Below are 144179 nucleotides of genomic sequence, written 5' to 3' on the forward strand. Positions count from 1 at the left end.
CTATGATTAGTTATTTGGATCAGGAAAGTGTTGGAGAATTCAAGAAGAAAGTCAGAAACGTTCCGGTAAAAGAAAGAAGCAAGTTGTGACTTTATAATTCTTTAGCAGAACTTTGTAAAATTCAAGAAGGAGCTATATTTCTATACAATTTATTAACCAGTTCCTGTTTTCTTATTCTTTGTTTAAAGAGTAGTTAGTTTTGTTCTTTAAAGACATTATTTGTGGATTTCTTAAACAGTACTCTTATTTAATGAACTGCGCAACATATTTAGCGTGTGGCAAGTTGGTGTGTGGAAGCCTGTTCATTTTTTCAGCGTCGTGTGTTTTTTCGGCCGTATAAAAATTATTGAGCACTGTTCCTTCTTATGGTAACAGTGCTTTCTTTTAACGTCTGGTTAGCGCTAGAAATCTTACACTGTCTGCGCAAGTGACAGTGTTATAGATACGCGATCCTGAAACGTTATGTTTTATTTACTAACATTCTAACCTGGCGCGCGTACCTCATTAAGCTGCCTCTTCAAGGATCAGTGTCCGGAGCTCTGTAATTTCCTCTTTCCTACTTGAACAAATAAAATTAAGGAGGGAGAAATACTGATCTACTACGAATGCGCATATGCCATTTTTGAACTCTATTTTCTGTTCCCATGCGCACACCATTTTAGAAGGAAAAGGAATATCTTCACGCATGCGCATAACTCTAGTCAAGTGAACGCTTCCTTGAAGAGCGATATTTTTACACAAGCAAAAGATCCAATTAGTGAACACTCCTTTCTTTGCACATGCACAATCAATTCTAAAAGGAAGAAGCAAGAGTGACATAGTTGGAATTTGTGTTAAAGTTAGAGATTCACACAAAAGACGGACCTAGCATTTCCAGATGGGCATGTGTGTGTTTTGGAATTTGAACTGATAGAAGATTAATTCATGGAACTGAGAGAGTGAGCTAAAGATAGCAGTTTTCCAATTCTGAATTGAAGAAGTTAGGAATAGCATCAGAGACTCTATTTTTTCTTCAGTAAGAAAACAAACACTTCCTCTAATTTATCAATAGAGGATGTTCAGGTATGGTGGCGTGTTTATTTACTCAGAGTACCTAGCAGAACATTTGGCTAAGGGTTTTATTCGCCATTCTCAATCTCCAGCCGCATCTCCATTATTTTTTGTACCAAAGCCTGATGAGTCTCTTAGAACATGCATCGATTATTGAGCTGTGAATAGGATTACAATCAAAAACCGGTACCCTCTCCCTCTAATTTCGGAAATCTTGAATCAGGTCCAGGGAGCCACGATTTTTTCCAAACTTGATTTACGTGGTGCCTATCATATGGTGCGAGTCCAGGAAGGTGATGAGTGGAAAACGGCATTCAAAACCCGATTTGGTCTTTATGAGTACATGCTAATGCCTTTCGGTTTATGCAATGCGCCAGCTGCCTTCCAATTTTTTATGGATGAAGTTTTAAGAGATTTTTTAGATATATTTGTGGTAGTATATATCGATGATATTTTGATTTATTCTCAGGATTTAGAGTCTCAAAAAATTCATGTTAGTAAGGTTCTGCAAAGACTCAGAGAGAATCATTTGTTTGCTAAATTAGAGAAATCTCAGTTTCATATTAATTCTGTGGAATTTTTGGGATACATTGTTTCACCCAAGGGGTTGGAGATGAATCCGAACAAAGTTCAAGCCATCACGGATTGGCCAACACCAACGGAAGTAAAGGAAATTCAAAGCTTTTTAGGTTTTGCAAATTTCTACAGAAGATTTATTGAAGGATTTTCTCGGTCGGTTACTCCCATAACAAAACTTTTAAAGAAAGGTGCCAAATTTGTGTGGTCTACAGAGGCAGAGGAGGCATTTCAAGAATTAAAGAAAAGGTTCAGCTCGGCCCCTATTTTGGTTCATCCAGATCCATCTCAGCCTTTTTATGTAGAAGCTGATGCATCGAATCTTGCCATGGGCACTGTTCTCTCTCAGAGACATTGAGATACGGGACAACTTCATCCAGTTGCTTACTATTCTAAAAAAATTTCTATGGCAGAACACAATTATACAATTTCAGATCGTGAATTATTGGCAATTAAGTTTGCTTTTGAAGAGTGGAGGCATTTTTTAAAAGGAGCAAGATATACAGTGATTGTGTTAACAGACCATAGAAATTAGCTTTTTTTGAAACCAGCCAAGACTCTCACACCAAGGCAGTTAAGATGGTCATTCTTCTTTGCTGACGACGATTTTGTAGTGACATTTAAGCCAGGTAGGCTTAATGGAAAGGCTGACGCTTTATCACGTCAATTTCCTGGAAGTGAGATGGAATCAGAGAAGGAGATGATATCAATTATCGATCCATGTCGTTTTATTTCAGCTGGAATACAGAAAATTGAGGATGTTGAGGAAGAAGTTCGAAAGTCCATGTCAATAGCATAGATGGAGGAGTGGGTCAGAAAGGATCCGGTTCAAAAAAATTGAGAAAGGATTGCCGTATTTTGAAAATAAACTTTACTTACCTATTTTGGAGTTGAGAGAGAGAGTAATAAGAGACTGTCATGAATCTATGCTGTCCGGACATCCAGGTTTCAGAAAGACACTAGAGTTGGTTAGGAGGAGTTTCTGGTGGGAGAAGATGCATCAGGACATCTTAAATTTTGTAAAGACCTGTGCTGTTTGTGCTCAAATGAAGAATCAAACCGGAAAACCAGTTGGGTTGTTGGAGCCGTTGCCCTTTCCACCTCGTCCTTGGCATACAATTTCCCTGGACATCATTACAGATCTTCCTTGTGACAAGGGTTGTACGTCTATTTTAGTTGTTGTGGATCTCTTGTCAAAAGAGGCTCATTTTGTCCCAATGGAGGGAGAGGTTACTGCAGACAGTTTGGCCAAAGTCTTTTTGCGGGAAATAGTTAGACTGCATGGTCTTCCTAATCAAATTATCTCTGATCGAGGTCCTCAATTTATTTCAAGATTCTGGAGGGTTTTTTGTAAGAGGTTGGGAGTGGAAGTAAGTTTATCATCAGGTTATCATCCCGAGACCAATGGACAAGTAGAAAGGGTGAATCAAGAACTGGAGAAGTATTTGAGGTGCTATCTACAGGCAGGTGAAGAATGGGTGGATTTGATTTGGCTTGCCGAATTTGCTTATAATAATTGTGCTAAAGATTCAACTAACATGTCTCCGTTTTATCTTGGAAGAGGTTTTCACCCACGGTTTTTAAGTTTTGAAATTACTGAAGAGTCAGAGAATCCTGGAGTTGAGGTTCGATTACAAATTATGAGGAAGAATTTGGAAAGAGCTAAAAAGGTACTTTTTGATAGTAAGCAGAAGTACAAAAGGTTTGCAGATCAAAACAGGAGATTGTGTCCTGAATATAATGTTGGTAACCTGGTTTGGCTTTCGACTAGGCATTTGAGAATTAAGGGTAAAAACAAATTTAGTCCACGTTTTGTAGGCCCATTTGAAGTTGAAAAGGTGATTAATCCAGTGGCAGTACGGTTAAAACTACCCACTTCCTTGAAAATACATCCAACCTTCCACATTAGTCGATTAAAACCTGTGATTCATAGGACTAGAGTTGTACCACCACCTTCACCAGTTCTGTTAGAAAATTCACCTGAGGTGTTTGCGGTTAAGAGAATTGTAGATTCCAGCAGGTTAAGAGGGAAACTACAATATTTGATAGACTGGGAAGGGTTTGGACCTGAGGAACGTACATGGGAGGATGATTTGAATGTGCATGCACCACAATTAGTGGCAACATTTCATAGAAAGTATCCTTCTAAAGTTGGCCCTGGGACAGGGCGTTAAGGGGGGGTACTGTCAGGTTTCATGGGGTTTGGTTGAATGTGGTGGAATGAGTGTATGATTAACAAAAATTATGGTTTGGGCCTTAACTTTTAGTGCAGAGTGTGGAGAGCTTCCCAAGCCAAAATGGAGACTTCAAAAAGGATCAGTGATTGGTCAGAAGTAAATGAAAGGCATTGTTAGAACATTCTAAACTGCCTTTCATTGTCAGCAGCCCAGCAGGAAGGTCTTATGTTTGAAGCTCTGAAGATTTAGAAACTTTAGCTAGGCCCTTGTGCCTAGGATTTGTTATTTGGATCAGGAAAGTGTTGGAGAATTCAAGAAGAAAGTCAGAAACGTTCCGGTAAAAGAAAGAAGCAAGTTAAGTGACTTTATAATTTTTAACTGAACTTTGTAAAATTCAATAAGGAGCTATATTTCTATACAATTTATTAACCAGTTCCTGTTTTCTTATTCTTTGTTTAAAGAGTAGTTAGTTTTGTTCTTTAAAGACATTATTTTTGGATTTCTTGAACAGTACTCTTATTTAATGAACTGAGCAACATATTTAGTGTGTGGCAAGTTGGTGTGTGGAAGCCTGTTCATTTTTTCAGCGTTGTGTGTTTTTTCGGCTGTATAAAAATTATTGAGCACTGTTCCTTCTTACTGTAACAGTGCTTTCTTTTAACGTCTGGTTAGCGCTAGAAATCTTACACTGTCTGAACAAGTGACAGTGTTATAGATACGCGATCCTGAAACGTTTTGTTTTATTTACTAACATTCTAACCTGTCGCGCGTACCTCATTAAGCTGCCTCTTCAAGGATCAGTGTCCGGAGCTCAGTAATTTCCTCTTTCCTACTTGAACAAATAAAATTAAGGAGGGAGAAATACTGATCTACTACGAATGCGCATATGCCATTTTTGAACTCTATTTTCTGTTCCTATGCGCACACCATTTTAGAAGGAAAAGGAATATCTTCACGCATGCGCATAACTCTAGTCAAGTGAACGCTTCCTTGAAGAGCGATATTTTTACGCATGCAAAAGATCCAATTAGTGAACACTTCTTTCTTTCCACATGCACAAACAATTCTAAAAGGAAGAAGCAAGAGTGTCATATTTGGAATTTGTGTTAAAGCTACAGATTCACACAAAAGACGGACCTAGCATTTCCAGATGGGCGTGTGTGTGTTTTGGAATTTGAACTGATAGAAGATTAATTAATGGAACTGAGAGAGTGAGCTAAAGATAGCAGTTTTCCAATTCTGAATTGAAGAAGTTAGGAATAGCACCAGAGACTCTATTTTTTCTTCAGTAAGAAAACAAACACTTCCTCTAAGTTATCAATAGAGAATATTCAGGTATGGTCGCGTGTTTATTTACTTAATTCGATAAAGAGAAGTCAGAGCCTAGGAAAAGAAAGGTTAGTGACTAAAGTTTATTTGTTGTTATTTTATCTACAGGTTAAGAGATATAAAAAAGCTGAGCAAACCTGAAGTTTATTATTTTGTCCCAATTTCCCCCTTTCCCTTGGGGATGCTCTCAACTGAACTGTTTGTTACCAGTTAAGAGGTTAGCATCCAAAGGTGACTGCGGGGGTTCAGCAGCTTCCGCGGCAACATCCTAATTGAAGATAAAGCCTGACAAATATGAGCCGAAGTTTCCCATCTGTAGTTGAGCTTGTAGCTTGTTCTCTGATATTCAAAGGAGCGAAAGCACATCACTGTCTTCATCTGGAGCTTAATGAATAGCCCTTGTTTTCGAAGTCTGAGTCACAGTTGAAGAGACCACAAATTTCTCCATTTCAGCCTCTAATTTACTGCTATTTGATTTAATTATCTTGGGTGTCATTGCTCCTCTTGCCACTAGAGACGTGTTCACGCTACCTTGTATAACATTTTTACACTTTTAATTGTCCAATGCTTGGCTCTTGCAGATGTTTTTCTTCTTTAATCTAAGAGAAATATGTCCCATCCATGGCTTATCGTCTGCCTCCCTTCGTACTTTGCAGCTATTTCTTAAAAATAGCATCCTTGATCCCAAGCCAACACTGACTCCTCTTTGTTTTGCACACAAAGCTGTTCTTCCAATGTCTCCTGACTCTACAACCCTGATCGGCTTCTGAGGTAGTTGAATTGAATATTTATACAAGTCGACATCCATTTTCCAACTATGGCCGCCCTTGCCACATTATATATTCCTCAATAGCAAGCTTCTATGTAATGTTTGGCTCATAAGCCCCCAGAGAAGATGTCATTTGAGGGAATGCATTCACAGATGAAACTGAGAAAAGCTGCCCTTTTCTATTTGTGAACTTTGCAGACAAAGTTATGCCACATAGGCAAGCACAGTCTGAACAGTTACCAGAAATACAGGAGTATGCTTTCATAATAGAAAAGAATGTCTGTGTGGGGTGCATTTAAAGGCCCCAAACAGAAGTCCCTTTCACATGAATGGCAGGCATTTAAACACTGCAATAAAAATGGGCAGGCGTTTGCTTTTGTTTTTCAGGCAAAGTTAAAGAGCCATGTGGAAAGGGGCATACCTGTCATCATCAATGGACAAGCAGCAGTATAATTTACAAAGGAAGGAGGAATTAAAGATCCCTGTGACCTGGAAAACAGGATTTTTAAACATTGAAAGCAAAAATGGCCTGCACATGTGTGTGCAAATAAAAAAGGCTTTAAAAAGCCAAAATGGGAAAAAATATCACTGCTCACAGAAAAATGTCAGGAAAACAAAACATGATTTGTGCATTGACAAAATCAATGTATATTATGTTTCCCCCACAAAACTCCAGTGACATTTGAAGAGACACTTAGTCTTCAGGAAAAACCTGTTTCTGGCTGAGGGAAAAACTTCACAAAGGAAAACCCCACTTCCAGCCTGGACAGCACATCTCCCATCTAATGACCCCGCAGTAAAATTTGGTGCTGCTAAAGGCGTCAAAATTCAGTATTCTCCAGACCTGCTGGCTAGGAAAGCAGGGACTTCAAAGAATGCCATCTTTGGCTGTAGAATGACTAAAAGGTGTGAAGACTGGGGGCAGCAACTTCAAAGAGACTCATTAAAAAAAACTCTGGTCCCAGGCTGACCCAGGGAGACAGATGGCTGTGCTGGATGAGGTAGACCTCCCATTTGCTGAACAGGAACACTCCCAATTAATTTAAAAGACTATTATCATTTAGTCCATTTTTGCATAGCAACCATACTGTGGATTGATTTCATTTTGGCACAATGTTTAATGTAATTTCCAGGTGATTTTGAGGATATAAAATGCATATACTTGTGACTTTGGGAACTGAAATGGCCAGTTAAAGTAGGTTTCTGGCTGATCTGAACATGTTCCAAATGCGAGAGTTGGTGAAAAGATGGAAAATGAAATTAATTATATGTTTAATAATTTACATCTTCATAACTATGGTGCTTTTTATGGAAATGACAAAAATATGCCACATGGCCATTGAAAGTGAACCCCAATTTACAGAAGCACCCCTTAAATATTTTTAGGGTACTCTCTGATCAAGCTCAAACCAGAGTGAATGTACCCCTCTAGGGAATTAAGGCCACAAGTCTATCTTGCAAGAGATAACAAACGTTAATCTTTACAAAGATGAGGATTGGGGTGAATGGAAGAGGACTCTGCCATTCTGACCAGCATTCTGTCTACCTTGGCTGGCTCCCAGGTCCTGAAGACTGGTGCTGGGGCCTAAATACTCTTGACTTGGTTACTGGATACCAGCAGAGCTCATCCAAAATTGTCCTTGCCTTTCAAGGGATGCTGCAGTTCTTCCTTCTGGCATGGCTGTGTTCTGTTTGGGACAGACTACTTTAACATAATGCTGCCTCTGCAGGAATACATTGTTGTTCTTGTTTAGCATAATTTGCTATGTTATAAACCTTCATACATAAACACATCTTCCCGCCATTCTCTCAACTCTTCATTCAATTAAATTATATTTTATCTGGTCCAGTAAGTTTCTACAAAAAACCCTGTTTTCCCCATAGTATTGTGTCATGCATTGAATCTGTACACTCCTATTCTTAGTCTGCATGGGCTTTTGATGGACAGGAACAGCTGCTCAGCCACTGTTTGCTCTGCCAGAGCTAGTCTCAGTGTCATGCCTGCTGCAGCATCTCCCTCTGGTTCTGCTAGGATGATCATTCGGAAGGAGCTCCAATGCAGATGTTTTGCGCGAAGAACGGCAGCCAGGCCATTCTATTCGCGCTGGCGTTTGTATGGAAGGTTGCCTTGGAGACAGCGTTTGCATCAAGGACGCTGTGTCTGATTGTCACGTCATCCAGAGCAGTGATTGCGCTCTGAACGACGTTCCGGCTGTCACGTGACCCTAAGCGGCAAACGTATTTAAATCAACGCCTGGTGGCGTTCACTGCTTCTGATTGAATTCCACTCTGAAGTTTTCGGCTTGGATATTTCCCTGCTACATAGTATCCAGTTACTACTTCTGACTTGCTAGCTCTCCCGTGTCCATTCACCTTCCTGGGAGCTTGCCAGGACCCTCGTTTGAGCCCTCCCCTTGGCTTTTTGCTCACGGTTGCTGAGCATCCCTGGCGGGGGAAGTTCACTGCGCCGCTACTGTTCCTTCATCGCGTGCACCATTGAGAAATTTCCCCGCACGGATTTTTGTTTCCTGAATTACGAATCCTGTTCCTTCACTCGTTTTGGTTTGGGCTACAGAATGAATCACTTTTCTATTCAGTCCCTTCTTGCTCGTTCTCTTACAGGAAAATTGTCATCTCAGCAGTTCTTTTTTATCAAAACTTACCACAAGTACGGAGTGCAAATACTAATGAACAGAACCACTACTGACACGAAGGTTGTCTTCACCACATCTTGCTGTTTTCTCCTCTAATCTGTTCTTCCTTGATCCAAGACCCTCATATGTGCACTGAACTTTATGGAAGCTTTCCTAGTAGTGCACCATCCCGTTCCTAGTGCGTCCCTCGTTCCATTTGGGTACTAGTTGCGCTACTAACCCTCCTCCCTCCCTTGGTCGTTGGTTGCTTCTGGACTTCCTAGAACTATTACTCTACACTGGAATTGCTACTCCTCTTCTCTCTGCATCTGGAAGAATCAGCAGGTTAGTCTGGGTTAATTTGTTAGTTTACTGTTACCACTGGTTCGCTGAGGACAGATACTGAGTACTGTATTTTGTTTACACGGCCTGGTGATTGCCGGTTGTTGTGCTCCATGCCCTTTCCATTGATTTAACTCGCTAGTTGTGAATTCTTGTAGCTAGAGGGGTACATCAATTGGAAGGTCTGTAATTCAAGTTCAAGACTACTGAGACAGTTGGCCAAGAAATCAACCTGTATCCTTTTGTGATCCAGGTGAGTGTTACCAGAATTCCTTGTAATTTATCAGAAGTTTGACAGAATCAGAAGCCTAAAATATGGAGGGCACAGACCCTTTGGCACGGTTAACACAGCTGATTTCTGATTTAAGAAACAACATGATTACGGCACAGGATGCCTTACGTCATCGCATTGATGTACTACAGGATGCTGTGCGTATTCCCTCTCAGGGGGCAGGTCCTCCTGCAGACACGGCTTCCGGTTCAGATTTTCTGCTGCCCCACCAGGAGCCAGTACAGGTGTTAATGCCCACACAGTTCCCTCTGGCACCACCAGAGTGGTTCATAGGCGACCCCAAAGCTTATAGGACCTTTGTCAATCAGTGTCACCTCCATTACCTTTGCCGCCCAGTCTTGTTCCCTGATTTGAACAGAAAAGCAGCTTTTGTGCTTTCACATTTAGGGGCAACAGCTGCTGCCTGGGCTAACCCATTACTGGAGTCTAACACTCCTCTGCTTTATGACTGTGATGCTCTTCTGTCTTCCATGAGTAAGGTGTTTGACATGCGTTATGCAACACAAGCCACGGATCTAGAGTTACTGAATTTACAGCAAGGTAACCTGTCCTTGTTGGCTTACTTAGCCAAGTTGAATCAGCTAACTGCTGAAACCAGATGGCCTGAGGACAAGAAATCAGTGTTTTTCTATAGAGGGTTATCGGAAGAACTAAAAGATGCTCTGGCCACAGTTCTGGTAGTACCCTCAGAGTCCACTGCGTTATTGGATCTGGTTCTTCAGATAGACGCCTGTAGATCTGCCAGAAAAGGTGAGAGGAAAACCAACATGCAGCTTCTTATGTGTTCTGACGCCCCTGTGCCACTGTCAACTGAGCCTGAGTTGGGTGATCTGGGGTCGCTGTCTACAGCAGAAAGGGAAAACTGCCGGAAAAACAACCTATGCATGTACTGGGGTTCTGCTGACCACCTATTGGTATCCTGCCCTAAAAAATCAGCAAAGCATTCAGGAAATGCCAGAGCTCGGCAATAGCAGGAGTCCCTGTGCCAGGTATAAAGTCGGACTCCTGTTTCACCTCTTCACCTTTGCCAATTACTGTCTCAGTAGATCTGCACTTCGCCAAGGCCTGTGTTCATTCCGTGGCAATTGTTGACTCAGGGGCAACTAATAACTATATTGATGTCGGTTTTGCTAAAACCACCGCTATACCCATGGTTGCGAAGAAGGCTCCAGAATCCGTTAACACTGTCGATGGTTCAGCACTAATTTCTGGTATGATCAATGAGGAAATCATTCCCATACGGATGGTTATGTCGATGGACATACGGAAGAGGTGGTTTTTGATGTGATTGCTGCTCCTCAGTACAAATTGAATTGGGGTTAGCGTGGCTGACTTTACACAATCCTTCCATTGATTGGGTTACTCGACAACTGCAGTACCCTTCTGTATACTGCTATGATCATTGCTTCCAAAAACAAGTGGTGACTAGGTCATCTCCTTGTTTGGCTTTCATGGATTTAGCACCAATCATCAGTTCGATCCTGTCTAAGGGGATTCAGGTACCATGTGAATATGCCGGTTTTTCTGATGTATTTGACAAAGGCATGGCTGAACAATTACTGCCTCACACACCATATGACTGCCCTATTGAATTAATACCCGGTTACAAGATACCTATGGCATGGGTGTATTCGTTGACACGTCAGGAAGACTTAGTAATGAAAGACTATATCGACAAAGCATTGAAGATGGGGTTCATACGTCCCTCGCAATTGCCTACAGCTTCCCCGTTATTCTTCGTTCCAAAGAAGGAGGGGGACTTAAGACCCTGTATAGACTACAGGGTTCTTAACGCTATCACTGTCAAAAACCAGTACCCGTTACCCTTGATTTCAGTCCTTTTGGACCAGTTAGGGACCTCTGTTCTTTTCACCAAACTGGACCTCCGTGGGGCATACAACCTGGTGCGCATCCGTGATGGCGACGAGTGGAAAACCGCCTTCAAGACAAGATATGGGCTCTATGAATACCTTGTGATGCCTTTTGGCCTTTGTAATGCTCCTGCTACTTTTCAGTTTTTTATGAATGATATATTCTGTGACCTGCTGGACCAATTTGTGATCATCTATCTGGATGATATCCTGATATACTCGTCATCATATCAGGAACATGTGACTCATGTGTCAAGAGTGTTAGAGAGGTTACGAGAACACTGGTTGTTCGTGAAAGCTGAGAAGTGTATCTTTCATACGCAGGAGGTGGAATTCTTGGGATATGACATTACGAGTCATGGGGTGCGGATGAATTGATCCAAAATAAAGGCCATTCTGGACTGTCCGGTACCTGCCAACACCAAGGCTTTGCAGTCCTTTCTGGGTTTTGTGAGCTTTTACTGTCGATTCATTTGGTCTTTTTCTCTGACGGCAGCACCCCTTAGCGCCTTGACCAGTTCCAAGGTATTGTTTTGTTGGAATAGTGCCGCCAGGAGGCTTTCGACTCGCTGAAAAAGGCCTTCACTACTGCTCCCATTTTGCAGCACCCGGATCCGGAATGACCATTTATAGTGGAAGCCGACGCATCCAGTATCACGATCACAGCTATCCTCTCTCAGGAATGTCCAGAAACGAAAGAAGTGCATCCAGTAGATTACCTTTCCTGTAAGTTAACTCCATATGAACGGAATTATACTGTTACTGACACGGAACTCTTTGCGGTCAAGGATGCCTTAATGGAATGGCGCCATCATCTTCTGGGAGCCAAGTACCCAGTGTTGGTATACTCGGATCATCGTAATCTTCAGGCATTCAAGACTATGAAATTTCTTACAGCCCGACAGGCCCGTTGGCAGGCGTTTTTTACACAGTTTGATTTCCACATCACCTATTGTCCTTCACGATACATTGACAAGGCAGATGCCTTATCACGGTTGGATAGTGGTACATCCAACATCCGTCCAGAGCAGCTTTCTGTTCTGGCTGATCATGTGATCTGCAGTTGTTCGGCACAGCCATTGCTCAAGTAGGGATTGCTAGAATGGGTGTCTCGGAATGCACGTGAAATCCATGAGTACAATTTAGACATACACAACAGTTTGCCTTTCATTCGAGGAGTATTATTACTTCCTACTGAAGGACCCTTTGGCAAAGAAATGCAATTGGGACACAACTCTCTGATTTCGGCTCATCCGGGCCAGAAGAAAACCCTGGAACTACTCCGTAGATGGTGTTGGTGGCTCTCCATGTCACGCGATGTAACAGATTACGTCTCGTCATGTTCCGTTTGTGCTCAGTGTAAAACTAACTCTGGTAAACCAATGGGGCTTTTGCGGCCACTCCCAGTTCCACACAAACCGTGGCATATGGTTTTCATGGATTTGGTTGTTGAGCTTCCAGTTATTCAAGGTTTTGACACCATGTGGGTAGTGGTAGACTACTTCGCCAAACTTGCCCTCTTTATTCCCTGCACAGGGATACCCACAGCTCCTGTACTCGCAGAAATGTTCATTCAGCAAGTGTTTCCGTTTTTTTGGACTACCGTCCATAAGCATTACCGATAGGGGTTCATAGTTTACATCACGTTTCTGGAAGTCTTTGAGTGCCGCTTTTCTCATTGATGACAGGATGTCCAGTTCGTATCACCCCCAGACAGATGGGCAAACTGAAAGGACAAATGCTACCATGCAACAATATTTATGGTGCCTATGCTAACAGTTCCAGTGTACCTGGTTGCCTGTTTTACCATCGGCTGAGTTCGCTTATACTAATTCCTTACACTCTTCCATTGGTACATCCCAATTTTTATTAACTATACAGCCAGCATCCCAGGTCTATACTGCTGGACCCAATGCTGTCTCTTGATAATCCGGCTGCGGCTTCCACCCTTCGGGACCTCGCTGTATTACACGCAGGATCAAGAAGCACTTGGTGAGAGCCTGGGAACGTTCCAAAAGGTACGTGGATGCTCGTAGATCACAAGCTCCTACCTATCGGGTTGGTATGAAAGTTTGGCTATCCGCTGAAGATTCCCGGTAAGAGGAAACTGTTGCCAAGGTTTATTGGACCATACGTTATAACCAGCATGGTGAATGCGGCTGCCGTCCATTTTGATCTCCCAGTCCGTTGTCGGGGGCACGCGTGTTTCATGTCTCCCTCATTAAGCCATGCCTGCCTTCCACACGCTTACCTGTTCGTCCTCTGGCAGTTTCAGTCAGGGGCTCCGAGGAGTATGAGGTGAACGCTATTCTGGACATGCGGTTGCGCTCTGGTAAGCCCTATTACCTGGTGGATTGGAAAGGCTACGGCCCAGAAGGCAGATCTTGGGAGCCATTGTCTAATATTCATGCTCCAGTTTTGCTCTGCCGGTTTCATGCTAGGAGGGGTGTCACATCCTGGTTGAAATGGCGAGTCTGGAATCGCCGCGGTTCTCCATAGATTCCACCATCACGTTTTCTCCCGAACGTAACTTGCAGGTCTAGTTTTTTCTACTCGCATACGCGACCGGGAGCTTTTATTTCTCTACTTCCGGGTCGCGTATGCGTTGCAAAGTTCCCTAGGTTTTTCGCCGTGGTTGCCGCTCTGTGTTTTGCCTTCCGAGCGTTCTGCTCTTCTTGTTCTCCCCTTCCTGGCTTCCTCCCTTGTTTCCTTCCACTCATACTCTTCTCTGCTACCTTCTTCCCTTCTTTTCTCCTCTAGTAGCTCTTTTCTGTACTTTATCCTTCCTTTCCTTTGCTCTGTTCCTTTTTCCCCCCTCCTCTGTTCTTCTTCTATTCTTGTTCCTTTCCCTTTTTTGGTACCCTGTTTACTCCTCTCTCCTTACCTTTACCATTTGGATACCTGGTCTACCGACCTTGCCTACTCATTGGACCGCCTCTGCTTCCCGTTCCGTTACCTTCCCGAATATCTATGTACCGGACCTGGACTGTTTACTGGACTGCCTCTGCCACACAAACTGCTGCACTTCTGCTTACCATATCTTCGCTCACCTCTGGATCTTCATATTGAACACCTTATTTCGTCATGTGTTTCCAAGGATTCCGGACTGCCCAGCGTCAGGCTGAAGTCATCATATAGGGTTTTTTTGTGCCTTTGGCTTTTTCCCCTTATTTGATGGTCACGGGGGATCGTCCACCGCCTCACCTATACAGTGCCACGGTGGCGTCCTTTTGTGGCCGTCCCTACCTTCATAAAAAAAGGAGAGACCCAGAAACAAAGGAGAAAGGAAACCCAGGAGAAAAGACAAAGGTGAGGAGGAAGGGGAGGGTTTTGAGACAGAAACCTCATTTGAAGAAGAGGACATAGCCGACCCTTGTGGCTGGGCCTTTGGGGGATGGCACTGTCATGCCTTCTGCGGCATCTCCCTCTGGTTCTGCTAGGATGATCGCTCTGAAGGATCGCCAATGCAGGCGTTTCGCACGAAGATCGGCTCATGGTTGCTGAACGTTCCTGGCGGGGGAAGTTCACTGCACTGCTACTGTTCCTTCATCGCGGGTGCCATTGAGAAACTTCCCAGCGCAGATTTCTGTTTCCTGAATTACGAATCCTGTTCCTTCACTTGTTTTGGTTTTGGCTACAGACTGAATCGCTTTTCTATTCAGTCCCTTCTTGCTCGTTCCCTTACAGGAACATTGTCATCTCAGCAGTTCTTTTCATCAAAATGTACCACAAGTACGGAGTGCAAATACTAATGAACAGAACCACTACTGACACGAAGGTTGTCTTCACCACTTCTTACTGTTTTCTCCTCTGATCTGTTCTTACTTGTTTCCAAGAACCTCATATGTGCACTGAACTTTATGGACGCTTTCCAGTAGTGACCCATCCCGTTCCTAGTGAAAGCAAGCGCCCCCAAAAGGCATTACTCTCCCCGCAATGAGAGGCAATAATGGACACCCCCAGAGAGGGAATTAGGCCAAGACCAAGTGCGGGTAAATGTAAAACGTTCTTTATCTAATCCAATAGGGCATGCAAAGGACTCTGCAAGCTCCGAGAGTGCTCAGTCTGACAATAGCAAAGACAGTCTTATTTATTACAAAACTTCGTCATGAAACCTACACACTATAGGGGGCACATAGTCTTGGGGATTGGGTGGCGTCGACTAACTATAGGCTCAGCAGTGACGAGCAGCTCCACGATTGGTGGACATCATCATGGTGCCAATGTGGGATGGATGGATTAGCTGTGTTCATCGGGGTGGGGCTGCCAGGCCAGGCGCGGTCAGTGTCGTTGATGGATGATTGCCCTAGCATTCTGCCCTTGTAGCCACACACACAACATTCATCCGTTTAGACGATTCCAGTTGTCCTGTAAATCCTGCAATGTGTTATTCTAAGAGACAATAAGACACAGGAGAAATGCATATAATGTGAAGCTGCACCAATACATCAGGGCGCTGTTACTTCTGACCTGCTGACCGGGTGTCATAAACTTGGGTGTCTGGTCTGGGGGCACAAGGTGAGCTGCTCTGTCACTCGGGTTCTCGTTAGATATAATGAAGAATTACTTTATGATATGTTAGTACAGGGTTGAATATCTGCTCTCCAAGGCCCATTAACTTGGGGTGAACTGGAGTACCACTAGATCAGTGAGGGTGTACCTTTGGCCCCTTGAGGCGGTGGGGTTTAGGACCAAGTTGTAAATAATTCATTTGGCTGGCCATGGCAATGTCGGACATGGGGGAGGTGAAATACTTGAAGCGGGTCCAGCAGGATGAGGGGAGGTGAGGCTGTGCTGCTCGTGCACCAGCTAGTCCTGGCGGGCCTTGGCGGGAGGGGAGGGGAGATGGCCTTGGGTGTGTGTTTGTGTGAGCAATTCTCCATGCCTGGGCAGCACATTATGCAAAACAAGGAGATGATTAATAAAGTTAGTATTAGTATAGTGATCACACATTTCTAACGTCTATGCATTTGTGTACTATTTCATATAAGACTATGACAATTTGGCAGTGTTTCATACATCACTGAACATCAAAAGACTACATTTTAGTAATCTCACCGGTGGTAACTGGATAACACATGAAGTAGCATTAGGTTTGGTGGTGTACTCAGGAGCATAGAAACAATATATTCAGAGGCGATAATACATTTTCATTCTGGCTTGTATATTTAAACGTGCCCCCTTGTGCAACACACGCACACGCTCGCAGTAATGCTTTTTCAGCCCTCCTTTGTACTTAGCAGCATTCATTAGTTAGCACTAAGTGGTCTGTATCAATTTCTTTTCATTAAGTCTTCTAGGCACATGTTATCATGCATAAACTGAGGCCATGTTTACTTTACCAATACTTATGAACTTTTATCCCTTCCCAAAACACAGATGTTCATAATTACCAAAACAACTCTATAAATCGTCAAGTTTTGGTGTATGGTTGGACATCGACAGGGGTTCATACAAGGAGGGTTTTAACACCATATATTTTACATGTTAGTGGTTAGATGCAGGGTCGAGGCCTGTTCTATTAGGATGGTTTTCTGTTATTTTCCAGACTTGAACCGCAAGCCGTGACAGTTCGGGGACAGTGATGTACTGCGGAAGGTGAATTATACAGTGTTTGTTCTGATACTTGTTTGTGTCTGGTTCTCGTGAGAACGGGCCTTCAGCGGATCTGCCATGGGGCGGAGGCACCAGGGGAAGGGCATGGCTCTCTGTAAGTGGGGGCCAGGCTGCAGCATTCGCAGGCAGGCGGTCTCGTTGGGATTCAGGTTGTCAGTATCTAAAATGGAGTCTTGATGTTTTCCAAAATGGTGTCCATGGTCTGATACAGTACAACACGATCAGTCCTGTGTGTCGATCAGTAGTCACCCCGTCACCTGGGCCCTGGTGACAGGGGGGCCCCTGGCGAGCCACAAACCTCACGTAGGTGGGGCATGTCGGGGAGGGAGGTCTCCTGGACCTATCCTCCAATACATTTCCCCCCTTTCGTTACTTAAGTAACGAATACTGTAACTCACCCAACCTTTGGCGCTCTTTTTCATTTGCAACAGCCTCGTCCCATGCTGGTGTGCCTTTTATTGGCATCCAGGCTCTGCACACCCCTCTCAAGCTTTCCCCTCTTCTAGCATATTCATCTGGTGTGCAGGTCATGTATATACATCCCCCATCCCCGTCCAAGTCCACCCATACTTCTGCATACCATTCCCTTTCTCGGGGTTCCTTTATCGTGGTGTGGTACAACCTATCCACTATGTCCCCATCGTAAAGTAAAGGCAAAAATCTGTACTTTGGCCCCGGATCCTCACCTGTTTGTACTTGAGCCTCGTGCATGACGTGTGCCACTCCTCTAGTGTTGCCCATTGTCACCATCATCATTGCGCCATTAGGCACTGCATTTGCGCAACATCGAAGACCCAGTTGGCACACGCAAATAATACCACGATAGGCATCAGCATTTTGATCGTCAATCCAAGCTATGATGGTACCCAGGAGAAGAGGTTGTCGAACCAGGTGCTGACGTCTGCTCCACCTTCGTTTTTCATTCTTTCCCCCAGGTTGTGCACTGCAGCGATAACATGTGACAATGTACCATTATCTGCGTCTTCAGAAGGTACGAATGTGCACATGCTTTCCCGAGTTTTAGGCAAACACTGCCATCCATCGCCGTCAACAGGTCTAGGACATACCTGTTCTGCATCGTCATTAACCGCAGGGCTCTTAGCTCCACCTTGATCACGTTAAACCCTTCTTCAGTGTCGTTGGCTAGCTGGATCTGCTCCCAACGTGTGATCTGGAGCCATTTTCCATTTGCCCGTGCCTGGATGCTTGGAACGATTGAGGCAAAGAACGTTTCTGCAGAACTGAACAGTCAATACTTGTCTGGAATCTGTGCCAGTAATTCTGAGGAGGCTTTGGATATGTAGTTGGATGATCTTCGCCGCCTTGATAGCACCTCTTGCGCATTGCCGGGGACAGGACATACAGCAGTGGCTCTTCTGTTGGCGGTGTGTTTTGTTCATGGGGGGCATCTGGCACTCCTTTTCCCCCAGCAATATGACTCTCCGGAATCACCATCAGTGCTGAGTGTAGTGTTGCCAACGAACACGTGCCCCTCCAGGACTGTGGAAGGTGCAAGTACGCCTGTTTGCCGCAGACCCAGCAAGTGTCCATAAGTGCTGCTGTTCCTTTCTTCATGTCTGGGATAGTGAGTGTCCGATTACAGTTCTTGTTCACACCCATGGGGTTCTTCCCTTCCCCATGGAAGCACAGATCGTAGGATATTTCTTTTTGCAGTTTGAATGGCTTTTCTATGGCGGTCATCCAGGTTAGTTTCGTGATGTGCTCTTTCCAGACTGGAGTGCATGTTATTTCGATCCACTGTAATTTCTCTGCCGTCAGCCCTCGCAGTACCTCAGCTTTGCACGATATTTCTTCATCTTTCCACTTGTTGTCCAAAAACAATGTCCCTTTGATCACGAAAAAGGTTCTTTCAAGCATATCACTCCTTTCACTCTTGAGTAACAAGTTTTCTCATTTTGCAGCATTTCAAAAGATACTTCGTGTGCCTGAAAAGTGTTCTTAATTCTGCACAAGGTGAAATGAAGGAGACATTGGGCATCTGCAAGAGGCAATTCTTTTGGCAACAGAACTTTAGGTGTGCCCGAGGGAAAAGACATAACAACTCTCGTTGGTTGTCTGTTTTGCGGTAGAACTCATGTCTGCATACCATTTGTTTGACTGGTGTGGATGTCTGGGGTCTTCTATTGTGCCTAGACCCAGGCCAGAGTGTTCATCATATTTTCTCCTCCCCACCTCCCCCTTCCTCCTACTGCTTCTGAGGTGGCTCTTTGGTTCTCAGGCTAGGTGTGATATTGGCCCCCCTTTCCCCGCACCCCCCTTTTCCCATTTATCATATAGAGACAGAAACTTCTCTACCATTTCTTCATTCTCTTCCTTTCCTCCTATAGGTAGTCTAGTTTCTGCTGTGGAAGTAGCTTCTAGTGAGGGCAGTGTGGCAGTAGCATCGTATAGCCATGATATGACAGAAGGGTTGCGATCATTTAAACTGTACACATTATATTCTGAGACATTTGGGAGTGAGGTTGGATTTATACTCGGCCTGCTGTGGATATTTTATGAGGGCTGCACATTGGGCGGGATTGTACCATAGCCCCATACAAGCTGAAATCCATCCCATACTAAGCAATCACCCTCTTTAGCCACCTTGGTTGCATTTCTCGTGTTAGTTTCGTTCCCCCTCCCCCCTCATTCATCTCGATAGAGATGAATGAAATGAACCAGTAAGTAACGAGACCAAACATCATTGCAAAAAATAAAACCGGCCACATTCATACGAATATCTATGCAAATTAAATACAGTATTTACATTTCTAACTGACCTAATGCTAATTGTTGCGGGCTGCCCGTTCGTTGCCATGGTTATTCCTATATGTTAAAACATAAAAGTGCATTAAGCATACTTAAACAGTTGATATCTTCATTTCATTATATAGTAAGTGAGGGAGAGAAAGAGAGAGAGAGAGAGAGAGAGAGAGAGAGAGAGAGAGAACTTTATATTTACAATCCAACCTTATTTATGTTTTCATTGTTAGCTTTCATTTAACACAGAAACAATTTTTGTTAATGTACATTTTTTCTTGTTGTCAATCTTTTACTTTGTATCCATGTTTAATATTTATTGTTTTGCTTTCCTCTTTATTGTGGACTCTCTGCTGTTGTCTGTGCTTCCTCCTCTCGTTCCTCTTGGACACTGTCATATGCTTTATGTACGCCGGTTAAATGTATCCAATATCTCAAGCCCTTTACTTTCACCGCGGTCGGTGTGCAAAATATCACTTCATAAGGGCCATGAAATCTTGGGGCATTCCACCTTCGTACAAAACTCCGGACATAAATCATGTCCCCGGGCATTAACTGCCCTAATGGGCTTTGCTGAACAGATGTTGCTACCTCACTTCCTTCTTCTTGAGTAAATGGTGGTGCTAGCTGCCTTGATATCATGCAGGCTGCTCTTGTGTGTTTTGTCAGATAGTCAGTAAACTCTTCTCCTAGTATCGTGGCACTTTTGTGTGCATCTGAATGCCTGCGGAGTGGAGAGTGTGCTGTGTGCATGCGCCTTCCCGTCACGATCTCGTGCGGTGACAAATGGTGGTCCTTGCTTTGCTGATTTCTCAGCTCAAACAAGGCCAGAGGCAGGCAATGGACCCAGTTCTTTTTAAGGGAAAAACACAATTTTGACAGCCTACCTTTTAGAAGGCCGTTGATCTTCTCAACCACGCCATTGCTTTGGGGATGATATATCGAGCATAGCTTATGTTTTATTCCTAACAGGGCTGTTACTTCTTTAAACAGCTCGTTACCAAAATGAGTGCGATTGTCTGAGCGAATCACGTCGCATATTCCCCAGCGCGGGAATACTTCCCTCACTAAGAACTTTGCAGCGCATTTGGCATCAGGTCGTGCGCACGGCCCTGCTTCAACCCATCTGGAGAATGGACAGACAACCACTATCATATACCGTGCCCCATTACACCTTTCTCCCATATCTGCATAATCAATATGCAGCTCTCTGAAGGGCCCTACTGGTTTGGGTATTGTTCCTCTGAGTATCCTTAGTGTCATTCCTGAATTGTTTATTTGACATGTTGTGCATTCCATTGCTAGTTTTGATATATGTTCCTGGAGGCCTGGCACAAACCAGTCTTCTTGTATCTCTGCTGCTATATGTTGTTTAGCATTGTGGGCTGCGAAGTGTAGTTGCTGAAATGCTATTTCTAAGAGCTTGAGGGGCATTACCACCTACCCTGTATTATTCTGATGCCACAAAAGGTCTGTTGCTGATTGACTACAACCTCTCTTCTCCCACAGTCCTTTCTCCTCTTCACTTGCTTCTTCTTGTAATTCCAGTATTTTTGACACGGGCATGGTGTTGTATCCGTCTGGGAGATCTTCCACTACCTGTTGGTGCATTATGTACTCACCTGTTATTTCTTTCACTAAATAGGAAGCTTCCTTGGCTGCAGCGTCTGCTGCAGCGTTTCCCAAAGAGATAACATCCGTATTGGACGTATGGGCCTGGCACTTCACGATTGCTACCATAGTAGGTTCCTTCAATGCCTCAATAAGTTCTTTCAGGAGCTCTGCATGTTGTACTGGTGACCCATCTGCTCTGTGAAACCCTCTCCGTCCCCACCTTGCCAACCCACCGTGTACTGTAGTAGTCATGTACGCTGAATTTGTGTAAATAGTCACTGTGCACCCTTTTGCTGCACGTAATTCTTCAGTAAGGGCTCTAAGCTCTGCTGCTTGGGCTGAGTAATGGGATGGCAGGCAATGCTGTACTATGACTTCGTACTCACCTTCTTTCAATCTCACAACTGCCATTCCCACATGTTTTTCCCCTGTGTCAGTGTTTATGGACGCTGACCCATCTATGAAGTAAACTTCTCCTTCATTTAGGGCATTTTCACTTACCACCGGTCCTTCCCCTTCCTCTCCTTTGTTAGTGGCACAGTTGTGCTCTTGCATGTCTTCTAATGTGCATGGTTCTGTAATGAAGGTTTCTGGGTTTACTGTCTTGCATCGGACTATGTGTATGTTTGCACTGGACAATATTATTTCATAAGCAGTTGCTCTATGTGTTGTCAGTGTGCTTTTTGATCTTTCTAATATAGCAAATAGGGAGTGTTCCACAAATAATGTCACAGAGCATTCCATTAGTATTGTTGCTCTTTTTTCAATGGCGAACGCTGCGGCTGCGAGAGATTGCTCACAAGCGAAGTGTCCTTGCATCACTGCGTCTAATGTGCCACTGTAGTAAGCAAGTGGCTTGTGTCCCAGGGATGTTTTTTGTGTCAGCACTGCTATCATGAGGATCCCCTTGCAGTGTGAGAATAGATAAAACTTGCGTTCATAATCTGGGTTCGCGAGTACTGGTGCGCTTGAGATCAGTTCCTTGAGTGAGGTAAATGAGCCACTCATTTCTGCCGACCATTGAATTTCTTTGTTCTCTCGCTGAGCCTCTTTGAGTGCCTGCAATAGCGGCCTTGTGTATTCCGCGTAATCTAATATCCATGCTCGGCAGTAGTTACAGATGCCTAGAAATGTTTGCATGTCCTTCACTGTGCTTGGCTTCCTTACTGCTGTAATGGCAGCTACCCTGTCTGGTATTATCTTTTTGCCATCTTTTGATATTAGTTGTCCCAGGTACAACACTTCTGGTTGGCAGTACTGTAGTTTCCCACTGTCGACCTTGTAGCCTTTGTGGGCCAACAATGTCAAGAGAGTGACAGAATCCTTCCTGCATTCTACTTCATTCTGTGCTGTCATGTTTCCTAAGTCTTCATGGAGGATGCGGTTGAATATGCTGGGGCTCTCACAGTACCCCTGGGGTAACCTACAATGTTCGTACCTCTTCCCCCCCAGTGTAAAGGCTGTTAGATATCTGCACTCCTCTGCCAATGGGATGGAGAAGAAGGCATTTTTCAAGTCAACTACTGTGAAATGTGAGGCATTTTTGGGGATGCTGCACAATATCGATGCAGGATTCGGGACCAAAGGGAACTCTTTTTGAATGATGTCATTAAAAGGGTGTAGGTCTTGGATCATCCTCCATGCCCCACCTTTTGCTTTTTTAATTGGATAGATACAAGTGTTACATGGCGAATTTGAGGGCACTATTATTCCTTGGGCCAGTAATGCACTGATAGTTTCTTTTATCCCTTCTGCTTCTCGGGACAGGGGGTACTGTTTTACCCTGGGCAAAATGGCCCCAGGTTTAAGTTTTATTTTGACTGGGGTGACTCCATGCCATAATCCCATATCATGGGGGCCTGTTGTCCACAGATTACTGGGCACTAATTTCATGTCATCATCAAAGAAGGAAGGCGGTGCCCCCACCACTGCCATCAGCTGCACTGGCACCTGCCTCTCTTGTATCATGATGTCACATGGTATTGCTATTTCTATTATTATCTCACCGTCACGTTCAGAGTCTGAGAAAAGATCTTCATCTGACAGATCCCGCAGTGCAATGTCGGCATTGATGCACAATACTGTGCGCCACTCACAGCCATGTATATCCATTGCAATTACGGCAATTCTTTTGGCTGATATTTGAACTGCATGCAAATCTAGGGACATCACTGTTCCTGGCACAATCTCTGGGCCTGCTATGGGTCGGAAGATGAATTCTGCTAGTACTCGCCATTCTAGCTTTTCAACTCAGGTACTACTCGTGCCAATGTTTTCAGTCCTTGAATAAACATATCGGGATCCACCGGTATGCCACGCACTTCTGGTGCTGTTGCTCAAGCATGCACCACCAGCATTACGTGCAAGGGACAGATCCCTGGGGTAGAGCACACTATCCCTCTCTCCATGAAGGAAATAGTCATATTATGCTTGCTGAGAAGGTCCCTTCGGAGGAAGTTAATCGGGGACTGTTCGTAGTATAGTAGGGGTGCCCTCACTGTCTTACCCCCCACTGTGACGTCTAAATCTTCTGTATAAGGAACTCCGACAACAGCCCAGAGAACCCCTGCATCTCCAATTTACGATTAGATAACGGTAACCGTCCTTCACTTAAACATGATTTTTCAGCTCCTGAGTCCACCATAAATATGAACTGTTTATTCCCTATCTGCGCCCCTATCAATGGTTCCTCTGCTGCATTGTAGGTCGTAGATAGAAAAGGACACGCAAGCATTGCCTGTGGGCTGTCCTATGCTGGATGTCTCATGTTCCCCCCTTGACTGAAGACATTCCCTGATACTACCGCCACTCCGCCATATGGGGCCGATGCACCGTTAGCAGTTGTGGCGAAGGGGTTCCCTTGTGTGTACTGTATGTGGTCGCTGTTTTGTGAATATTGTTGTACATTGTGAGGATGATCCCTTCGCTGTTCCACATACCCCCGCTCTGGCGGCCCTTGTGCTCCTCCCATAGGTAATCCATAGGGGCTCCCCAGGTGAGGATGACCACATTGTTCGTTATTTTGATACACATTATTTGGTCTGCCTCTGCATTTTCGTGAGAAATGACCCCACCTCCCACAATTCCAACAGTTCCCTTGTCCCCCCCTTGGACCTTGTCCTCCATACCCTCCATTTCCCCGTATCCTTTACCGCCCCCTCTACGTCCCCTGTACCCACCTCGTCCTCCGCGGGGGGCCCACTCTTGCCACTGCGGACCTCAGTATTGCTCCTGTCCATTCCACTGTGGCTGCCCGTTGCCTGCCCAATTTGCTGCCATCCTCCCTTGTATCGCTACCAGCCCCTCCTTCTCTTCCCCCTCCCTGTTGACGGGGAGTGCCGCCACAGTTGCAGCGACCTTCACCAGCTTCGTTTGTACTAACTTGGCTTCATCTGCCAACCTTATTTGGGCAATCTCTTTCTCCCTTTCTTTTATTCTTTTGCAGTGGTGTACTATTATGCTTTGTATTTCCAGCCACCCTTTTGCTTCAATCCCTGCTATTTTGTCAAGTGCTTGTTGTACCTCTTTTGGGAGTCATCTCTTTATTATAAAGTAAAATAGGAATGTTGACTGATACCAGGGCGTTCCCGTTTCAGCTCTCCACATCTCCTGCACCCGAAAAATGTAATCCATAGCATCTTCCCCATCATTGATTGTGCACTGCATTACTGATTGTAAATTTGGTGTGTCTGGGAATGTTTCTCTTAATGCATCCCATAACCCTCGCGTGCACTGTGTTAAAAGATGCTCCATCATGGCGATCACAATCCAGTGTCACTCCCGGGAAGCCAGCCTTTGCTCACACTCTATCTGCTTGGCCACCCACTGCCGATACTAGCAGACTTTTGACATCTCCTACTGCTAATGGCACACCCGCAGTGTGCTTTTCAAATGCATATATCCACTTACTTGCCCGTCCTGATAGCGGGGCAATGATTTTAGCAAATTGGCTTTGTCCTTCTGGGCCCAGGGTATATAATTTGGTCTCCCACCTCCCCTATGTATTAATGGGAGTTGCAGTTTGCTTTTTGTCATTCTGCCAGTAGTCACCTTCAATCCTTTCCTTCCTAATGGTGCTATTCTTCCCATTCTATTCCTTAACCTTCCTGTCATTCCTCTTCCATTGTCCTTCCCAGAGATGTTCCCTCTCCTCTACCTGACCCTCCTCCAATTGCCACACTCAATCTCCCACTTTCCTGTTAATTGTCTTCAATATCGCACCACAATTCTTCCATGCCCCCGGTAGCCATTCCATCCTAACCTGGGTTTTCATCCATCTCCTGTGGCCCCAGTTCTATTATTCGAGTTGGCTCCTCCAGAATCCTGATCAGTATTTCACCTTTCTTCCACCCCTCTTCAGATGACTTGTGAAGTGCCTGTGCTCTAGGTGTTTGCTCATCTCTAACAACACTAGTTCCATTCTGTTCACATATATTTCTTATTCTAGATAACTCATCTCTTGCCATGGAGAGCCTGGCATCTAGGTCCGCTGTTAATTGTTCTATATTTACTGCTGGGGGGCTTACCTATCCGCGCTGTCTGGGGCACCCGTTTGGTGGTGGTGCTGTTGGTCATGGGGTGGCTGTGGGCGCTGCGGTGGGCACATATGTGGGATCACTATAACCTTCTGCTGGCACTGGTTTGTTCAAGAGGGGGTACAATCGTGTTACCTCAATTGATCTCCCTCTTTCTATGTCTTCCTTTCCAACTTCAGGTATGAGTAGGGGAGTATCAATGGTGGAGGGCAGGTTAGATACTGACTCCTTCCTTATGAGAGGTGGCACTTCTACAAATAGCCTCCATAAATCTAATATTTCTCTTCTATTATGAAACTGTTTTCCTTTATACTTCATGAATATACATGTGGCTACCATGTCTACGACACTCTTATCAAACGATCCCCCTTATGGCCATACTTGGGGTAGTCCTTCTCCCTTTAATTCTGTGACCGACTGATCGTGGTATTTTTTTATACGTTCAGCATAACCAGGTACATTTTTACAGATGTGGGCCAGGGATGTTTCCGCCCCCATATTGTATTTTTCAACCTTTTATCCTCTTGTACTAGTTTGTCTTACGCTGTGTATTATAAGTGTGTGTGTGTCCTTTACCTTAAACAATTCTTGGGCATACGCAAAAAACACTTGCTCACACTATTACCACCTTCAAGTCTTACCGGGTCACACTTACGATGACCATAGCATAGAGCTATACAATGTCATCAATTCAACATCATTTCTTTGCAACTCATTGAAAATTGTTAAGTTAACATATGTAACATAGGACAGACACTTAAACTTTTGACATACAACACATAACATTTACCCCTCTCCTTTTCCCTTGCCCTGTACTTCTCTCCCTGGTAAGGTCCCCTTTTCTTAGATCATCATTTGTCCCTAGACCCCCTCTCTTTTTTTTTAAAAACCTTTTATCTTTTGCTCGACACTGAGGTACCCCTACTATAGTAGAAAGAAAAAAGAAAGTAGCAGTTTCTAACATATACACTCCCTATTTTCAGACACCTTTGTTTTATTCTCCACTTTTTCACTTATCCACAGTACTAGTTGAGATAGCACTACGCGGCGCCGCCTTCTACCCCCTTGCAGAGCTAGGTTCCCGTCTTTTATCTTCTCTTATTTCACCTTTTTTTGTCCTGGCCATATGCAGAGAAAGTAGAGTAAATACAAATAGCATTAATAGTTGAAAGTACCCCTTTAAATGACCTTGTGTACTTTGACTCCCTTCCCCTTCAACCTTTACACTCACTCGCACTTAATACTCACGTGCCCGTCTTGAATCGAGATTCTCCAGTCTGGGTCCGTCCAGGCGGTGCTGCCACACACTCAATGGCCGCCCACCCGGCTCCGGCGAGCGGTACTAAGATGGGTTTTTTGGAGCGGGACCCCGTACCCTTTGTTTTATTCCATGCGCACGTCTAAGCGTACCAGTTGCCGTAGGCGGGCAGCTCCCCTGAGCGGGTGCACCATGCGTCTCCACTGCCTCCCGGAATTTCTCGTGCCAGAGGGGGCGATGAAAAAAAATTAAAAATGTAATCACGCTTTCGGGGTCACCACTGAAAGCAAGGGTCCCCAAAAGGCATTACCCTACCCGCAATGAGAGGCAATAATGGACACCCCCAGAGAGGGAATTAGGCCAAGACCAAGTGCGGGTAAATGTAAAAAGTTCTTTATCTAATCAAATAAGGCATTCAAAGGACTCTGCAAACTCCGAGAGCGCTCTGTCTGACAATAGCAAAGACAGTCTTATTTATTACAAAACTTCGTCATGAAACCTACACACTATGGGGGGCACATAGTCTTGGGGATTGGGTGGCGTTGTATAACTATAGGCGCAGCAGTGACGAGCAGCTCCACGATTGGTGGACATCAGCATGGTGCCAACGTGGGGCTGATGGGTCAGCTGGGCTCATCGGGGTGGCGCTGCCAGGCCAGGCACGGTCAGTGTCGTTGATGGATGATTGCCCTAGCATTCTGCCCTTGTGGCCACACACACAACATTCATCCGTTTAGACGATTCCAGTTGTCCTGTAAATCCTTCAATGTGTTATTCTAAGAGACAATAAGACACAGGAGAAATGCATATAATGTGAAGCTGCACCAATACATCAGGGCACTGTTACTTCTGACCTGCTGACCGGGTGTCATAAACTTGGGTGTTTGGTCTGGGGGCACAAGGTGAGCTGCCCTGTCACTCAGGTTCTCGTTAGATGTAATGAAGAATTACTTTATGATATGTTAGTACAGGGTTGAATATCTGCTCTCCAAGGCCCATTAGCTTGGGGTGAACTGGAGTACCACTAGATCAGCAAGGGTGTACATCTGGCCCCTTGAGGCGGTGGGGTTTAGGACCAAGTTGTAAATAATTCATCTGGCTGACCATGGCGGTCTCGGACATGGAGGAGGTGAATTACTTGAAGCAGGTCAAGCAGGATGAAGGGAGGTGAGGCTGTGCTGCTCGTGCACCAGCTAGTCCTGGCGGGCCTTGACAGGAGGGGAGGGGAGATGGCCTTGGGTGTGTGTGTGTGTGTGTGTGAGCAATTCTCTGTGCCTGGGAAGCACATTATGCGAAACAAGGAGATGATTAATAAAGTTAGTATTAGTATAGTGATCACACATTTCTAATGTCTATGCATTTTTTTACTATTTCATATAAGACTATGACAATTTGGCAGTGTTTCATACATCACTGAACATCAAAAGACTACATTTTAGTAATCTCACCGGTGGTAGCTGGATAACACATGAGGTAGCATTAGGTTTGGTGGTGTACTCAGGAGCATAGAAGCAATACATTCAGAGGCGATAATACATTTTCATTCTGGCTTGTATATTTAAACGTGCCCCCCTGTGCAACACACGCACACGCTCGCAGTAATGCTTTTTCAGACCTCCTTTGTACTTAGCAGCATTCATTGGTTAGCACTAAGTGGTCGGTATCAATTCCTTTTCATTAAGTCTTCTAGGCACATGTTATCATGCATAAACTGAGGCCATGCTTACTTTACCAATACTCATGAACTTTTATCCCTTCCCAAAACACAGATATTCATAATTACCAAAACAACTCTATAAATCGTCAAGTTTTGGAGTATGGTTGGACATCGACAGGGGTTCATACAAGGAGGGTGTTAACACCATATATTTTACATTTATTTATTTATTTTAATTTTTGTAACGCGCCAACATGCCCGTGGGCCTCAGGGCGCACAAAGAACAAGACAAAGACAAACAAGCATAAGAGGCAGATGGAGAAGCGAGTCAGGAGATTATTCCAGATTAAATAAGTGAGTCTTTACGGCCCGTTTGAACGCTGTATAGCTCTGGATCTTCTGTATTCCAGCTGGAAGTGTGTTCCATAAAAGGGGACCCTGAGCATCCAATGTAGTACCTCCAAATTTGGCTGTCCTAAATTTAGGATAATTGAGAGTGACCGCAGAAGAAGAGCGAAGGTTCCTTACGTTAGGTTTGATGCCTATACGGGATGACAGATAGGTTGGGCCGCCAAGACTGAGGCATTTATGGGTCGTAGTAAGCATCTTATGCGTTATGCTGTGTTTGACGGGTAGCCAGTGGAGTTTTCTCCTAAAAGTAGAGATCTGTGTTAGGGGTTAGATGCAGGATCGAGGCCTGTTCTATTAGGATTGTTTTCTGTTATTTTCCAGACTTGAACCGCAAGCCGGGTCAGTTCGGGGACAGTGATGTACTGCGGAAGGTGAATGATACAGTGTTTGTTCTGATACTTGTTCGTGTCTGGTTGCTCGTGAGAACGGGCCTTCAGCAGATCTGCCATGGGGCGGAGGCGCCAGGGGAAGGGCATGGCTCTCTGTAAGTGGGGGCCAGGCTGCAGCATTCGCAGGCAGGCTGTCTCATTGGGATTCAGGTCATCAGTATCTAAAATGGAGTCCTGATGTTTTCCAAAATGGTGTCCATGGTCTGTTACAGTACAACACGATCAGTCCTGTGTGTCGATTAGTAGTACTGTGTGGAAAACGTGGATGATCAAAAGACTTCAACTGGTGTTTTGAAAGCTGGAAGATTTGAATTGACATTGTGTTTTTTGGAAAGCTGGAAGAGTTGAATTTCTGGAGAAATTGTGTTGCACTCTTGGGGAAGGGATCCCAGAGGCCTTTGTGGATCTATTCTGAACTTGGGGAAGTAGACCTTGAGTATAAGCAGAGAACTGGAAGAAGCTCAGAACTTTATTTTTTAACACTATTCCTTTTGGTTACTGATATCCCCACACATTGTATACAAGTAGTTGTGAGGGAAAGCATAGGTTTTGGATGCAGACAGACATTTGATTTGAACTCACTGATGCAGACCATCCTTCTTTTTATTTAGGTAGGGAAATCCCATCTTAGAATAGGGAAAGTTAGGCCTTACCCCATCCTGACATTTTAAGAAAATTAATTTTCGATAAGCCCCCTCGCGTCGTACGCTCCTCAGTACGAGGATTGGACCACGTGCCTCCGGTAGTGGGATTGCCCCTTGCCCTTATGTGAAGTTAACCATGGTTGACTGCTACATAGATTGGACTACTGAGTAGGACACGGGGCATCCATCTTTTGTGCCCCCATTCGACTCCATCTTGGGTAAACAGGCCTCACTGCAATAGTACAGCAATGCTCAGCTCCCCTTCCACCGCAGCAGCCAAGGACAGACACACACACACAAGGCGCGCAGGCAGCTGGCTGGCCCCCACCCTTGCATTCCCCCCGCGAAGGAAAGTTCTGCACTTCCATTCTCACGCTGAAGCTGGATAAAGTTCCAACAATCAATATGCTACAGTTTTCTTCCTCTGAGATCACTGTTCATCTGAGAACCGGCATGTGAACCAGGATGAGCTAAGCACTTTCTGCTCGATTCGTCCTCATAAATGTGCAAGCCACCCACCCCCATTAGAACAATTTATTGCCATCCTGACCCTGCACCCCCTGCAAGGTATTTCTTTCAAGTGCCAGACCCTCGCATTTGCTGCGAAATCCACCCAATACACTCCTTACTAACCGTAAGCATTTTTACTACTATATATGTTTTTACTTGCACTAATGAGTTTGAAACCTAGGAAAAGATGCGAAACACAGCCTGATTCTTCTACATGCACAAGAAGGTCAAGGCCTTCAATTAAAGCCACGAATGACCCAATTGTACTGACAACAATCATTGTGTGTGACTTATGTATAAATGTGACAAGTAGCATAAAATGTTTTAAATAATTTGTTATTTAGTGTGTAACATATTAGCTTAGGTAGTGACCACAGTGACCGGACCCTGACCTGCGTGGAGCACAAGATGTTTGACGTCCGTCATCTCGTCAGCCACTCAGCCAACCAGAAGGAAGAGATGCCACCCACACCTACAGCACCACACCGTCTGGCCAATCGGGTCCATTTAGCATTTTTTGTTACAGTTACTTTAATTAATATATATACTAGCACTGATGTAAATGTGGAAGAGAGTTTTTGGGTTATTTCCTAGCTGGACAAATAAACCATCCTTTGAACTCTTGCAGCCGGGTCTCAGTGCCTCTTTCCCCGACAAGGGGTTGTGTCTACTATTTTATTTTTTCTCTCACACGTAGTAAGCCGGGGAAAGGCACCTACATATTTGGTGACCCCCGCGACGTGATTTAGAGAGGTGCCTTGAGGCCTGCGCCGCCTGGCAGCGAGATCCAGGGCGCCCCCCAGCAGAACCATCGCCTCCCCGGTTGACCAGACTGTGCACACCAAGAAGAAAGGGTCAAGGGTTCCCGGTTGACGAATACCCAATCAAAAAAAGCTGCTTGCCAAGGCAGGCCACGGCTTGGTTGGGGGACGGACCTGAGCGAGGTCCGGCCGTGAGCGGAGACCCTCGGAGTACCTGACTGAACACGTGGAGTCCCGGTTGCAAAGACCCCAAAGGAAGGTAAGGGGAGATACGGGAAGAAGGAAATTAGCAACAAAGAGAAGGTAGCCAAGAATAGGGTCTGCGTGAGTGACGGTGAGGCTTTTCTGATCTATCCTTTATATGGCCATTAGGTGTTGTAAGAAGTGAGAAGAAGAAGAGAAGTGGTATCCTAACCAGTAGGGGGAAGAAGGAGGTGCCGCGTAGCATTTGTCCCGACCAAGTGCAGAATAGAGAAAAATAGTAGGGGTCTTGTGTAGGCTCGGAGTAGTTTTTAGAATATTCTTTTTCCGTGGAAGTAAGAAATCTTGAGACATAATAAAGGTGAAAGAGGTGGGGAGTGAATGCGAAATAGTAGGTAGCATAGGGAAGAAGAAAAAACAGGGACAGTAACGGGAATAGGGAAAGAACAAATGCGCGCAGGCAGTGCATGTGTATGTTGCATAATTATATGTTTGTTGGTCTGCTTTTATGTATATGTCTTGTTGAACACGCTAAAGTATTTTAATACAAGTAATTTGTGATTGACATAAGGTAAAACAGAAGAAATAAACTGTGAGGGGTGATCAAGTAACATCTCTCAGAAAGCTAATGTGACATATGGTAATTGTGAGCATTGATAAAGAACGTATTATTTCCACATATTGTAACTGACATACCTAGTTAGAGGTGGGAAGAGATTCAAAGGTACTAGAATACACAAGAACGGAAAAGAAACATTGCCATGGGGGGAGTAACACCACTAGCACATATTTGTCAGCACCTTCCACTTTACAGCGACAGGATACAGAAGTATCACGATCAATGGATCACTGAGATAAAAGGAGACGGGGTCACACCAATTTGGCCAGAAGGAGGATCATTTGACAAAAGAGTGTTGGACCTAGTATCAACACATTTGTTATCACGATATAAAGGGAAACAGTTACAGAATCGGAGAGAAGTGTTAGATTTATGGCGAATGTTTGAGGAAGTTGCCCCCATGGCAGAGGTAGGTACCAGCCGAATGATAAAAAAGCAGAAAAACCCTGAAGAAGTAGGCGGGACACCAAAAGGGGAATGCTCAACCGAAAACCGAAAACGAAGTAACAAAAATCTATCCCTTAATGACTAGGCCAGCGGTAGGGTTTAGTGAACACCTGTATATACCACCCACCGCCACTGCCCAAGGTGGGGCAACAGCCCCCGAACCTCCACCATATGACAAAGGAGGCCTGTATGGCCCCACGAGCGCCTCCTGTGGATATAACACGTTTAACAGGTGATTTGAACCGTCAGCTAGCACACGCACAAATGGAAATAACACGGTTAGGAGCTTTATGTGACAAAGGGCAAATGCTGCCAGGGGGAGGGGAGGTACCCCCGCTGTCACTGGCAGATCACGGTGGGTAGAAGTGGGCCCCTGTCCCCATCTTGATGCAAAATGTGCTGCCAAGTTCCTTGTGCGAGAAGTATTCTCACTGTGACATGATCCGTTCAGACAACGGCACACATCTTGTAAATGACCTCTTCAAGGAAGTGACCTCCCTTCTGGGGGTGAAACACAAACTATGTTCGATTTATCATCCAATGGCCAATGGAGTTGTGGAGAGGATCAACGGGCTGCTCAAAAGCAATTTATCGAAATTATGCAGCACGTTGAAAAATAATTGGGTATATTGTCCGCCCCTAGCACTGTTCCAACTCAGAAACCAACCATGCAAGGATCATCATTTAAGCCCGCACAAAATCGTGACGGGAAGGAGAATGCACACACCGCTCTTCCCTGTTAGGGGGGCGTCTGATGCACACAGGGCTGCCACAGTGCTGGGAGAAGAGTTTAAGGAATACCTAACACAGCTAACGCGGGCAGTCCGCAGCATAGCAAAACAAATTGTTTCACCATTTACTGAAGATGTAGCAACAGACACCTCCATGCCGACAGCAGACAGCCCGGAGGGGCCTTTAATGCCAGTGGAGCAGATTCTTGTCAGAAATTTTGTAAGAAGGTGGAATTCACCAAGATTTCATGGTCCATACACAGGGGTGTACAGCACCCCAACTGCAGTTAAAGTTATGGGGTTAAAGTACTGGGTGCACCTCTCAGACGTGAGAAGGGCACACAGTGTTACACCTCTCCAAAATGAAACCGACTGTGTGGATGCCATCACTGGCACAGGTTGACATGATGAAAATTGCAACTTAGACAGGGAAAGTATAGGGGGAAAAGCAAAGGTTTTACATATTTTGTCTCTCTCTCTCTCTCTCTCTCTGTCTCTCTCTCTCTCTTTCTTTTCATATAAATCGTGTTGTTTTTTCTATTTTTTTTCCTCATTCTTTCCATGATGAAATGAAAAGGAATTGTTAAATGCCTGAGTAAAGAAATGAAAAAGAATGAACAATTGCAATTATGTTTCTTTTCATATGACTTAACAAATTTGTCTCGCCCACATAGGTTCAACATGAGCCAATGCGACGAAATGGCTGAGCAAGCTGAAATGTTAGATAGAAATAGGGATGCCACTAGGGCCAGTAGATTAAATAATTTGGAATGTGTTATAAAATATGCTGCCATACTATTTGCAATAATGATGTTTTATCTTATTTGGTATAATGTTGTTTTATATGTGGCAAATGAAATGAACAAAGGGGGGAGCAGAACTGATATGACAAAACCATGGTCTAAACTAATATGGACTGAAGCAACGGCTATCTTGAAGGACACTTATAACATTGAATTGAATAGTAAAAATATAACGTTGCCCCTTGAACAATTGCACGTAAACAAAACTGCTATTCCATTGTTGAATAATACTGGAGCCAAGGAAATAGAGCTTGGATGGAATATAAATGATGGTTACTATTGGTTAACTAATTCCAGAAATACAAGCATGCGTACACACACTGCACCAGAAACCACTACTGAATACACATGTCACCATGAACAACATAGATGAAGCATGGTCTAGAATATTCCCGCTGCAATATCCACGAGTTGGTACCCAATTAAAAAACAGAAGGAGGAGAAAAAGGGGTGTGGGAAAAAACAGATACGATATTTATCATAACCTGGGGTTAGATGAAATAGAGGACCCACGACACCCTGACCAATCAAACAAATGGTATTCAGACATGAGCGCCGCAGCAAATCAAGCAAGTAATGAAAGTTGTTATGTGTGCTCACTTATTCCTCACGCAACTGGAACCCCAAATATGTTAATCCCACAGGAAGTACCCTTGTCTGAGGCCCAATGTTTGATTCATCTGATGCTGTGTAGAATAAAAAAGGCATTTCAAGCACACACAGTCACTATGGAAAAATTAGAAAACAAACAAACTTGCACCAGCAGACGACAAGGAGTAATCTGCCTCCAGGAGCCATTTTTCGTTATAAAAGGGACAAGATATACAGATGACAAGTGGCATGATGAAACGATTGAATGCAAAGCTGAGGGGCTTCGAGGGTTGCCAGATGAAACATACGAATGGGCAAAAGAAACGTGCATCCCCATCTGGTCACAGCATATCACCAAGCTGACATGGGTCACACCCTTGGAGAGACCCATAAAGATTCAAAAGGAAATACCGCACAAACTTTGCTTCCATGGAGAAGGGAAGGTGAATATGCGAACCGTGCAGCAGTGCAATAAGACTTTAATAATGCCAGTTATGAAAAAAAGGCACTGCTGCATTAATGGACATATACTGGATCTGTGGCAAACAAGCTTACCTGCATCTCCCAGCATCCTGGAGGGGCACTTGTGCCCTAGCCACACTTCCCTCAGCACTAATGGTGATACCAGAGAGCCATGTCCAGTTTACAGCAAGGCCTTCGGCTGACACATCGACAGCAGGGCAATCGGCTGAACCATCCACAGCGCCCGATGAGACAATCCCAGAGCCCCCAGCATACGAACTATTGTCAGAAGAAACTTTGAAAACCAAGTTGTCACGCATCAAAAGATCCAATTATATTTCGTCCAAATCGTCAGAACTCCTTGCTGAAATCCCACAACAGTATAAGCTTTTCCCATCTGCAGAAACATTCTTGCATAATTTCTAGCACCAGGCGTTCAAGCGAGGGCAAACGCGAAATGGCTGCAGATAACACGCTGGGAGCTCATCCAGCTGGCCAACGACACTGAAGAAGGATTCAACATCATAAAAATAGAGCTCCGAGCATTGCGCCTGATGACGATGCAAAACAGATATGTCTTAGATCCTATCACGGCGATGGACGGTGGTGTTTGCAAAAGAATTGGGGGGGTGTGTTGCATGTTCGTACCAACTTCCGATGCTGATAACGGGACACTGTCACATGTGATAACAGCAGTGCATAATTTAGGAGAAAGAATGAGAGCAGAAGGTGGAGTAGACAACAACACGTGGTTCAATGATCTGTTCAGCTGGATACCATCATGGGTGAACATCGCAGCAAAGATACTCATTCCCATCATAGTCTTTCGTCTCCTAATATTCTGTGTGTGCCAACTGGGACTAAGATGCTGTGAAAATAATATGCCTAATTCAGCAATGATGATGGTAACAGTGGGCCGACAGACAACGGTGGCTACCATGATAGATGCCCAAGTACAAACCGGAGAATACACCGCACCACAGTATAGGATGACTGCCATCTATAGACAGTATGGGGACGTGGTCGATAATCTGCATTACACTACCATTAGAGAACCAAAAAACTTGCTGTGGTATAACGAGGTTTGGATAGATTTAGATGGGGATGGTGGGATATACTTAATGGTCACCCCAGAAGAATACGCAAGAAGAGTTAACAGCTTAAGAAGTGTGTGCAAAGCATGGATGGCAATAAAGGGTACACCTGCTTGGGATGAGGCTGTGGCTGAAGCTGAGCACTACCGAAGGGAGAACGGAAAGAACGAGATAAAGTAGTTAGTTACTTTAGATGTAACGAAAGGGGGGAATGTACGGGAGCGTGGGGTCCTCAGGCCCCCTCGCGTCATACGCTCCTCAGTACGAGGATTGGACCACGTGCCTCCGGTAGTGGGATTGCCCCTTGCCCTTATGTGAAGTTAACCACGGTTGACTGCTACATAGATGGGACTACTGAGCAGGACACGGGGCATCCATCTTTTGTGCCCCCTTTCGACTCCATCTTGTGTAAACAGGCCTCGCTGCGATAGTACAGCAATGCTCAGCTCCCCTTCCACCGCAGCAGCCAAGGACAGACACACACACACACAAGGCGCACAGGCAGCTGGCTGGCCCCCACCCTTGCACCCCCCCCCGCGAAAGAAAGTTCTGCACTTCCATTCTCACGCTGAAGCTGGAGAAAGTTGCAACAATCAATATGCTACAGTTTTCTTCCTCTGGGATCACTGTTCATCTGAGAACCGGCATGTGAACCAGGATGAGATAAGCACTTTCTGCTCGATTCGTCCTCATAAATGTGCAAGCCACCCACCCCCATTAGAACAATTTATTGCCATCCTGACCCTGCAACCCCTGCAAGGTATTTCTTTCAAGTGCCAGACCCTCACCTGTGCTGCGAAATCCACCCAATACACTCCTTACTAACCGTAAGCATTTTTACTACTATATATGTATTTACTTGCACTAATGAGTTTGAAACCTAGGAAAAGATGCGAAACACAGCCTGATTCTTCTACATGCACAAGAAGGTCAAGGCCTTCAATTAAAGCCACGAATGACCCAATTGTACTGACAACAATCATTGTGTGTGACTTATGTATAAATGTGACAAGTAGCATAAAATGTTTTAAATAATTTGTTATTTAGTGTGTAACATATTAGCTTAGGTAGTGACCACAGTGACCGGACCCTGACCTGCGTGGAGCACAAGATGTTTGACGTCCGTCATCTCGTCAGCCACTCAGCCAACCAGAAGGAAGAGATGCCACCCACACCTACAGCACCACACCGTCTGGCCAATCGGGTCCATTTAGCATTTTTTGTTAGAGTTACTTTAATTAATATATATACTAGCACTGATGTAAATGTGGAAGAGAGTTTTGGGTTATTTCCTAGCTGGAGAAATAAACCATCCTTTGAACTCTTGCAGCCGGGTCTCAGTGCCTCTTTCCCCGACAAGGGGTTGTGTCTACTATTTTATTTTTTCTCTCACACGTAGTAAGCCGGGGAAAGGCACCTACACCCCATCATGACATTTTAAGAAAATGAACTTTCGATTAGAAAGTTGAATCTATTATCTGTGGCTTACTTCATTATGCCTTCACAATCTTCCCTTCACATCAATACGCTTTGGTTGTCCTGTGAAGGACATTTAGTGCTTCCGGAGGCACTCCCACATTATTTTGCCAAAATGCCACGTGCTGAAAGGGGGAATGATATTACAGATAACAAATGAAAGGTGTATTACAGGTTCTTCACAGATAGCAGAACAATTAGTCTTCCACGGTTTGATATACCAGGAACAAAATGCAGGAAAATCAGCAAACATGGAGCGGGGTTGGGTTGGGGGCACACCTGGCTAAATTGGCATTCTTTACTCACACCCTGTGTGATATTGGTTTGCCAAAAGAGCCAGACCTAAAGTTCTTGCTAATAATTGTGGACATGGTCTCAAAATGATTTGAAGCATATCTGACCAGTAGACAAACACTCAAGGTATTCATATGTGATGTTATTCCTAGTTTCGAGGTGCCGGCGAGTATCAATGGCGATAAAGGTATGCACTTGATGGGGACATTAAAGCAGGGGCTTTGCAAAGCACTAAATAGACAAAAGAAGCTCCATTTCCTTTGTCATTCACAATCAGTGAGGTTGGGGCTAAGATGAAAATGCCATCCTTAAAAATACTGGTTTGAAGTGGCCAGATGCGCTGCCACTAGCTCTAGGCATGAATGCCATAGTTAATATGTTTGCTGATTTGATTGCACATGAGATACACATTGGCAGGCCGGTGCATCTGAAAGAGACTCCATCTGTGCCCCTCAGTGGTGCTATGTGCCGTTAATGAATGGCATGGGATACTCAGTTACTCTGAAAGTTTAGTAAAGGTTGTTAAATGTGTCTAGCAATGGGTGCAAGAAGTGCTCCCAAAAGGGCCAGAAGCACAGTGTCATTCATTTCAGCTAGGCCACTAGGTCTACATAAAAAGGCACAGAAAGAAGAGCTAAGCAGATGCGATGTGCCCTGGACTACAGTAGACCTTGCTGTCTAGTGATACTGTGACACGTGATAGGAATGTCCCCACTTGGACCCATGTTAGCCAGAATAAATGAGCAGTGGCAGCAAACCATGCGAAAACTGTCAATCCTGATGTTCTTGCTAGCTACTGGTTTACTTGGTTTTAGTTCCTTATTCAACTGCAGAACTCTGCAACCTGTGGCTCCCCATATGTTTTGGACTACAACTCCCACTATCCCACACCGGCTGGAATTTTTAATCCAAAACATCAGAAGAGTCAAAGGTTGTAGACCCCTTCTCTTGGGCGAATTTTTAATCCAAAACATCAGAAGAGTCAAAGGTTGTAGACCCCTTCTCTCGGGCGACTCAGGTGAGGGAATATTTATAGAGACTTTAATACCTGAGGAATTAGCAGTGCTGCATATGAGAAGAATTGTGCAAGAAATAACTACAGTGAAGATAAGTATGCGGCTGTGGTGGAAAAAAGATCAGTTGTGGTCTGCATGTGGGACAGCTTCTTGGAGTCTGGGATAATCTATTATTTAGGGTTTATTCCCGTTGCTAACGAGTTCATCTATTGATTGAGTGGGTTAAGAAGATAATTCTGAAAAATCTAATGAAACCCATTGAAGGGCCAAAGAAATCCAGGAAACAGGGGCACTTAGATCGACGCAGAAAAATAATCTACATAAGTATGTCTTTTCTGGACACAGGACATTTACACAGCAGAGCCATGTAGTGGACTATAGATCCCAAGATGATGATCAATAAGGATCCAGAGTGAGCAAGTGACTGTATTAGAGATATGCAGTATCTCGCATGTCTTCAGTAAAAGAAATGACATCAATGGTGGCACCAGGCATCAGGGTGCCTTTCAGTGAGGAAGAGGCGGCGGAATGACAATGTTATAACTATCTAATTGAAAACCACACTGAACTGACAATTAAACAATATTGTATAGGGGAAAATAAAGTCCACTGCCGGTATAGATTGCCGGTATAGATTGCCATTCAAAAGGACAAAGCTTTGCACTGCAACCAATCAAGTACTTTATCACATCACCAAGCCAAAGGTCCTACAGAAAGTTATAGTCATTCAGCCACAAACCCCATGGTATTAGAATGTGTACAATGGGCCTGATCCAGAGAAGTGCATGGATACTATTGAAATTTCAAGTAATGTCTCACTTGTTAAATTGTTCAAGAGGAGTGCAGGATCTGAAATGGGGTTCATTCAGGAGCCTCGGCCTGGAGCATCTACCCAAAAAGTGTGTATGAGGAGAATTTCATAGAGCTACAGAAAATATTAAGACTTTCGACTGGGTTGCAGTTAACCAATGTAGATGCAAGTTTAGGAGAACTGCATATTATAGAAGAAGTGCAAGGTTTAATGCAAAATGTGCTAATTAGTCTTACTTCAAACATCACAGGTGAAGGCCAGATGATTGAGTAGAACATCACCTGCAGAGATTTGCAAGATTACTTAAACAGCCAGTTGAGATTGAGCTGTAAAGATGCCAACCACCTAGAGAGGGTGCTGAGGGGAGTGTTATGAAAGGCTAACCGGAAGTCGCCCAGGGAACACAACTCAAAAGTACAGAGGGGTAGCCTACCTGCAAGGCAGGAACCGCTAACAGGAATCTCTTGGAGATGGGAATCATGTGGCTGTCAAAAGTCAGGATGCTTGGAAGGGAGGCAGGACCGTTAGTGATTAGTGGGACTGAGGCAAAACATTAAGAATGTGCTTGGGTTGTACACAATCCCCTACCCCTACCCACAAAACCTACCAAGTTGGGCGGATCTGCACAAAAGACGACTACTTAATGCAGGAGTGGATCAACAACTGACATAGTGTATGAATTAGAGCAGAGTGATCTGGGACAGTGGCAGATCTGTAGATACAGGGAGAGAGGAACACGCAAGGGACCCCAAAGATGCTGCCCTGCAGCGAGAGAGGAAGGAAGAGCCCAGTTCCTCTTCTGGGAATACCCCAGAAACCAAGAGAGGAGTAGGACTATATGTGAACTATTTAAGGACGACACTTGCATGTTCTCACACATGGCATACTCAGTAGGACAAGGACATATTTTCACAGGTCAAGTACCCATAATTTCTCCAAGGACTCATGCACATGGGCTTAATCTGTAGAGAAGACCTTGCCAGACATCAACAAATGTTCATAACTTCATTTATAATTAGTATTGCTTCTAGTGTAAATGACATAAGAAGAGAGGGTAGAGAGGCGGCTGTATATCTCAGAAGCAGCCGCCAGAGATATAAAGAATATGGCAAAACAGGATGCTTCCAAGAATGGTGGCTGTGTATGCCAGGAGCGGCCACCTATGAGGAGATGGGTGGAGTGTGAAAAGTAAGCAAGAGTAGAGCTGGAGACACCTGGTAAGTCGGAAAGAACAGGTCTGTGGTGCAGCAGAGTGCTGTTCAGGTAAGTGTGGAAAGCAGGTCTGTATCATGCAAGGCGTTGCGCTGACACTGAGTACCTGCTTTTCATTCAAGTTGCTACGAGGATGAGGCCAGGCTGCTGATGAAGTGTGCTGGTAAACCATGAATAGATGGAACGGGAAACTAGCCCGACACTTCCCTGATGATTCAGGGAAACCCTGAACCAACTCCCTGTGACACGGGATGGCTCTAACCTGATTTTCATGATGAAGGGACGGTGCAAGCAACACCATCAAGCAACCCACACGATCAGGAACTAACCGTGTTGAGACACTGTTAGCAGAGCTCTCACAGAGCTTAAATATGCCTAGAGGGTCTAGGCAAGGGTTGGAGTGCAAGCTGTCGTTGCTAGAGCATGGGATCATGATGCTGGGCATGGAAAATAGCACTATGACATCTCCCAGGAAGGCAAGGCACCCCGGGACTCCATGGATGATGGGCAAAGAATTCTCACACCAGGCGAGGGGCATGGGCATGAGACACTGGTTCCCATGTACGATCACAGGCCGGTCACCCATTCTAATCAACAAGAAATTGGAGCTGACCACGCCGTACACAGGAATCATAGATTTCCTGTACTTGAAACTCAGTAGAACCCTGCCCATCTGTGGGAGTAGGTCGGTGAAAGGCACAACCATATCTGTTAGGGATAAAGGGTTTCAGGAGAGAAACATGAAACACATGGTGAATGTAACAAAAATCTGGTAAGTCCAAATGAAAGACACCAGAGGAAAGCCGTTCGATAATCTTAAAGGGACCGAAAAATCGGTGGGCCAACTTGGGTATGTTAAAAAGAGGCAAGTGCTTAGAGGACAACCAAACCCTGTTACCCACTTGCAGAAAGAGTTCCTTAGTCTGTTGCTTGTCCGCCTGTGCTTTCTTGCAGCCCGAGTACTCTCCAGGATGTCAGAGGCCAAACAGCGTTGAGTTTGAATTGGTTTAATCAGAATATCAGCAGAAGGCACTGAACTTGGTGGTATGGCCAATTGGCAGAAACTTAGGATGTACTCCATAGGTACAGCAGAATGGGCTCAAACTAATAGAGGAATCCAAAGCATCGTTATATGCCACTTTGGCGACATCCAGCTGTTCATACCAATTATCTTGAGTTGTATTTGCATAACACTGTAAGTAGTGCTCCAAAGTCTGATTGGTCTGTTCGTCCAGACCATTGGTTTGTGGGTGGTATCCCAGGCTCAGGGTCCATAGTACACCAATGTGTTTGCATAATTATTTCCAAAACTGAGAAATTAACTGCGAACCACGGTCAGAGATAATTTTCAATAGGAGTTCATGAAGTCGATATACCTCATGCAGGAAGGATTGTGCCATTTGAGAAGCCAGAGGTATCCTGGGAAAGGGCACGAAATGTGCCATCTTTATGAAACAGTCATCCACCACCATAATACAAGTGTTGCTGCAAGATAGTGGTAGCTCTACAATAAAACCGGTGGAAATTGTATGCCTGGGGAATAGGGGTGGTTCTGACAGATGTAACAAAAACAACTGGCTTCTTGCAATTGATCTTCATCTGGGCACAGACCGGGCAGGACAAGACATCTTCACTTACTTGTTTCACCCACCCAGCCCAGCAAAACTGTTGTGCGATTAAATCCTGAGTTGCCTTCATTCCACGATGACCCCCAACATGTGAATCGTGGAACCCCATCAGAATCACTGACTGCATCTCTGAGGAAGGTATGTAAAGACGGGCAAAATAAAAGAAGAGTCCACCCTGTTCACAGATACCTGGAGTCAGTAGAGGTTCTGGTAGCATTGGATCATTCAAAGTGTCTCATTAATGGAGCTCAGATGTAGTTGAATAGCAGTTAGAAAGTGCTTTGGAGTAATGATAAACAAACCCTTAAGTTTTGCACTGGTAAGGGTACCCAGAGAACGAGATAACACACCCGCTCTTCTGTTTTGAGCTCCAGGGATATGAGTGATAACAAAGTCATAATGGAAAAGAAGATGGACCAGCAGGCTTGTCTTGCTTTTCTATATTGAAGGGAGCGAAGATATTGTAAGTTGCAATTGTCAGCACACACTTCTACCAGACTGGACCCTCCCAACAAATTATGTCTCCATTCCTCAAAAGTTGCTTTTATAGCCAACAGTTCCTTCTCTATCACCACATAATTCATCATACTAGAAGTCAACTTCCTTGAATAATAAGCTATTGGGTGCTCTACTTGAGATGCAGGTTCTTGTTGCAGAAGCGAGCTAAATGGCAGAATCATATGCATCAGTTTCGAAGATAAAAGGCAGCGTATCATCGGGATGACGAAGTCTAGGAGTGATGGTGATCGCCTCCTTGAGTTGTTCAAAAGCTGATTCAGCATGATCATCCCAAGCAAAAGGGTGCAAACGGTGTTTGGAGCTAAGAACTGTGGAAAAAAAGTGCAGATAAAAATTGGCAAAACCCAAAGAAAGTTGAAGGGATTTTAGGATGTATTGTCTCTTCCAGTGATTGATGGCACTCACTATACGAGGATCTAGCTGTATACTGCTTTACTAATCACATACCCCAAGAAATCAATCTTGTCTAGATGAAAGATGCAGTTTTCGGCCTCGGCATGCAAATTATGAGTAGCCAGATGATGTAACATGATGCACAAGGTCCTCCAAAGAAGAGGAAAAGATAATGATGTTGTCAAGGTATATTCCGGATGATAGTCCGGTCAAGTCAGAAAAGACATAATCCATGAACTACTGCAAGACGGCAGGGGCATTATAGAGGTGAAACGGCATCACACGAAACTCAAATTTCCCAAAAGGTGTCTTAAAAATAGTCTTCCATTCATCTCCAGCTTTAATCTGAACCAGGTGGTATGTACCTCTCAAGTCCAGCGTGGTGAATATCTTAGCTGTCCGTACGGGCATACGACTGCATAATATTCTGAATCAGGCGTAAGGGATACCGGTCCTTACATGTGATGTCATTTAATTGACGATAGTCAATGCAAGGATGACGTGTGCCTCCTTACTTTTGTAAGAGCACAACGTATTCCTTCTCTAGAGGCTCATCAATATTTTTATGGAGCACTTCCCTTTCCACGGGTGACAAAGAATAAATCTTCACTGGTGGTATCTTGGCATCCGGTAATAAGTACATTTTACAGTTATAAGGCGTATGAGGAGGCAAAGATGTAGCTTCTGGTTCTGCAAAGACATGATAGTATTCCCAGTATTCATTCGGGACTGCGATCACAGAACACAAACGAGGTATATGCCTTTCTTTACAAGAGGTTACAGTAGCAGGTGTGATCACGGGAAGAACAAGAGTATAACAGACCTAAGTACAACGTTTGTAGGCGAAGATCAACGTGCCTGTTTCTCAATTTACATGGGGATTATGAAACAGAAGCCATGGTAGCTACAAAACAATCAGGTATGCAGGGGACTTGATTGTAGCCGTGGAAATCTGTTCCTGATGTCCATTGATCGAGAGTAAGAGGGTTCCCGTGTGTTGCTGAATAGGACCAGAGGATAATGGTGTTTCGTCAATCACTTCCGCAAGGGTGGCAGTCTCTTTACTGAACAAAGTAATTAACAACTTGGAAAGGGGAACCGCATGCATAGTTAACTTGGACGTAGAGTCTTCAAAAAGGACTGGTACAGAAGACTAGCTTTCCATTGCCTTCTCCCTAAATGGAAAGCCTTTTAGCTTTCAAAGGCCTGGGTAGACGCAGAGGGATGTTTCCAAATAATGTCCGCCAGCACCACAGTATAGGGAAAGACGTAAAGAACGCCAATGCTTCTTTTCGTCTTCTGAAAGCGGGCCGCTGATGGCTTCTGATTGCATTAGTTATGGCCCAGGATCTGAGGTTTGGGTGGGTAAAGCTGGATCCAAAGGTGCTCTCTAATAACCTTGTTCTGTTCTTTTCCTTTCTCCTCTCCTTTCACTTAGACAGTGATCTATTTGGAGCACTTGCTCAATTAACAAATACAAGGAATCAGCTTCTGGTATGTGCACTGCTCATCTTTATACTCTTCACGCAGTCCACGATGGAATAGGGTTTTCTGAGTAATCTCTGGCCATTGGGAATCTGCGGCCTGTTGGCGAAACCAACTAATGTAAGTGATTATTTTTATTTATTTATTTTATTTGAAAATTGCTTTAGTTGAGATTTCAACTTTTCAACAGGTATTACAATACAGATATTGTGTCATAGTTATGCTTACAAGTTTTGTAGGAGTAAAGTATACATGATAACAATCAATGTAGCAGTTGTTATGACTGCATTTTTCTAAAGACATGGTTAAACATACTTTAAAAACCGATGAGTGTTTCTTAAGTGCTTGATAACGGTAGTAATTCTGAACAGCATGAACCAGTTGTATGAAACATGTTTAGGAGTTTTCTGAAAAATTGCTATGATCATGGGTCACTTGGATTTAGCGGCTTCATAACAATCGTATAGTGGGAGCACACATTCAATAAGATAAGATTTTTCAGGAGTTTCTGTAAATTTGGATCTATTCAACCACAAACATATGCTCTATAGAGTACTCGGTGCATATGATAGTTGGAATCTTATCTAGAAATCAGGTCTATAAAAACTGTTAAGAAATTTGTACTAGATACTAAAACTTTGTTTAAAACAAGTTCCATATCGTAACCAGTAATATCGGCATGCTCCAATAATGTCAAGCAGCGTTTTTGCCATGAATATAGGGGGCTAAATGTTGAGGCTGTCAATCGAGATTTCAAAACAGGAAGGAGATTGTGCGAGGAGTCTGATGAGAGTAGAGTAAGTGATTATGTCATTGGATCCTTGTTTTATTTTGATCAGCCGATACTGAGCCGCAGAGGCAAGATTAGGAGATTGAAAAACGTCCATGAATTTCTTTTCGAAGACTGTGAAATCCTCAAGGATTGGGCTATTAATAGAGACGTAGGGTGCTGGCCAAGAAAGTACACTTCCATTTAAATTGCTTGATATATGACCAATCTTTGCTTTATCATGTACAAGAAGTGAGGGCCAAAACAGGAAATGAGGCTTGCCATGGTTCAAAACTCAGCAAGTTTAGGGGAGTCAACATCAAATTTTAAACGGGTGTTATGTACGAGGGCACTTTCGACTTGCACTGCTGCCCTATGACCCTGTCTAATGGCCTGTCGTAAAGCGGCATTTCCTTGGTGAAGGGTGGTAACTTCCAAATCCAAGGCTTGCAGTTCATCTCTAAGTTATTGTACTGCATCCTTATCTAGACTGGATTCAAGGTGCCTCAATCTATCTTTTAAGGCATTGCGCTGGCGCTGAGTATCTGTTTTTCGTTGAAGTTTCTGTGAGGATAAGGCCAGGCTGCTGATGATGTATGTAGGTAAACAATGAATAGATGGAGCGTGAAACTAGCCCAACACTTCCGTGAACCAACTCCCCATGCCACGGAACGGTTCTTCGCTGGTTTGTGTGATATGGGAAGCATTGTCAGGGAAGGCCACAATGATGTACCAAAAATCCAAGACAAAGTTTACCTCCAGCAATAGGCTGAGAAGGTGACAAAGTCTGAATGAAGCTCCAGGAACAGGATAGGACCAGAATACACAAGCAAGGCAAGAGGAGCCCCCCAGAAGGGACAGGCCAGAAGAAGGAGAAAGGAAGCCTAAGGGACAGGGGAACTGAAAAGAGACTGGAAGAGAGACAGAGGGAACCATCTAGGAGCCAAACAGAAGGCCAGAATTCAGGAGAAAAAGCAGGTCCAATAAGGAGGTAAGTAAAGCAAACAGGGCATATAATACAGAGACAGAGGAAGGACTAATGTTCTCGTTCAAGGTAATCAGGAAGATCCGCAACGGAAGCTGGCATCTCCTGGGATGATCAAACCCAGATAGGAGGAAATCCAGAGAGGCAGTCGTCCTCGGGCAGAAGAAGGAGCAGCAATTTGCGAGCTGTTGAGAAACAGACTCTCTGGACAGAAGAGAAGGATCCAGTGGTGACATGACTTCTAGGAGGTGGACCGTGTGGCCCATAAACTCTGCCGAGACTGCCGCAGCCACGGCTCCATGGACCCACACTGAAAGCAGATTGGCAGAAGGAAAGCAAGCAGGGATCGCATGCTGAAAAAGAGCAGACCCGAGACCCCGGAAAGAACCTGTGATGCTCGGCAGACACAGTGAAGGTAACGGGAGCTGCAGAACTTCTAGGCGGGGTCCGGGCAGTCAAGCATCACTCTGGAGTAATCTCCCTCATCACAGTGGTGATACCCAGAGAACCAAGAGTCAAGAACCACTCGCAATTAATCTCCCTCATCACAGGGGTAGCACTTATTCACTTCCTTCATATCGGTATGCTAGGGGTATTGCCACCAGTCAAATATGCTTTCTTTTTTCACTATGCCAATGGAATGAGGAAATATGAATATGATAATGTAATTAATTTATGGGCTGTGTTATATGATTCTATATTGTCACATGACAACATCCTGACCCTGGGGGCAGCTATATGAGGGAGGACCACATGGGGGAGGTGACCCTCAGGAGAATAACATGGCATTATCGGATGAAGGTACATACCCCCATTTCTCTTTTAAGGATGTTCCCTCTGTATCCCAAGATTTTAAAGCATATTGTAAAAGTTCCCTCCCACTGCCCAGAAAAACTGCTAAAGACCTCTTCCAGTATGATGTAGAAAGAAAACCTAGGAAAGTCCAACATTTCCATATATATGAATACTGAGACAAGGAGGCTGAAGGGAGCAATACGATGCTGAGGACTATAGAACGGGCTCTAGTAGTTACTAGCGCTTGACAAGTGCCGGGAGATTTTAAAAGCAGAACCTGAATGAACACAGTCATGGATACCTGGGGAAGTCGGGTCCGCTCGAGGTTGATCAAGGGACTGCTGAGCCAATGTGGAGCAGTCCATGGAGCCAGCTGGCTCAAGGTAGAAGGAGGAAGGCTCCAGCAACTGGTGTGCCATGCTCAGACCGCCCCAGAGAAGGAAGGCAAGTCTGGTCAGGGGTGGTGATAGGGTCGGTGGCCTGAGAAACAGAGAACATCACCTCAGCCACAGAAACACAGAGAGAGAGATTCAACCTCCAGGCGGGAGCAGTGAAGGATGTTGAAGCTGGTGAGTGAGAACGTTGGACCCGCAAACTGGAGGCGGAGCACCGGAACACCGCTCTCTGATTCCTGTGAGGTAATGGAAGAGCGCTGCAGAAAGCCGATGAGTCCTGGAGAGTAGGATTGGGACACCGGGGCACTTCGGCAACGATACCGACAAATGCTAAATAATGGTTGATGGAATGAAAGAGATGCATATTGGGAATCAAAGCCTGAGAGAGGTCAACGGCAGAGAAGAAAAACCAATAACAGTTACAAGCCTGGGACCCGTATCGAAGGGGAGCACAGCCAGAGAGAGGTAAAGGGGAGAGAAAGAGAGCCCTTCATGAACTTTTGCAAAATTACTAGTCTGCAAATGTGTGTAAAGTGTGCTACATTGAAAGCCCTGGTAGGAGAGTATACCAGGCCAGAGCTAAAGTTTGTAATTGTAGAAAATAGACTTCCTGGCACAAGTATACTCCAGGCAAACCCAAGAAAGTGAATCAAGTGAAACTGAAGTGGAAAAGAACCTGGCAGGGGAGTACACCAGGTATCCTGCATAGTTGGAACTGATATCTAAAAAACAAATTGGAATACAAAGTGTTTTGTTACTAACAAAGCAACCTCCAGGGACGTGTTGTGCCTTCTGGAGTCATGAGTAATATTGAACAGCAACTTGGGGAGGGAGCCATCCCCGGCACTGTGAACCTTATCCATTGGGAACTTTTGTGTTGCATGTTTGCATATATATTTCTTTTGAACTTGAACATGTGTGCACCTTTCAAGACTAGAGACATTACCCCTTTGCACATTAGAGTTACTTTAGAAAGTGAGGTCAAGCATAGGATGTCCGCCACAAGACAGTTTTGCTTTGGGCATCTTGACATTGGACAGACCCTTAGTTTTGGTTGATGTAAGGAAATACCTCTTAGAAGTAGGGACAATGGGGCATTTTCCAACCAATTTGAGAAGCAATAAGGTGATCATGAGTGGATTAGTTCACTCTATGTTTATGATACCAAGGCATTGAATGCATGGGATTTGTTTGGTTAATCAATTGTTCCAAATGAAAAACGAACTTGGTCCAACGGGAACACCCCTTTCATTGTATTTACTGATACTCAGAGAACCAAGAGTCAAGAACCCACTCGGGAGACATCAACCTCCTCATAGATTGAAACCCTGAAAACCAAGCGCCAAGAATCACTCAGGAGTAGTCTCCCTTTTTACATTAGTAGTCTGCAAAACAACCAAAGTAAAGACTACACCAAGAGTGATTTCCCTCGTCAAAGTGGTGACATTGGAAGTAAGAAAAGTCAAGAGTGCATCAGGAGTACTCTCCCTCATCACAGTGGTGGGTGCAGTAAAGTTGGAAACTATATAGTGATCCAAGAACTGACTGGGATCAATTTACCCAATAACAAGAGACTGGAACAGTGTCAAATAAATCCTGACAGAGCAACAAACACAAGAAGAAGAATTGATAGAACTCTGAGGGTCTCATCACGACCCCGGCGTTAAGCCTTAAAAGTGGCTTAAGCGGATTTGCCGCTGCAATTACAGCTTCGCCAGATCATGAGCCAGTGCAAATACCACCGACAGCAAAACAGCTGGTGCTATTACAGTCAGCGCTGTTATAGCTGGCGCTATTACAGCCGACAGAATCAGCGCTGATACCAAGAAGCGCTATTACCGCCACATCACAAGTACCAGCACAGTGTTATTAAGGCCAAAAATATAGAGCTAATACTGATGAAAACACAGCACGATTAGCTCCAGCCTCCGGGTGGAGGTAAATGCATGCAGGTGGCAGAAATTAAGCCAAAGGTGAACCTTATCCACTCAAGAGGGCTACATAAGGCACACACCTTCCACAGACACAATTCCCAACACCATGCTGCCAGTACACATTGCGAGATGGGACATGCAGCTGCTCATGCTGCGCCTGGAAGTACAGAGGCAGGACAACCAGCCCAGGGCACAGGGTGCACAGAGGAGGAGAAGGAGGAGGAAAGGCCAAGCAAGGTGTGCTCCAATACCCAGGGTCAGGCCCTCACCCTGAATCCTCACTGACAGCCAGTTGATTACCCTGTACCGCCTCAACAGGAAGACCATAAGTGAGCTGCTTACCACAATCCAGGGCGACATAGAGAGCAGGATCAACATCAGGGCAGCTGTGCCCCCACTGCTAAAGCTGGTGTCTGTTCTACAATTCATAGGAACTGGCACCTTTCAGCACTCTGTGGCCATGCTGCACAGCATGGCACAGCTAACATAACATTAAGTGCAGTGTTAGTCCAGGTGCTGGATGCCTTCCTGCAGCATGTCTCAGATCACATCTCACTGCCCACCACCCCAGCGCAGGGGCACGCCATGAAGGCACAGTTCTTCAGCACAGTACACATGCTAAATGTCATTGCAGCCTTGGATTGCACCAATGTGGCTTTGGTGGCCCCCCCATGCCCACAAAGCAGTGTACTGCAAGAGGAAGCACTACCACTCATTAAACGTGCGGGTGACCTACGATCCCAACCTGTATATCACCCACTGTTGTGCTTGCTACCCTGGTTCCACCCGTGACGCCTTGGTCCTACGGAACAGTACACTGCCTGGCTACATGAAGAAGCACAAAGGACAACGGACCTGTATAGTGGGTGAGTAAAGGTATGAGCACACAGGCGCTGCGATGCATCCCTTCACATGGGGGGGCATGGGCAAAACGGCACAATGCATGCCATGACAAGTCAATGTACAAGTGAATTTAGTAGGAGGGGAAGAAGGTGGCAGGCTTCCCCATCCCTTTTCAGAAGGCGTGAGCCAACAAATGGTAATATGATGTTAAAGTTCAATTCCAGGCTTTCAAAGTAGTTGACCATGTCCACATTCAAAACGTTTTTAAAAGGCAAGTGCTCATTTGTCCTGTGCACTTTCTCCAATTCTTTCACATCTGGTGCTGTCAGTTTCCATTGCATATGTTGATTCCCCCAACTTTTGAAGGACTTGTGCCTTTGGCCTGGGCACCACCTCCTCCTCGTCCTCTCTCTCTTTCACCACTATATATCTGGGGATCGAGGTTGTTCCTTCCTCCACCACCTGGACCTGTCCTGACTCCAGTGTTACCTCTTCTACCTTGCTTCTCTTACTGCCGCCCCCCTCCCTGCTAGTGGTACCTCCTCCTCCTTGTATCATTTCTCCACTCCTGATCTTAACCTATCTTCCTCCTCTGCTGCTACTATCACAATTCCTTCATGTATTTGGTCCCCACCTGGTGTTGTTGGTTACTTCCACATTTCTGGTGCTAACACCTCTCCCTTCTCCACCTGGGGACCTTCTGATAGTACCACCTCCTTCCCTGTCCGCACATCATGACCACCTTCTCCTGATTGGCTACTTCGCTGAGCACAGCTATGGCTGGTGGGAGTGCAGGGTTTTTGCCCAATTCTACATATAGCCAGTCTGCCATTTTTTAAATGAAGATCCGTGGTTCTGAACTCCCCCGAGGCAGCTGGCATGGGACTGAGGGCGATGCTGTCCCTATGGCATTTGAATCAACTGTTAGATACCAGATGGGTACCTTCTGAGTATTATTTAAATTAGGCATGTTTGGGTGCACACAGAGAGTGTGATACTTTGGTTGCATAGAGTTTGATTTCATGGTCGGCAGCCATTGCCATTGAATGCCTGCTTCCTGGTTGAGTTTGCCCAGGCTTGTATTGTTGCAGAATTGAAACACTGTTATCAATGGGATCACTGCATTTACCATGGGTGCTACAGCATTGCAGCTGAATTAAGTGATAAGTGTAGCGCTGCCTGCGCTGCCTCCTCTAATCGCTGAGACAGGCTCCCCCCTTAAAAGGAAAACCTATTCCACTGTTGGAGATTTAGGGTCTGGCTAGGTTCAGCCTCAAGCTCTCTCACGTGGGAGGGGAGCCCTATTTGTGTGTAGTCTATGGTGAAGGTCTGAATCAGTGGCTAATCTTCCCATGATAGTTTACCCCGAGGGGTCAAAGCGGGGAGGAGGGCAGGAGTGAGCCCTCGTCAGTGCTTTGTGGTGAATCAATGTGACTTACCCTTGTCAGATGCCCACAACCATGCCAAGTGACCAAGGGATCCTCCCGATACCACCTCTGATATTTGCATTTGTATGTATTCGATTTGTATAACAACTTACACTAAAGGGCTGCACAATCAGACAAAAATGGTACAATTATTTATTATTATTATTATTATTATTATCATCATAATCATTAGGGCATTTATTGAGTGCAGACCTAGCTTCGGGAAGCAATAGAGTGCTTTACAATCATAGGGGGAAGAATAAGGTTAAGGAGGATAGAAACAAGGGAGTGGTGATCTAACAGGCAAAGGTAGGCAATAGTCAGCAATCGATATACAAGTAACCAGGGGAGGAAACAGAGGGGATCAGATCACCCAGTCTAAGGTAATGCAGTTAATGGATGGTGTGTGGACCTAGGTGTTGGGGAGAGGTCATTCCTTGAAGAGGAGGGTCTTGAGCTCCTTCCTGAACTGTAGCAGTGAGGGAGCGAGTCGGATGTTGCCGGGGAGGAAGTTCCAGAGCCTTGTGACGTAGACAGAGAAGGCCTGTCTTCTGTTTTTTTCCTTCCACTGACAGAGTTCAAGTCTGCACCTATCTTAACATCTGGTGGATTGAAGGATATGCTGAGATCCTCAGTGAGGTAGTTTGGGGACTACCGAGTGACAGCCTTGTCGATGAGGAACTAGGACTTAAAAAGGATACAGGCTTGCAGCTGGGCTCACTGCTGTTCGATGAGGGTTGGGGTGATGTGGTCACATTTGCAGAGTCCTTTGATGAGTTGTGCTGTAACATGCAGGACACAACTCAAGGGAGCGATGGTAGTTGCTGGAAGGCCTTCCAAAGGGTCATTGCCATCATCCAGGTGGGAGAGGACCAAGGCTTGGACAGCAAGTCTTCAAGTTGTTTTCTGAGATGAAGGGCTTAATTTTTCGCAGGAGAGAAAGTTGGTACCAAGCTGTCTTCCTTGCTATGTGCTGTTTGAAGGAGAGGTGTCTGTCAATGTCGAACACAAGGGACTTGGCGCAGGTGGCCAGCTGGGGTGTTAAGTCATCGAGGTGCATGACAGAGAGCCAGGTCTGGATGTCCAAGGGTTCGTTGTTGTTGTTCCAATAAATGATAGGTGCATGAGTCAATCTATAAAAGTTCATCAAGAGTTAAGTAGATGCTCCTTAGGGCAAGTTTTAAACTGTGGAAAGGTAAAACTAGAACGGCGAGAAAAAGGCAGAGCATTTCAGTACTTTGGCGCAAGCAAGGACCAAGAACGGTATATTGATGGCACAAATGGGGACCGGGTGATCAACAGAGGAAACTGAGACTGAGACCTGAATGTGCCAGTAGGAGTATAGAGAGAAATTAAAGCAAAAACTAAGGAGGTACAAGATCATTAAGGCATTTAAAGACTATACTGAGGAAATGACACAGTAGATGAGAGTGGAAAAAGAAGCAGCAGAGAGAAAGCAAAACGGGGCAGATAGAATCCTGGAAATGACTGGCTCATGGCTTCAAAATACTGGTAATTCCCAGCATCAGGTAGGGAACTTCAACATAGTGTATGCTGTAACAAATGCACAGATGATGTGTAATTTTGGCAAAAGAAGCAATTAAAGAAATACATTATTTTCTTATTCAAGAATTGTATAAAGCATGGCAATGGCCTGAGGGCAACGGGACACTGAATAACCAGCAACCTCCAAATACAAAATCAAATAAAACAACATTGAATCGAAATCGTACAAAACAATGGTGCTCATTGCGAATATGCAGGTAAAATGCTGGTAATACCGATCTGGCAGTGTTACTGTTACTGGCGGGGTGACCGGTGAAAGTACAACCTTGCGTGAATGCCCACACCACCCTGCAGGTAACGGTAATACCGCCAGAGCAGTATTGCCGCCAAGAAGAAGCTTTTGCCTGGAATAACACCAATGAAACAGCAGTAACACAGATATTGGTAGCATACTTTAAAATCACAATCAATTCTGAATCCCCCATTTCCTGCGGCCATCCAGTCTCCAAACCTGCGGAATCATCATGGCACAAGAAAGAAAGTCACGCCTCCCAGACCTATGCCAGCGTAAGCCCAAGTTCACAGAGGCAGCGCTTACTGCACTCGCTGATGCTGTGGTGGACCATGCAGAGGAGCATTTTGGGTGCAGACAGAGGCCATATGGGCCGAAATCATGTCAATGCTGACAGCAGTGGCCACAGTTCTACGCACTGCCAGGGATTGCCACAAGCCGTGGGACGACCTAAAGGATGACAGTGCGCAGCCTCATAGCCTGACACAAGCGAGATCGTGGCCCCACAGAAGGTTGCACAGTGAAACCCTTGAAACTGATGCCTTGGGAGGAGATGGCCAGCTCCATCCTCCACATGGAGGGCATCGAGGGGATTGGCCATGCAGAGGCCGGAGCAGCTTCCCACAGCGATGCAGGTAAGTCCATCCCACCCTATGTACATGTGAATGCTATTTCCATAATTATGCGTCCCCCAGCAGAGATATACAACATGGCCAAGGGAATGGGTCACCACATGGCCTTCACAACAAATTCACAGTGAGGATGCACATGTGCCAGGGGAGGTGGGGAAACATTGCCATGTACATGCACTGTAGGTGAAACGTGTATGCCAGATAGCAGACACATGAGAGGCGCCCATGCGTGCCTTGAAAGTCCATGTTGCCAAGTGATGCCCCACGGAACACACAAAACCTTGGCAAGCTAACAGAGAGTGTGCACATGCATGCACCGTGTACACCCTCAGCAGGTACTACCACCACATGAAAGTAGCACTCCTAGCATTGATACCACCCATGCCAATCATGCAAAATGTGCGTCCCTGTAACACATACAATGTCGCATAAGTGTCTTGCAAGCCGGCAAATAAGTGTGCAAGATGACTGACGACATAACATTCTTTTCCCAACAGGTACATAATCCGCAGACAGTAATGATGCAGGACCTTCCACAGCAGGCCCATCAGCTGCATACAGCTCTGCACAGACCAAACCCCTTGCCAGTGGGAGCAAACAGCAGAGCAGGGCTACAAGGCTACCACCTCCTCCACTTCCACCACCACCACCACCCAACACTGCAGTGGCAACACCAGCAACTCTGGAGGATGTCACCATCCCCACAGCGGTTCACAGTGTCCCCTCCACCAGCCAGGCAGGTGGCACGGCTGTCACTGAAGCCAGCACTGCCATGTCACAGCCAGTACCTTTTGTGGCTCACACCAATCCTTTCCCGGCACTGGCTCACAGTCGTGAGGGATCAAGCACACCATCATCACCATCACATGCAGTGAAGCCACTGGTCCATCGTGGCAGGGCACATGTTGGTATCACTGACGGGGATTAGGGGGAGGAGGAGGATGACAGGTCCTGTTCAATGCCATGCTTCAGCCCAGAGACACCACACACTCCACCACCTCTGCCCGTGACCAACTTGTCAACAGTAAGTGCAAGACTGGATGCAATAGAGCAGCGCCAAGCATCCATAGAGACAATTGCGGGCCAGCAGCTGCAAGAATTTGCGGCCATGAGTGACTGCCTGCAGGGGTGTTGTCGTAGGATGTCCCGGTCACTCGGCCATGCCACCCCCACCATCACCTCAATGGGACGAAGAGTGCGGGAGCATACTGAGTCATTTTAGCCTCTGCCTAGTCACTGAACCAAGCCATCCAGCTCACCCTGCAGTTCATCTGGGCCCAGGAGTCAGCGGCCCCTCCTCTGTGATGCCCACAGAGGGCTCCCTTCCCAGCACACAGCACCATCTCACTGGCAAGGGGCGGAAGAAGGCACCCATGCCCAAGGGGGGCAGGAAGTAACTGTTGGACACTGTAAGGGTGCTATAAGAGAGAGATTCTGGGTAGGTGTTTTGGGGGAGGGGGAGTGTTTGAGAGGGATTCTGCGGAGGTGTTTTTGGGAATGTATTTTGAGAGGGATTCTGGGGAGGTATTTTTGGGGAGGGATTGTTGGGGGAAGGTAAATGGTGTTTAGGGGAAGCTCAAATCACATTTCCACATAGCGTTTTGTTCCACCTGAAGCAATGCTAGACCCTTACTTATTGTGTGCAAGTGTTTAATGAATAAGGTGTCAATTAACAAAGGTGAAAGTCAAGTACATAATGATGGTGCTAAATAAAAACTGTGAATCATATTATGGCAAGTCAGGCATCTGTCCCTGGCCTCAACTCGCTCTGTGCGGGCCATCACAGCATCAGCAGGCACAGAGTACTCAGGGGGTGGCATGTAATCACCCGGGGGCAGGGGAATGTTGCACTGTATACAAAGGTTGTGCAACACTGTACATGCATGGACAATCTGCCTCACCTTATCGGCCTGTGCATAAGTGCCCCTCCAGAGTGGTGTAGGCAGCGGAAGCATGCCTTCAGGAGGCCAAAGGAGCGCTCAACACACACCCTGGTGTGGATGTGTGCCCGGTTGTATGCAACATCCTGTGCCATCTGGGGATTCCTCAGTTGAGTCACTAGCCATGGGCGTTGGGGGTCCCTGCAAGGACAAAGGACATTGGTGTCAACCACAGTGGTCTGTGGATGTGTATGTAGCCTGTAACAACAGCATGTTGATAGACAGTATGAGCAACACAAACTCACATTCCGGTCCTTGCATGTGGAGTCAACCACTCAGGGAATGTGTTTTGTCTGACATGGTACGTCATGTCCACAGGTCACAGCCAACACTTGTTTCTTTCATGGTCTGTGCTTGACAGGGCAGCGTGTTATGGTGGGTAGCTTGGACCTGTGCATTGCTCCCATGCATGTTCCCTGATTGGTGTCTGGGTTCCATATGCAGGTTGTCTGTGTGGATTCCATGATGGGTTAACGTCCATGATAACATCTGTACATGCCATATCATCTGATGCATGGACATCGGCCAGTATCTTAACCTCTGGCATTGCTCTGGGCAAGCCTCCAGACCATCGTTCTTCGCTTGCCAAGCCATTACAAAAGGGGAAAGACCATTTGCAAATCAGGCTTAGTCCAGCCCCAAAAGGGGCAGTCCAGCCCAAACTACTTGGTCACATCCCTACTGCACGTGACCACATGCATCCCCTATGAGAAAGGAGAAGTGGCGAAATAGCACCGATCGGCTTTCCTGGCTGGTGTGTATAAAATCAAAGTCCCTTCTGGAACATAAGAATCACAACAGATCTTTATGTTTGAAAAATACATCTGTGATATAAGAGTTGAATGCTTGAATCCTTACGTACACAATGGGCACTAGGCTTGGTGCTGTTGGGTGAATCCCGTCCAAGTATCAAAAATCAATCCAAAAGAGCCACAACATAAATGTACTAGATATGAGAAGAACAGAAATGTATTATAATTACCCAGGCAGGGGCACATCTACAAAACACATTTGTTTACATTTTGAAAAGTGGCTGGTTTTATAGTGTTTTACAGAAAGGAAAAAACAACAAATGTTACAAATAACTTACAATTTCCAGGCTTCTGATTCGCCCACATCATTTGCACCATAAGCATTTCTATAATTTCCTAACTCTGTTTGTTGATCTAACCACGTGACTAAATTAGATTAGTAAAAGGTTAACTCATTTGCATTGAGTTCATCTCTGTTCGGACACTTTCTAACTGGATGACTCTCTTTTAAACATGTATCAGCTAAACACAACTTGCAATTGGTTGCTTCACAAGAAGTGAGTGGAGTGAACAATTACGTACATGTCAACCAATCATTATGTGAGTTGTGCCAGTGTGGGATTTAGATTTGAACCGGACATCTTCTCCCATTGACCTAAGTGCTTTGGCACTATCTTACCGTTCTCATCATTGTGAACCATTTACCTCTGGTACACTTTACAACTCTTCACTCGAAACATAGCTGGCATTTCTTCCATTTCTCATGCTTTCATCTATTCTGTCTTTAACCTTTCATGCTGGGACTTGACTGCTTGCAAACTTCTTTCTCTTACAATGACAAGGATATGTGTATGAAAAAACATGCTTATAAGTGTTGTAGCTATACATTTTGTGACTTCATTAAGGTGTCCTTATTTCTATTAGGTACACGCAGTGAGGGTTATATGTGACCTTCTGCGAAACAAATCAATTCCTAATCAATCCTACTTCATGTGTAATGGCTTTCTGCATGACTTCTTCTTCAACAAATAGAGCCTTATTGGTGCACCTTATCCTGCAGTGGGCAGTGTTGTGCTTGCTTCACTCTGTCTTAACAGATATGTAGATATGTCTTCCACCTGTTATTACTCTGCTCTTGCAGGCTTATGACCTTCATTGTATTACATTTTGACATACTGTTCAGGAACACGATTTGTTATATATCTTTCAAATGCTTGCCTGGGAACTCAACTTGACCAATCAGTATGCAGTGTTCTGTCCTTTTCGCACTGGGGTCTGCTATCTTATTGTTGCTCATCTCATGATCTCACTACTGCATTTCAAGCTTGGGAATTAGTTCACCTCCCTGGTCTTAGCTAATCACTGTGCAGCATTTAATTGTGTGCTCTAGTAAGTTATAGTTGAGATGTGTGCATGCTTCCTTGCAAAGGTTTGAAGATATTTTCTGAGGTGGGGTTGAGGATTTTCATCCTTTTGAGGTGACTGACTATATTTCGAGGCCTACATGTACTGTGTGCTAAGTAAAGTGTAAAGGGATATAGTCATTCATTATTATTGTTAATACATTTTATATTTCCCTAATTGATGTTAAATGCAGCTGTCTTTACTATGGCACTGGGTTATGTTCAGCTGTAAGGTGAATATGCTAGGTTTCACTAAAGCACGGCTACTCGTGCTTCGTTGGGCCTTCATAAGGAAATCTCTGTTAAGTGTGTGTGTGTGTGTGCAGCTGCTGGCTTTTATGCTATTTGCTCATTTCTACAAAGACTTTCGCAACTTGTATTTTTGTGCAGGTTTAGGGTGCTGGATGTACTCTCCAATGTTGTTGTATTCCCCCATATTCTCACCCTCACATTAAAGTGTTTAGAACAATGAAAAATATATACTCATTCTGACAGCCTCATAGTTTGGATGTGAGGATAAAATGAATAATTTAATTCAAGCTGTCGCTGGATTGTGGTCATAGGGCTGAATTCAGACAGGTTTTTAGAAGAGAAGTCTCATCAGTAGGGAGGCCAGTGCATAGTCATCCTTAGAGCATTATATATAGGACTACAAGGTTGTGCAGCTGTTAAATCTGCTCCACAGAGAGTTTGATAGTCCATTTCAAGAGGCACTTATAGGGTGGAACATGATATGATTTATTATATGATCGATTATTTATAACGCAAGTGCAGACCCAGGAATCGAACCTGTGGTGCTCCATGTCGTCTTGCTTCCAAGGCGAGCACGCTGCCCCTGAGCTATCCCTCCCAGGATCAAACATAACTGTATAATGTAGTCATAGGTATAAGCAGTTGGAATGTGTAAAATAATGTCTTTCAAAATGCCTATATACTTTCTGCAAAATGGTTTAAACTATTTTCTCTATGGGTGTGTGCTCTCTGCATCAAATGGTGACACCCACAACATTGAACGATGGACAGTAACTTGAAAAAACGGTCAAGAGTGAATTGTGCTTCTGAGAGAAATGATGTGAGCAGCGTTGTAAATGATGTTGCTACTGAGGAGGATTTACAGATACGCTAAGTTGTTTTCAAACATCAGGAAACCATCACCTCTTCACTGTCACTGTTGGGCGGCACTACCTGTGCTACCCTCAGAGACCACGCCTGACACACTAGCATGTTACAGAGACTGCATGTGGACCCCAGGATCCAGAGACTCAGGACCTATGTGGCTATTTTTATGTCATGACCTCAAGTAGCCCATTATTTTCACTGAAAGACCCCACAGTTCACAGCCAAGGGCAGCAGTGTTAATCCAATCGAATAGCTGGTCAGCTTGACTATTCTCGGTGTTGCCACGTCCCTATCAGAAGCGATAATTAACCCTGACTTGTGACCTTTCATCTCAGATATGTAAGTTTAGTCTATGCTTGTCCTCAATGTGTTCTTTTAAGATCTTGCTATGTTATTGAGCGCCTCTCCCTGCGCATGATTTCTTTTCAATCCTAATGATTTCTGGCCACTAAAGCTCTTAGACATTCCGGATTACACTTAATAATTGATTTCTATATGTGGCACAATATCTCTAATAACATGAACTCTATGACATTAGCTGAGATACTTCAAGCACACAATGTACTATCCTTGGTTTCCTCACGTTCTCACCCGATGTGTACTTGGATACCATGCCGGTTACATGGCCCATTTTACAAGCTTTTTTGTATTTGAATTGGTCAGTCACCTTGTCTTGCTACATCCTTACTCACTCAAGTTTTTTTCACGCAGCACCAAGGACCTATTCATAATTGCGGGACACCATCTTAGTTCTGCGTTAGTACCTCCCGATAGAGTGAACAATTATTTTTATCCAACATGTATAGTCTACAGACAGTCTGCAATTCCTTTGCTCCTTTACAAGTCAAACGGATACAAAAACATTGGAATTGTGGTGCACTTCAACATTCAGAACCCTATCATAGTAAAGAAATGACATGGCGAAAACAGAGGGATGCATCGTCCCTCTTTCCTCCTTTCCAAGAACACTTTAAATAAGTCAAAAAGGCCTCCTTTTTGGAAATATCTGATTTTCTGCAAAATCAAATTAGAATGCTATCAATAAACCAACTTTGGCAATATAAACAAACTGTGCAGATGTTAGATCTTTTGGCATCTTTTTATATGATAGATCGTAGCATCCTACTGTCTAGCCTGTCTGAAGTTGCAGGTATATCTCAGCTGGCACTGTGCTGGGGTTTCTCCCAATGGGTCAAATTAGAGGTTGTCTTTTATGATGATTCATGGGATGATGTCAATTCTTCCCAAAGGGGAACCCTTACCTATGAGGCTGTGGAGGTGAGGTCGCTAACTGATAGTCCCCGTGGGTGGTAAAAAGCGGGAGGACCTCATAGGGAGAGACTCCTCTGTGGGGATAAGGACTCACGTTCCATGATGGAATTCCCTAACCCCTTTACCTGTGAGACCCCAAAGTCTTTACACTATACATGTAATAAGTCTGAAAGTACTACTATGCTGTATTGTACTACTCCCTCCTGTACTCATGTAGAGATTTATAAGGTCAAGACAAGGAAAAGCCAGGGTCATTTTCAAGCTGACATTACTACTATGTGAAAGACATGATACTGTTATGATGAACATCCAGTCTCATCAATGGATTGATCAGAAAAGAACTGAGAAGACGAAGAAGCTCCAAGGAGTCATGCAAAACTCTTCCCTAAATCATATAGAAGATACTGAGAAGGTGGCCCAGAGGAGGCATGAAGATTGCATAATTGAACTAGAAGATGCACCTCAGTGTTCCTCTGGGGAGGTCCCAGCAACACAGCATAAGAATGAGGACTGGCTGACCTCCTTCCTCAATGACTGCCCTTCCCAGGTTACCCTGGGCTCTTTCTCCTCTCCCACCTCTATCTCCACTGGTGGCGTCCCTCAGGGCTCCAAACATTTCCCCTGGCTCTTTAATATCTATCTTGCTCCGCTTGCACACCTAATTTCTACCTTCTGCTCTTACTTCCAGTGTAATGCAGATGACACACAACTCTTCTTCAAACTTCCCTCTGATCCACTCCTTACTTCCTCCATCATTCCTGATTGCCTATCTGCCACCCAGTTCTGTTATGCCTCCAATGAGCTCTGCCTCAATGCAAGCAAGACTAAGACTCTTCCCATTGGGACTCCTGCTCTGTCTTTCTTCTTCTCACTCTGGCCACCGTCTATGGGTTTTCTCCCTCCTCCATCTGAAGCCAAAAACCTTGGAGTCAACTTCAACTCCTCTATTTCATTCCTCCCTCACATCTCGGACCTTGCCAAGAAGGCCCACTTTCAACTCCACCTCCTCAAAGGAATCCTTCCTTTCCTCACTTTCCCCCCAGAAGCTTCATGTCTCTAGAGCTCTGGTACTCTCTAGGCTAGACTACTGCAATAGCCTCTTCCTTAATCTACCCTCTTCCACTCTATGACCTCTCCAGCTAATCCACAGTAGGACCACAAGACTTATCCTTGGTCTCAAGCCCAGGAACCGCATCGCTGCAGCCCTGAAATCTCTCCACTGGCTCCCAGTTGCTGCAAGGATCCAATACAAATCCCTCTGCATCATCTATAAGGCTGTCTGGGGCCAGGGACTACGCTATCTACAACTTGCTCTCACTAGGTACTCTCCCTCCAGATCTTCACGTTCCTCCAGCACCAACTCTCTGCGTGTCAAGCGCTTCGTTCAACAGCACGCTGGTGGCCAATCTTTTTCTTCGGCTGGCTCTCCCCTGTGGAACAGCCTCCCCCTTTCTTCTCATCTTGAGCCAGATCTCCTCAAATTCCAGAAGCTCCTCAAGACCTTCCTTTTCACCTCCTCCTTCCCTCCCCCCCTCCCTACCTCTTGTGCTAAACTCCACAGTGGCTGAGATTGGTGGCCAGGGCCCTTATGTGTCCACCTGGTTCCTGGCCTCCCACCCCAAATCACCTCCAGCCTCCGCCCACCCCAGCACTTACCTTGGTGCCCACTGGCCTGTGTTATCACAGGCGTGCACCTATTTACTGGTAGTTAACCACTCTTACCAAGTGAATTCTGCCAGTCACTTAGCCGCTTGCAACTTACCCCCTAGCACTTCCCTCCATGGTACTCCAAGCACATACCCTCCTCCCACACATCGCTTCTTTGTCTCTGTACTTACATGTTCTGAATGCTCACATGGCCTAGTAGGACCAACTCTCTCTTCCATTGTCATATTTGCCTTTCATTCCCATGTTCCCTCCCCGTTGCCCTGTGGGCGCTTTGAAACACAATTTACTGGATGTATAAATGCCTTACAAATGCACAATAAATAAATAAATAAAAACAAGGAAGAGAGCAGTAGGGGTGAAGCCTGCAGACCCCGGGAAGTTTGAACCTGGGCAGAGGAAAGGAAATTGCAGCAGCAAGTCCTCATCTGAGAGGACACTGTACCTTGGTTAGCAGAACGCTCCAGAGAAGGCAGGAGTGATGACGTGAACAACTGTTGGAAGAAGGTAGTCAGTAGCATGACCTCAGCAAGGTGGACAGTTCGGTCCTGTAACGACACTGGAACCAAATAACCAAACACCCTGTAGAGCCAACGCAGAGTGGTGGAGAGCAGAGAGCGGAGAAGAAACAGTAGTTGGGAGGAGCGACCAAGTCCAAGACCACAGGAAGAACCAGCAGCATGGTTGCTCCAAGGGAATCGTAATGTGGGTCATGGTAGACCCAGTAGGGGCTTGGGTGAACGGGACGAGTGCATCAGGAGTAATCTCCCTCCTCGCAGTAGCCCCATCAAATCTACTGTCCATGAAGAGTGCCTCAGGAGTAATCTCCCTCGTCTCAGTAGCCATACCAAAGCCACTGTCCCTGAAGAATGCATTGGGAGTAATCTCCCTTGTCACAATAGCCCCATCAAAGCTGCTGTACCTGAAGAGTGCAGCAGAAGTAGTCTCCCTCATCACAGTAGTTACATCAAAGCTACTAAACTGAAAGAGTGCATCAGGAGTGATCTCCCTCGTCTCAGTTGTTACCTTCAAATTATTAAAACTGAGGATTGCCTTGGGAGGAATCTCCCTTGTCATGAGAGGGGCATACAAACATGTGAGGGATATGGGCACCACCAGAACAGTCTCCCTTATCCCTGTGTTGATATAAGATCTTTATAGAGGACAAAACATTACAAGAGAGAGTGTTTTCATCCCGGTTGGGATCCAGAAAACCCCAAAGCAAAAGATTGCATAAGGAGTGAACTCCCTTGTTATAGTAAGAATCATAAGAACACAGTGAATAATAAGACTAAAATCAGTTGTCATCAGTATTGGAAAAGGCAAAGACTGTCTAAACCCAATATCCCTAGTGGGTTGAAGCCTGTGGAAAAGGAGTGTTTTAATCGTTGTTTAGTATTGAAAAGGAGTTTTTGTTGGGACATTAAACCAAGTGCTTGGAAATCCTTGAAGGATTTGTAAAGGCTCATCAGAGCTGTGAAAAGAACTTCTTAACGACTAGCCCTCAAGACTTAAGCTGGATCAGGGGAAGTGAGGCATTCTCCTTGCCCCATCCTTGACTGAAGACATAACTGATAATAGGAATTATTTGTTTACTCACAAGTTATAGTAAGAGGTTGCAAGATCCTGGCCTTCCTACTGAGCCATTTTGAACCGAGAGAAGGGATTCATTCTCCTGGCTTTATTTTGTTTGTAAAACCCTTTGTGTTTACTGGTAGGGGCAGATCAGGAGTTTTTGGTCAGAGGATAGGCTTTTAGTTTTGACAGTCACCCTGATGACGTGCAGTTGGTAGGTAGAACAATCCCTGTAGTGTTAGGGATAGCTAGGTCTTTTCTATTTACTTTAAATAAGGATCTTGGTTAAACATGCCAACGCTGTGCTCATCTCTTCTGACACTTTACCACGCTTTCCAATCTGATCTCAATTCCTTGTGGATTACCCCAAGGCTCGTCTTTGTCTCTCTTGCTTTTTAATATCTAAATTCAGCAATTGATGTCTATTTTTTCTAGTTTTGATCTTCAATATCATTCCTATGCAGATGACACAAATATTTATCAACGTTCCAATAATTCTACAGATTCTTTTCAGAATATTGTCCACTGCATGCATGCTCTAGGTTATTCAATGGATGAGCCTTACCAAATGGCAACGAATCCTACCAAAACAGAAATCATCTTATTTGGACCTGAACATTTGCTTAATAATCCATCACAGCTGCCACCCCCTGTCCCTTTTTGTTTGTACTTTCAGCTTTTTTTTGCATTTACAATAAAGAGTCTTGCCTGAGATTGCCAGTCTAATTTGGACTGTCAATTTTGGTTGCGTAGATGATTAAGGGCCTAATTCACAGAAGCATTTTAATGGCATAATCCCATTGGAAAATGTTATTTGAATCAGGCCCTAAGTCTATTTTGTATAGGATTTCATTATGATGCTTTGCTCTTATGTTCCTGCTGTTGACCACCCAGTTGTGGTTGGTGTATTAGTAAACTCTAAATTGGATTATGCAAATGCCATGTTAGCAGGCATCCCACAGCAGCAACTCTCCTGCCTACAGGTTGCACAAAATGCTCTGCCTAGGCTGATCTATCAGGCACCAAAGCCTTCTCCAATTTCCCTACTTCAAAGATGTCGCCATTGGTTGTCAATGAAACAGAGGTTTGAGTTTAAAATATTGTGCCTGATCTTCAAATACATTCATTGACTGGCACTGCTGTACTTGTCTGATAGGATTCAACCATATCAGCCTCACATGCCCTTCGCTCTGTGCATCAGTGCTTGTTGGCCATTCCCAAATATTGCTATGCCTAGAGAGAAGACAGGCCTCTCCCTGTTCTGGGCCCTCGTCTTTGGAATTCTCATTCTATTGGTCTCAGAAGAATGAACTCCATGCTTCTTTTTCGAATAACTCTTACAACCCATCTTTTTAAATGATTTTATTGTCTTCTTTTTGCACTGCTTACTTGATGAATAAATCTGCACTCAGATGAAGTGGATTCGGCTTGGTGTTGCGTATTACAAATGAATCAAATAAAGTGAAGCGCATCTGAAAATGTACCATGGGTTCTGGATTCCTGAACTGCCCAATGCATCATGGGGTGGGTCAGATGGGCAGTTCACACATGACTAAAAAGATAAGTCAACAACGAACTGGTAAATTGGCTAACCTTAGCATAGAGTGTTTCAACATTTGTTTTGGGCAGTGTCCAGCTTTCAGGCAGGAATTATTTGTAACCTTACGGCACCAAGTGGAAAGTGTGCCACGCTTTTTTAGTGTCTTCCAATAATTTATGATACCATGTAGAGTGGTGTACAGATAAGCCTTAGCCAAGCCATAAATTGCCCATTCTAGTATATTGACTAGTAACAAGTCAGGAAGGATTTGATGATGCATTGATTAATAGCTGTAACCCCGAATTTAATGTATGTGTATTAAACCAACACTGTTCATGTCACCTGTTAACATAGTTGAGACCCGTGATCTAGACATATTTCTCTTTCAGTTATTGTTTTCACTCTGTACCAGTGTTAATACAGATACAGCTAATATATGTCAATGTGCTAACACACTCTCTTCAGCAGATTTCCTGAGGAGCTTTGACACCTCAGTTGGAGGTGCACGCTTCATGACAGGGTGTTTCTTAAATAAGGTAATGGACATATTTTGGCACTTGCATATATGAACCACACCAATAAAGAACAGTGACAATTTGAATCCGAGCGCAGTGCCCAGCAGAACAACAAAAGCCAACACAGTGTATTCGGCTTTCACTATTAGATAGGTTTGTGTAAATTATTTACGGAACATTAAAACTTAAACACTTGGCCATATTTGCAAAAATCAAACTTAAAATAAAGCAGACAATTACAGCAAAAAGCATGCCCTTCATGAAATACACAGATATGTGATTTGGGATTACAATAATAATCTCATACACATGTATTTGTGAATACAACATGCAACATCACAATTCATCAACGTATCCTGGGCATACAGATTCACATTTAAAGCCCCAATTGTCGTCCTAACTCCAAGTCTGTATAAGTGAGGCCTAATAAATCTTTCCCTTAGTCCCATATGTTTAGTGCAAGACAGAATAAAGTGCATCAAATCGTCTATTTCTGCCATTTCGTAGTCAGACAACGTATTCCTTTCAGATCCCTTCCAAAACCAGGGTTTGTCATAAGTCCCTTAAATATTCAAATGCATACCTGTGATCATGTCAAGCTTGGCAATCCCATGTCTGTTAAATACTCTTCAGTGACTAGTGGGTCTTTAATTGGAACAAACATTCTTAAAGATCTTAGGTTATTTCCTACCAACCAGTCCTGCCCTTCAATTGACTGCCACTGTGACTACTTTTCTCTGCTTCAAATCTCCTGAGTGGCGGGCATCTGTTAACTGTAGTGGTAGTTTCCAGATGTCACAAATTGTGGTGGCATGATGCCACCAAAGAGATTTCCTCTTTCCTCCTACCCAGTATGAATTAACAACTACATTTTTAACATTTATGTTTGTAAATACACATATATTTTTACAGATATATCTCACTGTACCCATACCAGCAAGTGCTGCTAATTTGGGAGTACCAACATCCAATCTAATTTCACGCATTGGCTACATATCGGGACACCTAAAATCAACCTTAAAAACATATTTTGAACACCTTCAAGAGGTCCCAGCCCTAAAACCGTAACATCGTTTTTAAATGATCTATGCTCCATGTCTGAAATAAAATCAATTTCTAAATCTAACAACTTCTTAGTTCTTGACTTCTGTGCAGAAGATGAGCTGGATATTTTAAAAGTAATCCCTTAATTATTAGAATATGTGCCATTTTCAACCCGAGGGCCCTCCAAATTCTACTTAAACCTGAAACCTTTCCTGCCAAAAGAGCCCACTTTAGTTTTTCCCAAATTTAGGTCTAATTTATGTTGTTTAAAAAAATCAATGGCACCAACAAGATTCGAAGAAGACCACAATTTATAAACTAAAACATGCAGCATCAAACAACTTTAAACATACGCCATTGAAACCACTTGTAAAATGCTTTTTTGTTAGAATACGTTTTCTTTAAATGTTGCTGGGAAATGCTTGCTATATTTTTATCAAATAAAAGCAAATTGACTTCATTTTAACTTAGCCACGCTAATGTAGTTACAAAGGAGGCATTACAATGTCATTTTTTGTTCTGAAAGAAAGATGGATGAACAAAACAACACCTGGTCTACATTTAATTAGGAAATACAACAATATTCCTGCTTTTTTAGAGGTAGTTGAATGGAGAATTAGGCAACTTTGTAAGTCTAAAACCCCACTTTATTGTGTACAGGTATGGTCTTCCCCTTGTCTTATTGTGTTCAGATTGGCGCTGGAAGATATTTTATCACAGGAGAGAGGCGGTTTCCTTCCCTGGATGAAATATCTAAAGAATACCTTCAATTTATTGGGCTACCGTTAGTGTTGGCAAGAATCCCAAATGATCAATCAGAGAGCAAAATCACGGATCAAAAAGCCCTTGTATATAATGAAGTAAGAGGACTCCTTGTTGGCCTTGCAAGTAATGAGAGGGGAAGGAAAATTGGGGATATTAAGCAGACCCTAGGATACGAAAGCTACCTGGATTTTGTTTCCCCAAAATCTTCTAGGGCTTTATACCTTAAGCTTCGGTTTGCTACTAAACTATCTCTTTTCTCCCGATGAACCATTGCAAATCACAATGGGGAAACACGTGTCGGGAGGGGAAATATATTCAGTGTGATGAGAGAAGAAGCATAATTTGTGTGACATTAACACAGTGTTTTGAAATATAATTTGTGTGATAAAAACACAAAGAATTTATCATTATAAAGAAAATTATCATCTTTTGTTAATTTTTTCGAATTAAAGGATATTTTGAGAACATTAACTTTCTTGGATTGGTTCTACATATTTTCATTTTGCACTACAAATATGGACTCTAGTCAAATATAACTGAATGGATGCCAAATTTTGACTCACCAACGTATATATTTTTCTAAACTTAATTGGAGTTGGCGCATTTGAGTAACTATTTCTCATATCTCTATATCCTTGGTTCGGTTTGCTACTTTACCTGTAGCCAAACTACTGCATAAATAGAACTGTGACTGTTCCAAAAAATGCCCCTCTTGTAAAAATGGGATTGAACACTTTCTTTTATTTTTCCCCTTATATTTTTTATACTAGAAAGAGATACCTCATGCCATTGTTCAGGAGTAGATTAATAAGAACTGCATATGATGCCTTAGCACTGTGTGTCAACTCGAAAGATGAATTGGCAGTGTATTCGGTTGTGAACTATTTGATGAGTGCTTGGAGGGCATGATCACGCTGTACTATCTAATCTTGTCATCTGTTTATAAAACAGGGGGGAAAAATTGGGTGTTCTTCCATCTAATTAGCTATTTTGCATGCAAGAGCCCACAATCTCATCCGCCACATACTATTACTTGGTCTACCACTTTTATAGCTCTATGCATTTTTTAAAGGTGGATGACCTGCTGTCAAAATGATGCCTTTTCCATAAGCAGCTGTTTTGAGTGCCCACACTAAAATTTGTCTTAAAAACATTAGTCAAACTAGTGGCGGTCTCTTGTGAATCAGAAACCTATTAATACTCAGTAAAAAGGAAGGAAAACTATCAATCAAGTAAGCTATTATTTAAAATTTTGCCTAATAAAAGAAGTATTCATTAACTGAGCAGGTCACAGTGTTTCTACGCAAGATGACTTATGTATCTAAAAAAAAATTCTCCAAGATAGCACTTGCAAAACATTTTGCAGCAAAGGAAATGTTTTGTTTTAAAGGCCCATCTAATTAGAAAAAGATTCATAATTTTTAAAACCGTATGTCCCCGTTAATTATGATATACAAATTCAGATTCGTCATAAAATACTGGGTTAAAGGAATATAAAAGTTTGTTTAGAAAAGATATGTCATTCCAAATAATTAATCAAAGACACTGGGCCTCATTACGAGGAATGCGGACCCGTAATGAACGGTGCCTGTAAGGGACCGGCACCGTTCATTACGGGCCGCCCCATTACGAGGTCTGCAGCGGGTCCTGCTCTGGAATGCCTGGTCAGACCAGGCATCCTTAGTGGGACCTGCTAGCAGACCAGGATGCTAACAACGGGCCCGTTATTAATGGGCCTGTTGTTAGCATCCTCCCCATTCCCATTGAGCCCTATAGGGGCTCAAATGTGAATTGGGATGTACTGGGTCCTGGGAATGAGAAGGGGAATTACCGGACCCTCCAAGGTCGGAATGGCCGGTAAGTCCCTATTCCTGGAACTCAGACCCAGAAAGAAAAGCATGGCTATCTCCATACACGTAATGACCCCCACTGTGTTAGAATCAGTACATGCCATTTAGCAGAATCTCATATGGACGCAAATGTAGTTATGTAACAAATGTATACTTAATAGAGATAAACAACACATTTGCAAGGGTGGGGGCTGAATAGAAGCTAGACACTCCTCATGACATTCCAAAACATGAGACCATTGGAAACCTGTAGGGTGGACTTTCTGTCTGTGCTCTAGTGACATCAAACTAATCAGTGGGGCCCATCCAATAGAAGATCACTGCATTCGTTTAAAATGATGTGGGGGCTTCAAGGGAAATATAAAACCCAAATCCTCTGGGTAGAGGGTGTTTCTCTTTCTTCCTGCAAGCAGACATTACAGATGAGTTGACTGAAGAAATCCATGCCATATTTGCAGACAGTGCACTGGATTCAACCACAGAGCCAAGACTGATTTCAGGGGAGGACCTGTGGGCTTTTGGTGGTCGGTTTCCTGTGGGTACAGGTAAGCCCAGTCTTCAATTACATATACATTTCCCAGGCTTAGGCAGCAATATAACTATGGAGACAGTGTAGTTGCCATGCCTGGCCTTTATTTTAAAGTACTGCTTTTTTGGATTAAATCCCAAGACCCTGAAACCCATATTGGACCACAGACCCTGCCATGAATTGCATACCACTCTACTCATTGCAGCGCTGCACATGGATATGTTGGTCTTGATGGGAATTGTGGAAAGGTTGTAACTACAGATTTGAGTTGCTGCGTTCTGCCCACTTATATATCTGGGATCACCATGTCTCTTGTGCCCAATTCTATGGTAGGTACCTTTCGTGGGATTACGTGTATCCCATGGGCCTACTTACATCAACATAACTTGGTTTGCATTTGACTTGGATCTGGTGGATCCCTAGTTGGTTGAGTGCACCCCCATTGGGGCTATGGAGGAGAGTTCATCACGCAATACCCTCCCCTAGGGGACACTGCAAGTACTGCAAGTAGGATCCCACTGGAGGTGATCACCTCCTTTGGGGACTGGGATTGTCCAAGTTGGGGTTCCATCCTACCTCCCTCACGTCAACATACACCATGTTTTTTAGTTATCTGGGAGTTCAACAGAGAACTCACATACACAGCCCCTTTAAATTGTATAGCCAGATTCCTGTATTTGTTTCCTCCTCATTCTGCAGACCAATGGAGTATTCCCTTCCATTAGAGGGTGGGACTCAAATACAGCAGAACGTTAATCAAGGAAGAGAGAATCGGCCAGTGAGCATGAAACACAGGTTTGCGTGAATCTGCAACATAGGAGGACGCTCTCATACACAAGCAGCTGAGAGGCACACAGTGGGTGTGTCAGGCAAAGCCTCCCAGCATCCTGTGGAGCGCTACCATTCCAGCGTAGATGCGACTCCCAAGAAGAAAGGGAACTGAGAAAAATTAAACAATTCTCCGCCAAAGCCAGCAACAGAAGTCATATAGCGGGATAGCAGACCACATGAACCAAAGCAAAGGCAAGGACACCAACATGCAGGGGCCATAGTGATCGCCTTTACCTCAGAGCAGTGCTGGTATTAGGTACGTGGCAGTAGAGGGCGGTAGAGGGTGGTGAGCAGGGTTGGACTGGAGCATAAAACGGTCTCGGGCGCCAATGAAATAGTGGCCCACAGTTGGAAATGGTAATTAATTCCTTTAGTGACAAACTGTTTGAATAGTACCCAAGGGTGTGTTTTTTGTTAAAATGTTAGCAAGTTATGATATTTAAAGACTATTTATTCAGCAACAATGGTCAAAACTAGTGAAGTAACTCATCAATTTGGCCTACATTGGCCAAATTAGTGGCCCATTTCAACAAAAGAAAAAGCCCCACACTAGCATTTTGCATTTTTGGTTCAGGCATTGCCCTGTTGCCCAGGGCTAAGCAGGCCCGAAGCCTGCATGGGGCTAACAATCTGAATATCCCGGGAAGAGGTGAAAGAAGCAACTAACCACATTGGCTGAGCAGGCCTGAAGCCCACATTGGGCTAACACTCCAACTAACACAGGAGGTGTTAAAAGAAGGAAGCAACCAAACAAGGCTAAGCCGGCTCATAGCCTATGCATCCCAGGATGGGATGAGGGTACCTACAAAGCAGCAGGGCTGAGGAAGTTCATAAACAATGCCCTTTTGAAAATATGAAGACCCCAGTAGGGGTAGAGAATTGTCATAACTTCTGAAGGGCAGAAAAAGCCCATGTCTTATTCAGGGGCTGAAAAACCGATTACCCCTCAAAGGGGAGAACAATGGACAAATCAAACAGGGCCGAAGAGGCATGAAGCCTAATCGAGGAAAATACTGCTCATACCCCATAAGGGCAAAGAATGCACTTGTTTTCTTTGGACACACAAATCTATACCCTGACCCCATGAGTAGACTACATCCGAGCAGAAGGGCTAAGTTAGACATTTCTGGACTGCCTAACAAGGACATTGTTTTGAACCAAATGAGAAGCTGAGAGACATGTTTTTGTTTGGAACTGTTCTTCGAAACCAAAAGCTGGAAGAAACCATAAGAACTCTTTGGGTGGGGGTCAGGACACCAGCCACCACTAAGTTACCCAAGGGGGAGTAACCCTATCCTGAGCTAAAGGTTAGTATAGCTATCTTTCTTTCTTTGTATAGTGGTAGGATAGTTGGTAGGTTAGCATAGATTCTGACAGAGGACTGGATTTATTTGAGTGACATTGTGTAGAGCACCCGTTTTTGTTGTTTTCTAGCATTTGGAATCCATCATAAAAGATTATTAATCTTTTATTCAAGACCATCAACCATTGCCGAAAATGATCCTTAGGTATTTCTGCATCGAGAGCATGTCCTCAGCAAAACATGTCTCTTTCTTTTCTTAACGACTACGTTCCTTTTTGCTGTGAATTTGATCTCATAGGGGTCCATGAATAAATAAATAAAAAATGTGCAGTGTGAGAGGGAATCTGAGGTGAGTGTGTTGTTCATTGTATTTATTTATTGGGCATTTGTATAGCGCCTATACACGTGTTCCAGGCGACACAAGACAAGAGGGGGGAGGGGGAAAGGGGAACATAGAAATCACAAAGTAGAAAAACAAAAATAAGGGTTATATTGGCCTTGTGACAATCCTACCTTGCAAGTGCATGAGCAAGGTGGTAACTTGCAGGGAGGTGGTAAGGGGAGGTGCAGGCATGGGGATCCCCCAATGGCGGGGTGGGCAAGTGCTGGACAGGATAGTGGTTGTTGGGGAAAATTAGCCAAAATCGATTTGAAGATATTGGTGCCAAATCCAAACTTTCTTGAACTAACTTTAGGAAGGGCCAGTCCTCCCAATCAAATACATTTTCAGCATCTAAAGCTGACACAGTAGTAAGAATATTATTTGTAAGGGCATGTACAATTATAGTTATTACCCTTCTGGAATTATCAGCAAAATAACTTTCAGGTAGTTAGCTCTGGTTTTAGAAAATATTCTAGCATCCACACTTAATAAATAGGGATTTTGTCATTGATATTGTGTGGTCAATTGTGCCATGAATGGCTCTGATGAGTCTGGCTATGAAGCCATCTGGGCTGGGACTTTGTTTGGAAATAATGTGATTGCTAATTGCACCTTCTTCTCTGAGATGAGTTGGTTCAATGTGGCATGGGGTTTGTCATTAATTTGAGGGCAGCCTAGTCTTAGATATTGGGCCTGCAATTGAGGGCCCAGCATATCAGCTGCATAGAATGTAGGGTAGTGTAGTAGTCAGTAAATGCCTTTGGTTTTAGATTTTTTTCTGAATTAACTGTTACTTGTATATCCTTAATGTAGCAGATATAGTTGCATTTTTGGATAGGTTTCTTTTTATATACAGAAGTGAATAAGGTGTGTCACCAAACCTGAAATAGAACTGTTTTGTTCACTACTTCACTACACACAACTTGACGGCATCTTCCTCACCGAGACCTGGCTGACACCCACCTCCACCCACATCCTAGATGTCCTTGTCCCAGTTCGGCTACAGCATCCAACACAGAGACCGGCCGAACAAGACAGGCGGAGGTCTCACAGTCATCCACAAGACCTCGTAGCCCTGCACCAGACTTGACGTCGACAACATTGGCTTCTTTGAAGTCCTCTCCTGCCACTTCCTGCTCTCCCTGATGGGCACAGTCACCTTACATCTCATCTATAAACCACCCAAACCCAACACTGCCTTCACCACAGACTTCCCCGACCTGGTCACCACCATGTCCCTCACACATGACGCCAACAACATCTTCATAGTTGACTTCCGCCTCCCAGGCAACCAGGCCACCAAACTGAAGAAGGAAGCTCCCCTCTGCCTTCTTGACACCCTCATCCTCACACATTACATGAAAGACCCAACGCACAAGAAAGGTAGCATCCTTGTCCTCATCATCACTGCACTGCTATCCCTCTACTACAGCTTTCTTCTCCCACTTGACTGGTCTGACCACCTGGCCGTGCATTTCAACATCCTGCACACCACTCCAGTCCATGCACTCCCAACAGAAAAACATCAAACAAACCTTTAGGTCCTTGAAGAACTTACCGGTGGAAGACCTCATGGAAGACCTTGCCAACCTCCACCTCACATGGACCGAGCACCCCCAAATGAATTGCAACTCTCGACTGGAAGCACTCAATGCCACCCTTTCAGTCTCCATCGACCGACACGTGCCTCTGAAACAATGCACCTGCAAACTGAAACCCTCAGCACCCTGGAACTCAACCTCATCAAAAGAGTCATCAGGAAACAAGACAAAGCTTTGTGCTGCTCCAGGACTACATCCCTCCTCGATGCTCCTCAAGGGACTCCGAGCAACCTGCAGAAAACTAATCAACACAGCCAAGGCCTCCTACTAACAGAACACCATAGCAGAAGCTGACCACAAAAGCAGAGCCCTCTTCAAAAGCGGTCAAGTACTGCATCAACCCGCTACCCGACCCTGGAATATCACAGTCCATTGAAAGATCCACTGCCATCAACACCTTCTTCATCGAAAAAATCAGCAAGATTCGCCAGCACATAGACACCAACTTTGCATCCACAGATCCACCTCATGTCCCTCCTCACGAAATCTCCACACCCTGAACAACATTCAAGACTCTCTCTACAGAGGACCTGGTATCAGCCCTAGCCACCCTCAAAGCCACATCATATACAGATGACATTCTCCCAGCATCCATCCTCAAAACCCTCCCTGCAGAAGCTCTCATTCCCTACCTAGAGATTGTGAACAGCTCCCTAACTCAAGGCACCTTCCCATCAGCCCTAAAGACAGGACAAATCCTCCCTCTGCTAAATAAACCTGCTCTGGATCCTGACAACCTAGGTAACTATCACCCAATCACCCTTCCTCCCTTTCTAGGTAAGATCATCAAGAGAGTGGTAGCCACACAATTGCAGCAACACATCTACATCAACAATCTCCCCCAAACCTACCAATCCGGGTTCAGACCTAGATGCAGCACAGAGACGGCAACCATACAGGTGGTTGACAATGCCCTCAACATCCATGACAATGCCCATCCTTGTCTCCTGGTTCTACTCGACCTCTCGGCTGCTTACGACACAGTAGACCACCAGGTGCTCCTGGATACCCTACCTTGGCGCATGGCGATCAGCGAGCTTGTCCTACATTGGTTGAAGTCCTTTCTGGCCAACCACCAGCAGTTTGTTCAGATGGACTCCTCTAGATCGCTAATGCTACCCATTACCTATGGAGTCCCACAGGGTTGTGCCCTCCCCCCCTGTAATCTTTGGTCTATACATGGAGACACTGGGAGCCCCCCTAGCCACACACAACATCCACATCCACCAATACGCTGCCGACACACAGCTATACCTCAATATCGACTCCATCAAGGATATGCACATGCTCAAAACTTGCATCTTGCTGATCCAGTCTTGGATGTCCAGTGCATACTTGAAACTCAATCCCTCCAACACCAAATTCCTACTCCTCACCAACAGCACCGAAAACCCAGACATACAGACTTGGCTTTCAACCATGATCCATGAGGGCTTCACACCCAAGCTCACCTCCTGCACCGAGACACACATAGATATAATAAATACTCAGACAGCTTCATATCAGCTCACCCGCCTGTGGAAAGCTTTAGATCCACCATTCAAACACTGGTCCTATCTAACCTGGATGGGGGAAATGCCCTCCTCGAAGGCCTCCCATCATCCTCCCTTGTGACACTGAAAAGTGTCCTATGTGCAGCCGTACGCCTCATCAAGTGTCTACACAGATACAACCACATCACTCAGGCCCTCACCGACCTTCACTGGCTCCCAGTGCAAGCACAAATCACCTTCAAGTCTTGCTGCATCATCTATAAGGCAGTCGCCCTCAAGTCACTCAACTATCTCGAAGAGACACTCAGGATCTCCAGTGGACAGCACACCACCAGAGGCCAGGACAGGTGCAGACTTGAAATCCACTGCTGCAAAAAAAGTAGGGACCAGAAAACAAGCCTTCTATGCCTACGCCCCAAGACTATGGAATCATCATACTTGCCCCCATGATCCTATAATTCAGAAAATAACTCAAGACCTACCTCTTCTAGGAGTCTCTAAGACTCAACACCTAGGCCATCACATTTCCCAGGCGTCACCTGACTTGCTAGATACCATCTGCTCCTCTCCTCCTTGCCACCCTTTACAGCTGTACCACTCTTCTGTGTCCCTCTGTATCCTACCCCCGCTGTATATCTGTTCCGGTGTTAATGCTGCAAAGCGCTTCATTATGCATCGGTATTGGTGTATACCTCTGTAAAGGGCTCCTTTGCTTCTGGAAGCTAGGTCCGCACTCAATAAATACCATAATAATAATCATTATTTTGTTCATTGTGGTTTTTTTTTTTACCCTGGGGGGACATACATAATTGCAAAGTACCCTTGCTGTCCTGAGTTATTTTGGGGGAGACCATTGTTACAGCTCATGTATGTACTTCTAGCTCTTAGGAACGGCTTTGGTTTCTTGTAAGACACCAAGTCAGGTTTTGTAGCCCCCTACCTCCTGGGAGACCCTTATTGCAGGTACAAAGATTGTTTCCAAGGAAGAGGATTATCCAGCTGTGTTAATCATAAATTATTGAGCAATAGCCTCCTCAATTCTTTTGTAAAGAAGTTCAATCTCAAGGTATACCGCAGTTCTCGTGGAGATTATAGGAAGGAAGATAACAGTCTGCATGTGATCGAATAGGATCTTGTGACACATTTCAGCACATTGTTGGTATACTCTGAATAAGAAAGAGACTGGGAGATTGAAAGCAGAGTGGATGTGGGAGAAGGTGTGGGTTGAGTGGAAAGTAGTTGTAGTGTGGAGAGGGTAAAGTAGTCGTAGAAAGTGGCAAAGAGTAGAAAAAGAGAAGATCAGAGGGAGAGATGGGAAGAGCGCCACAAAGGGATAGACAAAGAAGAGTCGTAGGGAGAAGGGGAAGAGAGTAGAAGGAAGGGAAAGAAAGGATAGGACATCAGAAGGAGTGAGGAGTGCAAGGGTGTGAAAGTTAAGGACCAAGTGTGATCTGAGTGTCTGCAAGATACCTATTCTTGCACCAAATTATATTGTTATGTTGTGTTGATTTATACCGCTCATCGCTACCACCCAGGGGCAGTCTCCAGGCGTTCAAGTGGCTCTGGAAGAGAAGGGGGATGGGGAGTTTAGTGAGGATAGGATGAGAGGATAGGTTCAGGACCAGGAGGAACTGACATCTGTGAGTTTTGTTTTGCATGTGGGTGTTGGTGTGGAGGCCCCATGTATTGTAACCGTATCAGTAAGACTCAATGCCTTGGATGTGTGCTAGTGTTTGTATTGGTGTTAGTGTGTTGTGTGGTGTTGGGGTGGGTTGTGGTTGTGTGCACTGGGATCCAGGGTTGCGGGTGGCTGTAGCTTTAAGACTCTCTGGTGTCTTGGTGTGTACTTGCGTGTTGACGATTTTATGGACTTTGTGGGGTGGTTCACAGTAGGTGTGATACCAGCATCTCAGAGATGGTGAGTGTGAACCGAGAACTGATTCTTGGTTTGTTTATGTAAAGTATGGCTTGCCCAAGGTCTGGAGTAGTGGCGTTGGTTATGTTGGTGGAGCAGGAAGGGGAAGTGGGTTAGTAATTCTGTTGGTTTGTTGGAGCTTCTGGTGTGACTCTTTGGTTGCTGACTGATGGTATCTATCCAGGTTCTTGGCTGTGGTTCATTGGCCCATCTTGCCTCCTCTCTAGTTGTTTGTCTGTGATGTTATTGCTGCCTGTGCCCCTTTGCGGTTGTCATCGTCTGTTGAATAATCAGGTTTTGAGTTGTTTCCTGAAAGTGATGTGGTCTTCTGTGGTTCTAATTTCTTTGGGCATGGTGTTCCAGAGGTTAGCAATTAGACGTGAGAACACTGTTCCACCGAATTTCCTTTTTTTCAGAATGCTTTGCCTCTATTTGTAGGTCGTTGCTGGATCTTAGGTCCCTTCTTGGGCAGTACCAGCTAATCTTGTCTTTGAGGAATTCAGCTCTTTGTCTGTGCAAGGCTTTTTGGGCAATCCCGAGTGATGTGGTCTCTTCTGCTTAGTCTTAATAGTATCCAGGCTGCTGTATATTGCACCTTTTGGAGTTTCTTGGTGAGTAGTTATGGCACTCCTATGTAGAGGCTGTTTGCGTAGTCAATTGTTGTCAGTATCCGGGATATGATAGGAAAAATGCACACCCAGTACGCAGTCATGCCTCGAGGCTGTCAGGACTTTTGAGTTCATGGGAGTGAATGCCCCGGCCGCACATGACATCACCACATGATGATAGATTTTGCCAGTGCAGGAAGCAGCCAGAGTGTAGTGCTTAGCTGTCTTGAGAATTGGGGTTGATGAGGGTGAAATGGCAGTAAGTAATAAAAGTGTTCTTATTTAGCACCCATCTGTCAATAATGTTGGCCTTGCTGCAAGTGGCTCTAAGTGAAAAAGGTGGGAGAGTAAAATAAAGGAGTAGGAGGGGTGTTAGTCAGGAAGGTAGATGGTGTAATCGAGCACAGGTCAGAAATACGCATTACTGGTGTGCAGATTTGAAAATCTGACCTTTGGGGAGGGGTGTAACTGGCGCAGGTGAGCCGCAAGGGCAATCCACTGGTCGAGGGTCAGCGACCAGTGCAGTTGTTGCTAGAGGCTGGATAGGGTAGGAGTCTGTTAAGTACAATAGACCTAGTGTGCCATCTGATAAAGAGTGCGTGAGGTGTAAGGTAGCAAGATTTTAGTAGGGAGGAGTGAAGAGATGAGTGTCCGTATTGTATACATTTTATTTAAATTGCACCCTGTGGAATGAAGGGGGATGATGAAAAGATCACCCAATCAATGGAGTTTATAATCCATGGTCACCCGTCCCGAGCAGCTGCAAAATGGTAGTCCTCTGTCACGATCCATGCCCCTGACCCCCTCAGGTATAACAGCCCCCTGGCAGCAGTGGGGCTAAAGCCCTTCACACCGGCCCCAAGGGCCTTAAAACTCCATCAGAAATATACATGGAGTAAGTCCTGGTGCCTCTGGCGCAAGGCTCATTATCAGGAATAAAGCAATACCAGTTTTGGACCTTAATCCAACATGGAGGCCTATTACACAGCTCATTTCTTTAGAACCAAGCCATGCGGTCTAGTGTTTTGGGTGTGGCTGGGGCCTGGAACTACTTGGCCTAGAACTACTTTACCTAGGCTATTTAAACCACACCCAAACAGCAGCACACGATTTGCGTTATTCTGCACTCCTGCAGTGTAACGCTCACAGTGTCCAGCTCCTGCTCATCTGCTTCTCCGGTGACCCGATCCTGAAGCCCTAGATACGTATTCCATTAATAACCTGGAAGAACAGAACAGCATTAGCGAGCAAGAACACTTACCTGTGAAGTAACCAGCCTTAAATCCATCCAGCACTTCGCTTACCTCGCCCATCTCCGAAGTTCGCCGCAACCTGCAAAGGTAAAGAAACAAGGACAGCTTTAATAACAATTCTTATCTAGGTAAGCAGTGAGTCCTGGCAGCACCCTGCGCTTCTCTTACCTCGCCCATCTCTGGGTTTCACCACAACCTGCAAGGGAGAAGGAACAAGGGCCGCATTAACAAAGCACTTACCTGGGCAAGCAGCGCTTCGATTGTTCATCACTCTGGAACATCACCGCAACCTGTACAAAGAAGAGAGGAGAACACAGGTTGGCAATTAACACCAATAAACAGCGCAGCGCTCCAGCAATCAATAACTAACTGTGGTCTTGGCCATCGGCGCAGCGACTCCGAGATCGCAACCATCCCTTTGAAAACAAAAAGAGACATTGTTAGTGAACAGCATAGTGGAGCAAGACGCCGAGAAGACAGAGAAAACGGAGGGAAAGAAAGAGACAGAATAAAGATGGAAAAGACATTATAACTCACCTGGAAGACAGCAAGCAGAGTCGGAGTCACAGCTGGTCTGGACCCAACATAAGGGCGCACGGACCAGTGAAGCAACTAGGTCCACGGAACACCCGCACCAACCACGCGCCCCTGCACAGAGATGCAGGACGGAGAGTTCAACGCACAAAAACCTAAGATGAGCAATAACCCCAAGGGAGGGGATTTGGACCAGAGGGAGGTGGGAGTCCACCCATCACAGAACCAGTATCTTAACCCTCCATTCTCCTGTTATAGGTGCTACCCAACGTCTGGCACATAACCAATCAGAGAGGGGTCCGGGATAGCGCTTAGACCTCCATCCAGTATCGTGTGCCGCCCCCGTGGATACCAGGTGAGCGTAACAGAATGCAAAGCCGTAAATTAAAACATCCACCTGGGCATCATGGAAACATCAGAGACTGACCAACTAGCCCAGTTACTGGGAGAACTACGGGCCGAGGTGCACTCCGCCCGGCAAGAAACCAACGCCCTTAGGAGGGCCGCATCTATGAATTAGCCAGACAATTTCTCCAAACACAGGCTGGGCAGGCTCCGCTGCCAGGAAGTATTCCATCGGTTCCAGCCACATCCGTCAATCCAGTACAGGTGGTCCTCCCTGGGGCAGTTCCTTTGGCCCCACTGGAACGTTTTACGGGGGACCCAAGAAAATATGCAGTATTCCTGAACCAGTGCCACCTCCTTTTTCTTTGTAGACCCGGAGCCTTTCCTAATGATCTGTCGCGGGTTGCCTTCATTCTGTCATATCTGAGTGCAAGTGCCGCGGATTGGTCCATACCGTTAGTAAGCCAGGATGACCCACTTCTGCGGGATTTCAGGGGGTTTCAACAGGAGATGGAGAAGCTGTTCACCCAACGTACCCAGGGCCAAGCTCTGAATAACGAACTTCTGTCCCTCCGCCAAGGCAGCCAAGATTTGTTAACATATATCGCCACTTTTAACAGACTTGTCATTGAAACTGGGTGGCCAGAGAAGAAACGAACAACGTTATTCCATCGAGGATTACTGGGGGAATTGAAAGACGCTCTTGCTCAGGTGGTAAACCCGCCAAAAGACTGTGCAGAGTTCATCAACCTAGTGGCGCAGCTAGACCACAGGCTGAAAGATTGAAGGACAGATCAAGCCAGAACGGAGAATTAGATTGTGTATGTACGCTCAAAGGAGAACAGTCCGCGTTCATCAGAAAACACTTCAGAACCCATGCAAATTGTGGGGGGGGGGGTTACAGAGCCCATTAACCAAGGCCAAAAGAGACAAAAGGAGAGAACAGCAATTATGCCTGTACTGTGGGAAATCAGGTCACTTCCTCTGAGAATGTCCCGTAAAACCCCCTAGGAGAACAGTTGGAGCTACAGAGAAAGAAGGAGGAGAACAAGAGTTGGAAAACTTCCAGACCCAGCAAGCATAGAGGTCCCTTTGTCGAGCGAAGGAAAAGAGCCACAGACCTCACACCTTGCCCTGCCTGTGGTTTTGAGCAGTCACCAGCAACCGTCTCGGATGCATGCTGTGGAGGCATACATGGACAGCGGAGACGTTGGTAACTACATAGACCAAGGCCTGGTCAAAGGATGGGGCTTCCCCTCTGTCAGACAACGACAACTGAGAAGGTCACCACTGTCGACGGCACGTAGATAGCTTCTGGTCCTGTAACTCAACGCACAGCAGAATTGACCCTTCTGTGCCAAGACGACATTGGGAAGCCATTGCCTTCAACCTTATCAAGGCCCCTCAGTTCTGGGTGATTCAGGGGATGCCGTGGTTGGTGGCTCACAATCCTAACATCGACTGGCGAGCCAAGAAATTAGCCTTCTCCAATGAGTTTGCTCATGCGTGCTACCAAGTGGAAATGCCATTGTCTGACCCGGAGACACCTGTCCAAGATAAATAGGCGTTGGTACTAGGTGTAACAAGTACACTACCAAAGTGAATACCACGATTTCCAAGACATTTTCCAAAAAGAACAGGCGAATACCTTACCCCCTCACAGATCATATGACTGTCAGATCGACCTTGTACCTGGTGCACAAATCCCGTGTAGTCGAATTTATGCACTCACTGAACCTGAAAATCACTTGAAATCATATCTGGACCAATACCTGGCAAACAGTCTTATCCGCCCGTCCAAATCCCCGGCAGCCTCGCCCCTATTCTTCGTACCCAAGAAGGAGGGGGACTTGAGAACGTGCATCGACTACCGCGCACTAAACCAGACTAACAGTTAAAAACTGTTGTCCTCTACCCCTTATCCCAGAACTGCTGGACAAAGTCAAGGATGTCCAAATTTACACCAAATTGGACCTCAGGGGCGCATACCATCTCGTACGTGTAAAGAAAGGAGATGAATGGAAGACCACCTTTCGTACTAAGTATGGGCTGTACGAATATCAGGTGATGCCCTTTGCGCTTTGCAATGCTCCCGCCGCATTCCAGTACTTCGTCAACAATGTACAATGGGAATTGATCGATGTATGTGCCCTAGTTTACAACGACATCTTGGTGTACTCCTCTTCTAAACAGGACCATGTCAGGCACGTTCGCTCCGTCCTTGCAAAACTCCGACCGCACCGGCTATACGCCAAACTTGAAAAATGCTCCTTCCATTCCACCGAAGTCGAGTTCCTTGTATTTGTCATCACTCCCAGAGGTGTCCGAATGGATATGAACAAATTAGACGCCATCCTTAGCTGGCCATCACTGTCTTCAGTCAAAGGTGTCCAAAGTATGCTCAGCTTTGCGAACTTTTATCGCTGATTCATCCCGGGTTTCTCCCAGATTGTGCAACCGATCACTTCTTTATTACGAAAAAACAACAAACTGTTCCAATGAACAGAAGAGGCGGAGAAGGCCTTCCAGGAACTCAAGAAAAGATTTACCTCCGCCCCGGTGCTACGACACCCACGCCCAGATCTCCCATATGTAGTGGAAACAGATACCTCCAGCATGGCAATGGGGGCTGTTCTTTCCCAAAGGGATCCCGAAACAGGCAGGTTACATCCCGTGGACTTTTGGTCGTGAAAATGTACTACACCTGAACTTAACTATGCAATAACAGACAAGGAACTCCTAGCGATCAAGGCAGCCTTTAAGGCTTGGCAGCATTACCTCCTGGGTGCCAGACATACCATCACAGTAATCACTGACCATTGCAACCTACAATACCTCAAGACGGCAAAGGCTCAATCATCCCGTCAACTCCAATGGGCTTTATTCTTCGCAGAATATTATTACATAATCACGTACCGGCCTAGAGTCCAGAATGGAAAAGCTGACGCCCTATCCCGCATGGGTATTGATGAGAACGCATATTCAACCCCAGACCCGGTGGCCATTATTCCAGGAGTTAAACTACTAGGACATACAACAACGTTATCTCTGGACGAACTCCAAAAGGAAATTCGGCCCCTAATGAACACCGAGGCTCTACAAGACTGGACCACTCAAGGTGAACATTCGACAACAAAGAACCAACTCCAGTATTTCAGAGGGCGTTTATATCTACCGAATAAGGCACTACAAGAACAAGTCATTTCTGGTTATCACGACCCCCTGATAGAAGGACATCCAGGAATTGCCAAGACCCTAGCCAAGGTGAAAAGAAATTATTGGTGGCCAACCTGGCGAAAGGACATTATGCAGTTTATTCTGTCATGTGGCATTTGTGCACAGAATAAATCCCAGAAACAAAGACCTGCGGGCCTTCTTCAACCCCTGGAAATTCCACCTGCACCTTGGCACACACTCTCCCTCGATTTCATCACAGATCTGCCTACCTGTCAAGGGTTCAACACTATCCTAGTGGTTGTTGATCTATTCTCTAAAATGGCCCATTTCATTCCGCTTAAGGGTCTACCAAACACATCCAGTCTCGCAAAGGTGTTTTTAGAGCAAATCATAGGATTACAAGGTTTCTCCTCTGCCCTGATTTCTGACCAAGGGAGTCAGTTTGTGTCTAACATCTGGAGAAAGAGTTGTGCAATTGCCCAAATCGATATTCGTCTGTCCACTCGTCACCATCCCCAAACTGATGGCCAAACGGAGCAGACGAATCAGACACTAGAGCAATACCTACGGTGCATGTTACATCAAGTGGAAGAAAGCTGGAAGGATGTGCTGTGGATAGCCGAATATGCCTACAACATCTCGCTACACACCAGTACCAGAGAGAGTCCATTATATACCCTATATGGAAGGCACCCACATACCTCCGAATTAGATACCCCAATGGCCCTGGAAATGCCTGCGGTGAAGACTTTACATACAACCATCACTCAAGCCTTCGAAAAGGCAGCAGAACACTTGATCCAAGCCAAAGAAAGACAGAAAAAATTATCTGATCAACACCGAAGAGAAGCCCCAGACTACCAAGTCGGAGATGAAGTCTGGCTGGTGTCTCGGCACATGCCCATAAGAGGAACTCAAACATTTCGTCCCAGATATCTAGGGCCCTATACCATCAGGGCTAATATAAATCCAGTGGCAGTAAAACTAGCTTCACCACCAAACATACAGATTCATCCCGTTTCCAGGTGTCACTCTTGAAACCTGTTCAGCCTGGAACTTGGGTCAAAACACCACCAAATCCGGTACTGGTTAACGACGAACCCGAATTTGAAGTCAAGGACATCCTAGATTCTAAAATCACCAGGTCCAAGTTATATCACTTAGTGGACTGGAAGGGATACGGCCCTCAGGACAGGACATGGGAGCCTAGTGAGCACGTCCATGCGCCATGCCTTTCATCAGAACCATCCAACCAAACCAGGGCCAGAGGAAATACCTTCAGAGGGGCCTTAGGGGGGAGTGCTGTCACAATCCATGCCCCTGGCCCCCTCAGGTATAACAGCCCCCTGGCAGCAGTGGGGCTAAACCCCTTCACACCGGCCCCAAGGGCCTTAAAACTCCATCCGAAACATACATGGAGTCAGTCCTGGGGCCTATGGCGCCAGGCTCATTATCAGGAATAAAGCAATACCAGTTTTGGATCTTAATCCAACATGGAGGCCTATTACACAGCTCAGTTCTTTAGAACCAAGCCATGCGGTCTAGTGTTTTGGGTGTGGCTGGGCCTGGAACTACTTTACCTAGGCTATTTAAACCACACCCAAACAGCAGAACACGCTTCGCGTTATTCTGCACTCCTATAGCGTAACGCTCACCGTGTCCAACTCCTCCTGCTCATCTGCTTCTCTGGTGGCCCGATCCTGAAGCCCTAGATCCGTATTCCATTAATAACCTGGAAGAACAAGAACAGCATTAGCAAGCAAGAACACTTACCTGTGAAGTAACCGGACTTGAATCCATCCTGCGCTTCGCTTACCTCGCCCATCTCCAGAGTTCACAGCAACCTGCAAAGGTAAAGAAACAAGGACAGCATTAATAACAATTCTTACCTGGGCAAGCAGCGAGTCCTGGCAGCACCCTGCGCTTCTCTTACCTCACACATCTCCGGGTTTCACTGCAACCTGCAAGGGAGAAGGAACAAGGTCAGCATTAACAAAGCACTTACTTGGGCAAGCAGCGCTTCGATCGCTCATCACTCTGGAACATCACCTACACCTGTACAAAGAAGAGAAGAGAACACAGGTTAGCAATTAACACCAATAAACAGCGCAGCCCTCTGCGCATTAATAACTCACTGTGGTCTTCGCCATCGGCGTGGCAACTCCAAGATCGCAACAATCCCTTTGAAAACAAAAAGAGACATTGTTAGGGAACAGCGTAGTGGAGCAAAACTCTGAGAAGACAGAGAAAACGGAGGGAAAGAAAGAGACAGAATAAAGGCGGAAAAGACATTATTACTCACCTGGAAGACAGCAAGCAGAGTCAGAGTCACAGCTGGTCTGGACCCAACACAAGGGCGCACGGACCAGTGAAGCAACGAGGTCCACGGAACGCCTGCACCAACCACGCGCCCCTGCCCAGAGACGCAGGACGGAGAGTTCATCGCACAAAAACCCAAGGTGAGCAATAACCCCAAGGGAGGAGATTTGGACAAGAGGGAGGTAGGAGTCCACCCATCACAGAACTAGTATCTTAACCCTCCATTCCCCTGTTATAGGTGCTACCCAACATCTGGCATGTAACCAAGCAGAGAGGGGTCCGGGATAGCGCTTAGACCTCCATCCAATATCGTGTGGCGCCCCCGTGGATACCAGGTGAGCGTAACATCCTCCCCCTGCTGCCATAAGGCCTCTCTGTAGCTCTAGGTTTGTTTCTTTTTAATTGGTGTATGCAGCGCATGAACATGTGCGAATGGCTGGACTGTGGAGATGGGTACAGCCTCTACGTTGGCCCATAGAGATCTTAATCCGAATGAAGTTCCAATTCTGCCCCAGATTTTTGCTTTATAAATTTGGCATTACACAACTGTTTTTATTCTGTGTATGTATCCTTGAAATGTTACAGGCGTCCAAATGTGATGGCCAAGCAGCAAGCTGGACATCAGATGCGGGTCTAATGTTCTCCAAACTATGCAAGAATGAAACAAAAACAAAACTCTACAAACACAAGCCAAAGTTGGTGACATTTCTTCCTTCGCCGATTAGACGCACTACACCTAGAATACTTTACTCTGTTCTAGTACATACTTCTAATGCAGACTTAACTGACAATCATCAACAGCTCCCCAACTCAAGGAACCTTCCCCTCAACCCTGAAGACAGGCAAACCCTCCCAGTTTTCAAGAAATTAACACTGACCAAGATTAGGGGCCACCTAGATTGTTCCCAGAGTGATATAGTTAGAAAGGGTATCTGCCCTTGGGCCATCACCACCTTCGCGGCAGAACTGTAGACAGAAGGGGCTCCCCATCTCTAGAGACCATCCTGCGGTTGAGGGATGCCTGGGCTACGGAGGAACTGCCCACACTAGACAAGAGATAGAGGGAAGGCGCTTAGTGAGCAACTTTTACATTTTTTTAATAAACCACCTTACATTATCTCAGAGAATTGGTGTGTTCTTGAGGCCATCTGTGACACGTGGTGTGATCCTGGTATCATCTAGACTCCAATACAGAGGTCGCCCAGATTCAAGGGAGATGTTGAGGGTAGAATGACTGAGGAAGATGGTCCAAGTCCCCATCAGAGCAACACCCAAGGCCAGTGCTCCAGATAAGATTTGGAAGTGGGAGTATTTTACTCCCTATTTTTTAAAGTTGGGAGTAAAATAATTTGTGGGGAGTAAAAGTGAAAGTCCAATTCGCCATAAGAGTATTTTCTAAGCGATGAAATATATGTTTTAACTAAAAAACTGAAATGTTTTTGTAATATTTAGTTCTTTGCACATAGTTATTCATGCACCTTAAAAGATACAAGTTCACTTCTTCCAATCAGGCAGTTAAAATAGTAGTTTCTTCCTGTGGTACTGCATGCACTACTGGTCCAAACAGATCCATGGAGCTCTGAGAGTGAAAGCAGGGGCTCAAGATTATACATCTTTTTCCGATTTTCTTGGGAAGTATTTGTACTCACTGTTTTGATTTTTTGGGAGAATTTGCCAATTTCTTGGGAGTATAAGTGGCTGATAGACCCCTTATCTGTAGAGGTGCCCAGGGCTGCAGGGTGTGACCTGATGGTTTGAAGGTGGAAGTACCTGAAGGAATCTTCAGGTGGATTGCACCTAAATCCAGATTGGCCCATAAACATTCCTTGGACATGGGAGCTGCAGACCTTGATAGAGACTAGCAAGCAGAAGTGGAAGTAGTCCTACCTAACCTGAGGAATGTTGCCTGGGTCATTAAATATGCCCAATATGTAGCTCAAATGGTATGCAAGAGCATCTTTGTGACAAAGATTGAAGAAGTGGAAGATCTTGATGAGACCGAAAGAGTCGACACCTGGTTTGGAGAAATGACAGAGTCATAGGCAAACGAATCCCGAACCTTAGGAGCTCCAGGCCCCACATCATTTATTTGCTGAAGCCCAGAGGACGAATTCTCTTCTGGAAAAAGCTTGTAAGAACTTAGGCCCTCATTACGACCCTGGCGCAAAGCGAAAAACGATGGCGGTAAACGATTACCGCCATCGTCTTCCGCTCGGGCCGATTACAACCCGTGACCGTAAACTACGATGACACTAGCGGCATCGTAGCTAACGCTGCCACTGACTGCGCCAAGGGCGCGCGCACGCGAACATCCACACCGTACTTAGCGGCATGGCGGAAAGGTGCGCGAATGCCGACCCAAGCGGACATGCCCCTAACGCCATCACCCAGCCCGTTAAGTACCTTACCGCCATGGTGCTAATTACGCCATCGCGAACCAACCGTAAAGGGCCATGTAAAGTGAATGCAGCTGCCACAGGTGCACAGAAACAGCACAGGTGAAGGCAATACAGACTCAGGAAGTACAAAAAGAGCACACCCCACCCCTTCCCACACCCAGTCACACTCCACAATGATACCAATAGGACTAGCAATGTTGGGGCTGGAGGACCTGATAGCAATGCGAGTGCTACAACAGCAACTACAACAACAACAACAACAACAACAACAACAACAGGCTGCACAGAGGAGACGCAGGAGGAGAAGGAGGGCAAGGCAGGCCCAGCAAGCCCCACCAGCACAGCCAGTGCCACCACGCAGGCAGCCCCCAATCCCACGCATCAGACCCAGCCCATTCAACCTCACCGCTGAGCAGATCCACACCCTGTACCGACTGGACCGGGACACCATCACCACCATTGTGGACATGATACACAACGACATCGTCAGCATGATTGAAACACCCACTGCCACCCCCCCCTACTGAAGGTAGTGTCCGTGCTCCACTTCCTGACCACAGGCACCTACCAGCACACAGTGGGGCACTTGCATGGCATATCACAACCATTATTCTCGTGTACACTGATGCAAGTGCTCGATGCCCTCCTCAAGCACACAGATGACCACATCTCATTACCACGGTCTGCCCAGGAGATTGCCAACACCAAAGTGGGTTTCCATGCACTGGCCGGCATACCTGGTTGCATTGGTGCCATTGACTGCACCCATGTTGAATTGGTGGTCCCACATGCCATGGAGGTACCGTACCGCAACCGTAAACATTTCCACTCAATCAACGTGCAAATGGTCTGTGACTCCAACAGGATCATCACACATTGTTCTGCCAGATTCCCCGGATCAACCCATGATTCTATGGTCCTTCGGAACTCAACAATACCACGCTACATGGAGCGACATGCAGGCCCAAGATCCTACCTACTCGGTGAGTCTAATGACATGAGCATGGAAATGCAAAGTGGGTGTTGAATGACGTACCAATGCATATTACATCTGGCAGATACAGGGGGGTGGGTGCAACTAGCAGCAGCCAGATCATACCCTGTGGCAGCACTGACGTCAACAGAGTAGTGTACACATCATGCCTGACCTAATCATCCCAACATGTGAATGAAAGTGCATCCCGAAAACGACACAACCATTTGCAAGTGCATTGTGCAAATTGTGGCCGCATTGACCCTAAAGAAAAACACCAACATGCACGTCACCATGCACCAACTACTGAAAGGCCTGTCCCCCACAACTGCGCACAAAGGAGGCACATGACAGACAGGGACATCAATGCACCACTACAAGACCCACAAACTGTCCCCATTGACACCAGTAATGCTCACTGGGGTCATAATGAGCCAGACATCAATGTTGCTATCATGTGACCTTCAAGCTCACAGGACACGTGCAAGGTCACATGAATGACGTCCTGAACGGACACAGTGGATGGCCACTCACAAGGCAATCGTCCCCCCTGCATAGTGTTCTTGCATGCAAAACAGTACATGAGAGCCATGAACACATACTGGTTGCACAGTGTAAATCCATAACCACAACTCCAATTGGTGCACAGTAACAGTCAGAATCAAGGCATGGTTGTGCATCATGTTCACATATCAATCTCGTTCCTGACACATTCTTATCTCACATTTTACAGGTGATGCGGGCTATCCCCTGAAGAGGTGGCTCCTCACACCAGTGCGGAACCCATCGAACCAGCATGAGGAGGACTACAACCATGCCCATGCACGTACCCGTGTGGTGATAGAGCATGCTTTTGGCCTACTGAAGGCACGTTTCCGCTGCCTCAGCAGGTCTGGCGGGGCACTCCTGTACCGCCATGAGAAGGTTGCAAAGATCGTCATGGCATGTGTCATGCTACACAATATGTGCATCAGACGAAACGTGCCTCTGCCCCCTGACGCAGAACCACAACCACCTGATGATGGGGATGATGATGATGGGGCAGCACCTCAGGGAGGCAGCGATGCACAGGAGGGCCATATAATGCGTCGGAATGTCATTGACCAATACTTCTAGCACACACAGCGAGTGTGTGACATATGGATGGCACTTGGGGCACTGTGTGTGTCTGGTATGTCAACACTGTGGACTGTAACAATAAAGCACACATACGCAATGAGCAATGTCCACACTTTTCGTTTGTGAGAAAAGAAAAAGTGTATTGTTCTACTGAATAGGTATAACAGTACCCCTCCACCTCCCCCCTGAACACTCCAACACACCCGATTCCCCCCTCCCCCTCCCCCCTGAACACTCCAACACACCCAATTCCCCCCTCCCCCTCCCCCCTGAACACCCTGCAAACATGTGTCAGTGCCCGTGGTGAAGTGTGTATAGTTCAGCACACTATTGACTGCCCCCTCTCCCGGAACCTGGGGCCCCCCTGCCTGTGCTCCTCAGGGTCCTGGATGACCTGCGGACGGGGGAGGCTTGTGCTGAACTTGCAGCTGAGGATGTACCGGGCTGCTCAGTACGGCATGTGTCCAGAATTGTCTGGATGAGCTGGCTCATCATCTGCCGCCCTGCAGCAAGTTCGGTGCATATGTCCCTGCTGGCAGTTTGGATGGCAGCCCTGATGCCATCAGCACTCCTCTCCATGGCTGCACTGGTACTTCCACATTCTGCAACATGCTGCGTGAGGAGTGTGCCCAGTGCTTCCTGCCTGTTGGCAATCTGCTCCAGCGACAGCTGGAATTCTGGCCCAATGGAGGGTGCCAATGGGGGACCAATGGGACTACTCCCATCTTCCACAACTCCCACTGGGCTTGGAGTTGCTGGCCATGAATTAGCTGGCGATGGGCCCTGGGTGTCATCTCCATGATGGCTGATTGGGGATAGGTGTGGTGAGTGCAGTTGCGTGTGGTGGTCAAGTCCAGTTTCATCCTCCACATCACTGTCGGAGCAGGCAGCGATGGCTGCAGCCTCCCCAACAGTACTGCTCCCTGCTGACACATTGCCCTCAGTGGGCAACAGTGGGTGTGGTTGGGCTGCAGGTGCTGTCACGACCCCTTCCTCGGAGGACTTTGCTGCCCTGGGCTCTTCAGCCTGGCGTGGATTCTGCCTGGGTCCAGCAGAGGTGGATGCATGGTCCCCTTCTCCCACTTTCCTGGCCTTCTTGGCTGGGGTGCTGGTGCTGTCGTCCCTGCCAGTGTCCGATTGCGGGCCTGTGGTGGAGCAGAGGAGGGTGACTGTTATTGATGGTTCAGCGGACATTGAGCAGGCATTGTGAAGAGTGTAATGGATAGATGGTGGAGTTAGTAGCCCGTGACATACAGGTTGCCTCCCTTTAGGTTCGGTTTTGCATGCAGGTGTGTGTCTGCCTACTGTACAGTGTACATGCTGCATGTGCGCAGGGCGTGGCTCATCTGCTGATGTGTTGCGTCTGCCACATTGTGATTGTCACATGCAAGTGTATCAGGGTGTCTTGCAAGGCTGGATATGAGGCACCTACCTGTGTCTCCAGATCTCGGGGCCCCTCTCTCCATCTCGCCGACACCTTCGATGCACTCAATGCCAATCAGAGAGGCACATGTCTCCTCCCATGGCTGTATCTTCAGTGGGGAGTCTGCTCCCCCGCCAGTTCCCAGGGCCAGGTTACGGTTGGCAGACATGATGCCCCGGACCCTGATCCGCAGGTCGTCCCATCTCTTGCGGCACTGTTTGGAGGTGCGTGGGGTGGTTCCAACAGCACTGACACGTTGTGCCACAAGTTCCCACACCTCCTTTTTGTGGCCTATGGCTGTTCGGGTCATCTCATTGGAGAAGACAACATCGGCCTTCTCCTGGAGCGTGTCTGCAAGCATTTGCAGTTCCTCTCGACTGAAGCGCTCCTGCCGCTGCCTGTCACATGCCTTCTTGACAACTTTAGGCATGGTTGGCTGAGGAAATGGGTGGGTTATGGGAATGTCAGGGTTTGAGGGTTGGTTGTGGTGTGGTTGGGTAGGATGGCAATGGATTGTGTTTTTTAAGATGGCCGCAGTGCTGTTTCCCGTTCCGCCGCGATTACGCTATTTCCGGTTCCGCCTAATTGCGGTCACCGCTAATTACGGTGACCGCTGACTACGGTCGGCGCAATGATGGGTGGCGGTAGGTCACCCTGCGCTGTTAACGAGGGCGGTAAGGGCTGTTTACGGCATGGCGTAGTTTGCGTTACCGCCATGGCGTAATGCTCGTGCGCGATGGGTCGTAATATGGTGCTCTTATCGCCATCGGACCATGGCGTTAACGCTCATTACGCCATGGCGGTAATTTCAATCACTTACCGCCTGAGTCGTAATGAGGCCCTTAGTGTCTGAAGCTGAGAGCTGTACTCTGAAGAACCCAATTTTATCAACAGGCAGGGGCTACTGTACCGACTGGACGTAAACACAAGAGGAGACAGTACCAATCATTAGCAACATCTGATTCCAAAGCAATTCAGGAATGTGATGATCGAGTTGGCCCATTCCAACATGATGGTGGTACACCTGGCCCTAGAAAAGACACAGAAACCCTTCCTCAGCCACTTCTACTGCCCCACTGTCTATGCCCAGGATAAACAGTTTTGCGCAACATGCCCCACCTGCCTGAAGACCTTGCTGGATGATGTGCCCAGGGACCCTCTACTGCCTTTGCCTCTCATTGAAATACCATTCTACAGGTTAGGCATGGACATTGCAGGGCCACTAGGGTGTCCCAGGCCAGTCAACAAGTATATCGTGCAGATTTTGGACTATGCCACCAGTTATTCAAAGGCTTTTCCCTTAAGGAGTAACACTACTTAGGCAATCTTCAAGGTGCTTATACCCATTTTCACCGGAGTCAGCTTCCTGACAGATACTCACCGACCAAGACAGCAGGTTCATGTTTAAGTTGATGGGTGAACCTCATGAAAATCGAAACTCTAAGAACGTTGGTGAACCACCCTCAGACCGATGGATTGATGCTGAGGTTTTATCAGACTCTCAAGTGCATCATAAGAAGCCGGGTCCCCGAAGATGGGTGGAATGGGATGATTTAATTCCACAGGCCTTCTTTGCTGACCCCCCCGCCCCTCCAGTCATCTACTGGGTTCTACCTCTTTGAGCTTTTATATGGCTGAATCCTAAGAGGTGTGCTAGACATCATGAGAGAGGAGTGAGAAAGTCCTGGGGGTCGCCATAGCAGCAATCACCCCATGGTAAAGAACACCAGAGAATACATGGAGAAGGTGTAGAGCCTGGTCAAAGACCATCTTCAATCAGCTCAGGCCCACCAAGAGAAAGCCTGAAATAAAAACACAAAGTTGAGTACCTTTTAAGTAGGGGAAAGAATCACGGCCCTCCTACCAACCACTCAGAACAAGCTACTGGACAGATGACATGGACTGTACATTATCAATGAAGTGGTGTCTCACCTCACCTATAAAGCCCAGCAACCTTAAAGAAGAAAACGATCTCAGCCCTGGCACGTTAATAAGCTGAAAGCCTGGTGGGAGAACAGAAATCCAGGGCTCCTCTCCCTCTATGAGAACAAGACTCCCGTACCAGCAGTCTCCCTTGCCAACTCAAGTTCACAGGGTTACCCTGCTAACCAGTCTCCCCACATCCCGCCACAAAGAATAGGCAGAGTTGCTACAGAGATATCACAATGTATTCTCCATGAGGCCTGGATGAGTTTGAGGGGTGGTGCATGAGATCCAAACGTTACCCTACTGGCTACCAGAAACCAGGAAGAAGACTGCCCAGGACGAGCTGAAGAAAATGCTAGACCGTAGCATAATAGAGGGATCCCACACGGAATGGTCCTCTCCAGTCGTGCTGGTGCTCAAGCCTGACAACAGTTGGAGGCTCTGTATAGACTTTTGAAGGTAAAATGAAAAATCTGCAGTTGATGCTTATCCCATGCCTTGAATAGACAAACTGGTATACATGCTCAGAGGGGAAAGTTCAATGTCAACAATGGATCTTACAAAGGGGTATTGGCAGTTGCCCTGAGATGAAGACACCAAGCAGAAAACAGCCTTCACCACACCTGAAGGTTTGCTTCAATTAATGGTTCTCCCGCTAAGTCTCAATGAGGCACCTGCTGCATTTCAGTGGTTGATGGACCAAATTCTGACCCCCCTGTACAGGTTTTGCCAGAGCCTATCTTGATGACATTGTCATGTATAGCAGAAGCTGGGACAATAGCCTGAAATACCTAACAGACGCACCGGATCACCTCAGAAAGGTCACTCTCTTGTTAATATTTGCTCCAATGCATTACAGCGACTATTACGATGTACCCCAGTAAATGGGGTCCCAAGTCGTCCTCAACAACCTGTTCCTGGGGACCTCAGGCACTGTTTGGCCCTTATTCAAATGATCCCCAGAACTATGGAAAAGGACATAAGTCACTGTCTGCTTGTGTGCATGTGTGACACATTTGCCCCATTTTCGGTGCAATTACTGTGGTGCTAATACCGCTGTGGTAATTGCACCGAAAATGGGCAGAAAGTCAGAGGATTTACTCCTAGCTCAGAGCTGGAGGTGAATCCCCAGTTGTGCAGAGTGGTAATGCAGCAGTAATAGCATTACCGGTGCATTTTTATTGCTCTGCCCAACTTGTGATGAGGCCCTTGATCTCAATCCACTACTTTTCACAGGGGCTTCATTCACCATCTACCCCTGTACACAAGGACTTCTTTCCCCATCTGACCGCGTGGGAAAAGTACCGTTTTAGCACCTGGGATGAAAGCAATAATCACTGGTGTAGCTGCTCTGGAATGCTCCTCCTCTTCCACTCAGAACAATTCCATCCTTAGCACAATTTAAAAAGCGCCTGAAGACATTCCTGTTTGACAAGGGAAGGGCATGAACTGATTTCTCTGATATCCAGACAGCATTCTTTCTCGTTGTTTGTCTTGGCAGCGCCCTGAGGCCTGCGGGTGTGAGGCGCTATATAAAACATTCATAGAATAGAATAAAATAGTTATAAAACTCCGAGTTGCTTGGCAGGAGCACTGCCACGACACAGGATGAATGGGGGCAGCGTTGCCTCCCAGGGGCACTGCCATGAGGAGGGCTCTGCAGGGCAGGCCCTCTGCCTTGAATGCTGTGCTGTCGCTGCACTGCAATAACCACAGAGGTAGGAGTATGGTGGACTGACTGGCAAGCGGGAAACCGCTCTTCTCTTTTATTAACTCAGTCACTTGGTAACAGACATGTGACACCAGCACTAGCCCCTAACGGGGACTCATTTTCTATAAAGGGGCGCACACAACATTGGTGGCGGGTGAAAACAGGATTTGTTGGGGGCCGGGTGAGAGCCCATTTAAGTAGAGTACGGGCATGTAGTGCAGTTGAGTCAGCTGATTACAAGGGGTTCACACCTGTCAAAAGCGTTTGAGTGTAGAGGGCTAAGAGCATGAACAGAGAGAACGGCGGGCGAACGCGCCAGCGAAAGCTGGCATGGCGGGCACCGCCCCTTAGTGGGGGCGGTACAGGCCGCCCTTCCCCTCCCCCCACGCCTGTAGGAAAAAATGCGCCGGGGGGGGCGGAGGATGACGCAAGGCGGGGGCCCGCCCCCCGGCAGGGCGCGAAAGCTTTGGGTGCAGGGCGGGAAACCGGGGAGAAGCCGGGCATAAAAGCCCGGACTTGTGTGAGCATTCACACATCCTCCCTCGGTTTCCCGTCTCGCCGGAGCTGCGTTCGTTTTCGTGTCGCAGGCAGCCAGTCGGAGCAGCGTTCGTTCCGTATCAGGCAGCCATTCCGCATCGTTGCAGTAGTCGCGAGGTTGGGGACAGGGTCGGAGGTGGTGACGGTGGCGTTCTAGCGTGGGCAGAAGGAGGACGGGTATCGCGTCGGTACAGGAGGTCGTGTACGAGTTCGAGGAAGTTCCCGGTGCTGCAGCGGTCGGTTCGAGGAGCAAACGTTGGAGGTAGGCACTGGGGATATATGTTCGGGGCGTTGTGGAGGTGGGGGGGGAGCGAGTGTAGACGATGTCGGCCCCGGTTCTGGGGGGGAGAGGGCCATTTTCTGTAGTTGGTGGACGCCGTTCCGCATTGTGGTGCCCCCTGTGTGTTGCCGCGTTTAATTCTAGCACTATTTTCAGGTGGTGTCGGTTTATACGATGGCCTCCGAACTGCTGGGAGGTCAACAGGGCCGCCGTCCGTCCGTGTGCCTTACATGGGTGGCTCCTTTATAGAAGGCGCCGCGCCACGTCTATTTTGCACCCATAGTATTTCTGGTTTTGGTATAGCTCCGTTGGTCTGTTCTGCGAGCCAGAATTTGCAGGAGCTGGTCGAGTGGCACAGCGAGCAGAGCGCTCGCTTTGACATCCGTGTAGAGCCTGCTAACGCAGGTTCGAATCCCGGCGGCGGGACAAACTAACTTTTGCATCCGCGGGCACCCAGAAGGCTCACAGCCCCACTAGTAGTCCCAATAACATTATGCTCACGGTGGTGGCCATGAAGGCGCTGGGGTAGGGCGGGAGGAGGGGGCGTGGGAGGGGGGGGTTCGCAAGGAGGAAGGCATACAGGTGGGGGGGGCACACCGCGGCGAGGGGAATGCATTTGGGGAACGCAAAATGGCAGAGCCGCCGTGCCGCGTGTATTCTAAGCCCATAGAATTTCTGTTGTTTGGTGTAGCTTCGTTGGTCTGTTCTGCGAGCTAGAATCTGCAGGAGCTGGTCGAGTGGCACAGCGAGCAGAGCGCTCGCTTTGACATCCGTGTAGAGCCGGCTAACGCAGGTTCGGATCCCGGCGGCGGGCCAAACTCAAACTTCTGCATCCGCGGGCACCCAGAAGGTTCACAGCACCACAAGCAGTCCCAATAACATTATGCACACGGTGGTGGCCATGAAGGCGCTGGGGTAGGGCGGGATGAGGGGGCGTGGGAGGGGGGAGTTCGCAAGGACTCGAGTGGCCCAAAGTCGCTTATAATATTTGGAGGTCGCTTGTCGCGGTTTTCGTCCGCTTGTTGGACCGTCTGTGCGTGTAATTGGGCTTGTTTATATTGCTGTTAAGCCCATTACACGTCGCACAGAGCGTCCTGCACTGGGCTGCTGGCAGCATTTGACAGCAAATGATGCTTTGTCTTGCTCTCGGGTGCGCCCTATATTTTGAATATGCTTAAGTGTTTGGCACTGATGGGATCGTTACTTGCCCACCAGGTGGCCCATCAATGCCAAATGCCTAAACATATGCAAAAAAAGCGCACTTTAAAAGTTTTGTCATGCAGGCAGACACACTGACATGTAAAGATGTAAAGAAGGGGATTGGTTTAGTTTAGCAAGCGTCACTCTATAGCAATATTATCCTGGTGATATCCCCAGTGCTGACGCATTATCCACTAACATCCTTTATTTTTTAAAAACTTTTTTTTGCAAGACTGGGTTAGAGGATTATTGGAATCTATATACAACATTTTCTCAGAAAGATGTATTCAGGAAGGCCATGTTTCTTTTCAGCTTCCAATTGGCCATGTTACAATATTATATAGCGCCTTGGATTAAGGCGCTATATACAACAATAAATACAAATATTTCAGGGCCGTATTATTTTGCAATCTGGGACTTCTAGTCACCATGCAATAAAATATTGTTGTTCTAACACACTATGTCAGTGTTCTGTCTATGTATGTTTTTCTTGTTGTGGTATGTTTCTTACTTTTGAGACCTTTCCACAACTTTTTAGGTGCACGCTTGTTTTTTCCGCTTATTTGGATGGGAGTCAGCTTGTTTTGGGCTTGTTTTTGAAGGGCATTCAGCTTATTTTTTCCTTCCGACCTGGCAACACTGTCTGCGAGCCAGAATTTGCAGGAGCTGGTCGAGTGGCACAGCGAGCAGAGCGCTTGCTTTGACATCCGCGTAGAGCCTGCTAACGCAGGTTCGTATCACGGCGGCGGGCCAAACTCAACCTTTTGTATTCGCGGGCACCCAGAAGGTTCACAGCACTACAAGTAGTCCCAATAATATCATGCACACGGTGGGGGCCATGAAGGCGCTTGGGTAGGGCGGGATGAGGGGGCGTGGGAGGGGGGGTTCGCAAGGAGGAAGGCATACAGGTGGGCGAAGAGCTGGTGGGGGTCAGTGAGGTGCCTGAGGGCGAATGCCAGGAGCGAGGGCCCGGTTCCAGACGGGAAGGAGCGTCGCCATGGCGTCGGGCCTTGCATAAGGTGTTGAGGCCATCTGTCTAGAGTATGGGCAAGATTAGGACGGGGGGGGTGCCCAGACTGTAATTTTGGGATGGGGCCGGGGGACCAAGGAGTGGGAGTGAGGAAAAGCGGGGGTAATGCTGGGGACATTGCGATGTTAGATGGGCAACCGGAAGCGGGGGTAATGCTAGGGACATTGCGATGTTAGAAGGGCAACCGGGGGAACAAGGGCCATACGGGTGGGCGCGGGGTGGTTTAGCTAATCTGGTTGCGTTAGTGAAGTTAGGCGAAAGATGAGGAACTGAGCTGAGAGGCCACCTTTCAAGAGTATGGGCAAGATTCGGACGGGGGGGGGGTGCCCAGAGGAAAAGCGGGGGCAATGCTGGGGACATTGCGATGTTAGAAGGGCATTTTATGCCAATACGTGCTATGTTAAGCGCTATGTTTAAACGCGCTATTACTGTGCATGTGAAGTGCTTTGATGCCATAACCCGAGGCTGCAGACGAAAAAGGGGCAGCAAATGTGAAATGGCGTGCAGATTGAAATAGGGGATGGGGGTGGGACGAGCGAGAGGAAGGTTGTTGGGTGTGGTACAAGGGGAGGGGGGACAACGGCCTCTTGGGGCAGGGGAGACTAGGCTGACCACACAGTACCCGCGACGTAGTACTGCCACTCGAGGTCAGAACCGAGTGGTCACGAAAAGGAGGGGGGTTTGTTAGGTCAGTAAGGGGAATGAGGACCGTTGGCTGATGGGCGGCCCGTGGTGCAGGTGTCAGGGCCGCCGAGGGGAGAAGGAAGTTTTAGGCCGGATTTCTCACCTGTGTAATGCCGAATTTAGAATGCAGGGCAACAAAAAAAAAAAAAAATTGGCGGGCGAAGGTGGTTTGGCGGGAACGGGGTGCGGCCAGTTTTTGGTGCGCCCTGTGATAGTGGAGGGGCCGCAAAACGAATGGCCACGGCGGCAGCCTCCGGCTGTTCAGGGCTAGTGAAAACCGAACCTGCTAAAGTGAGGGATACATTAGAATGCCAGCCTTGAAAGGGGTAAGGCTGCATGCCTATCATGTTGCTCTTCGGATAATGGTATTTGGAAAAACAGCGGCTTGCATCTGTTCTTGTGTGGGAGTCCTGTATTGCAAAGCGATTACATTTCGTGTATAGATACGAACCACAGCACACCGGGTTTGCAATGCTAGCACATGGCTCGTGGTGGCTGGCCTTGCACAGCACAGCTGGAGACTGTTTAATAATGGAACGGTTTGCAGCAAACACCGGGTTTTTGTGTGTTATCTGCGGAATCCATCAGGTGTGGAATATTTGTGACTGAGGCTGATACTTACACAGTTCAACATGGTGGGCATTTTCAAACAGTCTCACTTTCGCATATGTCTGGAGAAGCATGTTCGAAGGAATGTGCATGCCCTCCACAGATGGTCCACGGAGGTACACGGGTTGCCGGTCTCTTACCAAGAGGGCTGTGGAAAGAGCCACTAGGCTAGTAGATTAGGCCAGGACCGGGATGCTCGGGGGTCCGAGGCTGTCATTCCCAGACACATCAGTAGGTCCCACACAATGCTCTGAAATGCATGTTGAATAAGAATTGCTTGTCCAGGGTTAGCCGAATTTGTCATTGTATTTAATTTATATATAGCGCCCAAATATGGGGGTGCCGTCTTCAACAACACCCGTGTTCACAGTATGTAATGGCCCTACGTCTCTCGGGTCTGATTCCTTGATATAACTCTTATAATGATCAGCCGTGCGTGTAATCTTGGGTGTTCGATGAGCCAGCATTTTGGATGCACCCGCTTATTTTCAGAGAAACACACACACACCATTTGAGAGCATTGCACTGCAGACAAATCTGCCCGCTTTGATACATTTATGAACGGCGCGACGCTAGGCATACATGTTATGACACAGTTGCTTTGAGGGCATGCCCCTCTTGCGGCCACGGCCGCAATGCAGGTATTTTGATGGTAATGTTGCTTGCATGGCAGGCCCCATTTGGCGACCAGGCCACCATGGGCGCACCAGTGACTAGCACTTGTTTAAAACTGCCGTGGGAAAGGGGCTCCGGGAGTACTTAGGAGTGAGGATGGGAGTGGTAGCGCCCCTCTGCCCTTAAGTGGGAGTCACGGGTGTTCGCATGTATTAAATAAGGAAAGGTAACGCATGGAGGTAAACATTAGGGACCGAGTTGATGAGGCTGCCCCTGCTTTCCCTGTGTGTGCATGGGGACTTCTCTCCTTTCGGTGTCTAGGGTAATATCACGGGCCGCATCAGGCACGTTGGATCCGACAATCAGTAGGGGGTCGCCGGGGAAGCGCGGGGGGTGCAGAACTTATATAAAACGATTGGTTGGGCAGGATGGAACGGGGTATCATGCGAGGGAACGACGATCATGCGTGCGGTGGAAGAGGGTAGGTAGTTTTCTGCGCTGCTGTCTGGCACCTTGTCGGCTGGGAGACCAGAATGTTCAAACTCAGCGCGGCGCAGGGCTTGTGGTGAATTACCTGTCATGGAGCTCATTCAGGGGGCGCGTGGCGTTGTAGGGTAGGAAAATGTTATGTCATGGGGGAAGACGAGGGTAAGAGGTGGGGGGACAAGGAGCTTGCAATGCCTTGCAGGTAAGTGTGAAGACTGAATTAAGTTGACCTCCAACCAAAGGAGATATACTAAATAATATTTAAAAACAGCGCAATTTCTTCATATATGAATTCAACTTTAAACCACTTCCATGGCACTGATGACGAGTTACTTCACTGTGCGGCTAATTGTTTTGACCAGTGTGGGGAGCAAGACCACACGGAGCACCACACATTCGCTTCGAGCCCCTCACCCCGTGCAGAGTGGCTGGGGATTGGGGTGCTCGGTCCGGCGAAACAGGGAGTAAGGGGGCACAGTATTAAGGGGTACAGAACCAGATACCGGGAATTGGGGGGGGGGGGGCAAGGGTAAGAACACAAATACCACATTGAAGCATGATCTGCAGGGCAATATAGTTCAATTAAACCAACCAGTTAAGCATCACAAAGTAGCATTATATAACAAATGGAGGATAACGGTGACAAATTCAGCAAGGGGAAGCCTTCACGAAAGGAGGGGGGCATGAGGGGGAGGGAGGTGGAGGATCCCATATAGTGCGGCTAGGCAAATAGAGGGAACAGGGGGGAGGACGCCAGCCCCAAGGAATAAGGGGGGGGGGGCAAGGACCAAAAGCTGGGGGACAGGAGACGGGGTACGGAAGAACAGGGCTGGGAAGTCTGCCTCTGGGGGGAAATGGAGCTAGGAGATGGAGGGGCAGAAACGGCAGGGAGGGGGGGTTTGGTGGGACAAAAAAAAATAAATAAAATATGGGGACCTGGTGAGTGGAGGAGCAGCTACAACAGCAAGCAGGGAAGGTCCGGGGGAAGACATGGTAAAGAAATTGGGGAGATGGGCATAGGATAAATACATATTATACGTGCGCTAATGGAAGGAATTAAGGGGGGAGCGGGGGGGCCGAGGGCAGCAAAGGGGGGGAGGACATCAGTCAGTATACATATGCTAACACGATCTGTCATGTCTCCTCAGAAGCAACCAGGGTTTGGGTCGTGGGGCACTCCTTCGTGGCCCGTGCAGCGGCCAGAGCACGGCAGGCGTTTAGGGACGGGAACTTGGGACTACGGAACACACAGATCAGTTGGATCTCCAAGGATGGCTTGAAGGTCTCATCCGTATGGGGAACTTTGGAACAGGCGGCAAGGGTAAACCCCTGGCCTGATATCGTATTGTTACATATAGGGGGCAACGATTTGGTGACAAAGGAAGGAAGGACCTGTCAGAACTATTGCGAAGCCTCTTCATAGGATGGGGAGTGGGCTCAGGGGGTTGCGAGGTGATGTGGTCGGAGATAATCACAAGACAGGAGTGGAAGGGGGCATTGCGCCACGGCGCCATAGAAGAAGCAAGGCGCAAAACAAATAATCGCATGGGCGGTTTTCTGAAAGGCAGGGGGATGATTTGGATTCGCCATCCCCTCATCACTTTAAAAGTACCAGGGTATTTTGAAGGGGACGGGACCCACCTGTCCGAGGTGGGCACTGCTTTGATGTCATTGGAATGGATGACGGCACTTCAAAATGCGGGATGTGTATGAGAGGCCCGAGTGGGGGGGGGGCACCTCCCAGGATGCCAGCCATTAAAATACAGGGAGTGCCCTGTGGAAGCAAGCTGGGGGGGGAACTCTCTGCCGCCGGCAGCCAGCAGAGAGTCTTGGAGGAATCACAGGCCAATCCCTGAAACAAAGCACTGCCAGCAGACCCACAGGGGAACGAGCAGCCAAGAGTTTAGATGCACGGCGCCCCAAGAGCAATAGGCTTGGGGGAGGCCCTGGGGAAAAAGGGGAGGGATGTAGGGGACTTGGGAGGCAATTCCAAGACCCAAATTGCGGGGGGGGGGGACGAACAACAAACAAAAAGAGGGCAGCAAGTGAAGCTGGTTGGAGGGGAACAAGAGGAGAATACGGGGGGGTATGCTACCGGGACCAAAATTACAGCAGGGGTAAGTCGTCACGAAGGGGGAGGGGCAAGAGGGGGGGAGCTGGAGGAGGGAGGAAGAAAGGTAGGAGCATTGGGGGCGGGGGGAGCTCGGACAAGGAGGGCCAGCAAGGACAGGAAAGAGGGGGCCTGACACCAGCCAAGGGGGGGAGGACACCTGCTAAGGCTGCAGTTGGAGGGGGGGGGCGCCTTGAGTGAGAGGGAATTCCGATGTTTCTGGGGGATCGGGGACACATCAGAGAGACCTGGGGGGGTTTGGCATAGCGGGGGTAGGACTAGGATGCCAATAACCGGAACAACGCGAAGGCGTAGGGGGGGCTGAGCAGAGTTTGGTAAGAAAAGGTTAGATGGACGTCGCAAGCGACGGCCAACTAGGCAGGCAGAAAGTGGGGGCCGGCATCGGAGGGCGGTGCCGGCCCAAATACGGATACGTAAATAAATTGTAAGGGCACTTGTGGTGGTGCCGGTATAGGAAATTGTAAGGGCACTTGTGGTGGTGCCGGTATAGGAAATTGTAAGGGCACTTGTGGTGGTGCTGGTATAGGAACCTGAACATTAGCGAGGCACCGCGTGGCTGCCGGTTTTAGCTAGAGCCCGATTAGGACACGGGGCAAGTGTGCGGGGGGTCGGGCACCCGCTACAAGACCTAGCAAGGGGCAGGGTGAAATGGGGGGCACAAAAAATTGACTGCAACAACGGCTGGGGTAGAGAGAGGTGGATAGCCAGGGCCGGGCTCAATCCGAGGCGTCCACCGGACGAGTACGATTGGGGGGGGGGAGGGGGGAAAGCCCTAGGTAGCCGCACTCGGAATAGTGTATCGGTGACGGTGAATTACGGATCGCCTGTAAGATAACTCCAAGACTTTATGCAAATAAAGCTGCTGAGGCATGTTAACCTTCCAACCCAAACTGGTGTCGTGTCAATTTTACTTCCGCCTGCATGGGATGACTGATGCGGAGAGGGGGGGGGGTAAGAAGGGGCGGGTAAAGGGGGGAAGGCAAGGCGCTGAGTGCCCACGCTACGGCGGGCGAACGCGCCAGCGAAAGCTGGCATGGCGGGCGCTGCCCCTTAGTGGGCGCGGTACAGGCCGCCCTTCCCCTCCCCCCCCGCCAGTAGGAAAAAATGCACCGGGGGGGCGGAGGATGACGCAAGGCGGGGGCCCGCCCCCTGGCAGGGCGCGAAAGCTTTGGGTGCAGGGCGGGAAACCGGGGAGAAGCCGGGCATAAAAGCCCGGACTTGTGTGAGCATTCACACATCCTCCCTCGGTTTCCCGTCTCGCCGGAGCTGCGTTCGTTTTCCCACCCACCCACCCTCCCGATAAAAAGTATGTGAATAATGTTCTCTTTTGTCTTACAGGTCGCCCAGCGGAGTTACATTGCGATCCCTTTACGAAGCACTGCCAGCAGACCCACAGGGGAACGAGCAGCCAAGAGTTTAGATGCACGGCGCCCCAAGAGCAATAGGCTTGGGGGAGGCCCTGGGGAAAAAGGGGAGGGATGTAGGGGACTTGGGAGGCAATTCCAAGACCCAAATTGCGGGGGGGGAGGGAACGAACAACAAACAAAAAGAGGGCAGCAAGTGAAGCTGGTTGGAGGGGAACAAGAGGAGAATACGGGGAGGTATGCTACCGGGACCAAAATTACAGCAGGGGTAAGTCGTCACGAAGGGGGAGGGGCAAGAGGGGGGGAGCTGGAGGAGGGAGGAAGAAAGGTAGGAGCATCGGGGGCGGGGGGAGCTCGGACAAGGAGGGCCAGCAAGGACAGGAAAGAGGGGGCCTGGCGGGGCGCAGCATCAGGGGACCGGGGGGATGGGGGAGACAGTTGGGAAAGGAAGACAGTACGAGGGACAGGGAATCTGGAAGAGATATGACACCAGCCAAGGGGGGGAGGACACCTGCTAAGGCTGCAGTTGGAGGGGGGGGGCGCCTTGAGTGAGAGGGAATTCCGATGTTTCTGGGGGCTCGGGGACACAGCAGGGAGACCTGGGGGGGGGGTTTGGCATAGCGGGGGTAGGACTAGGATGCCAATAACCGGAACAACGCGAAGGCGTAGGGGGGGCTGAGCAGAGTTTGGTAAGAAAAGGTTAGATGGACGTCGCAAGCGACGGCCAACTAGGCAGGCAGAAAGTGGGGGCCGGCATCGGAGGGCGGTGCCGGCCCAAATACGGATACGTAAATAAATTGTAAGGGCACTTGTGGTGGTGCCGGTATAGGAAATTGTAAGGGCACTTGTGGTGGTGCCGGTATAGGAAATTGTAAGGGCACTTGTGGTGGTGCTGGTATAGGAACCTGAACATTAGCGAGGCACCGCGTGGCTGCCGGTTTTAGCTAGAGCCCGATTAGGACACGGGGCAAGTGTGCGCGGGTCGGGCACCCACTACAAGACCTAGCAAGGGGCAGGGTGAAATGGGGGGCACAAAAAATTGACTGCAACAACGGCCGGGGTAGAGAGAGGTGGATAGCCAGGGCCGGGCCCAATCCGAGGCGTCCCCCGGACGAGTACGATTGGGGGGGGAGGGGGGAAAGCCCTAGGTAGCCGCACTCGGAATAGTGTATCGGTGACGGTGAATTACGGATCGCCTGTAAGATAACTCCAAGACTTTATGCAAATAAAGCTGCTGGGGCATGTTAACCTTCCAACCCAAACTGGTGTCGTGTCAATTTTACTTCCGCCTGCATGGGATGACTGATGCTGAGGGGGGGGGGGGTAAGAAGGGGCCGGTAAAGGGGGGGGGGAAGGCAAGGCGCTGAGTGCCCACGCTATGGTCGCTGAGCGTAGTTGTTCAGCGGCCATGTTTAAATTTCTTCGTATTCCTTGTTTTCCTTTTGGTCGTCCAAATCACAGGCCCGCATTAGCATCCAGCCCCATGGTAGCGATAGTGCCTGCAAGCCCCGGGTAATACCATCTGTAACAAATAGTAATAGGCTCCGTGCATTTTGGCGTAATTCTTCAATGCCAGGAGACGTGTCCTGTGTGCTATGCACAACATATTTCGGAGATGTTAGTGTTATAGGAAAGAAAGCCCGCTGTTATTGTTCATTGATGGGCCCTGTGGACATTGACCTGTGTCAGGCTCCGGCATCAGACACTCTTGAAAGGAAACAGGTTTTGCTGGAAGGTCTGTCAAAAGTTGCAGCTGGGCGTGAAAGAAAGGAATCTTTTGAGCATGGCATCACCGGCCAATCCGTGTCTAATGTCGCCATTCACCAGAGATTGAGACCATAATTGTATTCTCTGCAGCAAAGAGCCAGTCTCAAATAGCAGAACCTGCAGAGTGGCTGAAAGAAGAAACAACGGCCATTCATTCGGCATTCTCCAACTGACAGAGTGGATGATGGGAAATGCAGAAAATACGAATTATTAACACCCGTTTTTCTATAGCACAAACACAGCTGTTACAGTTGAACTCATGCATGCCAGCCCTCCAGATTTAGGCGGGAGACTCCCAATTTTTCAATACAAAATAGTGCTATAATTTGTAACTGCACTGGTTACCTGGCTACCCTCTGATCTCGGGCCGGGGTCCCCTCCCGGGGTCCCCTCCCCGCCAGTTGCATACCTGCACTGCCCCCCTTGCAACCCTTGCACTCGGGGACTGTTTCTGTATCCCTACAGCCAGGGCCTTAACTGGGGTAAGAAATCGAGGGGGGCCCTCTTTGGGGGCGTGGCTTGTGGTGTGCGCATGGCCTAAAAAGCACACAAACCATACAGAAGTGCCAGCCAGTCACAGCAACGCTGCGGGCGGCTGGCACTTCTGTCAGTTTGCCTGACTTAATGTGGTCGCATCTCCCGTCGTGGCTGCGGCGGGATAATTTGTCCCGCCAATATTGCGGTGGGACCGGGAACCCCGGAAGGTCCGGCTCGGTCCCACTTTTTGGAGACTGCTGGGGCCCAGCCCCAGCTGGCCCGGCCCACTGAAAGCACTGCCTACAGCCCCTACTAGCATTTGTCACCTGATGCCGCCACTTACCCTTGCCACCAGCTGGCCACACTTTTATTTATTGTCGCTTTTTATCTTATTGTTATCCTATGTACCGCACTGCTCCCTCCCCTTGCCCCCTGCACTTATCCCCTTCTCCACCTCCCCTGCACTTGTACAATCTCAATGTCACCTGGCCTAGTAGGATCGTTGTCTCTGTCTTTCCTTTGTTTCCCCTCCCTTGCCTCGTCACGCCTTGAAACACTTGTGTATAGGCATGTTATGAATGCCATATCATAACCCCAGTGCAATCCTATGGGAAAAATACATTCTCCCGATTTCGGAGGGGAAATCTCGCTCTCAGAGGCTCTAGAATGTTGGCATGTCTGAGTCCGCGCGTAATATGCTAGGAAATACATACACCATAACAGAGGGCACTTTTTATAAACCCTGCATTATGAATATTCATTCATTTATGAAGCGCTTTTGTCAACGCGTCATACAAAAATACAAGGATATAAAATCATGAAAAAGCAACAAAAAAAACACAATAGGGAAAATTACATTTGTAAAGAAAGTAAATGAACTTTAAGAATAGAACAGAAAAGAGACAGAGTAGGTGAAGTTGCCACTACTGCCCTTTCAAGGGGCAAACGTGAAGAGAGAAGAGAGTCGTGGTCATCCGAAAAAGAGGAAAGAGGCCCAGGAAGGGGAAAAATAATTAGTAAGAAAGCTAAAGGGAAAGGATGAACAGTATGGGAGAAATGCTAGAAGGAAATGTAGGAGGAGGGAGGAAGAAGACTGGAAGAATGGAGCAGGAGTGCAGTGCCACCGAGCGGGAGTGGCGCGTGGATAAGGCCAGTAGAAGAGAAGGTAAGAGACACTAGAGCGGCAGCATCAAAAGTTCCAGTAAAATAAAAACATGGTAGATTCGACCTGAAGAATGTATCAAAGATTACATGAGATTAATTGCAGCTGGAGCGAGCATTAAGTAGACCGATAGAAATAGAGGGAGTGTAGAAGAACGAGAGACAGGAATAAGGTTAGCTACATTGCCAGAACGGTGCTGGGAGGATCTGGCTGCGCGTCAAGTGGAGTCGCTGGGGATGGGAGTGGCCATAAGAAAAAGAAACAGAACAGTAAGAACAAGGAAGAACCATAAAGACGAATGAGAAGCAAACTGCCAGATGCTTAAGTGAGAGAAGAAGCCTGTATACGAATGGGCAGGCAGCAGTAACAGATGTGCTGATACAGATGGCAAGCAAGGGGCAACATGTTGGAGACTTAAGAGCACAAGTTGGGACATCGGATGGCATAGCAGTCCGGACAGTCTCAAACAGGAACGGACAGAGCCTTAAGAAGCAACACCCTTTGAAGCGGACAGCCAGGGCAAGGACGCCAAAGGAAGCCACTTTAAATCGGTGGTGTGCTGCAACCACATGACAGGACAAGCATGAAGCGGGTGGGCATGGTAATAGAGAAGCCCGCTGCAGTAACACTAGGCCGCACCAGGAAGAGACTCCCAAAGTCAGTCACGCCCTTGACCACCAATCAAGGAGGGAGGACTAGTGCCCAGCAGGTGGAGAGCTCAGCCAGTAGGCAAGGTCTCTTGTGTTGCCTGACATAGCCTTCTTTCTGGAGAAGAACGGTTATGTAACCAGAGACCAGTCACGGGACCAGACCGGCATAGAGTGGGTGGGAATGGTGATAGAGTGGCCCATGGTGGTGACACTAGGCTGCAGCAGGGAGAGACTCCCGGAGTCAGTCACATCCTCAACTGCCAAGCAGAGAGGACTAGCACCCAGCAGATGGAGTGCTCAGCAGGTAGGCGAGGTCTTGAGTGGGGCCAGAAGTAGCCTTCTTTCTGTTGAAGAGGGGGTCATGTGACCAAATACATGTCACATGGCTGGACCTGTATGGTGGTTGTGGCGATAGAGCGGCCCGTGGCGGTGACACTATGCTGCAGCAGGGAGAGACTCCCAGAGTCAGTTGTGTCCTTAACTGCCTGTTTTGACTTGCATGTAGGTGCTTGATCTTAAAGCTTGGAAAAGGGGGCACATTGAAGGTGCCTAAGACTGATGCCGTTTAAAGGTGCAGACAATATAATTATGGTGCTTCCTCGGTACAAGATAGGACAACAGGGTAAATTCAAAGAGAGTCTAGTGAGAATGGCTGCATTCCCTAACTGTTAAATAGACAATATCGTATCACATCATAAATGGTTCTTTAGGAGAAATGAACTTACAGGGGATTCAGTGAAACGATTGCTTTGGTATACATGGATTGGAAAAGACAGTGTGCTATCTAACCCTATAGGAAGGACACCCTATCCCTAACGGGGGTGCCTGGCCCTAGGTGGCGTGTGGTGTAACGCCTATATACTAGGGATAGATAAGGAGGAAACTGTCCCTCGTCTCACCAATTGTGTGGGAAAAATTTGTAAACGTTTTTAAATCCTCATAAAAGAGCAACCATCAATAGAAAGCACAACTCCTAAGCTGCTGCAAATGACAAGACTGGCTATTAGATCATTGTCAGAACAGTTGGTTAGCTTGCATGGACTTCAAATCGCCGTGGGATTTTCATCTGTTTTTTATTCACCCTAGGGCATCTAAATTTAAAAAATGTTTACATAAAAAGTGGCAACACACATTTGCAATGCAACAGATCTATGATTAATTTCACATCAAAGAACAGTGTGTACATTATCTAAAAACGGGCACTTTTGCCTCTTCATCTAAATGAGAAACGGGTCAACTGATACCAAGTGCTCTCTTTTTTGTTTTGTCCCCACTATAGGAGACAGAGCAGCCTGTCCCCCTTTTTTTGCCTCCATTCAAGGCAAGGCTGGAAGACTGATTTAACAGAGAAGATAACATTTGGTCCTGAAGAAGATGGTGTGAACCACCTGTACCATCGAAATCAGTCGACCTCTTTGGCCATGGGGGCTCCCATGACCATCTAGATATCCCCAACAATTAGGGGGGATACACAACCAAACAAGATTTTAGTGCATTACTCACATTACGCGAGTAATTTATGGCATCCCAGGTCACATGGGTACCTTTTAAATATTGAACCCACAATTTATGCATGCAGCAAATCTAGATGCCCTAGGGTGAATAAGAAACAGTTGAAAATCCCACTGCCATTTGAAGTCCTTGCAAGCTAACCAACTGTTCTGACAGGGATTTAATAGCCACTCTTGTCATTTGCAGCAGCTTAGGAGTTGTGCTTTCTATTGATGGTTCCTCTTTTATGAGGATTTAAAGACGTTTACAAATTTCTTTTAGTTTCTTCCCCACACAATTGTTGAGACGAGGGACAGTTTCCTCCTTATCTATCCCTATTAGATAGGCTTCCTGGTACGCCAAGCTTTTTCCACTGTGTTTGCATGCACCCCAAGATGCCCACTTTGTCTTTTCATGTTTACCGAGGACCTCACACTACAAAGAGCCATAAGCTTTCCCTCTCTCCAGTGGCGGCTGGTGAGTTTGAAAGCTGGTGGGGCGTACATTTTCCAGGGGGAACTTGGGAGTGAGCACAGGCAGCGCGCAAGCCCACTCCTCCCAAGTGGGTGCGTTGGGGGGATTCGCCCCCGGGAAATATTTTGAAAAATGGCCTCCAAAATATTAAATGTACTGTGCAAACCCACCAAAATATGACATAAAAAGCATTAGGTTTTACATAATAATGGTGGTACATTATTCTTACGTGTGCAAGTGTGATGGTGTATTTTACAGCAGCTTGTATTGCGAATAGCTGGTACTATGGTGTATGCATAAAGAAATTAATTATATAAATAGTAATGATGGAAAAATATCATTTTGTCATGCCGTTACTGGCATTCATATGCGTTCATCCTCTTACTAAGGTGGGATTTTAGGCATTTTCTGAAAGGGGAGAAACTAAGCTAAAATATGACTTTTTAACCACTTAATTACTGCAACATTTGTCCCACTCATACCTTTAATGGCTGTCTGCCTGGCTGAGTCACCATTACTTCAGTTGCTCAAAGTTGAAACACGTGGAATGCACAGGTCACATAAATATCACATACATATTACATTGAGAAAAATGCAACAGAAATAGATTACTAAGTTTTTTATTTTCAGTGTTTATTATCACAGCCAACAACCATAACATAATCTGGCCAACAATTAAACAAACTTCACATATTTCACTGTTCTGTCAAATAGATCACTGCAACCTTACACAAAATCCTAACATGTAAGGACATTGAAACAATTAAATAATTAAATTAAGGTATAACCCATAAAATAACGTAAATAGGTTGTAATTTAACAACATTCACCTGTCAATCATTTCGAAAGTTTGTACACAAATTGCGCATGTCCATTTTTCAGAGAGGCGAATTTATCAATAGTCAGTTTTCAGAGAGGCAAATTTATCAATAGTCAGTGTGTTCAAGTCAGGAACCTCTAGAATGAGTTCTTTTTCATGGACAGCATGGCCAAAGCATTCAGACGATCCTAAGTCATTGGGCCTCATTACAACCTTTCAGGTCTGGACAGCGGTGATTCCGTGACGGCGGTAACAAAGTTTCCGTGTCCGCAAGGTTGCAGAAAGACCGTCTGATTACGTGCTGTCGGTCGCGCGCACCACACGGACGCGGAAACGTTGTTACCACCATCACGGAATGGACATAGCGCTGCCACAAGTAGCGCAAAACCCGTGTCCGCCACAGTCGCCACACGGAACCGGAAATACCATGATCGCCAAAACAGGAAACAGAGAGGCGGCCATCATATAAAGCACAATCCATTGCCATCCAGAGTCAGCACAATCAGAATCCACACTGTGAGAAGCCAAAAGGGACCACCAGCATGTCTGCTAGGATTCCAGCCCAGAGGCAGCGCACACAGTGCTTTAGTGAGGCGGAGCTAACCGTTCTGGTGGAGCACATAGTGGAACATGCAGAGATGCTGTTCAGTGCCGATCAACGGCGTGCCACACAGCAGCGGAGGAAGGAAGAGTGGGCGGAAGCAGCACGCAAGAGCACCGCTATGGGCGTGATTGTGAGGAGTGTAAAGGACTGCCACAAGAGGTGGGACGACCTCAGGCTGAGGGTTCGGAACCTGATCTCCACACACCGCCAACGCAGCAGTGGGACAGGTGGAGGACCCCCTTCCCCACTGAGGCTGCAAGCATGGGAGGAGCGTTGCAGCAGTGTCCTCCACCTTGAGGGCATCCATGGGATCGGGGAGGCTGAGGCAGGAGTGAGCCCACCTGCAGATGCTGGTAAGTGGTCAACCATGAATGCCATATCAGTATATATTGATGGCATGACTGGGCCAAAGGACCCATTAACAACCCCCTCCCCCCCTCCTAGGCAGTGAATGATTGGGCCAAAGGACCCATTAACAATCCCCCACCCCTCCCAGGCAGTGCATGACTGGGCCAAAAGACCCATTAACAACCCCCTGCCCCCCAGGCAGTGCATGACTGGGCCAAAGGACCCATTAACAACCCCCCCAGGCAGTGCATGACTGGGCCAAAGGACCCATCATGATCCATATGGCAACCAATATCACTACAATGCATACCCCCAACAAGCAGATGCATGTAACTGCCACTATTAAATGATCAACCTGTATTATGCATGTGATGCAGTCATCAGGCACCACCACATAACTAATTGCATGTCCTCTGTGTCCCCACAGCCATATCAAGTGACAGTGATACTGCACAACAGCCCAGGCAATCAGCACTGGCATGTGTCCAAGCCAGCGCCCCTGCACAGGAGGATGCTGCCAGCAGTTCGACATCTCTACCCCCAGTAGCAACTGCAACACATGTGCCGGGCACCATCACCGACATCCCCACCGTCTCCACGCTGCCTGACGCAACACAGGTGCCACGGGCACCTATCATGCCCACCCAACCCCCCCACAGAAAGCAGCTGCACTGCAGAGGAGGCGGCATTTAGTGACAACAGTGCCCTGGCAGTGCAGTCTGATACTGGCCCACAGGGGGAGATGCCCACATTGGATGACTTGGAATACTTCCATCAGCTGTATTGCAGCCCCACATCACTCCGAAGTCCCATGAGGTCATCCACCCCATCAATGGCAGAGCTAAATTCCCGCATGCAGCGGATGGAGGAGCAGCAGGCTACCCTCACCCAGCTGGTAGAGACGCAGCTCGAAGAATCTAGGCTGCAGAGGGAATGCTACAGCACGTCAGTACGTCGCCTCTCAAGGTCCATTGGACGCTTTGCCAGCACTATAGTCACCCTGGCACGCCATGTGCGGGAAGGCAATGGCAACACCTCCAAGCTCATAGAGTCCATGTTGATTGGCCAACAGGCAAATATTGCACGTATGCCATCTATTCCTGATTCTGTGCCATCCAATACCACCACCCCATCCAGCTCCACCACTGCCAGTCCAAGGAGGCGCTCGAGTCGGCTAACAGGGCTCTTGGGCAAGGATGCACAAGTACAGAAGCGCACACGGAAGTGATGGCATGTGTGTCGGGCACTTCAGGACACATGTGGACTTGAAGGGTGTGAGGGGTGGGTACGTTTGGGTGGCGGGGGAGGTCGTTTGGGGAATTTTGAACATTGGGGCCTGGTTGGGGTTGGGTACATTTGGGTGGTGGGGGAGGTCGTTTGGAGGGTTGAACATTGGGGCCTTGTTGGGGGTGGGTACGTTTGGGTGGTGGGTGGGCACGGGTGTACAGCTTCCCTAACCATTGCACCTCCTTCCCTGTTGTTAATTCATCAATATATCATCATTTAAAAAAAACATACATGAGTGGACATCTATCATTTCATTTGCAGTACAACAATTAATTTATTGGCATCACCATATCCATGCATTGCTGTGAATGTGCTGTGTCTCAAAAGTAAATGCGAATCAGTTCATCCCGTGCTCTTTGTCCATCTAGTGGACCCCCAGGAGGAGGTGGTGCCATCCCATCCCCATCCCCATCTCAATCCCCATCTTCTTCATCTGCGTCTGGGGGCATTGGGATGTTCCTGCGCAGGCAGAGATTGTGCAGCATGGCACATACGAGCGTGATTTTACCCGTCTTCACTGGGCTGCACAGCAGTGATCCGCCAGATCTGCTCAAACAGAGGAACCGGGCCTTCAGCAGTCCGAATGTCCTCTCAATCATTGCACGTGTGCGGACATGTGCCCTATTGTACGCCGCTTCATGCCTGTTCCTTGGCCTCCGTACAGGTGTCATCATCCATGGTGTGAGGGCATATCCAGCATCACCTACATGGGATGTAGATTGGGGGGACATGTCAGTGTTTGTGGTATCATGTCTTCATCTGATGCTGTGCTATCTTGTGTCATTGTTCATTCATGCATATGTGCCATGCAGTGGTTGGTTGTGTTCTTTGGCTATCACAGAGGACGTTGGCAACTGGACATTGACCAACGCATTGGTGTGCATGTGTACTCTGCCCTGCGGGTGACATTTGATTGTGAGTATGGTATTGTGCAGTGATGTGCACACATGGCAGAGTCACTCCCCTGTGATGAAGTAGTCGATGCAGGATGTCTCATGTGCAGGCATCATGTGCATTGGGAGGGCAGTGTTCCATATTGTGGGTGTGTGTTTGCAGTGGCACAAGGTGTATGGGACAGTGATAGTATCGGCTGTGTGTGTCATGTGACAGAGTGTGTACAGGCACACTGTGGTGACCTGTCATGTGTTGCTTTGTGATGTTTAGGATCCTCTGTCTATTCAGTTGATGGCCGGGGGGTTGATGCATGTTCAGTCACAGCAGCACACTCACATTGCTCATTGGCCTGGACACACACACACCACTTCAACATGGTCGGTGCATTGGCAGCTGTACTCACCCAATAGCCAAGTGCTTTGTCCGGCATAGCGTTCCATGTACCGTGGCAACGTGGAATTCCGCAGTACCATTGAGTCATGGGTTGAGCCTGAGAAACGTGCACAGCAGTGTGTTATCAGTTGCGTGGCATCACATACCATCTGTACATTCAGCGAGTGATACTGTTTCCTATTGCGGAACACCATCTCAATTGCACGTGGTACTGTGAGCTCAATGTGGGTGCAGTCGACTGCACCTATGCAATTTGGCATGCCTGCTATGGCATGGAAGGCCAACTTGGTGGCAATGACCTCGGGGAGGGTACAGGGTAGGGCTATCTTTTCGGACACATGGCGCAACAGGGCATCCAGTACCTGTACCAGGATTTTTGAGAAACAGGGTTGTGATATGCCGTGCAGCTCACCAACTGTGTGTTGTTAGGTTCCAGTGCCAAGGAAATGCAGTACAGATACAACCTTCAGGAGGGGGGGGTGGCGGTGGGGGTGTCTATGTGGCTGCTGATGTCGTCCTCAATCATGGCGGTGATGTGCAGGATTGTTGGACGGTCCAGCCGGTATAGTGTGTAGATCTGTCCTGGGGTAAGGTTCCAGGGTGAGGCCCTGATGCGTGGTATTGCAGGCTGCCTGCTGGGTTGTGCCGGCTGGACAATGGGGTTTGCCATAGGTGCAGGGTTGGCTGGTTGCCGCCTGCGCCTCCTACGCCTCCTCCTCTGCACCATTACTGCCATCATGTGCAGTACTGCCTGTTGGTTGAGTAGGCCCAGTCCCAATGCTACTGGAGTTGCTGCCTGCATGGTTCTGTATTGTGTTGGGCTGGGTGTGGCCCTTTTTTAGGCTCCCAGTGGGCTGCTGGGTCCAGCTGGGCTGATTTGGTGCACGTGTGCCCTGATTCAGTTCAGCAGGCACTGTTTAACGTCATGTTTGCGGTGGCAGCTGTACCGCCACCGTGATCACGGTCTTAACGCCATTTTTCAGGCAGTGTTTCCATGTCCGCGCTAGTTGTGATGCTCGCGGTGTTTCGTATAGCCGGTAACAGAGGGGTTTCCGTGCAGGCGGACTTTACGGGAGCCTTAACTCCGTGGTGGCGGTTGGGGGTGGTGCTATTTCCGGGGCTGCAGGTCATGATTGGGCGGACACGGAAACGGTGCTGGTATGGTTATACCGGCGGCGTTAAGTCCGGACCAATGTTTTTGTAATGAGGCCCATTGTGTTTCTCAAGAATGTTTTAACTTGCTTCAGGGTGGAGAAACAGCGCTCAGACTCAGCTGTTGTCATGGGTGTAGTAATCAGAATTTTTTATAACTGCACTGTCTCACAAAATGCTTCTTCGAGATTGTTTTCAATTAACAGTTTTAATAAAGAAATTGCCCCACTTGCACTACAGAATTCTGGTCTCTCAAACAATTGAAAGCTCAGTGCGCAGTCTTTCCTTGTTTAACATGAGGTATGCTTGGATAGTTACAGTCAGTGAATCATTGGGAAAAGACTGTCCATTTGTTTGAAATAGGTCACTCTGCAACAATTTGGCACCCTCCAAGTGTTTAGTAAATGCAAAGCGTACTTGGGCTTGTGTAACTATATCACATACTTCTTTTGTCAAACGATTTAAAGTGGTCATATTTATATTGGAACTTGCAAAAGTTGCCTGTGGTGGAAGTTTAGCTTCCAAATTGTCATTTCTTTCACGTACCCTGCCAATGCACTTGATAAACGTTGCAGTAGCTTTCTGCACATACACAGAATCAATATCTCGCTTCTGAAGCTGATTATATAGAATGTCAACATGGGGCATTATGCCATTGAACAATAAAAGGAAGACAAGGAACTACTTCTCTTTCAGAGTTTTAATGAATCCCCCGGCCTCATGCACAGTAACTCCCTCAAAAAACTCCTGTTTTTCAATGATTTCAAAGCATCTACGGAGTGCGTCCCTATGCTGATATATGGCTTCTACTACCCGAGTATGGTAGCTCGAGCGAGTGCGAGATGGTCTAGGAAATCTTTTATATGATACCTCATCTAGAACTTCGGTTCTTTTTGGAGAACGAGAAAAAAATGTACAGAAGCCAGAGATATCAGTAAAGAAAATTCGACCTTCTGATATTTTGGAAACAGCTTGTTCCATGATGAGGTTAAGCTGGTGCACATAGCAATGTAGATAATGGGCTTTTGGATACACTTCAGCTACTTTCTTATGGACTCCACCAGGCACCCCCCTCATTACACTCGCACTATCATATGTTTGCGCAATTACTTTGTTTTGTGGCAATCTTGAGTGAATACTTTGTCCAATTTTTCCATTATGGCAGTAGCAATGGTCTGCGCACTAGAGTTTTTCATATGAGTAAATCCATAAAACCTTTCCACAATTCTGAATCGTTCATCAATGTAGCGATATACTAGCACAGACTGAGTCTTAGTGGAAACATTGATTGTATCATCTGCCTGAATAGCCACTTAATGTGTGCGTTTTAACTGCTCTACAATTATTTCTCTAGTGACTGTGAGCATGCTGTCCAGCAACTCATTCTGAATTGTTTTTGAAGTGCCCGTAAATACTGTTGCATTCTTTAAATGCAGTTCCATTGCCCTGTCTATGCTGGATACAAAATCCTAAATACACCAGGATTCAAAGAATCTTCAGTTTCATCATGAAACACACACAGTCCATTAACTTTGACAAAATGTATCAGTTTTTATCCACATCTGCATTATGCTCCATTACGCTCCGGCGATAGGCATCGTCCAACTGTGTTGCAATGGTTACACTTCCCAAGATGCACAGCTGTAATATATTCTTGATATGAGAAATTCAGGATTAATGTTTATTGCTTTTTTCTGACAAAAGCTTTAAGTCAGTGACTCCTGTTTTTGTCCATGAAGTTTCACCTCCAAACAGCAGGCAGGAGAAGCAGAACAAAGACCGCTTAGCAACACTACCAGTGAGCCATGTCTTCTTTTCATACCAAACCATGGAAAATGTTCGTGTGTAGGTCTTTCCCTATCTCTAGCAGACTGTTCCATTTTTAAATCTGGCCAATCAGGCCCTAGTCATTTCACCTCCAGTTTTCACTGTGTGATAGTCCAGAAAATGACTCATGCTAGCTCACCTGGCTTGTCGTTCTGGAGAATGGTCACTGCAATTAATTATCCAGAAGGTGCACTATGCAGGTTGAAGTTCGATGTTTTTGATTCCGCAATTAACCTGGACTGTTTGGATTTGATCATGAAAAGTGTTTTCGATGGTCTGTAATGAGAAATCGAGAGACTGATCTGAGAAAGCGCAACACAAGCTGAGAACAGTATGAAAATGGTTTCAGACGTGAAGGAGAGAGTTAACTGCTTAGATGCTCCCACACAAGCAAGTTTGCCCTTCCCCCCAAATTCTCTGAAGTTACCTCTCCCTGCACAGTTAGGGAGAAATGGCATATGAGCAGGGACAGACAGCTTGTACGTGTTGCTTGTTTATTTACCCACCCGCTGATTGACCATAGTTTATTTTTTATAGTGGTACTTATCTACATGTGATACGCTTGTTGTTGTTTAAATTCCCAAATCGGCTTCTTTTGCCCATCTTTTGTTCTTCACCTCCTTGCTGTTTCCACCTGGTCCTTTCATTTGATCCCTTTCTGTATTTTTGACAGTCATCACACTTTGCCCCTGTGCTCATGACTCGTGTCTGATTTATGCATCGGTGCCAGTTCAAGGGGCTGATGCTTGTTGTCCCACCTGCTTGTGGTATAGTCTCCGGTATGTTTTCTGCAGGGGGTTGAACTTTCTGGGGTCAGAGTCGGCATGGTGAGAAAGTCGGCATAGCATATCTTGTATGCCTGGCAGACCACTTCACTTACTGACTGCTTAGGGTCGGAACTGGAGTGAGCTTGAGAAAATGCAGGTACTACTCTGACTTCTATTTCTACTACAAATGACTCCTGTCTCTCCAGGACCGCCATTTGCTGTCAAATCATATTTGGAAGAGCCAGCATGCTTAAATAAGAGAGGAGAAAGCGGGGCATCAGCGCACCGGTCATCAGGCTGGAGTGCTGCCCGAGCTGTGGATGGGTGAGCATGTGGCTGCAGCAGGTACCTCCTGTGTCCCTGAAGCCCAAGGTCCAGGAGTCAAAGGCCTTGTAAGATTTCACACCAACACTGGATGCCCAGCTGGCAGTCCTAGATACCTCAAAGACCCCACTCCAGGATCCATAGCCATCAGGAGCTCCTGGAGCCTTGGAGGAGCCAGAACAATGATCTGAAAGTTGCCCAGAGCAATGCCAGAGGTTGAGATTAATTTTAAACCAGAATTAACCAGAATTAACCTCTTTTGTTTTGCATGTATTAAGTTAGACATATATTATATTGTACACTTAGGTTTGTCTTCGTTGGAAAGAGAGCTGGAGTGGTACCACATTTTCTGATGGCTGTTGACAGGTATGTGTAGGTATGTGTAGAGGGTGTTGCGGCATGAGCCTAGGCATAAATTATTATTTTAATGTGGTTCACTCCTTTAGCTGGTTGCATTCTTTGTTATGTCTCCAAAGGTCCATGATGTATAGTTTGTGCTTTGCTTTCTTTCTGCTGAATTTTGTGTTTTTTATTTTTTTCTCATATGTGAACATCACTATCCTGTGCAGGCTCGGACTGGCCTATAGGGCAATAGGCTCATGGCTAAACCAAAAACACAAAATGCTGGTGTTGGTTGGTATGCTGGGCCTCCTAGATTAGAGTCCTGACCCCCTCCAAGCAGCCCATGTCACACAGGGCCTGGGATACCCACCCACCAGCAACACGGCCCGGGCTCTCCCATCCTGGGCTGGTCTTCCCCTCTGGAGGGACTCCAGAGGAGAGCATGCCCAGGAGAGGACAGTCCTGCTGGGGCAAGCGTGGTATGATATGATATGGCATTTATAAAACGCCTATACACAAGTGTTTCAAGGCGCGACAAGGCAAGGGATGGGAACAAAAAGGAGAACAGACAACGATCCTACTAGGCCAGGTGTCATTCAGACCGCGCGAGTGCCTCTGAGCCCATCCCACCAGGGCTCTCCGTCTCCCGTCCTGACTCTGGCCAAGCTCAGACTCCTGGGCTGGGCTGGCCTAGTCTTCCTCTGAAGTCCAGAGTCACTCAGGACGGGAGACGGAGCGGTCCTGGGCTGTGCACTGCTCCAAGTTAGTCCTGCTCGCGGCCCGCCGCCTGACCTTCACCAGGATTGCTGGTGAAGGCCGGGCGGTGAGCCGCAGGCACAATAACAACATGGTCGGTGGCGGCGCGCGAGCCATGACTCTGGCACTGCATCTCGCAGATGTAGGCCAAGTGCTGCGACCGCCATTAAAGGTTAAGTAATCTCTTAGTCTTCATCATGCGGCATGATTCAAGAGTTTACTTAACTTAATAACTCAATTACCACAAGGCACAAGCCCAAGTTTCACAAACACAAACACTTACCTTAGTGTTGGCGACAGTCTGTCGGGTAGGGCTGCAGAAGCACATGTGGACGTGTGGGCCTGGTTCTGGGCAGCTGGGCGCGAGTCCTAGAAGAAGTCCACTACCACGCCAGCAAGCTATGCTAGAAAGAACGAGAAGGTGAGGCACACCATGTGCCCATGACCTGACTCCACCCACATACGGATTGTCATTGGCTAGCAAACAACCAATGACAATCCACAACTTGTTGCTCTGCTGCATTACCTCTCTAGCATAGGATGTCTCCTCAGGAGGACTCAGAGACTGGTGCACTGTTTTCGCACAATACCAATAGTGCGGGGCCACCCCTCCAGTGCCCCGCCAGCCTCCTGAAGGAGAGGATGGGTTACATAGAGTGCGTGGAGCTATAAGCTCCACGCACTCTACAATGGCAGAAATAACGTAAATCCGGACATGCCCCACTGCTCTGAAGGATGTCTGCAGGCCTGCCCCAGGCCAGCAGCGCTGCCCAGCATACATTTAACATTGCAGAGCGGCAGATTAATAAATAAATAATTAATCTGCCGCTCTGCACAACATTGATTTGCATTTGCCGGCACAGCACTGAGAAGAGTTGTCTCTTCTCTTTCTGTGGGGTGGAGGGGCACCCCCTACCATATGTAAGCAGCAACCCACCGCGTCTCTCCCAAGCTGCTCATCTTCTGTATATACGCCCCAAACTTCTCACTCTGTTTTCCGATGTGCAGCAAACATTTCACAAACTCCACCCCTCCATGGATTCACTTTGTATAGAGTTGATATTATGACAACACTTTGTTGCTGCTCAGCTAGGTTTTGTCCCTATAATAACCCATATATATGAGAAGACCCTCAGTGGGTGAAGCTGCCATGGCCAGGGGCATCACCAAGGGGTGGCCAAGGGGGGCCACGGCCACCCTTAGAAACACGCTGCCCCCCCCCACCAGCCCATTCACTTATGTGTTTGTGTTGGTGTGCCACCCCAAGATTTCCAGTGTGGCCACCCCTATGAAAAATGTCTGGGGGCGCCACTGGCCATGGCTGCCTGCTGAATCAGCTCTGTTGAACAGCTCTATATCTATTTATTTTTCCCCGGTGCTAGTGTCCAAAATTCAATTTTTGTGCTTGTAGAGGACCCACTAAACCTTTGGTCCTGATGATCGACTCATTGTGCATAGATAGATGGTGTGTCATGGATACTCGGCTCATCCTGGTTGTGTCCTGTGTTGGAGGCGGAAGGTGGGAGCTTGAATACGAAGAGAAGCAGAGGAAGCAAACACAGGCCGGGACCAGATGACAGCCTGAGAAGCGGGACTTGCAGACCTGGTGAACGGTCCCAGTGCTAGCTGGAACAAGAGGGAGGGGGTGTCAGGAAGAGTGGGAGTTGAGTGTTAGGCTCAAAAAGATAGTTTGGTGTCTTCTCTTGCCAAACTGTGTATTTCTCAATAAATGTCTCTTTCATAGGGTCCCAGATCCACTTGTCTTTAGACCTTGGTTTCTGATGTGGGTGCAGGACACAGACTCGCACAACAGCATTACTCCCCATTGGTTTACTCTCCTGCCAAGTGAGCAACTGGTTTTGGTTCTCTTTCGGGTCACAGACCATCTCTTTTGGGTGCGGGTCCTAGACCCAAACAGTGGAGTTACTCCCCCTCGGTTCACTCTCCTGACAAGTGGATAACTGTCTTCGATTCTTTTTTGTTTCTTTTGATTATTCTCAAGCTTCCCCAGACTGCTAACAACTTCTAGTAAACCTGCATATCTTTTCTCTTCTTCTTCAATGGTACCAGTGTTTCCCCAGTCACTGCATTGCATGCTGAGGTTCCGACAGCTTCTTGGAGAGATGCAGCTTCTGCAGCGCTTCGGACAGTGTTTCTCCCTTCCCGACTGCGAGTCCTGTACTGCAAGTTGTTCACCAGAGCTTGGGTAGCCTCGAGGTAAGTACCGGCACCAACGCACACGGTCCTTCTAACTTGGACCTTCGTCAACCTTGCCTCTACCTCACTCTGCGGCTTCCCGATTGGCTTTCTTCTGCTCGCTTGGTGCAGGTAACCCACTGTGTCTTCTCGGAGACCCGTTTTCTCGGATCTCGTTCTCGGGAGGCTCATCTCCCTCGGGCTTGTCTCTCTCAGCTGTTACTTTTTAAAATCCTGCTCTGGCCAGCTGCTTCCATTCTGGCAATTGACATCTCAGAATAAACTAGACCGCTCGCTTCATTTTTTAGAATTGATCTTGCTCGCCCCAGTACTAGTTTTTCCCTCGTTTTTCCAGTCTTTGGGCATTTCAGGTTTGTCAAAATTATAAAAATGGCGAACCTTACAACAAAGTATATTAGTTCGCCCTACAAGAGGAGGTGGAGGATTTGGTGTTGGAGAATCGGTCCCTAATTCCATAGATGGCTCCCCTCCCCACTTGATCCTCCCACAGTACACCACCCTCAGGGGAATATTGTACGGTGGATGCACCGCCCTGGCCCCATGAGAAAGGTCACCCCCCTATGGGAGAAGGGACAACATCCACAGATACATCACACCTGCTAATCACTCCCTGGTCCTGCCATGAAAGTACTAACCAAACATAAACAGGGAACTTGTACTGTGTGTGATTAACCTCTTAATCACCAGAATCACATATTTTATAACACGGGAGGGGGGACAAAAAAGAGCACCAAACTATTTTTAGGCAAAGGCTCAATCAAAAAACCTTTTTCTAATAGCAGGACCTGCTATGTGTATATCCTTTCTAATATACGTTATAGGGATATCCTTTAATATTTTTGCCATGGGAATGGTCACATGTGGCTATAAGCCAATTAATGTATTTTTTTTTTTTAGGACAAATCACATGAACGCATATTTAAGGGTGGGTGGAATAAAGAGTAAATTCCCCCCGAATGGGTCCCGCAACATCCCACAGTGTGTTTTGTACCAATGGTGTGTGAATATGTTTTAGGAAGGCTGTACCAAGTCGGATAAGACAACAAGGTTGAGTTTAGTGGAGGGATATCTCTTCCTCTATCCCTGTTAGACAGGCAGTACAACGCCATTCCCTAGGGTTATTTTGGGCTCCCATGGAAAGCTCAGTTTTTCATAGAGAGACATTGGGCCTCATTACGAGTATGGAGGTAGCCATGGTGCTATTAGCCCCATGGCTGCCTCCATACCGGGCTCCAATACCGGGGTCTGTGAATGAGGAATTACCGGGTCATTCCGACCTTGGAGGACCCGGTATTTCCTCATGCACAGAACCATTCCACATTCCCATTTGAGCCCCCACAGGGCTCAATGGGGATGGAGCTAATAACGGGCCCGTTTGGGCCCGTCATTAGCTCCTTGGTCCCCTCGCAGGACCAGGAAAGAATGTCTGGTTTTACCAGACATCTGTTCCGGGTCCCGCAAGGGAACCTCGTAATAGGGCATTCCGTAATGAAGCATGCTGGTCCCGTACCAGCACCCTTCATTACGGGAGCGCCTATGTTATAATGAGGCCCATTGACAGTTTTAGAATTAAAGTACTAACAGCACCCTATCAAGATTTCAAATGCCGAAAAATGTATGCATACAAATGCAGCAGGTGCTACCAATGAAACACTTAACGCAGGCTGGCCCTACGATTTGTGGGACCCTGGGTGGCAAATGATGTGTGGGCCCCCAAATTTGCTTAAATAGTGACATCAGTGAAATCACAGAATGAGTCTTTAGTATGCAAAGGTGTCATGGGAAGTTACATTAAAAACATGATGGTGTGGAGGAGCAAGTGGATGCATTCTCACTAGTCAACACCCCTGACCCGGTTTATGGTCTTTCCATCGATGGAAATGCATCGAAAAGCAAATCCATCGATGGAAATTCATCGACTGTAAATCCATTGAAATGCTATCTTTTACATTTAATGGTACATATCCATCGAAACTTGTCCATCGAATATAGGAATGGACAAGTTTCAATGGATATGTACTTTTAAATGTAAAAGATAGCATTTCGATGCATTTATTTTATAGATTAAAATGTAAGATGGTGCTGTCCTGTGCTGAAATCTTTAAAGTATTTTGGCACTCGCCAGCTTCATGTATTTTATTTTTTGGGGGGGGGTTCACCAACTCTAACCCTACTTCTAACTCCTGCCCTACCCCTTACACTAACCCTAACCCTAATTCTTAAATTAAAACAATCCATAGAATATCCATCGAATTTTATTGAATGAAAATGCATTTCGATGGAAAGTATTTTCAATTAATAAAATTTGATGGAATGACTTAGATGAATAGATTTTCGATGTAAAGTCTAGATACCCCCTGACCCCCACCCTAAAGGAGTAACAGATGAGGAGCCACAATCGGAACCCAGGCAAAAGTTTATGCGACTTATCCATACCACGTCGACTGTATGAAAAACAATATGCACTCAGGCAGCCCTTCAGAGGATACCCTCATGTTGAAGTGCTATATGGATGTATGTTAAAGAAAGTCCTATGGCAGCAAAAGAGTGTCCAAAAGAAGATATATGATCCTAGGTTGAAACAATACAAAAATACTTTAGAATAACGATGTAACTGAAGCAGTAATAGAAACATGTACTCAATGATGCAGTATTTACGAATACAAAGAAGAATGAAGTGGCCCCCTGGTCAATAACTGTAAAGACGCTGAAACGCAAGGTAGAAAGAATCCATAGAAACTTGCTTAGGAGAGGTATATATTGAACATTTATGATTACCATCGGAACAAGATGGACGACAGCTCATCTCATTCTACCCAGTTACCACAAAAACACAAGCACAGGATCTTAAACATGGAGAGACAATGCAGAAGCTATTTTCCTTGCAAAATAGAGGAGTACATTGGCTTTGAACTAAGGATGCTATTTTGAGAGATGAAGAAAAAGCACAAAGAGAGTCTACGACCAGACCATGCGCAAGGACATATTTTCTAAAGATTAGGAGGAACATGAACATTTACTGGTGCCATATATTGGGTGATTAAAAGGTATAAAGCCAATATGGGATAGAGTAAGAAAGTCTCTAAAGGGTAAAAGAATAACTGCACCCAGCAAAAGGTGAATCAAATAAAGTTATAAGCACAGTCGATATGGACAAAGTCATGGTCTTACAACACGTGATGAAGAGCTCGCAAACAAGGGCTTTTCATAGCGGTGTACCTACACTCTCTCAGATGTCCTGAGGCTGTGCAGACTGGCAAGGTCAAGCTTCAAACAGAAGACATTGGCTTGAGGCCTACTGATGAAAGAGGATGGCCTATTTGGGAAACAAAGGAAGAGCTGACGTATCTCCAACCACCTCGGTTTCGTTTCTATGTATGTGCTACTAACAAGCCTAATGTCCAAGGTTGGATTTGGGTTGCCAACCTATTACAATAGCCTGCCAAGCACCATTCCATACAATGTTGCAGAATATTAGTCTTCTGCTATATTTTCTGCTGTGACGATTGCTTTATACCATGTGACTAGAAGTAGCTCAGGTTGTTTCCTACAGGCAAGGGGCCACCAATGAGAGACCAACACTCATGTATTCTATATGTAAACTTGTTCCCTTAATCCAATCCCATCCCATAATAGGTTTTTGAAGTTTGCCACATAGGATGACATTATAGATGACCCATCTAGCATTATATAAACTATGCATGACTGAAAAACAGGGTGATCCTGCATGAGTTGAGTTGATGATTGTATATTCGCCCTGCTTTACTTGCTGAGATTAAAGCAGTATTTTACCATCTCCTTTGAGTCTGTCCGGTTATTGGGCCCGAAGTATTTTTATGGTAATTCCATCTAGTGCAACAAATGCTTCAAGGTGCTACAGCACATTTGGTAGCAGTGCAGATGGTTCTAGTCTAATCGACCTAGAACTCAGACCTAGAACCCAGACCCAGGTTCCTGGAAAATCGATGACTCCCGCCATAAGCCAGATGTGCATGGAGTTCCCTGTGGAGAGCTGTGCTCTAAAACTGAAGTCATATGAGTGATATATGGCTGGCAGGTCCCCCTTTGAAGAAATTCCTGTTCGGTCCCTGCAGGTGCCCCGCTGACAAAAGACGAACTGGTTGATTACAGGAAAGTCGATGCCAGGGGACTTGAGCTGAGGACCAGACTTAAGTAAACCATTGTAGTTGGTAAAAGCACATGGGGGAGGGATTGTAATTATGTCATGTTGTAAACAGAAGTAGATAAAGTAACTCGATTTCTGGGGATTATATTAATAAGAAGAGATAAGGTTTTGGATACCTCAAATTCATGGGCTCGAGAAAGACGGAAAGGGCACACACTACAGTTCTATATCCGAACATTAATGATTCCTAATGGCAGAGCCAAGTAGAAGAGTGATTGTCAAACCCCCTGAGGGGGTAAATAAATAGAGCAGAGAATACACCCATTAAGTTAGTGGGAAAAGACATATGTAAAGGGTAATATATATTTATATACATTCACTGAAAAAACTTTGTTAAAGGAACATTATGGTTAAGGTGCACTTATAAAAACCTATGAAATTCAATGAAAAAACATTGTTAAAGGTACGCTATGGTTACAAGTAAAATCGAAAAACCTCAGAAATTCGTCAGTTATGGTAAGATAACCAACCATAACTCGCGCCACCACCGTGCACTGCTAAAATTAACACCCAGGACATCAAAGATGACATCACAAATGTCATTGATGAAATCACTGATCACATGTGAAATACATTTTGATGGAAAGTCCCTACAAGGGGTTGTATTTATAATGTTGGTGAACTACTTAATCTATTAAAGAATGTACTCATCTAAACAACATTGTATTGGAGTGTTGTTGTTAATACAGGAAACCAATCATACGTAAACCTAGGCAATGGCTGCAACATGCACCATAGAAGTACAATATTTATACTCTTGTAATTTTGGATGGTAAAATAATGAATGCTACTGTTATCCCCCGTTCCAGCCCCTGCAATGGGGGATGAAGGCCACTAGCCCCCACAGGTTCCCAAAGCGGGAACCCGGAGTGATAAGAAAAAGGATTTTTCTTCCTACTTCCTATAGGAAGGAAAATCCTTTTCCAAGATGGCCACCATGGAAAGGGAAGGCAGTGCTCTGTAGAAGCCTGCAGAAGGCGCAGAGAGAACCATATGACCATATTACCACAAGCACATTTTTTTCCCTTTCAAACATATCCCACTTTCGAATACCTTTACCGCATAGCCGGTCCTTGGTGGACATGGCAACTTCATCCCCATTTGTTGTCCCTCGTGGTCAGTGCCTTAAGTGGCACTACAAATCGAGCCGGGGCTCATCGAGGGGGCGTGGCCTAACAACGGGGGTCTTGATGGCCCATTAGGCCACGCCCCCTTGACGAGCCCCGGCTCAATGGGCTACTGGCACCCCTGCCAGGCAGCCTTTTGTAGAGATTAGCACCCTCTTCCCTATTGGGGAAGAGGGTGCTGATCTCTGCATTTATTTTGTTTAGGCTTGCCTGGCAGGGGACAGCGCCTCGCCTATTCAGCCTTAATGGTGGCGCTGCCCCTCGCCAGCTGGGGAGGGGCAGCGTCACCATTAAGGCTGAAAGGGTGAGGCCACTGCCAGCAGAGGCCTTTTTCCTAAATACTGAAACTCCCGCGAATCCGCGGGAGCTTCAGTATTTAGAAAGCAGGCCTCTGCTTCCAGCGGCCTCACGTTTTCTCCATAATGGTGGCGCCGGCCCACGTGCATCACTTGATTAAAGGGATGCCTCGCAGGTGCGGCCCACCATTATGGCTGAAAGGCATTTTTTTCTGAAGCCTGAAGCTCTCGCACACGAGCGAGAGCTTCAAGCTGTAGAAAAAAATGCCTTTTTTGTGTTGTGGGCGGGGCTGCCAGGGGAGATTAGTGGGCCCCGGCAGGGCCCCGCCTCAAAACGAAATTTCGGAGCCTGCCGGGGCCCAGCCCCGGCAGGCCCCGGCCCACTTAAAGCCCTGCTCGTGGTCATGGCCGGTAGCCAGATTGTCTGGGTCATGACCTTATGCCATGACCCAGATAATCTTGCCACTGCCCATGGCCACAGGCTATACCTCAGTCATCAAAGGTATATCACTATTTTTGTACCTACATTATGACACTTGTCAAAAAATACAACACGGGCACATTTGCAAAACCATGCTTTAAGGTCATTGCCAATGCTCCTTTCACGAGTTTGCTGGAAATCCACCCATTTTTTATTTTTTCAAAAGTGTCAAAATGTATGTACATACACTAGTCACATAACTTACCCCCCACTTCACAAACTCCATTCAGACTTTACACAAACATTCAAGGTTGGGTCTATAATCTTTCTGAAAACTTTTGTCCACATTCATGAAACGGCAACAAAGTTATAAGCCATCTAAAAATGCTGAGACCCCTTCTAATTTAGCCCTCTCTTGAATAAATCCCACCAAACTTTGCAAAAACATTTATATTTAGATCTAAAATCTTTTTGCAAACTTTTGTGTAGATTCATCAAATGGCACCGCATTTATAAGCCTTTACAATATTTTTGGACCCCCCTGTCTAATTTTGCCCCCTCTTGACAGAATCCTGTCTAACATTGCAAACACATTTATATCTAGATTTAGAATCGTTTTGTGAACTTTTGTGCAGATTTGTCAAATGGCACCACTTTTATAAGCCTTTACAATATTTTGGGACCCCCCCCTAATTCTGTTCCCTCTTGAACCCTCTAATTCTGTTCCCTCTTGACAAAACAGCTCCACACTTTCCACAACCATTCAGAATCAGATCTAGAAATACATTCATACAGTTTCACTGAGTGGCACTAAAGTTATGAGCCATCCAAAAACTGTTTTTCACCAACTCTGTAATGTAGAAATAGGCATAGATGTCCTCGAAAATCTGAAGCGTTCGCGAACATCCGGACTGTTTGCAGACTTTGGGGATGAAAAACACCAGTTTTTTGGCATTTTACAGCCATATCCCATCCCATCCTCATCACCCCTCACCTCCCCAGAGATTGTCTGATAAGTTTGACAAGTGCAATGTTGTGTTTCTAATATTCACAACGGCTGTCCGCGAATCCAACATGGCAGCGTTTCCAAAAATCTGACGCACTTCACACTTTTCACCATCCAATTAGTGGGCACGTTCGATGTCCGTGGACATCACGTCATCCTCTAAGCTAATGGGAAGCCCGACCAAACAGGGAAGTGAGTCAGTGGACGGAACCCAGATATCGTTAATTATTTTTTTACTTACTTTTGGGCCATTTAACTACTGGACGGATTTACACCAAATTTACAAAAGCACACTTTCGGGACCAGGCCGCTGCTCCTGCCGCACATTAGGTGAAAATCCATCCAGCGGTTTGGGCTGTAGAACTGAGCAAACATTTTTTCCATTGCGTCTGTGGAAATTTTGGGACCCCTCCCAATAACATTGCCCCCCTAGATGAAACCTCACGCAACTTCACAGAATCATTCTGAATGGGGCCATATAGTTTTATTTGCAAAGTTTGGTAAGGATTCGTCCAGGGGTGGAAAAGTTATAAGCCACCCAGAAAGGGCTCTTCCTATGGGTTGAGCAACGTAACCATAACTACAGGGCCGCCACCGCAGGCCCTGTAATATATTGCAAGTGCAGATATATAAAGGGTATAATATGATTGTATAAAAGATAATGTTGAAGAGGGAGTAAAGGTCCAGAGACCACCCCTGCGCCTCATTAAGTTCATGACAAGACAAAAAGCCAGAAATACCTGCAGCCACCCATTATATTTTGGCCAAATTTCACATTCCAAATGCACCAATGATTAACAAATACACCGAGAGGTACCCTCTCAGCCAGCCATATAGACCAAATGCAGTATAAATCTTTCCATGTGTGGGAGAAGAGCCCATGACCATGAACAGAGACACCTATATGGACAGCCTGGACAAAGCACCAAGAAGCCATGCTACTGACGTCATCAATGACACCACGACATAGCCGCGTTAGACATGAAGCACTCATGCAGTCCGCACTGCACCACACAAACACACACTCGAATAAATGAAAAATATGAGCAGACAGTTCTATAGCTAGAGGACAGATACATATACATACTGTCATTACTTTTATTATTTATTAATTATCCAAATGCAGTAACGCAGAACCGCAAGGCACAAGAGATCCTAAGCAATCTTGCAGATGCCCAATGCAAATAACCCTATGGAACTGTAGGAATATATATGGAACCTGGCAGAAGCAAGTGTGACTAACCTATAGGGAATGTAGCATAACATGGAAAATGTAGAAACCACAGAAGAAGGTTTAAGAAAATTACAGCAGGCCTCAAACCACTGAGCAAGAGACAAACAAAGCTGTTTCAGGCTGCACAGGGAGCAATACGCATGAGACGAGACCCACAGCCAAGGTCAAGAGATATGTAGACACATTCCAATTCCCAGACGACAAAGGGACCAGCTGCAGAGAAACAGAATAAATCCTCATAATTAGTTGATGCAAAGCACGATTTTGTGGTCTCAAAACACGTGGTAGAGTGGAATGAAACAATGGACAGTCTTCCTTGGTGGGAAAGAGAAGCTAGTCCCACCAACCAGAGGCAGATTGCAACAATTGTTGCTACCGTTACGAGAATATTCTCATAAGGCAAGGCGCTGTACACAAGCTACAATACAGACACATAATCGTTCATATTACCTTGAAAAGGTACACAGCGAGCTGATAACTCATTTGAGTTCCAGGCATGGGTGGACCCGCTCTAACTAATCACAGTTTAGTATTCCAGTGGTGGAAGACAAGGGACAAGAGCCAATGGTAAGCCCACTACTCTGCAACAATGTAATAGATGGCGAATTGGGGACAGGACAGGTCAGCCACCTGACATGCGAGGGCCAGTAGAATAACTTCTATTGGTAGCCGTATAGGTAACAGAGGTCTCAATAGCCAGTCCCTCACAATGATAGGTTTTTGGAGAAGGGCCAAGGGAAGACAGAATAATGATGCAATTTTGGAGTAAAACTAGCCTGCATGCCAGGAGATGTCGAGAAGTACTGGAATCCACGTGTGGTCTTGTATCGATCACTGTTGGTTTTATTTGCAATAAACCACAGTCTGAACTTGCCGTTGACTGAGCCTTCCATGTATACTAGGGAAGGGAGTTGAGCTCTCCAAGTCTGCGGACTTGTAGCATCGCTCTGGCATACCTTGGAGTTCTCCCCAACAAGTTGGTAGCAGAGCTGATGGTTCTCTGCGTTAGTCCGGCACAAGGTTGTCTCCTCCGCTGTGGAACCTGAAAGGCTGCAAGACCCTGGCATATTTCGAGAAGATGGAGACGCGTACCTGTGGAAAGGCCGTCAAGAACAAGCTTGGAAAATGTCCTGCCCAAAGTCAGTGAGGAGTCCAGGCAGACCAGGACGGGGAAGTGGCACTTTCTGGGGTCACGACAGCCTAGCAGTGCCAGCAGACCACGAAGTGTAAGTATTGACCCAGTTGAACGGCAACTGTTGGTGTGAGGGAGGGTATTGAGTATTGTGGAATATTGTTTAGTATCATCCAAGTATTTTCAAAGCATTGTCTAGCACTGTCAAAGTTAATAGGGACAGGAGCGGAGGTAGATGTCCTTCTTCTATGTTTAGGGCACATTCCGGTTTAGAAGTAAACGGTTCTGGTGAATAACCTATACTATTGACTCAAGGGTACAGATGACAGAAGTTATGTAAATAGTGGATTTCCTGTGGTTTGGGCATTTTAGCTCTAGTCATAGATGACAGTATCCCCGTAAGGTTTAGCAAGAGAGCTGGCCTAGATTGCGGAAGGCGAGTCGACAGGTTAAGTCTCCTGGAGTGAGACGTTTTGCACGCTAGGTGATGCAGCGGGTACAGGTAAATCACAAAAGAATATTGGTATACTCTGCCTGGAGGCGGGAAGACAACAGTGGGGCTTGTGTTGGGGTTTTGTGCATTTTGGGAGCAGTGCGCTATAACAGTGAGCATGCAGTATTTGGTTTCTTAGCCTTGCTTTGTTTAGTGAAGTAGTGACATCACCCGTAGGTTTGCACAATAGGACACGGAGAGCATGAGACAGTGAGGAGCTAGCATTGGAAATTCAAGATTGGCAGACGAGGTGAAACAGTGGCGGTGCGCGGAAGGCACATGTGCAAGATTGTGGGTGTGCCTGAGGAGGCAGTGACGGCAAATTTGTAAAGGGGGCGTGCGCAGAGCATGTCTGATTAGTTGTGGAGCCAGAGAGGCTCTTAGTAAAGTCAGAACGCATTTATTATTACATTGTGCCTTTTCCCTAAACATCAGATTGTCGAACCCTCGATTTGAGGTCAGGTAAAAGGCAAAAGCCACACACAATGTATCAAGGGGAGTGCGGGGTGACATGCCTCAATAGCACCTGTGTAAGACACTCCCACCCTACAGAGACATTTTTTTAAAATATAGCATAGAGTGGTTTAAAAGCACTGAGGGAAAGTTAACTAAACCATGGACATCTTGTGGAATTTTCTTCAAAGCCGTGCAGCAATCACTACTGACAAACATACGGGGTGCCTATAAGGGGAAGAAGTTGGCAAGCCGTATAGCCATATTCGAGTTGTGGGGCATGTTTCAGGAGAGTGAGGGGGATGAAGCGAGGCAACAGTGGATGCTGAGCCAGCAGGAGGTACCGGGGTCTGTGACCCGGCCTTCTGCTCCCCCACATATCCCTCCCAGTGTAGTATCTGATGACACAGATGACGAGCAAGGGCTGTACCCACTACAAGAATTAAGAGCATTATGGGAATTAAGAGCAGCAGAGGGGTATTCAAATCTGGAATATGAGCCACCACCATATACTCAGGAGGAGAGGCAGAAAGGTGCAGGACAGCCGATTGCTGAGAAGGGAGTGAACGGTGAGGTGCAGAAGGACGCAAAAAGAAGGAGCTCGGGAGCATAGCTATGAATGAATGAATAGGGGGACAGATACTCTTAAAACTGGAACGGAAAACAGATGGGGAGTGCAAGGGGGTGACTAAAGAAATGGTAGGTGTACAGGTGAGCATCGGATTGGGTTGAAATAATGGAGGAAACAGACAGAAAGGAGAAGGAAAGAGAGGAGAGGTTAGAGAGAGGGGACAGAGAGAGGAAAAGAGAAGAGAGTTTAGAGTGAAAGGACAGGGAGAGGAGGAGAGAGGAAGAGAAGGAGCAGATGCAGAAATAAAGAGAAGAGGATAGAAAGATTGCAGAGAAAGGAAGAGAGAGGAGCGGAAGCAACGGGATAGAAGGATAAGTGTAGTAGAGGAGATTGAGAGGTGGAGGGAAGTAGCAGAGTAGGAAAAATGCAAGTTGCTGGAGAGGGAACAGAGGAAGTTGCAGGTGGACAGATTGGCAAGGGAACGCTCACACAAGTAGGCAGACGAGCAGGCAATAAGGGTGGTGAAGACACAATGGACAGTGGATAGGGGAAATGGCAGACTCGAGGAGGGCAGACACGCAGAGCCAGAAAGCATGACCTCACGGGACAGGAGTACCATGGAACGAGACGGTACAGGCCTAAGGGACTGGGGGTGGGGGGTGAGACAGCAGATATGACTTGAGGGATATCAACCTTAGCCTGAAACCTAACACAGATCCAACAACAAGGAGACTGAGCTTCGCAGATGACTTTTGTAATGACCTGGGATCGGGATCCGACAACGAAGTATAGAACAATGTAAATGAGAAGGGGGAGCTACATCAACTCCAGTACACAGGGATAGGTACAAATAAGCGAGTGACATGGGAGCATGGGACACATACAGAAGGAGCAGGAGGAGGCAGCATGGACGAGCGGCCACCATGGTTGGTGGATGAATACGTACCCTCAATGACGTAACAGCATATGTAGAGAAGCTCAGAGACCACCCAGGATGAAGGAAGGGGGGAAACACCTCTAGTTTGCTCAAGAGGGAGGGTAACGAGGGAACATGATGACAGTGTCTGATACCCATACCAGAACCAATAGATGTATATGCCGGCATCGAAAGCGAGAACAGAGAGGTTAGGATGACTAGAAGTGTGCATGGGGAGGAAGGGTTCACACAGATGCCCTTACTAGAAAGGGAAGGAGTACAGACTCATCATATACCATGGAAACACACTGACAAGGAGAACATCGTTAAGAGCGGGTGCTGGGAAGTGGATTTATGAAATGGAGAGAATGATAGCGGGAAATAGGTTAGCAGTAGGAGATGTAAAGGGACTACTAGTGGTGATCTTCGGGGATGCCACTGATAATGTATGAAAGAGGGCGGGGTTCCCGGAGTGACAACCCAAAATACAGTGCACAATGGTTCACCATTTGCAAACTGCAGAGCAGCCGTATGGCGCACTAAGGACACAATACCCAGACACATCAGACATTGGGGCAATTACGTACCAGAAAATGAGGGAAGACAAAGACCCCTTACAGTATATTCAGGAAATGCAAGAGCTTTGGCGCCTTGAAACTCGAGAACCATGGGATAAGACAGTAGCAATATTCTACCACATACTATGCCAGGGGCTACTAGAGCCCATTTAGAAACACTTAAGGAAGCTAGTAGGTATGGAAGAAAAAGCGTGGCCAGAAATACAGCTCACAATAGTACACCATTGTAGGGTTATGGAAAGAGAAGTTTAAGAAAAAGGCAGAGGACAGGAAGATAGATGAAGTGAAAATAGTACAGATAAAACTATCGAAGTACGCAATGGAAGGGGCAGTACTAACTAGCCCGAACACACAGGGGAAGCTGCAGCAGCAGCCACAGCAGTTCACATCACCCATGGGGGAGGGTAAATGGGCTGGGGGAACACACAGCAAGGATTTCGAGGAAGAGTTGGCAACCGAGAGCATGCTGGTTTGGACCACAGATGCATGACAACCAAGGGGGCTTGCCAGGAGAGTTTCGGGGATATGGGCAGCAGGTGCAGTAGGGCACAGGGGATTTTACAGGGGGTTTCCAAAGGCAAGGGAGGGAGCCACCACAGTGTTGGATGTTTGGGCAGATAGGACACATCTCGAGAGTATGTAGGAGCAGGGGGATGCAGCAGAATTGGGGAGCACAAGGTCAGCAGCCATATCAAGGGGATCAGGACAACTACTACACACAGGACCAGCAGTAGCAAGGAAAGATACAGGGCACACACTGACAGGTGCCACAAGTGCAGGCACAAGCATCACAGATGCAACAGCAGCAACCACAGCTGCAAGCTCCCATACAACAGTATTTGCAAGCACCACAGGTTCAAGGGAACGCACAATTGCCACAGACACAAAGCAACGATGCAGCAGCACACGTGGACTCCATTGCAACGGTTCCTGTTAGACAACTGGGAGGAGTGACCATGGTGGGGAACAACCCTTTACAGGAAATGGGATGTCCCTATACCCTCAAAAGGACAGTACACAGACAGACCTGATGTGTTCCATCCTGTCGATCACACCCAACCCTGTGGAGGAACCTTGCATAGGGGTGGCAATAGGTGACAAAACGTTTTCCTTTCTTGTAGACACAGGGGTGACTAGGTCCTGGTATTCGAGAAGGAGCATTTAAATTGTCAGGCAATGCCATGAACACTCAAGGGTTCTCTGGGGCTCGGGAAGTGGTTACTTTCACAGACATCATCTCCCTTTCTATAGGAGAACACAATCTATCTCTGCCTTTATTTTACTCTTGACCGACACCTGTAACGATACTGGGATGAGACATCACATTCAGACTAAACATGACAATTTAGTTCACAGACAAAGGAATATTGTGCACCACACCAGGAATACACATGCTCAAAGTAAGAGAGATCATTCAAGCCTATTGTGGACAGAGGGTACAGACGGGGGTGCCAGTGGACAAGGAGATGTTCCAGTACGGGACTGACATTGCTATTGCATAGCTCTCATGGATTGAAGGAAAGCTGTGGCATATGCCAAACGAGTATCTCTTCAGACCTGAGAGACGAGGAAGAGGGAACAATAGTGCCAATAGAAATTGAGGCAGTAGTTGTGAGGGATGATTCGATAGTAGTACATGGGATGGATGACTCAGGACGAGCATGGAGAGCAGTGATCGTAGTGGCAGAAGGGTGCAGGTTGACCACAGTGACAGACAAAGAGCTATTCAGGGAAGAGAGGTCAGAGATGGAGATGATGTTCGAGATGAGTGTGACTTACTGGTTGAGCATACACTACATGGAGGTAACACAAAGGAAGGCAATGGCGCTGGAAGTGCCACCAACATTCTGCGAGGAGGATCTGGTCAAGGTGCCCAGCACCCTATGGACAACAAGTCCTATGATGTGGGGCTTTTGAAAAGCATAGGGGGAGTGAAGATAAAACTGAAACCAGGAGCAATTTTACCAAGAGTAAAACAATACCCACTCATGAAGGAGGCAGATGAGGGCATTTACGAGACAATTGCAGCACTGATAGGGAGAGGCATACTAGTGCCATCAGAATCCCCATGCAACTCAGCAATGTACCCAGTGAAGAAGTCGAAGGGGGGGTAGTGGCATTTTATCCAGGACTTAAGGCCTCTTAACCACATTGCAGAAGCAGAGTGTCCTCTGGTTGCAAACCCAGAAATAATTTTGTGCAGCATTCTGGCAGAAGCTGCCTGCTACACGGTCTTAGACTTGAAGAATGCATTTTTTCAGTCCCATTACACCCAGATTCACAAGACTTGACTTCCTTTATGTATAGAGACCGGAAGTGGAAACATACAAGACTCTGAGTCACCCTCCATATTCAACGCAGTGATAAAGATGTAGTCATGCTACGTCCAGATGGAGAGCACAGTTTTAGATGACATTTTGATCTGCAGCAAGACCGAACACGAATGTAGAAAAGACTAAGTACACATGCTGACAGTGTTAGTTGAGAAGGGAATACAAGCCGGACAAGGCCAAGCTACAGTACTGTCAGAAGGAAGTGCTGTAAATTGGATAGACGATCTCACAAAATGGCCCAACAGATTACACCAGAGATGGCAGAGACAATATGCAAGACATCCAAGCCCACAACAGTAAAAGAAATGCCACAGTTTTTAGGGTTGTGCAACTACTGCAGTGCATGGGTTTTTGACTACAGTACATACACAAGGCCTCTGCTGGGCCCTCTGAAGGAAGCACAGAAGGGACACAAGGCATTTATATGGACTACAAAGATGACTGATGCATTCGACATGCTGAAGGAGGATAAATGCACAGCCACTGTATTAGGGAACTCCGACTACAAAAAAGAATATTTCCTATTCTCACACACTGATGGTGTGGTGATGAAAGCAGTACTGACACAGAAGACAAGCTTGGGACACAAACCCATAGCCTACTACAGTGGGAAGCTTGATCCAGTAATGAGAGGACGTTATCAATGCGAACAAGCTTTGGTTGCTGCCACATTCATGGTGGAGAAATCAGCAGCAATCGCCATGGGAAGCACTACCACTCTGGACGTGGAGCACGCAATCTTTGTGATACTGCAGAAGCCAAAGAGCACATTGATGACACAAAGAGCATCAGGGTATGTGGTGATACTATCAAATGCATCTCTGAAGATGGTGAAGTTCAGGTTAGTCAACCCCGCAATTTTCCTAGCAGATGTCCTACAAGAAGGAACCTATGCACACGATTGCGCAGAAAACATACAGACATTCAGTGACACTCGCAAGGTATATGAGGATGCACGTGAGGGGCGAGATGTGCTGTACATTGACAGGTCATTAGCAATTGACCAGATAGACGGGGGTCAGGCATACAGGAACTGGGATCGAGGTTGAGGTTGAGAGAAGATGGAACAAGTGTGGTAGTGCCCAGTGCACGATTACCATCTCGTTATTCAGCACAAGCAGCAGACCTTGTGGCCTAATACTAGCATTGGAGCACAGCAAGGAAAAGGAAGTGACAGTATACGCTGACTCCGCTTATGTGACATCAACAGTACACTCTGGGCTGGCACGATGGACAAGGAGAGGTTTCAGGAGGGCAGATGGGACAACGGTACAACATGCACTGCTATTGGGCAAATTGATTGACGTCATTGAGTACCCTGCGCAGGTAGCAATAGTGAAGTACCAAGCACACACTCGAGTGGAGGATACTATCTCAAAGGAAAACGATGCAGCAGAATTTGAGGCAAAATGCACAGCGTATTTTGGAGAACTACTAGAAATGGAGACAGCATCAAATGCTCAAGATCATACCAGGAACAAAGTACTGAAAGAAGAGTACAGTGCATTGCCAGAATACAGATTATGGAATTGCAGAGAGCTGCACCCAGGGAAGAGAAGGAATTGTGGACTAAAAGGGGATGTACAGTATCTCCAACAGATGTCCTATGGCGACAGAATAACACAGGGAAAGTGGGCATGCCACTAGCATTACTGAACACTGCACTGACACAATTACACTATTCTGTGTAGGTCGATATACCCTGCATTCCTGTATAGTTATACGGTTCCAAATGATTAGGTCTGATGAGGGAGATTGTCTTAAAATGATTTTAGGTGCTGAGGAGAAAGTGTCAAGCTTGGCTTATGGGTCGAAAAAATTAAACAAACTGAAAGTTTCCAAAGTAAGGGCAACTCGTGTCCCCTGCACACTATCTAAGGCTCTATAAATGAAGCCAAACCTTTTGTAAAACAAGCTAACCCAATAAACGGGCAGCTGTCACAGTTTTTAAATTGGTTGCAATACTTCTTAGTCCGTTACCAACATTCTGATCATGGATCCGAGTAATATAGGCATGTATTCCCAGCCTAATTTATACATCAGCATAGCTAATATTCATACCTTAGGACATGACATCTACACAGCTTCTACATAACTGCACATTTGTTACAATTACCCCATCCAACACACATGGCAAAAGAGGTAATTGATGCCCCATTGGAGACGCATGGTTTTGTCCTAATTTGGCGGAACATGTGGCTGAATTTGTAAGTCATTGTTGGACATGCCAACAATATACAGCAGGGCATACCTTGAGAGTTGTGAGAGTTGTGCGAGGAGCCATACCGTGACCAGTAGGCCAATTTCAGCATTTACATGTTGATTACGTTGGTATCATCCAAGTGTGTCAAGGATACTGCCACATGATGGTGGTTGTGTGCCTATTCTCCAGGTGGTTTGAGGCAGACCCCTGTTCGCATCCTGACGCTCTCAGAGAAGCTACATTTTATATCAGGGGTGTATTCCCAAGATAGGACGTGTGTGAGGTCCTGCCATCTGACAATGGCCCTCACTTCACCAATGAGATGTTCAAGCACATCACCACGTTGCTAAGCATTCAACACACATTCGCCTGTGCATACCAACAGCAAGCAAATGGGATGTGTAAACACCTGAACGGCCTCCTGAAGTAGGCCATAGCCAAAACACAGCAGAGCACTAAGAAAAGTTGGCTGCACTGCTTATCTCTTGCATTGTTTGCATTGAGCAATAAGCCTGAGTCTGACCACCATTTAACACCTCATAAGCTGATGACAGGACGGCACATGCAACTTCCCCTGGTTCTTCCCACTAGAGCACTGAAAGACTGTGAGAGTACTGCAGATGTGTTAGGTCAATAAATGTACAAATACATTACTTCCTTGATTGCCAGTGCCTCTTTCATCTCTCGCCAGATACAATGACACGGGGGGGGTCCAGAAGACAGCAGAGACAACAACTGCGAGAACGGGTCAGGAACTAAGAAACAAGCAAACATTGGGGACTTGGTCCTCCTACGGAATTTCCTCAGGAAGTGGAACGTACCAAGGTTTACTGGACCCCACACTGTGGAAAAGGTGGCCGACTGAGATTTCAGACTAGAAGGCAAAACAGTCTGGAACCTCCTGTCTGATATCAAGCCCTACAAAGCAGTGGCATCGCCTGGCAATGAGATCAACAGGGCCAATGACCAGCAGCAAGAAGGGCAAACAAACTATTTTAAACTTACACTGCGGAGTGGAGGACACCCAATGCTTACTTGCTCATAGGCAGCAGAGTTAGGGAATGAATGTTTGATCAACTTAGAGTGAGGATACACTGTCTGTTAGACAATCGACGAGAAAGATGATGCAATTATAGATGATTGTTCATGTTGCCCACTGACTACCACCCTGATAGTTTCTCAGACAAATTTGTCCAACAAGTGAGAAGACCCAGTAGTTTCTGAGCATGATCACCCAGAGTGTACCTACCTTGCCTTTGTAGAATATTTATCCCAAACATACCCACAACTCGAACAAGGTGACCCTCCTATTCTCGCCACCTTGAGAGACCCAGCAGTAAGTGCAGTGTGGGAATAGGGGTTTATATTCGCCATTAACGATTATCTAGTACACAGGGCTTGAGAAGTTACCAAAAAATACTAACACAATAGCGCATTTATTCATTTGTTTTAGGCGGGTAACTATATTTTCAGGCTGCACAAGGATAAGCAGCACAGGTTCAGATGGGTGAAATAATAAAGAATGTGATAATTTTGTTGTGTCTCTTTTTTCTAAGTGGGGTATTTGCATTTATATTTTGGAGAATATCACTGGTTGCTAGTGCTAACGCTGTATCCTCTACTAACATTACCCTGACCCCAGCAGGTGGAACGCCATGTCAGGTGGACAGGAGAGCACTGCACACATGGTACGGGGAGGTTAAGGGCAGTGTTGATACAGACATGAAAGGGGTAAACATGTATCTCACTGACACTGCTAGAGTGTCTAACAACATGTGGTACAAGCACATGACAAAAGTAGGTAAGGTAACCACCAGGGAGAGCTTCAATGTCTGCTCACTAATCCCCTATGCCATGAGAGCCTCCAGAACGTTCATAGCCACTGAAATACCAGCAGCAAGAGATCAATGCTTGATGTACCTGTCGATGGTAACGACCCGAGGGAGATTTCAAGGGAAGACAGCAACATTGAGATGGATGTCCTGACCAACGTTCCCATACGAAGACAATTACATAAAGACATTAGACATGATGAACAATTACTGGCAGTTAGACAAAGCTATACAATACATAACTGATGGGCCTGAGAAAGGAGAGGTGAAGGCAGTAACATTGAATGAACTGCTATGCCAAGAGTGAAGGAGATAAGGGGAGATCCTGGATGCTGGGAAAGAATACAGATACTTGTGTACGGCCATGTGTACACCGAGGACGGATAGAAGGATGGAGTGGTGGGGAGCAAGGCGCTCATCTTAGTGCAATCACCAGTGAACAAAGTATAGGAACAGAATGACAAGTGCCTGAAGGAATGGGACACAAGTGCAAAGTTGATCACGTGAGTGGAGAATGAAGCTTGACCGATGCTCATAATACCCCTGAAGATGCTAGCACTCTGTTAAAAGAATAACGGTGAAGTGAAAGTATGAGAAAATGTAGGAAAGCCAAAGCATGGAGAAGCATGAAGCAATGAAGATAGGCACAGCAGTACTGATGGATCACTACTGGTTCTGCGTATCAAAGGCATACGAGAAGCTGCCACCCAACTGGGGAGGGGTTTGCTCGTTGGTAAACATCAATATGTCGTCATTGGTCATGCCACGAAAAGATGTGAAGCTACATGATTTCCTGAAGATGGACACCAACAAAAGGAAGAAGTGATCTGTGAAGGAGAAACAAACAGGCAAGACAGAGAAGCCAGCTGAATTAAGTAGAGTCCAGGGATGTGGAAATTACTTCTCAGATGCATCAGAAACAGCAATAGATGAAGTGCCAGCAGAACACAGACTATTCAGCAGGACACACATGTTATTTGCATCAATAATACCATCTGTACAGATGTATACAAATGCAAAATGGCTGCATATAACCCATTGGGAGATGATGCTATCTATCAACTCCACAGTGAATGGGTTCAACGCAATAAAAGAAGAGCTCAGAGCAGTAAGGTTTGTGGCACTGCAGAATACATATGCTCAGCAATGGAAGGAGGAGTTTGTGCTAAAATTGGGAGTTCCTGCTGCACATTCATACCTGCCAACAATGAAGATAATGGCACTGTGACAGAAGTGGTAACACAGCTATCTCAGGTGCATGCTAAAATTGAAGAAATAACAAAGGGCACTGGGAAGGACCAGAGCTGCATAGCATACATATGGTCATGAATGCCGTCATGGCTATCAGATGGACTAAAGCTGATACTGGGAGAGCTAATATTGGGAGGAGTGTCAATTTGTAGGATGAAGATTTGCCTCACTGAGTGCCGGAAGAGAGCAGAAGAAACTATTGGCATGAAGGTCTTGATGGATGTGAACATCGGAGGCGCAAGAGACCAAATAGTGGCTGAAAGAGACAAACTGAGATAGAATAGCCACATGTGAATTGTTCCCACTTGGAGCAATGAAGTTGGACAACCCACTCGATACAAAGTATTATGAAGGGAAGTGGGTGTGATGCAAACCCGATGGAGTGTGTATTTATATGAAATGGACTTTCGATGATCATGTGAATTACTATGGACATCTTGGAGGAATTACGAAAATATGGCAGCCAAGAGCTAAAGGCTTAACATATAATGATGTGGTTGACTGGTCGACCAGTGGATGGACTGAAGAGGGAGTCGGGGTCCAGAGACCACAAGATGAAAAGCCTGTAATGCCTGCAGCCACCCATCATATTTCAGACGAAGCCCCAATGCACCAATGATTGACAAATAAACAGAGAGGTACCCTCTGAGCCAGCCATACAGACACGATGCAGTACAAATCTTTCCATGTGTGGGAGAAGAGCCCATGATCATGAACAGAGATACCTATTTGGGCAGCCTGGAATAAGCACCAAGAAGCCATGTTACTGATGTCATTAGTGACACCACGACATAGCAGCGTTAGAGATGACGCGCACGTGCAGTCTGCATTGCACCACACACATACACTCTCGAATACATGAAGAACATGAGCACAGAGTGCTACAGCCAGAGGACAGATACATATAAATACTGTCATTGTTTTTATTATTTTTTCACTAGCCAAATCCAGTAGCGCAGAACCGCAAGGCACAAGAGATCTCGAGCAAACTTGCAGATGCCCAACGCAAATTACCCTATGGAACTGCAATAATATATAGAGAATGTAGTATAACATGGGCAATGTAGAAACTGCAGTACAAGATTTAGGAACATTACAGCAGACCTCAAAGCCACTGAGCAAAAGACGAACAAATCCGTTTCAGGCTGCACAGGGAGCAAGACGTGTGAGAGAAGGCCCACAGCCAAGGTCAAGAGATATGGAGGCACATTCCAATCCACAGATGACAAAGGGACCAGCTGCAGAAAAACAGAGTACATCCTTATAATTAGGAGCTGCAGAGCTCGATTTTGTGGTTTCTAAACATGTGGTACAGCTGAATGAGACAATGGACAGTCTTACTTAGTGGGAAAGAGAAGCCAGTCCCACCAACCAGACGCAGATTGCAACAAGTGTTGCTACAGTTAGGACAATATTCTCATATGGCAAGGTGGTGTACACAAGCTACAATACAGACACATAGGGCCTCATTACACAGTAGGCAGTAAGGGATTACCGGCACCGGTAAGGACACCTGTGCCGGTAATCCCTTACCGCCCTACTACAAGGTCCCTGAGCGGGTCCTGTCCTTAAAGTGTGGTCAGACCACACGTTAAGGATGGGACTCGCTGAGGGACTTCAGAGC

This window comes from Ambystoma mexicanum, chromosome 11 (genome assembly GCF_040938575.1).
Source record: "Ambystoma mexicanum isolate Mex_15411 chromosome 11, UKY_AmexF1_1, whole genome shotgun sequence".
In the NCBI taxonomy this organism is placed as follows: Eukaryota; Metazoa; Chordata; class Amphibia; order Caudata; family Ambystomatidae; genus Ambystoma; species Ambystoma mexicanum.